General features: G+C 45.3%; 3 protein-coding genes across 12 annotated transcripts; all 3 read right to left on the reverse strand.

Annotated features, from left to right (window-relative positions):
* Window positions 1–2,077: 2,077 nt before the first annotated feature.
* On the reverse strand, window positions 2,078–35,969 carry LOC143784339 (lanosterol synthase-like). Of its 3 annotated transcripts, none has more exons than XM_077272521.1 (23): window positions 35,818–35,969; window positions 35,342–35,501; window positions 34,894–35,032; window positions 34,154–34,262; window positions 30,649–30,770; window positions 30,430–30,526; window positions 29,705–29,840; window positions 29,383–29,491; window positions 28,946–29,064; window positions 23,627–23,734; window positions 23,460–23,557; window positions 21,683–21,710; window positions 10,411–10,467; window positions 10,134–10,205; window positions 9,449–9,499; window positions 9,110–9,259; window positions 8,937–9,033; window positions 8,754–8,859; window positions 8,112–8,177; window positions 7,388–7,468; window positions 6,541–6,705; window positions 6,080–6,158; window positions 2,078–2,313 (listed from the first exon to the last, which is right to left on the reverse strand). In XM_077272521.1, the coding sequence occupies exons 1-23, from the start codon at window positions 35,871–35,873 to the stop codon at window positions 2,167–2,169; spliced, it is 2,352 nt and encodes a 783-aa protein (XP_077128636.1). In that variant the 5' UTR covers window positions 35,874–35,969; the 3' UTR covers window positions 2,078–2,166. The 3 variants fall into 3 exon arrangements, with proteins under 3 accessions (XP_077128636.1, XP_077128635.1, XP_077128637.1); XM_077272520.1 differs by having other exon boundaries at window positions 23,627–23,737; XM_077272522.1 differs by lacking the exon at window positions 23,627–23,734.
* LOC143784335 (uncharacterized) lies at window positions 23,735–28,760 on the reverse strand. Of its 4 annotated transcripts, XM_077272514.1 has the most exons (4): window positions 27,114–28,760; window positions 26,316–27,019; window positions 26,082–26,192; window positions 23,735–25,634 (listed from the first exon to the last, which is right to left on the reverse strand). In XM_077272514.1, exons 1-4 carry the CDS (start codon window positions 27,943–27,945, stop codon window positions 24,996–24,998), a joined length of 2,286 nt encoding a protein of 761 aa, XP_077128629.1. In that variant the 5' UTR covers window positions 27,946–28,760; the 3' UTR covers window positions 23,735–24,995. The 4 variants fall into 4 exon arrangements, with proteins under 4 accessions (XP_077128629.1, XP_077128627.1, XP_077128628.1 ...); XM_077272512.1 differs by having other exon boundaries at window positions 23,735–26,192; XM_077272513.1 differs by having other exon boundaries at window positions 26,082–27,019.
* A 3,669-nt stretch (window positions 35,970–39,638) lies between the features above and the next one.
* On the reverse strand, window positions 39,639–109,143 carry LOC143784346 (endoribonuclease YbeY-like). Of its 5 annotated transcripts, XM_077272539.1 has the most exons (6): window positions 109,023–109,037; window positions 107,223–107,255; window positions 49,821–50,034; window positions 49,232–49,363; window positions 45,127–45,195; window positions 39,664–41,571 (listed from the first exon to the last, which is right to left on the reverse strand). In XM_077272539.1, the coding sequence occupies exons 3-6, from the start codon at window positions 50,028–50,030 to the stop codon at window positions 41,476–41,478; spliced, it is 507 nt and encodes a 168-aa protein (XP_077128654.1). In that variant the 5' UTR covers window positions 50,031–50,034; window positions 107,223–107,255; window positions 109,023–109,037; the 3' UTR covers window positions 39,664–41,475. The 5 variants fall into 5 exon arrangements, with proteins under 5 accessions (XP_077128655.1, XP_077128651.1, XP_077128654.1 ...); XM_077272536.1 differs by lacking the exons at window positions 107,223–107,255; window positions 109,023–109,037 and adding an exon at window positions 50,399–50,635 and having other exon boundaries at window positions 39,661–41,571; XM_077272537.1 differs by lacking the exon at window positions 107,223–107,255 and having other exon boundaries at window positions 109,023–109,143.
* Between the last annotated feature and the right edge of the window lie 25,087 nt (window positions 109,144–134,230).

Raw genomic sequence — 134,230 nt, forward strand, 5'->3', positions numbered from 1 at the left:
TGGCCCCAGGCAGAGCACACACCAAATCGGAGGCCGAGGGTCCCCGCCCACCAAATCGGAGGCCGAGGGTCCCTGCCCACCAAATCGGAGGCCGAGGGTCCCCGCCCACCAAATCGGAGGCCGAGGGTCCACACCAACCAAATCGGAGGCCGAGGGGCCCCGCCCACCACATCGGAGGCCGAGGGGCCCCGCCCACCAAATCGGAGGCCGAGGGTCCCCACCCACCAAATCGGAGGCCGAGGGTCCCCGCCCACTAAATCGGAGGCCGAGGGTCCCCGCCCACCAAATCGGAGGCCGAGGGTCCCCGCCCACCAAATCAGAGGCCGAGGGGCCCCACCAACCAAATCGGAGGCCGAGGGGCCCCGCCCACCAAATCGGAGGCCGAGGGTCCCTGCCCACCAAATCGGAGGCCGAGGGGCCCCGCCAACCAAATCGGAGGCCGAGGGGCCCCGCCCACCAAATCGGAGGCCGAGGGGCCCCGCCCACCAAATCGGAGGCCGAGGGTCCCGCCCACCAAATCGGAGGATAAGGGGTCCCGCCCACCAAATCGGAGGCCGAGGGGCCCCTACAACCAAATCGGAGGCCGAGGAGCCCCGCCCACCAAATCGAAGGCAGAGCGGCCCCGCCCACCAAAGCGGAGGCAGAGGGACCCCGCCCACCAAATCGGAGGCCGTGGGGCCCCGCCAACCAAATCGGAGGCCGAGGGTCCCCGCCCACCAAATTATTCTTACATTTGAATAAATAAAGTATATATGGATTCTAGACTCCCGATTCTTTAGAATCGGGTTGCCATCTAGTCTACTATATAATTGCCTAAGGGTACTTCCGTCTTTCTGTAACGGTTATTCGTTCGCTGACTGGTCTCGGCAGCTGCCTGTCATGGCTGCCGCGACCAATCAGCGACGCGCACAGTCCAGAAAAAAATGGCCGCTTACTCCCCGCACTCACTGCCCGGCGCCCGCATACACCGCTCACACAGGGTTAATGCCGGCGGTAACGGACCGCGTTATGCCGCGGGTAACGCACTCCGTTACCGCTGCTATTAACCCTGTGTGTCCCCAACTTTGTACTATTGACGCTGCCTATGCGGCATCAATAGTACAAAATGTAATGTTAAAAATAATAAATTAAAAAAAAAAACCTGTATACTCACAATCCGCCGCCTTTCTCGCTCCTCGCCACGCTCCCCGGACCGCTCCATTACAAGCGTCAGCTTGCGGTGAGGTCCCGTCCCAGGGCTGGTGTGCGGCAATGACCTGCCGTGACGTCACGGTCACGTGACCGCGACGTCTTCATAGGTCCTGCTCCCACCAGCCATGGCACTTGCAATGGAACTCGGCTTCAGGAAAATGGCCGCCGCGATCTCGATCTTCGCACGCGCGGCATCCCGCGGCCATTTTCCTGAAGCCGAGCACTACCATCTGCACAGAAAGAGGATCCCAGGAAGAGGAGACACAGGACGCATAGGAGCAGCGACAAGAATGGTGAGTATGATACACTACAAGGGGCCCTCGGATCGTTAGGTGAGTATGTTTATTTTTTATTTTTTGGACCTGTGACATACGTGCCTCGGTAATATACTACGTCACTGGGCAATATCCTACGTGGCTCTGCTGTATACTACAAGGCTGGGCAATATACTACAAAGCTGTGCAATATACTATGTGGCTCTGTGCAATATACTACGTAGCTGCGCAATATCCTACGTCGCTGTGCTGTATACTATGTAGCTGGCCAATATACTACGTCACTGGGCAATATACTACGTGGCTGGGCAATATACTAACTGGACATGCATATTCTAGAATACCCGATGCGTTAGAATCGGGCCACCATCTAGTTTATTCATAGATATATTCACTTGTATCATTACTTTTCTTGTTTCAAGTAATTACATTATATCATCCTCGGTGCTCAGTTCTCAAGTTCTGGTTTTACATGAAAAACATATCTCAGAGCCTTCATTTAATTTAAATTACTGAAATGCCTAAAACTGAAATAACACCCATATTACCCTAAATTATCTACTGCGCACACCAAGGAACTCAGAACCGGGAAATGATCATTCTACAAAAAATAAAATTGGAAAATTAATCTGTTAATTCTTAGAAGAATATCAGCAGGGCAGCAGCCAGGACATTTCTTCATACTGTTATTTGCCTTCCTTCAGCCATGCCGGCTCTTATGAACTCCGGCCACGGGATTCTCTGGGTGAAGATGGGAAAAACGACCAAGTGTCCATATGGGGAATACATTTCGGTATGAAGTGTAGCTGATCGCACAGCTCTTGTTAAAGACACCTGATATATTTTCCTGCAAAGAAAATATAAGATGTATTATTACAGGTTTCTGTGGGTAAAGGGGAGTTCATAAGTGACGGATTGAATCCGAGCATGTTTAACCCCTTAATGACCAGGCCTTAAAGGGAATCTGTCACCAGGTTTTTGCTATCCCAACTGACAGCAGCATGATGTAGGGGCAGAGACCCTGATTCCACCACTTACTTTACTGGGTGCAGGAGTTCTGATAAAATCAGTTTTCTCTGCTGTAGATCTCTGAATCCTGAGCTCTGTATAACCTCGGCCACACCACTAATTGTCAGCTTTCTATGTACACTGTGCATAGGCAGAAAGATACCAGTCAGTGGTGGGGGCATGGGCGGACATACCGCCGGTTCAACCGGTGCAGCTGCACCGGGGCCCGGAGGCTCTGGGGGGCCCCTGCAGGGCGGCTAATATAGAGGGCAATCTGGCCAGTCTATCCGTCCCCGAGGCTCCGGGGGCCCCCTGGCCAGATTGCCCTCATGTGCGGCAGGCAGGGAGCAATCCCTGCAGCTCCGCTGCCTGCAAGAGAAAATGGCAGCGGATCTCTGCAGGGAATGAATCCATCCTGCTTCCTTTCTCACACAGACAGCAGCGGCTGAATGACATCATCATTCCGCGCTGCGGCTGTCTGTGCGAGACAGGAAGCTGCCGGCGTGCGGCTTCAGGATAGGATCCGTGCGCAGAGGTGAGACATCTCCTGTCTTCTTCACAGCTGCTCCTCCTGTCTGGTGCTTGTTGTTAGATCATCCCCTTCTCCCTGCACACACTTCCAGCCTGTGCAGAACGGCGTCTGCACACTCATGCCTGGAAGGAAGCTGCAGCTGTGTGCAGGACCTCAATCACCCCCTGAACAGGAGGTAAAGAACGGTCTGAATGTGACGGATTGTTTGCAGAGTAAAGAGGGGAGGCAGGGGCTGCAGTCAGAGACTAGAAGCAGTGATTTACTGACTGTGACCCCGGAGCTTTGTGTTCTCTGGTCAGTGCAGGATTTTCATCCACACAGAGCAGGGACCAGAGAGCTCAGAACTCGGGAACACAGTCACTAAATCACTGGGTCTATTCTCTGACGGGACTCCAGTCATCACTGCAGTATCAGATCCAGGCTGGGACTGACCCCTGAGCCCATCCCCCAGTGAAGACTTTTTCACATATACTGTATCTGTTGCATTAAACACACAGGTACAATACATAGACACATATAAGGGTATGTTTCCACTGTCGGTAAACTCTGCGGATTGGACGCTGTGTACATCCGCAGCATCCAATCCGCAGCAGCCGGATGTTACAGCATAGTGCATGAGATTTCAAGGAATCCAATGTCTACTATGTAAGCAGCGGCACCCGCAGCTTCCCTGCGGAGACGAACATGCGGCGCATCTTTCTAGACCGTAGCATGTCTATTTATCTTGCGGAGACGCTCAGTCTCCGCAAGATAAATATCACAGTCCACTGTATAGGATGCGGTGATTCCGCATGTGTTCAATGAACACATGCGGAATCATCACTCGTACAAAAGCCGGCAGCGCTTTGGACTGAGCGGACATGTGCTGCATCCAAAGCTTTGCCGATTCCTGACCGTGGAACCATACCCTTATACATTAATGTATAGTATGTCACATATGCAGTAGACACAGGTGTTTATTATACATGGGCATATTCTACAGTATATGTATGCATTTTATTATATAGGTATGTACTATGAGTGCACTTCATATATATAGTTATACACTGATGCATTGATATACTGTAGGCAGCTACATCATTTTGCCTACTACTAGTTTTGAAAAGTCTCCCCAGACTGTATAAGCCCTTAACGAAATATGACATACTGCATACATCATATGTTGTCTTCCTGCCTTCATGCAGGAAGGGTTGATGGAGAAGGCAATGATGGGGCAGAAGGCAATGATTGGGTTGACGGAGAGGGCAATGATAGGGGTGGTGGGGGAGAAAGCAATTATGGGGGTGGTAGAAAGGGCAATAATGGGATGGTGGGGAGAAGGAAATGATGGAGGTCCTGGAATGTTTAATGATGGGGTGGTGGGGAGGAGGAAATGATGGTGGCAGTGGAAAAGACAATGATGGGGTGGTGGGGAGGAGGCAATGATGGAGGTGATGGAATGGGCAATAATGGGGTGGTGGGGAGAAAGCAATAATGGAGGTGGTGAAGAGGGCAATTAAGGAGGTGGGGAAGAGGGCAATAATGGGATGCGTGGGGAGGAGGACAATGAGGGATGTGGGGGACTGGGGTGAGAGGAAGGGGGATTTGGATGGGAGGAAGGGGGATTTATAATGGATTTAGGATCAGGGGGAGGTGGAGGAAGACGGTATTATCGATTATTATGTCTAACACAGTCCCTTAGTATAAAGTGTACTCACTTATTATGTATAGCACAGTCCCTTAGTATATAGTGTACTCATTATGTATAAAACCATCCTTAGTTACATAGTTTCCTCTTCTGTTATGTATAACACCGTCCCTTATTACGTACCATCCTCTCTAGCTATGTATGATGCCCTCCTTTATTATATAGCTTCCTCTGCTGTTATGTACAGTGCAGTCTCTTACATAGTGTATTCTTGATATTTTTGTTATTCACAGCGCCTTCTTTTACTACATGGTCCCCTCTCTTGTTAGATATAAAATGGCTACTGATGGAGGAGCCGGTGACCAGACTACCAGTCCATCAGCTCCTCCTTTAGAAAAGAAGCTTTCTTATGCTCCATCAGCCATCATTGCATTTTACAGCTAACAAGACAGGACGGTATGTAATAAAAACACAGGGCTCTATAAAATCCAATATGTAAGGGACAGTGCAGTACATAATAGGAGAGGGCACTGTATAATAAGGGACGGCAATATACATAATAAAGGAGACTATTTAATATATATACATGTATGTGTGTGGAGCTATATATATACTGTATATATATATATATATATATATATATATATATATATATATATATATATATATATATAATGTAGCTTTGTCGCCTTTATAAGAGGGGGGGCCCAGACACATTTCCTGCACAGGGGCCCCAAGCTGTCTGTGTCCGCCCCTGGGTGGGGGCGTGGTTGGACTACCTAATTTCATCAGCTGGCATGAGCCCCTAATAGCCGCGGGTGGAATCGCAATCCACCCACGGCTGTTAACATGTTAAATGCTGTTACCAGCGTAAGACATGTAATGACTGACAGTGCACTCTACTGGTCAGCAGTGCCAATGCTTCGGCACGCTACACAGCGGTCATTGAGAGCTATGTAGCCAGTGAAAAAGAAGACAAATGCAGTAATAAACCACTTCTGTCTTCTCCACAGGGTTTGCATTTGATACCTGGAGACAGAACACGCTCATCCTATGAGCAGAAGCTTTAACCCTGCACCATCATATTTTTTTTTAATTAATTTTATAGAGGATTTTCCAACATAACAAGGTTACATCATAGAACAAAGAGCATTTCTCATTAACACTGTCTGGCAATGGTAACTCTGCGCTTAACATACTGTGGGTCTAATATCTTACCCAAAACCATAAGACCCCCCCCATGTCAGGCACCAAATATCCCATACTGTATCTCAAGAAAATACTCCTCATTATTTGGGGGCTATTTTGAGTCACAGAGGAATCAAACCAAGGCTTCTATAAATTACTGATTTTTGTTATATATATATTTTTTTTTTTTTAACAATGAAAGCATTTTTAGGTTCTTTGATATAAATCTATTTTATGTGTTTCTATATTTTGCTGTACCTGAGGCCAGTCTCCGTTGCTGAGCTGCTTCTCCAGTAGCAGTTTTACTCCTCTCTCCAAAACACCAACATTGGGAAACCTGCAAAAGATCAGCAAGCTCAACAGAAAGCTTCTATCACACAGCCCGACCCTGTAATCAGTACAGCACATAAAAAGCATGTCGCATTCACACATCCGTACGTCACGGTCTGAGCACGGGCCGTAATCCATGGACTGTCCACGGGTCTCCTGATCCGAACTTGACAGCGTCATAAGCATATTTGAGGCGGCCAAGTTTGGGCCAGGAGACCCGTGAACAGTCCATGGATCCATGCTCGGACCTTGACATGTGGATGTGTGAATGCAGATTGTGCTCTACAGCGAGAACCGGCCCCATATTTCCGGGAACATGCACAGTCAGCTTTTGTAAACCTCAGTGCAAAGAGAACATCCAGCACCAGTCGCCATAAAAGTGGTCGTACCTGACGGCCATCAGAGCCAGCAGTGCCCAGCAGGTGTTGTGTAGCTGAGAGCTGGCACTCTGAACATATCTTCTCTCTTCACATGATTCAAAGTCCTCCCCCCAGCCTCCATCTTCCATTTGGTGAGAGAGAAGAAAATCGCAGGCACGGGTGACCTCCGGGCAACTGAATGGTGTAGGACACAACAAGGCGGATTAGTAGAAATCAATTCATTTCACAAATGCCAGCAATAACTTCCTCTGCTAAGTTTTTCTTTGTTTCTAGGTAACATAAATGCCTGTTAGAGCTAAAGTGGCATTCCCATATCCAAGATCCTATCCCAATATGTAGCAGGTGCAATAATAATAATATTAGCAAATACCTCCAATTAGAAATTCAGTAGAGTTCTTCTGATTAGTCATGTCCCTTACCTCATGTGCAGGGTATAGCTTAGGTATCCATGGTTACGACCAGTAGCAACTATCACTACGCCAGTGGTTGTAACCATGGATATCTAAGCTACTGCAATGCCCTGCACATGAGGTAAGAGACATAGCGAATCAGAAGAACTATTCTACATTTCTAGTTGGAGGTATTTGATAATATTAGTACTACACCTACTAGATATTGGGAAAGGATCTTAGAGATGGGAATACCCATTTAGGACAACTGAAGAAAATAAAAGTCAGGGTCAACCTCTTCACCCTCAAGTTGTAATTTTTTTGGAGTGATAGTAGATAAAAAAGTAATCATTTTAACTAATAATATCCCCTTGCACAACCTTAATCCCAACGACTGCACACAACTCAACAACTAACATATCAGACATTGTTTTGCATCTACGTGTCGGCTCCTTGATGACACTCACCCATCTGAGTACTTATATCCCATGCAAGCAAAGGCCTCCAGTCCAAACCATATGCCATATGTAAAGCACACACCCCAGGACCTGGACAACGGGGAGAAATAGAAGAATATATTAAACTAAGAAAAAACAACAACATTTCTTGTCCTTAGCATTGGGGACCCAGCATCATTGGTTCAGGATCTGTCATTAGGAGGCTGATATTAGGTAGAATAAAAAGTAAACTGGTGGGGGTGATGTGGAAAGCGCCACACAAGAGAACATGTGGAGGGCAGCGTGCTCACACGGCAGCTTTTTAATGCAAATTTTCTGCTACAAAAACCATTATCCTCCCAACAGGTCCATTGCTATTACGGAGAAAATTAAACCTTTACACTTCTTGTAAAACCCCTTTGCTGTTGACTACACTAGGGCACACCAGTCCCACCCTATACATATTTTACTGCTCTCCAGAGTTGATTTCCGACCCCTTTGCACATGGCTCTCTTCCCCGGGTTCAGATCATGTTGGTTCTACTTTTACACATTTTTTTTTTTTGCTCTCTTGCTGCTTTTGGCACAAACCTCAGCTGGCCAGTTAGCCCACCAGACAGAGCCAAGGCTTCTTTTCTGCCTACTACTGGAAGGTTCTACGCCCAAGGTTCTGCGCTCCTTAAGGTATTCATCGAGAGAAGGATTTTACCAAAAGTTCAAAAGTCTAAATGATAACACAGTTCTAGAATACTTACCCTTCCCAGGATCCATCTTTACGCTGAACCCTGCGACAGTAATCCAGGCCTTGTTTGAGAGTTTCCCTAAGTAAACAAAAAAAAAAGGAGAAAAGTCCCGATAAGAAAATCAGTGCAGTTGCCTATCATAGTTTTGAAAAAGAACTCCTTTCTATATGAGGGCCATTTGCTTTCCCTGCTGGAAAGGGAATTCTGGACAAGAAGAACAGTACTGTGGATGCAATGTCACAGACCTAAAAGTGCCAGTGCAGCGGTAATACCAGAATTCGATCATTTACAAACGGTCATGCATTTATAATATATTATTGGAAGGTGCTTTAAGATGAAAAAACCTGAAAGAGGTTTTCTAATCTTAAGATACTGATGACTTTTCCTTTGGCTAGGTCATCAATATCAGATCGGTGGTGGGCAGATACCCAGGACCCAAACTGATCAGCTTCATTCTCCGTATAGCAGCCACTGCCAGGTACTGCAGAACAGCTCCTAGTCAAGAGGATAGGGCATCAATATCTTCTGACCACACAACCCCTTTAAATGAGTTTGCCATACAAATCCGAAAGGCAAATTTATATAAAGTAAATAATTTTCTGAACATCAGGAATATGTAACATTGCCTTTGAAGAAGAAGGTCTGAGAAATTACCCGATTTCATGTGCTCTGTAGTCCGGGTCCCAGGCTTGGTAATGTTTCAAGGCTTGCATTGCAGCAGATGTGCACTCGACATAGGTGTAGTCAATCATAATATCGCCTGCAGTGAGTGAAAGCATTGAATGTGATCTCCATGCTCCTCATCAGGATGTATTTATTACATTACTATGTACGTACCAAACACTTCAGAGGGATTGAGCCTTTCCAACAAGCGGCCACCTCGTTTGGTTTCATAGGTAGCAAATCCGCCATCAGAATTCTTCATACTAAGTAGCTACAGCACATCGAAATTATCAAGTTACATCACAGAAGACCACCAATTCCCACATACACGGCTGAACGTTTCTTACCACATCGACGGCATCCCGTAATCTGCTCCTCGGAATATGTTCAGATAAGAAAGAGCAGTTTTCTTGGAGCAGCATTGCAGACTTCAGCCCCTCCGCAGTACAATCTGCTACAACCCAACCACAGTCCCGAGTGCTGAATGGGAATCCGCCCTGGATTACAACAAAAAGTCATAGTACTGAAAATACTCAAAGGAAAACAAGATATCGGATACTGCGTTTCTAAAAGAGTCACTTGTTAGGAAGAATGATGTACGGTCATATAATTTGTATGGTAAATACACCTGCCCCCTCAGGAAACCTACAGATGACCATGAACACTCCTTTATAATATATACCCACCTTGTTCATCTGTCTGTAGAATTTCTTGTACTCTGGTGGGTTATCAGGTATCTGCAACATAAAGAAATTAATCATATATTATGTGTATGTGACTGACAAACACAACTGATCACAGAAAAAAAACAAGCCCTCATCTGACTTTGTCACCCAAAAACCACAACGTATGACTCCTGGGATGCCACAATAAATAAAAAGAACAGGCTTGCAGTTGTCGGTTATTAAAAATGTACTACTGTGTAACTTGTAGAGCTTGCATGTAATACAGAACAGTGCACGCTGCTCGATAGCATACTTTTCTCATTGCATCATGTAAGCTCTGTGACCTGTGCCGAAGCTAATCTAAGCTCAGATTCTTCATTTATGTTAATTTTATTTGTGTGTACGTATATATATATATATATATATATATATATATATATATATATATATATATATATATATATATATATATATATATATATACACACATATATATATATAAAAGCTAAGATTAGCTTCAAGATTCATCATCTCATCTGAACTAATGAAGACAAAAAAGAGCAGCATAACCTGCAAGCTCTACAAATCGAAAGGCAAAACATTTTAATGAAATAATCAACTGCAAAAATAAAAAAAAAAATGTTCAAAAGATGTATATAGTGTTCACATCTCTTCAAGCTCCTTTTAACATTTTCCAAAACGTCACCTGTGTAATACGAAGAAATTCATGCGCCTTCTCCAATGTTTTCTCAAATAGTTTTTTCCGGTGTGCTCCAGCCTGTAGACAGACGGCAAAAAAAATAAAAAAAACAAAACAATAAAAACATACTGAAACAAATTATAAAAACTGATATGAAAAAAAAAATATGGGCTTTATTGTAATTTTTTTTCATGTTTTTTTTCACTAATGTAAATAAAATAAATTAAATCTTACAAAATGTCCCCGAGATGAGGCACAACTGCTTGTAGTTCACATACTTTACCTCTAAATATGCCTGTATTGCAAATGCCGTGTCCCAGAGCTGCGATCCATTTGTTCCCTGCGAAAAATGAACAGACAACTGTTACATTTTGGCTACACACGTGGACACAGCACATGGTACCTACGAATGAAAAGCTACCAAGTTGTTAAAAATATCACTAAAATCTCACACGCACTCAGGCCTCATTCAGACGTCTGATTGTCGCGTACGAGTACAACTTGTGGTTTTCACGGATAGCACTCATACCCGTGATACACTATGGGGCCATTCACATATCCGTGATTTTCGAGGACCAAAAGAAGTTCTACACATGTCCGTTTTTGATCTAATTTTATGGAACCAAGGGAAAAAAAAATCATTATATATATATATATATATATGTATATATATATATTTTTTTTTTATTTCTTCTTTTTTAAATCCACCATATGGTCCCAGATCTCTGGTCTTTTTATCTAATGCCAATGTTTATGTTCTTTACCAAGGAGACGTTGCTCCCAGGGTTATCTAAGGGCGCATATGTAACCTGTTTTGCATAATTATCTTATGAGCCCTGTCGCCTTGTAAAGACTATGAAAATTATCACTAAATAAAAAAGGCCTATATTTCTGAAACTGTATGTCAGATTTATGACAAAAAATAAAATAAAAATATAGAAAAAATATCCCAAAACAAAAGAATGGTCAGGGGAGCAGCGAGAATAAAAATCAGAGCAAAACCTGACCACTTTAGACCTGGAACTTGGTAAACACTAGGGTAGCTCAATCAACATTTGTTAGGCAATTCAAACACCTCCTAGCAGAAACACAATTGCATCATCGTCACGGGGAGAAAAACAAAAACATGCTGGGAATCCCTTTGTTGTAAAAATTTTAGAGATTCTAAATTCATAAATCCCAACTAATCTCCTGACACGTCACGTTATAAAGTGTTCTACCATGTAGGCAACCTGACTGCTTGTAGGGCGAACAGGACCTCTGTTGTGAATTCTGTTTGTGGGCTCCCCCGGTGGTGTTTTATGGTAGTGCCACTTATGTGCCTTCTTCTATCCCTGATTACCTGTTGCCACCCATTAGGGGAGTTTCCTATTTAAGGCTGCTTGGCTGTTAGTCCCATGCCGGCCAACAATGTATCAGTAGCATACTGTTGCATTCTCCTGCCTCAAGTTCCTGTTCAGCTAAGTTGAATTTTGTTTCTAGTTTATGCTATTTCTTGTCCAGCTTGCTGCAATGTGACTCTCAGTAGCTGGAAGCTCTCGTGGACTGAAATTGCCACTCCAGTGGCATGAGTTGTCACTGGAGTTTTAAAGTAATTTCAGGATGGTGTTTTTGAGTAGTGTTTTGAAGTTGACCGTGAAGTAACTCTTTCCTATCCTTCTGCTATCTAGAAAGCGGACCTCTCTGTGCTAAATCTGCTGTTCATCCTACGTATGTCTTTTCCTCTTAACTCACCGTCAATATCTGTGGGGGGCCGCTATCTCCTTTTGGGGTTCATCTCTGGAGGTAAGGCAGGCCTGTATATTCCTCTGATAGGGGTAGTTAGATCTCCGGCTGGCGCGTGGTGTCTAGGGCATCGTAGGAACACCCCTCGGCTACTTCCAGTGTTGTGTCAGGTTCAGGTCACGGTCAACTTAAGTTTCCATTACCCGAGAGCTAGTCCGTTTTGTTATTTTTATTCCCCTGCCATTGGGGTAATCATGACAGACCTCCAAAGGGCGATATACGGCAGGAAATATCTGGGTGCAGTGGTGTAAGCAACAAAGATACCAATAAAATAAAAAAGACATAGATTTCAGCCTTTAGTTTGAGGGTATATGGACACGTCAGGATTTCTTGCAGAAATTTTCCTGACAAAATCCGGACATTTCTGCCAGAAATCCGCATGCGATTTTTTTTTGCACGTTTTTTACGCGTTTTTTTTTTTTTTTGCGGAATTTTTGCGTTTTTTCCCAGACACTCCAATTTCATGGGAAATCCGCAAAAAATCCGCAAAAATAATGAACATATTGCTTCTTTTTCCGGATTGCGTTTTTTTGCGGAAAAAAAGCAACATTTGCACAAAAAACGCGGAATGCATTCTAAATGATACGATGCATAATGTATGCGTTTTTTTATGTGGTATTATAGCGTTTTTATCAGGGAAATCCTCAAAAAAAACGCAAAAAAATCCTGAAGAAATCCTGACGTGTGCACATACCCTAAGGGTTTGTCCAGTAGCGATCTAAAGGAGATAGGAAATAGAATTTAAAAAAAATGATACTCATCTCCCAAAACCGGCCCCTCTCCTCCATAGTCAGTGTTGTGGGGCCAGTCTAGGAAGTATACTGAATAACAGGATTTTTGGTTGCTTACCGTAAAATCTGTTTCTTGGAGCCTCCATTGGGGGACACAGGAACCATGGGTGTATGCTGCTGCCACTAGGAGGCTGCCACTATGCAAATAAAAAAGTTAGCTCCTCCTCTGCAGTATACACCCCACCGACTGGCATTATACTCTTCAGTTAATGAGAAAGCAGTAGGAGATAAATAACAAGGTTGAAAACCATAACCACAAACTATCTAACTTCAAAATAAATGAGACTAAATCAGAAATGTTAAATCTAGGCATACCAAACAATATAATGAGGAAACTCAAATCTACATTCCCCTTCCCGTGGCAACCCAAAAGTTTAACTTACCTAGGAATTCAAATAAGTGCGTCTCACAAAGATTTATTTGAGCTCAATCTTAACAAACTATACCAAACTACAGCCACCAATCTCAGATCTTGGAAGGACCCCTTTCTTTCCTGGATTGGAAGAAAAAATATACTAAAAAGCCTCATTCTCCCCAAATTTATATACGTCTTCAATATGCTCCCAATCCATATACCCATATCCTTTCTAACTAAAGTCCACTCATTATTTTTTAAATATATATATGGCAAAAATGTAAACCCCGCATTAATTTCCAAACCCTCACCCTACCGAAAGACAAAGGTGGCATGGGTGCCCCAGACATTGTCAAATACTATCAAGCCTCTCACCTAGCTAGAACGATCCACTGGATCAGAAATGATAAAGGAAAACAACAATGGCTTCAAGTAGAGGAAGCAATGTCTCCCATGCCACTGCGCTCTATCTTATTAAACCGCAATAAAATACTAAATCTTAAGGACCATAAAAACAATTTTACGCTAGCTACCTTAAAAATCTGGAAGAAGTGGGGTGAAACCCTGGCTCCATCCTTCTCCCCATTGACCAGAGTCTCCGATTTGATAGACACTCTCCCCATATCCGCTGCCCGTATATCAATCGAGCAATTGCTTGAAGATGGGTCACTTCTCCCATTACATGACCTACGTAAAATTCCAGGCCTATCGGGCCTCACCTTTCTTCAACATGGGAAATTGGCCCATCTTTTCTCTCCACCAAACCGGCCAATTGATTTGAACAGAATACTAACTCCCTTTGAGGTCCTCTGTGCCAGATTTGAACCCCCTCGAAAAATTCTTTCAACGATTTACCAAACCTTATTAACCATAGATACACCCCTGAAACGAGCATACTTAGCCCATTGGGAAAAGGACATAGGGATCCCTCTAACTGAGCAACACATCAAGTATATCTATAAAAACTCTCATGGGCCCTCAAATTGCGTCCGCATACAAGAGAACTCTTATAAAATTATTACAAGATGGTATGTCACCCCCAAACAGATACATAAATGGCACAGAGCCTCATCTAATAATTGCTGGAGATGTGGGACCAATGAAGGAAGCTATTTTCATATCTGGTGGACATGCCCACAGATCTGTCCTTTCTGGAAAGAAGTATCCCAAGTCATATTTACACTTTTGGGTAAACGTGTAACACTGAAGCCAGAGAACCTTTTTTTGAATCTTCCGATTTGGCCTCAAGACAGCAAAGCTTCAAAACTAGCTCAATATGTTCTAGCAGCCGGGAAAACGCTAATCCCATCTAAATGGAACTCAACTATTACGCCCACCACCCAACAACTTTACCTTAAAATAGATCAGTTATACTACGTGGAGAAATTAGCGGCAAGAGTCAATAATACTCACAGCAGATTTCTTAACGTCTGGTCTCCATGGACTCAATTCAGATCTCAATTAACCTTCTTAAGTTCAGTATCAGCTAAATGAACTCACCCTTGGTGCCCACCCTCCTGTCCCCCTCCCTCCACCCCTCCCTACTCTACACCCACCTAAGTCCCCTTATTCTTACCTTTTTTTTCTTTTCTCGTCCTCTTAGCCTACATCATCTTCCTATCACTTACAGATACAGTTCTTTTTTTATTGTCTGACATTCTTAAGTTGTACGTGAATGGATGTAATAATATACTTAATATGTCAATATTTATTTTTGTTCGCTCAAAAGTTCATTTGTAATATTGCATATTATTTAATAAAAAGATCATTGAAATGAAATGAAAACCATAACCACAAGCTTGAGAACTGTAAACGTGAGAACAGTCATAGAACATAAAACAACAGAAACTGAGAAACATTGGGAGGGTGCTGTGTCCCCCAATGGAGGCTCCAAGAAACAGATTTTACGGTAAGCTACCAAAAATCCTGTTTTCTTTATAGCCTCTCATTGGGAGACACAGGAACCATGGGACGTCCCAAAGCAGTCCCAAGGGCGGGAAGAAACAGACTTCCATCAGGCCAGAGGACTCACCACTGCCGCCTGCAAGATCCTTCTGCCTAGGCTGGCATCCGCCGAAGCGTAGGTATGGACCTTGTAAAATTTGGCGAACGTGTGGATGGAAGACCAGGTTGCCGCTTTGCAAAGCTGTAGGGCGGAAGCCCTGTGGTGCACCGCACAGGAGGCGCTGACTGCCTGGGTAGAGCGAGCCTTGATCCCAGGAGGATCAGAATTGCCATTCTGATCCAGCGAGCAATAGTCACCTTAGATGCCGGTTGGCCTCTGCGCAAGCCATCAGGAATGATGAAAAGAGAATCCGTCTTCCGGAAAGTGGACGTTCTATCCAGGTAGATCTTCACTGCCCTGACGAGGTCCAGCTTGTTCAACGATCGCTCCAGAGGATGAATCGGAGCTGGACAAAAGGAAGGTAGAACGATGTCCTCGTTGAGGTGGAAGGTGGAAACCACCTTAGGAAGAAAAGAAGGCGGAGGCCTGAGGACCACCTTGTCCTGGTGGATGACCAAGAATGGAGGACGGCAAGACAGGGCCGCCAACTCGGAAACGCGGCAGATAGAAGTGATGGCCACAAGAAAGGCCACCTTCCAAGATAGAACTGACAGCGAATTTGTAAATAAAGCCGTAGGCACAACTATTGGTTGTGGTGCTCAAGTAGGTGCCCAAACCATATAATATTAGAGATAACTTGGCACACACGTAGTGAGATGCAATAAAGATTTAATCAGTAAAGGAGAGTACATACAATAGACGTTTCGGTCAAAATTAGACCTTCATCAATGTACCTCTCTTAGAGCATTTTAAGCTTATGGGTCACCAAAGGGTTAAGCCCCACTCTTAGTAGAGAGTCAATAGAGAGTCAATTGAGAACTGGCCAAATCCGGCACAAGTGGAAGATAAGATGGACGCGGTATCCACCGCTCGTCCAGTGTGTGCTAGGCCCGAATCCAGTCCTGCCTGAAGGAAGGCCAAAATGGAAGGCAGGGAAAAGGACATAGATGAAATGCGGTTGGACTCGCACCAACGGAAGTAAGCCTTCCAGGTACGATAGTAGATCCTGGAAGAAGGCTTCCGAGCCTGGATCATGGTGTGAATCACCCGGTCCAAAAGGCCGGACGCTCTTAGAACTGCGGTCTCAACAGCCACGCCGTTAAACTGAGCGACCGAGAATTCAGGTGGCAGATCGGACCCTGAGACAGCAGATCGGGCCTGTCTGGAAGGCGCCAGGGAGCGTCCGCGAGAAGATTGACGAGCTCCGCGAACCAAGCTCTCCTGAGCCAATCCGGGGCGATCAGAATGAGCGGCACCCCTTCCGCTTTGATCTTTTTCAACAGTTTGGGAAGTAATGGAAAGGGTGGGAACAGGTAGGGCAGCACGAACTGTGACGAAGGAATGGTCAGAGCGTCGACGCCCACAGCAAGAGGATTGCGAGACCTGGAGACGAACTGCGGAACCTTCCTGTTCATTCGAAACGCCGTGAGATCCACGTCCGGAGTCCCCCATCGAAGACAAATCTGATGGAAGACCTCCGGATGCAAGGACCATTCCCCTGCCGCGAGACCCTCACGGCTGAGGAAGTCGGCAGCCCAATTGTCCACGCCGGGGATATGCACCGCGGATATCACCGGAACTGTTGCCTCTGCCCAGAGGAGGATCTTGGATACCTCGGCCAAGGCGCTCCGAGTCCCCCCTTGATGGTTGACATATGCCACCGCCGTGGCATTGTCCGTCTGGATTCGGATTGGAAGGCCCCTGAAAATCCCTTCCCAGTGACGAAGGAACATAAAAATGGCCCGGATCTCGAGGACATTGATCGGCAAGGTTGACTCCTGCGCCAACCAGCGGCCCTGTACAGTCAGGTGGCGAAACACCACACCCCAGCCGAGTAGGCTAGCATCCGTCGTCACCACTTGCCAGGGAACTGGAAGGAAGGACCTGCCCTGGGAGACGAGAGGTGACGTGAGCCACCAGTTGAGAGACTGTTTGACCAGGGGAGAGAGTCGGATCGGGCGGTCCAGGGAGAAGACAGACCTGCTCCACTGAGACAGGATGGCTTGCTGAAGAGGTCGCGAGTGAAATTGGGCGAAGGGAATTGCTTCCAATGTTGCTACCATCCTCCCTAAAACCTTCATGGTCGAACATAAGGAGGGAGACCGAGAGCCCTGGAGCACGCGTATGTCCCGACGAAGAATGGATCTCGTCTTCGGGAAGAAAGACCTTGGTCTGACGAGTGTCGAAGAGCATGCCCAGAAAGATGATGCGCTGAGAAGGAATAAGGCAGGACTTCTTCTGGTTGACCAGCCACCCGAAACGGGCTAGGGCAGGGGTGGGGAACCTCGGCTCTCCAGCTGTTATAAAACTACAACTCCCAGCATGCCCTAGCAACTTGCAGCAGTTGAGGCATGCTGGGAATTGTAGTTCTCCCACAGCGTGTCGAGAACGATGGACAGGCTTTCGTGGGCCTGAGAAAAGGACGGAGCCTTGATGAGGATGTCGTCAAGGTATGGAAACAGAACCAGGCCTCTGACCCTCAAGATGGCCATCAGCGCCACCATGATCTTCGTGAAAACTCTTGGGGCGGTTGCAAGACCGAACGGCAGGGCGACGAACTGAAAATGTTCCTGAAGCACTGCAAAGCGCAGGTATCGGTGATGTCCCGGGAATATCAGAAGATGGGACGCACCCTGCCGTCTTTTTTCGGTACCACAAAGGTTTGAATAGAAACCTGTGAACCGTTCTTTTTCTGGGACGGAAACAATTACCCCGGCTTTGAGGAGAGAAGTGATGGCTGCAAAGAAACCCAGAACTAGAGTGGGATCTCTTGGAGATCGGGATTCGAAAAAACGATCCTGGGGTCGTGAAACGAACGCTATCTTGTATCCCGAGGATACAACTTCCCTGAGCCATGCGTTTTCTACTGAGAAGATCCAGACGTCCCTGAAGAAGAGGAGACGGCGGCCCAGCCTGGGAGGTGGGCTGACGACTAGCCGAGAGTCATGCCGAGGTGGTTCCTCCAGTCCTGGACCTGGAAGATCTACCCTGGGAGTAGCGAGGATGCCAGGAAGGAGTGGGCCTAAAGGATACCGTCTTCTTCTCTTGACGTGCCTGTGGCCTCTGTTGCTGCTGGGAGAAGGAATTCGATGCCGCAAAGCGACAAAAAGGCCGAAAAGACCGAAATTGATGTCTAGGAGGAGGGCGACGAGGCTTGGCCTGGGGAAGAAGGGAACTTGTGCGCCCTGTAGCGTCCTTAATGATTTTGTGCAGCTTAGAACCAAAGAGACGAGACCCCTGAAAAGGCAGGCTGTTAAGGGACTTTTTAGAAGACAAATCCGCCTGCCAGGCCTTAAGCCAAACGGTCCGGCGGATGGCAACCGCGTTGCCGGACGCCTGAGCCACACAAGACGCAGCGTCCAGGGAGGTGGAGACCAGATATTCACCTGCGTGAGAAATCTGGTTGGCAAGTTCCACCAGCTGTCCAGATGGAACCCCGTCCAGAATGCCCTGACGGAGCTGTTTGGCCCATTTGGATATGGATTTTGAAACCCAAGTGGAAGCAAAGGCCGGGCAAAGACTAGCTGAGGCCGCTTCAAAGGCTGACTTTGCGAAAGATTCTATGACTCTATTGTTAGAATCCTTCAGAGATGCTCCGCCGGACAGTGGGAGGACTGTGTTGGTGGACAGTCTGGAAACTGGAGGGTCCACCGAAGGAGAAGCAGTCCAATTAGCAGTGAGCTCCGGAGAAAAGGGATATAAAACGCCAAGTCGCTTTCCTCTCTGAAAGCGTCTGGTTGGGTTCTCTCTTTCTCTGGTCAGAATCTCTTCGAATTCCGGGTGAGGAGCGAAAAACTTGGAAGGTGGTTTAGCCCGTCTAAACGAAACCGCCTGATCTGCGGGTTCCGTAGAGGACTCCTTGATGCCACAGGTTAGATTTATCGCTCCAATGAGATTCTGAACGATATCCCTCATGGTAGCGATTTGGTTCGAATCCAGCTCCGAAACATCCTCCGAAAGCGCATCAGAGAACGCCTCGCCTGACTCAGGAGAGGGAGGACGCCGACCGCAGAGGACCGAGTGGCGAGATGGAGCGAGAAGAGGACTCAGACCGACGTTCCTGTCTGGACCTTTTGCGGCTAATCAAGGAAGGCTTGGGCGGAGGCTCCTGCGACCCGCTGGCTACTGCGGGGGTCTGCAGAGTTAATCGGTCCAGCACGGACACCAGGGTTTGAGACACCCGTGTTAGATCGGCCACCGATTGTGACAGAGAGGAAGCCCAGCCTGGGATGGGGGTATCACTCTCGGGCGGATCGGCCGGGGGATCCTGGGCGGTGGGAACAATCGGGTTGCTGCAGGCCTGACAGAGCGGAGAGGACTGAACTGAGGGAAGTTTGCTGTTACAGCACGAACATGCAAAGTACTTGACTAAGGCAGAAGAGGAAGAAGTAGGAGGACAAGAGCAGCCCCCTTTAGAGTTAGACATATTGAAGAGGTCCCTGAAGAAAATGCGAGTGGGTTAAGGGACAGTGGGGCAGAGGGGGGTGTCAGTCTGCAGTGCAAAGCTACTCACGGCAGACGAGAAAACGGATACCAGGTTGCTGCCGGCCTGGATGTCCCCTGTTGTGAATTCTGCTTTTTGGCTCCCTCCGGTGGTTGTAGGTGGTAATGCAGTTGTTTCTGAGTGGCAGCCCTGGTCAGGTGTTTCTGCTGATTGCAGTTCTGACTGGGGTATTTAGGTTTGCAGGATTCATTAGTCCTTGCCAGTTGTCCATTGTTTTGGGAGGTTTTGTCCTTGCCTGGTTCCTCTGCCTTGCTGCCAAATCTACAAAGATAAGTGTCTGGTTTTCATGGCACACATGCCGTGTGCTTATGATTTAGTGCTATTCAGTGTTTTTTTGTCCAGCTTAGATTGTATCAGTGATTTCTCTGTCTTGCTGGATTCTCAGGAGTTGCAGATATACATTCCATGTCTTTAGTTGGATTGTGGAACTTTTTGTATTTTCTGCTGTGGATATTTTTAGTGTTTTAATACTGACCGCTTAGTATTCTGGTCTATCCTTCCCTGTTTAGCTAGAGTGGCCTCTTTTGCTGGAATCTGTTTTCTCTCTGTGTGTGTCCTTCCTCTCCTATTCACAGTCAATATTTGTGGGGGGCTGCCTATCCTTTGGGGTTCTGCTCTGAGGCATGTGAGTATTCCTATTTCTATCTATAGGGGTATTTAGTCCTCCGGCTGTGTCGAGGTGTCTAGGGTTGTTAGGCACACCCCACGGCTACTTCTAGTTGCGGTGTTAAGTTCAGGGTTTGCGGTCAGTACAGATTCCACTTCTCCTGAGAAAGTCTCATGCGGCTCCAAAGTCACCGGATCATAACACTAACCTGAGGGGAATGAGACGTCCACGGAACTGTGATGGACGTCCTCTTCCCCTCCAACCGACAGGCTCTGGTGGGCGAGTGGGTGGGGGACGGAGCCAGGACCGGACTTCTAAGCACGCTGGTGTGCTAGGCTCTTGGTCCTGGAGAGGGATCTATGAGGATACGAGGTGGCAGTACACGCCGTACTCATAGTCCGTATTATGGGACTACAGGTGTGACTGTTCACCCTGTATCCCTCCGGAAAAACCTGAAAAGAAACGACACACATTGAGGTAGATAAGGGTCTAATGAAACACCCGTGTCCACCTCCTACTGACACTAAGCTAAACTGAAGAGTATAATGCCAGTCGGTGGGGTGTACACTGCAGAGGAGGAGCTAACTTTTTTATTTGCATAGTGTCAGCCTCCTAGTGGCAGCAGCATACACCCATGGTTCCTGTGTCCCCCAATGAGAGGCTGTCAGGACTCTGAACATTTTTTACCTTTTGTGCATTACTGCCCTTTTCCAACATGGCGTCTTTGGTCTCATGTGCACTTGTCTTCCTGCTATAAAACTCCACCCCAGCCTTCAGTCTGTGCTAGATTATTCTGCTTTGCATCCAGCTCCTTATTACTCCCTGGCCTTGCACTTGCACCTGCTCCTGTGAACCTGTTTTGGAGATCCTGCCACTCTGCTCTGAGTTCCTGCTGCATACATCAGTGTTCAGTAATCCTCCTTCATCTGCTGCTCGTGTTACTTCCATCTGCATTTGCTGGACATGTAAGCTGTTTCTGCTCTGCAAAACCTGAGACTATTAACCAGGCCTCCCTGGTTGAGCTAAGATATGATTTGAACTGCCTAATAGCATATCTATCTGTGTCTGGACTAAGTCAAGGATCTATTCGTGTCAAGTTTCCTCAAGTATAACTGTGCTTCATAGACTTTCTGTTTGTTTGCATCTAACTCTGAAGTTTCCTATTGACTGCTAAGCTGCGTTTATTATTTGGACCAAGTGTTGTGGACTTGAGTTTCTCTCTGCACCTGCTTGAATCACCGTGTGATAATATAAACTTTACCACTTATAAAACTGTGTCCTGTTGTCTTGTTCCACGCAAAGAGTCTCCTGAATTATCCCCTATAATTATTACAGAGGCGATAAAGAAATTTTTTTTCTCATCACCCTGTGCCCATTACTAAAGGGTTGTCTAGTTCCTATTTTCCAAGTGTATAGGAAGAAGAAAAGATTAAAAAGAATTCATTTACCTGCATTTTCATTCCATCCAATCCGAGCCTGCAAGAAGATCATTGTTTAAAGAAAAATGGAGAAAGGAACTAAGTTTCAGTTACATGTGGCAGCATAAAATAAAATATTTTTTTTTCGAGGTGAATTCTTATGCTACATTGTACAGTAACATCTAGCTCTAATAAAAAAAGAAAACAGGTGCAATAGTTTTAGGTCCCCATGTGCAGTACCTGAGACGCCTTTCCCTTCACAGCTCAGCTGTGTGTGTCGCACTTGCAGATATCTTCTTCCTCTCAATGCACATGTTATTAAAGAGAATCTGTCAGTAGGATCCACCCTCCTAAGCCGTCTATATGGGCATGTAGGTCATAGGAAGCTGAATAACATGATACATTGATATCTGTGATCTGATGTCTTATTCCAGAGAAATCCACGTTTTTCTTATATGTAAAGGAGCTGTTCTAGGCTATGGGCCGGACACTGATCTGCATAAGAATCTGCCTCCAGAGATTAATTTTGAATGGCAGGGAGCGTTACCAGTGTAACTAACACAGAACAGTAGAACTGAACTTTGTCTTATTACACATTTGCTGCAGCTCTCACAGCTCTGCTGTATTGCAATACTGTCTGCCTGTGAGATGGAAGCTGAAGCTGAGAGGAACCTGCAGATGTGTCAGGTATAATCACACACAGCTCTGCAGTGAGATCAGGAGAGCAGAGAACGGACATTACACGTCACACTGGTAACCATTACACGTCACACTGGTAATACCCCCATCTATTTAAAACAAGCCCTGGAGGCAGATTCTCAGGGAGATCTATGTCCGGCCCATAGATCTTAACAGCTCATTTACACCTAAGAAAATTGTGGATTTCTCAGGAATAAGACATCAGATCGCAGATATCAAGGTATCATTATATTCAGCTTCCTATGACCTACATGCCCATATAATGCAGAGGCTGCTGTAATCATAGGATCTTATTAAGAACACGAGCACTAAGACCTGTATCTCGGCTGTTGTGAATTCTGCTTTTGGGCTCCCTCCGGTGGTTGTAGGTGGTAATGCAGTTGCTTCTGAGTGGCAGCCCTGGTCAGGTGTTTCTGCTGATTGCAGTTCTGACTGGGGTATTTAGGTTAGCAGGATTCATTAGTCCTTGCCAGTTGTCCATTGTTTTTGGAGGTTTTTCCTTGCCTGGTTCCTCTGCCTTGCTGCCAAATCTACAAAGATAAGTGTCTGGTGTTCGTGGCACACATGCCGTGTGTTTATGATTTAGTGCTATTCAGTGCCTTTTTTGTCCAGCTTAGATTGTGTCAGTGATTTCTCAGTCTTGCTGGATTCTCAGGAGTTGCAGATATACATTCCATGTCTTTAGTTAGATTGTGGAACTTTTTGTATTTTCTGCTGTGGATATTTTTAGTGTTTTAATACTGACCGCTTAGTATTCTGTTCTATCCTTCCCTGTTTAGCTAGAGTGGCCTCTTTTGCTGGAATCTGTTTTCTCTCTGTGTGTGTCCTTCCTCTCCTATTCACAGTCAATATTTGTGGGGGGCTGCCTATCCTTTGGGGTTCTGCTCTGAGGCAAGTGAGTATTCCTATTTCTATCTATAGGGGTATTTAGTCCTCCGGCTGTGTCGAGGTGTCTAGGGTTTGTTAGGCACACCCCACGGCTACTTCTAGTTGCGGTGTTAAGTTCAGGGTTTGTCAGCACAGATTCCACTTCTCCTGAGAAAGTCTCATGCGGCTCCAAAGTCACCGGATCATAACACTCGACCCAGGGTGGGGAATCACTACTTACCAGAGGTAATCAGGGATGCGATCTACATGTTCCTGAAATGAAGGAGATTCTGGTCCATCGACATGCCACCGGACCAGCATATTAATCACTTTAGAGATCTGTGAAACAAGAAGATTTGTTTTTAAGACCAGACATTTTTAATAAAAAAAAAAAGCCGGATTACTCACCGGTAATGCTCTTTTAGTGAGTCCACGACAGCACCCCACTGGAGAGAGGGATCCGCCCCGCAGGAACAGGAAACCTATTGAGAAATAAAAGGGGGCGGTCCGCCTCTCCTCCTCAGTTTTGATTTCAGAGTACCCGGAGGACCGCCAGTGTTAGGCAAATATCATTTATTTCATTCTTTAAACTTATTTGCTTATGATTAAAAGGATTTTACTCAAATAATATGCATTATATTAATATAGGGAGGGATGTAAGAGGGTGCTGTCGTGGACTCACTAAAAGAGCATTACCGGTGAGTAATCCGGCTTTTTACTCTTCGCCACGACAGCACCCCACTGGAGATCTTTCAGAGACCATCACCTAGGGAGGGGACCACCGTGCTGAGGACAGTCCTGCCAAAGTCTAGGTCAGAAGTTGACGATAGGTCTAGCCTATAGTGGTTATAAAATGTAGAAGGATTTGACCACGTTGCCGCCTTACATATAGTTTCAATCGGGACGTCTCCCCTCTCTGCCCAGGAGGATGCCATCGCTCTGGTAGAGTGTGCCGTTATGCCTTCCGGAGGGTTTTCTTTCCTCGCGGAGTAAGCCAGTCTGATAGCCTCTCTGATCCACCGGGATAAGGTGCTTTTTGTTACTCCATGACCCTTCTTGACACCCTGGAAGGAAATAAACAGAGCCCTACTCTGTCGCCAGCTACTGGTCTTTTCAATGTATTTTAACACTACTCTTTTGACGTCTAGAGTGTGATATTTTTGTTCTTCAGGAGTGGAGGGATTACTGAAGAAAGTGGGCAAGATTATTTCTTGTGACCTGTGGAATTTTTTCGCTACTTTGGGTAGGTAGGAAGGGTCGGGTTTAAGAATTAACTTATCCTGAAAGGTTAACAAAAAAGGTGGATCTATAGAGAGTGCTTGGATGTCACTGATTCTCCTAGCTGAAGTCAGTGCTACCAAGAGGGCCGTTTTTAGTGATAGACATTTAATTGGTATTGAGTCTATCGGCTCGAATGGAGAGTCTGTTAGGGCTTGTAAGACTAAATTTAAATCCCAGGGTGGAATTCTAGGTATGATAACTGGATTCATTCTTTCGCAGGCCGTAATAAATCTGGATACCCATCTATCCCCCGCAATGTTATGGCCATAGAGGGCTCCTAGTGCTGAAACATGAACCTTTAAGGTGTTTACAGTTAGACCTAGTTCTCTCCCTTTTTGAAGAAACTCCAGGATAGAATGTATCGGAATTTCTGATGAGTTGGTAGATGTATGGAATTGAAAAAACTTTCTCCATACTCTTGTATAGATTTTTGTGGTGGAGGGTTTTCTACTATGGAGAAGCGTATCAATTAAACCCCCCGAGAATCCTCTCGATCTTAGCATCTGCCTCTCAAGTTCCAGGCCGTCAGGTGGAGATTGTCCACCTGAGGGTGGAAAAACGGACCCTGGAAGAGAAGGTTGGGCGTTGAGGGGAGGACCCAAGGATCTGAGACCGACATGGTCTGTAGCCATGAAAACCATGGTCTCTTGGGCCAGAATGGAGCTATGAGTACAACTCTCGCCCCTTCTTCCCTGATTTTGCGTATAACTTGAGGTAGCAATATGATCGGAGGAAACGCGTACGCCAGACTGAACTGCCAAGGGGCTTGGAGAGCGTCCAGAATGTCCGGATGATCCGCTGGAGATAGAGAAGCAAATCTCCGGACTTTTCTGTTTTTCCTTGTGGCGAAAAGATCTATCTGAGGACGGCCCCAAAGAGATATTATGTCCAGAAATATTTGCTGGTTTAGACACCACTCTCCTTGCCTCAGGGTGTGTCGGCTTAAGAAGTCCGCCTGCTGATTGCTTGCTCCCCTTATGTGCAGTGCAGTAAGGGATGTTAGGTGACTTTCTGCTAGATTTAAGATTTCCGTAGCAGAAGACATCAGAGTCTCTGATCGTGTACCTCCTTGCCGATTTAGATACGCCACTGTGGTGGTGTTGTCGGACAGGACTCTGACGTCTTTCCCCCGAATCTGTGGGAGGAAATGGTATAAGGCGTATTTTACAGCATTCAGTTCTTTGAAGTTAGAGGAGCTGCAATTTTCTTCCATGCTCCATGATCCCTGGCAATAATCGTTCCCCATATGAGCGCCCCATCCATGAGGACTGGCGTCAGTGGTTATGGTGTGAGATGGCGTTATTACCCATGGAACCCCACTCAACAAATGGTTTGAGTCTAGCCACCACTCTAAGGAAGTTAAAACCTCCTGAGATAAGGTTATTTTTGTATTTAGGTGACCAAATAACCGTCTATCCTCTTGTAATATTTGATGTTGTAGTACTCGGGTATGGTGTTGAGCCCATCTCACTGCTGGTATACAAGAGATAAGAGACCCTAATAATGACATGGCTTGTCTTAGGGATATACGAGGATTATTTATTGCGGCTAGGACTTTGTGTCTGATCAGTAGGATTTTTACCTGCGGCAGGAGACACTTTTGAGATATGGAGTCTAACTGGAACCCCAAGAACGCCTGACGGGAAAGCGGAGTGAGTCTGGATTTGTCGGTATTGATTATCCAGCCCAGGTCCTGTAGGGAGGAAATTGCGTGAGCCAAACGATCAGCACATTGAGTAACTGAATTTCCTATTACCAAAAAGTCATCCAGATAGGGCACTATCAAAGTTTCCTTCTGGCGTAGGTATGCCATCACCTCTAGCATTATCTTGGTGAAGATCCTCGGCGCTGTTGAGAGGCCGAAGGGTAAGGCCGCATACTGGAAGTGACGAACCTCGTTGTTGATTTTCACCGCCACTCTGAGGAATTTTTGGTATCTGTTATGAATGGGGAGATGATAGTAAGCATCCTTTAGATCAATGCCCCCCATCATACAGTTTGGGAAGAGGAGTTTTATGGTGGACCTAATGGACTCCATTTTAAATGTATAATTTTCAATGAATGAATTGAGTTTTTTAAGATTTATGATGGTTCTGAAAGAACCGTCGGGCTTAGAGATTAGGAATAGGGGAGAGTAGAATCCCCTACCCTCCTGTCCCATCGGTACTTGGACTAGGACCCGTTTTGATATTAGGGTTTGAATTTCAAGCTCTAGAGCCTGTTGCTGTATAGGCGAGCTGAGAGTTGTTATAATATAAGACTCGTGGGGCACACGAGAGAATTTTAATTTAATTCCATCTCGGACGATATTTAAGACCCACGAGCTAGATGTTATCTTCTCCCACTGGGTGGTGAAAAATTTAAGTCTGCCCCCAACTGGTATGTCCTCAGTATTTGTTGTCTTTTGGGGGGTTGGGTCTTCTAAACATGGTACCTCTCTGCTTGTCGTCCTTAGGGGTCCATGTTGTAGACCTATCTGTTTGCCTCCTTTTGCCAAACGGCCTCCTCTTAAAGGCTCTCCTGTAAAAGGGAATAGAGGATTCAGGAAAGGCTTTCTTCCTGTCCTTTGCCTTTTTGAGTATGTCATCTAAGGTTTTACCAAAGAGGTACTCACCCTCACATGGGATTGCGCATATTTTAGATTTAGATTGCGCGTCCCCTTTCCAGCTCTTCATCCATAGAGCTCTTCTTGCGTTATTTACAAGGCCCGCAGATCTTGCTGCCAAACGGAGTGAGTCGGCGGAGGCGTCTGCCAGAAAGGCCGCTGCTCCTCGTATTAAGGGGATGGCTGCTCTTAGTTTTTCTCTCGAGCTTTTCTTTTCAATTTGCTGGTCTAACTGATCAATCCAGATGATCATTGACCGGGCCGCGCAAGTACTGGCTACTGCAGGTTTGAATATTCCTGTAGCCGCTTCCCAGGAACGTTTAAGGGATGATTCAGCCTTACGATCCAAAGGATCGACCAATAGTCCCGCATCCTCCACAGGTAAAGTGGATTGTTTGGAGGTAGAGGCTACAGCCGCGTCGACCTTAGGGACTTTGGTCCAAGTAAGAAGCTCCTCGTCACTAAACGGATATTTGCGTTTTGAGGCTGAGGGTAAAAAGCCTCTCTGATCTTGCTTCTCCCACTCTCTTTTGATTAATGTTTTCACTGCTGGAATAACCGGAAAACATCTCCTCTTTCTGTCTGCCAAACCTGCGAACATTATTTCTTGCGCGGTTTGCGCACCCTTAGACTCCTCACACCCCATGGTATTTCGAATGGATTTTACCAAGTTGTCCACACTGTCTAAGGGGAAACATGAGCGTCCCTCAATCTCTGATGAGGATGATGACGCTGGACATGATGATAGGGAGGCATCTGACAGTATCGGTTGGTCACTGTCGGAGTCTGACACAAGTGTCGGTGTTTTAGATTTAGAACTACGCGGTTTTTCCTGGGTCATGTTTTTTAGTTCTTCTCTAATAATGGCCCGTAGGTCCGTAATGGACACTGCTGCCCCCTGTGTTGTTTCTTTAACACAGTCCTCACAAAGTTTTTTGGGGTATGAGTCAGGGAGGGGCTGATTACACAAGGCACATTCCCTGTGCTTCGTTTTTTGTCGTTTTTTGCTCTAAGCGTGTAAGTAGAGAGAGAAAGGGAAAAGAGAGAGATAGGGAGACAGCGTTAGCTTAATAGGCAGAGTTCACAACTCACCCAGTGAAGCAAATAATACCGGATCAGAAGGCCGAGATCCTGTTCTGGAACCGTCGCTTTTACGAGCGGTGTCCGAGGATCCTCTGGCGTGATCTTTGGCGGGGGGTACTGGAACTCCGGTTGTAGGGTCCATGGCACCTGGGGATGACATCTCTGCATCGCCGTTTCAGTGTTAGTGAGCGCTTTAAATAGAGCGCCAAAACGTTTTTTTTTTTTTTTTTTTTTTTTTTTCGCGCATGCGCAGACAGTGCCGCTCCCCTGCCCTGGATCCGGCCTAGGCGCCCCGGAAGTCCAAGATCCACTTCCGGGGTAGCCTGTATTTGCGGCGGTCGGCGCGTGTGCGGCCCGGGATTCAACGCCGGGCCGCGATGGAAGGTCATCTTACCCGCTCCTGCTGCCGTACCGCACGCTGGGAAGGACGCCGGTCGGCCTTTCCCGGACCCGGCCGTCTGCCCGCTCCATCAGACGAGGGGGGAGCCGTCTAACGGAACTCCCCCGACGCTGCTTCTGAGCCGCAGCCCCTGCCGTTCTCGCGGATACTGTGCAGGCGGCATGCAAGCCCAGGTATGCTTTCTCATTCGGAAGTCCTGTCGTTCCCGCAGGAACAGGAAACCTAAACTGAGGAGGAGAGGCGGACCGCCCCCTTTTATTTCTCAATAGGTTTCCTGTTCCTGCGGGGCGGATCCCTCTCTCCAGTGGGGTGCTGTCGTGGCGAAGAGTAAAATAACTCATGTTTCCATGACACTTACTGGACCAATGCTGATACACTTTGTAAACCGGTCATCTGCTATTACATGGTCGTATAATTCATGCACCGCACGTCGGCGAAGGGCGGGAATGTGGTACGACTCGTATATATTCAGCAGGACTGTGAATAAAAGGGCAAAAATTACTGATCAAAATAAAATACTATATCTAGAGTATAGCTAAAAAATGTCGTTATTGTGCAGCCACATATATCTGCAGAATTACATAGGTGCAAATGCCACATTATTATTATTAATATTATTATTTATTTATATAGCAGCATTGATTCCATGGTGCTGTACATGAGAGGGAGCTACATACAAATTACAGACATCCCTTACAGTGAGCAAACTAACAATTACAGACTGATACAGAGGGGCGAGGACACTGCCATCGCGGGCTTACATTCAACATTCTGACCATAATCAGTGCCTCTTACCGTAAGCAATGTCCAGCAGTGCGCTGTGCGGTGTGTACAGGTCACAAGCAGCAACACAGTTCCTCTGCGTGGGCCAATTTATACTGCTATATTCCTGCACGTACAGCTCCTGCATGAGAAGCAGATGTGGAGATACTAGTGATGAGTGAACGTGCTCGGGTAAGGTGTTATCTGAACATGCTCGAGTGCTAATAGAGTGTCTTCGGAGTGCTCGAAAAATAGGTTTGACTCCTTGCGGACGCATGTCTCACGGCTGTTCGACAGCTGTAACACATGCAGGGATTGCCTGTTTGCTAGATACAAGTTCTTGTTATGCCTTTACCTGTCTCAAGCTGCGGATCAAGTCGTCCTCACAGGCCCTCAGACGTGTAGCATAGCAGTAACTCATGGGCAAGTAAACCTGACGGCAGTGACACCAGATGGTGCTGGGGTGGGCCGGAAACCACTGGGGAAGAAGCCTACAAGACAATGGTGGACGTTAGAGAAAATCAGTAAAGGAGAATTCACATCACTGTCCCTGCAAGATAGTTAGTAAGAGACAGGCGGTGACTAAATGTGACGCAGAGCAGTGCTGCTTAATAGGAGTTGTCCACTACTCAGAATCCCTATGTTTCCCTCTTGTAAAATAGTACCACCTATACTCACCTCCGGTGCTGGAGCCGTTCAACCGGTGTCGGCACCCATGTCTAATTGTTACGTCACGTGAGCCCCGGGAGAGCGACACCGCCGGAGGGGAGTATAGGTGTTATTATTTTACAAGGGGGGAACATAGGGATTCAGAAGAGGGATGTCGGAATAGTGGACAACCCTTTTGAAGGGAGCCTGAAAATGACTGATCACACCCAGTACCGGTGTGCGGTGCACCCTTGGCGTTGCCGAACACTTAAGTGCAAGAAATCCAATTTGCTTGAAACTTGATGCAGGGGTCCAGGCCCATAGTCGTATGACTTTTAGTATATCCCACTAATAAAGGTATGGATAATTTTCTGGTGGTCACAGCCACCAATAATGTCATATCAGGTCTGAATAATTCTAAAAGAAACTCACCACATCTCCGGGAACAGCGTGTTCATTCCCTCCCAACTGTACACATTGAGCACAGCTAGCCAAAATTTCCCCCAAGAAGGAATCCCAATGGCACCACCTGCAACAAAAGTAAGATGCATTAGACCAAACATGGAAAAAATATATATAGATACTGACTATCTGCTGCAAATGGTCGGCAAGTGTGAGATGTGCTAAAGTTAAAAGCTCGTGTGAACCTACCCTTACTGTGAAGATTGTTGCGAGCACGGGTCATATCTGGATCATCCTGCGACACTCCGAGAAGCCGCAGAGAGGTATAACTGAGAGCCGTGCCAAATACAGTGCTCTTGTCTTCAATATGCCTACGATTAGGAGAGTTATTTACTACGGGAACATAGAACCAATATCCATCATTGTCATGTACCATTAAAAATACACAGGAACTCAATATTGAGACACTTAATCGCGACTGCCAGAGCGTGTATTCCTCTACTATGGAAAAAAAGGCGCCACCCCAACAATCTTCCAAGGGCTTGCCAAGGTGAATGATGTGACGCTTATGGAGGACCTGACCTCTACAATCAATAACAAACGTTTTTATAAATCTTGGTTTTACTGGCTGCAATTTAGATCCTGTGGTGAATATCTGGCTCTAACTGGGGATAACTGAATCCGCATTTTCTCTAGCCCCATCCTTACATACATCCACCTTTCACCTCTCCTTCCTGCCCTCCCACCTTCCCTCTCTTCTCTTTCTCTCTTCTGCTTCTCTCTCTTTTTCTTCTGAACTTACTCATATGTTGCTTTTAGATCACTTTGACCCAGATTATGTTTAGGGAATTAATATTCTGCCTTCAATCTATGTTTTATGATGAGGTCCTAGTCTGGGTGCCAGATCCTTGGAAATGATAACACTGTCTATGGTTACTACTTTCTCATCGTGATTTTTCTTCATTTTGGCACAGTTAGTGCCTTGTGATTGTATTTCTTTCCTTCTTTTCTAACTCAATAAATAAAGAAAAAAAACCCATAGAATCTATAATTACCAATTTGATTTTTGGCAAACAAAAAACAAAAAGAAGTAATTCACGACCAAATCCACGTCTAAAAAGAACTCATTAAAGGGGCTGTCCACCATTCGGACATGCCCTTCTCAGCTGCTATATTTCCCAGTATAAAATAAAAAAGCATCTACTAACCAGTGCCATTCCAGCAGCATCAGGTCTCCTAGGGCTCACTTAATGTTATGCCGCGTGAGCACTGCAGCCAATCAGCGGCTGCTTCATGTGCTGGTGAACGTGTAGAAGTCCGTTCCTTACAGGGCAGGTGCTGGCTTTGTTATATACAGTATATGTCGTTGACAGCGGCATTGAAAAAGTTTGGTTGCCAATACACGCCTATACCATCACCAATCGCGATGTGATTGGGGGTTGCCACAGCTACAGAATTGACATTTTTTGGGTCACCATGCCTTCCCCCCCAAAATGCAATGAAAAGAAATCATACATACCTCAATAAATACTATGGCTCGCTAATCAATACATAAAAAAAAGTCCTCACAGAAGAAAAATAAAGCTATTTGCATCAGAAAATAGCAATCGAAAACAATATATATATAAATTTAAATCTGCTAAAACAAACAAACAAAACAAGAACTATACTAGCTAGGTATGACTGTCATTGTACTGACCTAAGGAATCAATGTCAAGTCATTTTTTCCCACACACCTAATGCAGTAAACAGTAAAACCCAAACATTTGTGTTTTTTGCTTTTTTTTCTCACCATTTCATTCCACTTGAAATTTTATTTTACCCGTTTTTTCAGCCATTATACAGTTAACTCAATTATGCCAATCAAAACTATAACTCGTCCATCCAACAGAAAAAAAAAGTTATGGCTCTTGGAAGAAGGGGAGAAAAAAAAATAAAGGAAAATGCAAAAACAAACAAACAAATAAACAAACAAAATACCTGTTTAAAAATTAAATGGTAATGCAAAGTTTAAAAAAATAAATAAATACTCTGGAAACTTGTCAATTAACCTTTGGCTAGTGCTCTCACAGTCGGTCTAGATAAACCTAGAAGTAAACCTTAAGGGCAGTCTCACACGTCCAGATAATTCCGGTACCGGAAAAAAATCGGTACCGGAGTTATCCGTGTCCGTGTGCCCGTGAGCTCACGTAGGCCATACGTGCAGCACACGTGTGCCACCCGTGTGGCGAGTGGGTACCACACGGAGCGTGCAGACAGCGCTAAAGTTTAGCGCTGTCCCCTGCATCGTGCTGAAGCCGCCATTCATATGTTCTCTGCAGCAGCCTTTGCTGCAGAGAAGATATGAATAATAGTGTTTAAAAGACAGATCTATGTGTCCGCCGCCCCCCCACCCCCTGTGCGCCCCCCCCCCCGCTGTTCTGAAAATACTCACCCGCTCCCACGTTGGCTGTCACTCCTTCCTCTCTGCCCCGTGCCTTCTACTGTATGCGGTCACGTGGGGCCGCGATTACAGTCATGAATAGGCGGCTCCACCTCCCATAGGGGTGGAGCCGACTATTCATGATTGTAAATGAGCCGCCCCACGTGACCGCATACAGTGGAAGCCGCGGGGCAGAGAGGAAGGAGCGACAGCCAACGTGGGACGCGGGTGAGTATTTTCTGACCAGCAGGGGGGCGCACAGGGGGTGGGGGGGCGGCGGACACATAGATCTGTCTTTTAAACACTATTATTCATATCTTCTCTGCAGCAAAGGCTGCTGCAGAGAACATATGAATGGCGGCTTCAGCACCATGTGGGGGGGACAGCGCTTACTGTAGCGCTGTCTCCTGCACGCACACGGACTGCAGACGGAGAATGTCCGTGTGAGGTCCGTGTTTTACACGGACCCATTGACTTTAATGGGTCCGTGTAATACGTGCGCTCCCACGAATACTGACATGTCTCCGTGTTTGGCACACAGAGACACGGTCCGCAAAAAATCAATGACATCTGCACAGATGCATTGATTTTAATGGGTCTACGTGTGTCAGTGTCTCCGGTACGTGAGGAAACTGTCACCACACGTACTGAAGACACTGACGTGTGAAACCGGCCTAAAGGTATCCTGCACAATTAGGCTATGTTCACACGCTGTGGTTTTAGCTGCGTTTCCACAGCTGTGGGTCCGCAGCAGTTTCCCCTGAGTTTACAGTACAATGTAAACCTATGGGAAACGCAATCCGCAGTGCACATGCTGCGGAAAAAAACGTGCGGAAACGCAGCGGTTTACATTTCCGCAGCATGTCAATTCTTTGTGCGGATTCCACAGCGGTTTACACCTGCTCCACAATAGGAATCCGCACAAAATCCGAAATAAATCCACAGTAATTCTGCAGGAAATCCGCAGGTAAAACCCAGTGCCTTTTACCTGCGGTTTGGAAAAATCCGCAGACCCCAAAAAGACGTGTGCACATACCCTTATACATACAAAGGGCAAAGTCAGATGGCCGTATAGATCGGACAGAGATTGCACCTCAGTGCTCGGACAGAATGCAGTTCTCCTGACCTGAGAGTGACAGCTGCATAGAAATACATGAACCTGTCACGCTCGGGCTGGGAGAGTCACCGGCCAGTCCATGCATTGCAGTCTGATCTCAGTGCGATTTATACGGCTGTCTGACTGTGCGCATATACAGCGCACATAGATTCTGCACCCTGCTTTATGTATGCGGCATGGGTGATCACAAAATATGAAGTCAGTCAGATACTCACAGGCCCCATCCGCCATCAGGTAGCTGCACAGATCGCAGGTAGCGCACCATCTCCTTCTTGGTAGCGTCAGGGAGGGGTGTCTGTGTCACGTGACATACAATAAGGAGACCTAAAAAGTGTCACAGGTTTAGGCCACATTCACAAGTTTTTTTCACATACATGAAAAACTGACCAAGTTTCATCAGTGATTTTTGGTCAGAGTTTCATCCAAGTGTCATCAGTTTTTCTATATTCTTTTCCAACATAACACTCCGTAAAAACAGACCACACTCGGATGTCATCTAACTGCTGGCCATTTTTTTTACGGACCCTTAGGCTGCCGTCACACTAGCAGTATTCGGTCAGTATTTTACATCAGTATTTGTAAGCCAAAACCAGGAGTGGAACAAATAGATGAAAAGTATAATAGAAACATATGCACCACTTCTGTATTTATCACCCACTCCTGGTTTTGGCTTACAAATACTGATGTAAAATACTGACCAAATCCTGCTAGTGTGACGGCAGCCTTAGTCTTGCCGTGCTGTTTATGATCAGACACTCAGATCACAGTTGTTGCACTCGGTCTCCGGAAAATCACGGACATATGACTGACCGCATTCACTATTGTAGGTGCGAGCGCTATCCGTGGAAAACACTGATAGCACTCTTATGAGAAGTCTGAAGGAGGACTTACCGTGAGTATATTCTATGGCAGACAGATCTAGTCATAGTGGTCCAATGTTGCTGAAAAGCCTCACCTGGCATCAAGAACAGTGGTCCGCCATAATCCCCCGCCCAATGCCCATCCTCCGCTTGTAAGGCAGAATAAAAAGTTAGTCCATTTTCTGCTCCATCGTGGGCCGTATGCGCCTTGGGTAAGTCTTTAAAAAACTCGTTCTGCAGGAAGCAAAATCCGCGTTATTGATGATCAGCGCCATTTACAGATCCTAGAACAGATCAGACATTCAGCTCATCTGCTATGAACGCCGGGCACAGGGCTGCGCTCAAAGCAGATCGGCAATGACAAAAATGTCCCCAGAGGTGGACAACCCCTGGTGTTTGCTCTCCTGCAGTTAAAGGGAGGGTTTCACTTTCTAATAATAAAATAATATTATAGTTATTTAAAGGGACTTTAATACTGGATCATTTTTTTGCTCTAAAATCCTTAGCGTATAATACGGGCTGAATTTAAGTAGTCTTATGTACCGGGTCCAGCCCCAGAGAGTGCGCCTCCAGGGCAGTTTGTGGGCGATCTTCTCCCTCCACATAGCGCCAGGTTTGCCTGCCCTCCGTACACGAGAGGCGCCAGCGTGTGAGGTCTGTTGCTGGATCGGTCTTGTACGGACCCCCCCTTCTGCGGAGACGCCTGGAACAAAACATTGCAAAATTACTTTTTAGGTTTCTTTCATTACAATGACTACAGTACGTGGACTAAAATATCGGACAACTGCATAAATAGCAACTCCCATTTATAAGCAGGAGTGATGACATGAGTAGAATACTACAAAATCACTCAGGGGCTGTAAGCACCAAAAACTGATTCTATTCAAGGCTATATGATGCAATAGTGTTAGATCAGGCAGCACATTTGTAAAGTTTGCTTTTCTACAGTCTGTGCTCCCCCATATGCCTATGCAGCAGAGATTCCAGGGACCGTCCCCATACAGCTGCCTAATACTCACGTTCCTTCACTCATTTCTCTGCGCTTCACCTGGTTACAGTCTAACGATAGATCCATCCTTTAAAACCAAAGTGGCTACTGCATTAAACGCAAAGCATTCTAGGACTTGTAGTTCTTGAAGCTCCCCAAGCCCTAGTAAGTGTTACAGTAAAGGACTACATTTCCCAGACAACACCACGCCTCCAGATTTACGTCACACTATCCTGACATGAGCAGAGGCAGCAGGAACCAATCACGGCGCAGATAGATGTATACACGTAGGCGGGGCCATCAGCTACCAGCCAATGGGTGATGAGAAATATGGAATAGCGTGTTCCTTCCAGCGCTGTCGCTGTAGTTGTGCAGCTGGTCTCGTAGTGAGAGGTCAGAGCTGTCGGGAGACGGAGAAGCTGCGGCTTTGTGTAGTGATAGCATTGACAATTACAGCACGACCTCATATTAGTGTGCGGATGGTATGCAGAGTGAAAGGAACGTGTTAGCCCCTTCTATAACACCCTGACACTCAGTAGGTGACATACACCCTGAAAGGGTCCTTCCTAAAAATAAAAGTTCTCCTCCTTCCATAGGTCCCACAAGTGGGACCCTCAAAAATGGGTGTTATGGGCTCACCTGGAGAGGTGGAGCCACTAAGTCGTTGTGCCAGGTGATGATTCAGTGGACTGGCCTCACCGGACAGCATGTGAATAGCGAGGACTAGCAGAGCTGGATGTGCAAGGCAGCAAGAGGAGCAGCACAGCTGGAAGTGCTAGATGCAGCAGAGTTAAGAATGCAGTCGGCACCTTGAACAGCAGACAAATAGGCTGTTGGATACCTTGATGCTGCAGAGTTGAGTGTGCAGACAGCACTGTGAATCAGCTGAAATGAGAAGGCGGACAAGTACCTCCATACAAGTGTGCAGACAGCTCCTTGGATTAGCAGAGATAAGTTGGTTGTCAGCTCCTGGTTGTAGCAGAGTTGTATGTGCACACAGCACCCAGGAACAGCAGAGCTGTGTTGGGATTAAGGCACCTTACTGCAGAAGAGCTGAACACAATCGGAAATGTGGATAGAATCCTATACAGTGAGTGGTAGCAGCGTGCACCTGCTACCTCAATACTCCGGCCGTGCACAGGTGCCTGACCTGAAAAGATCTTATCATAGGTGCGTGCCACGTTACTATAGGAACTCGACGTATACTGGCACAGATGGTGCAAGCTGTAGGGGAAGGAGGGAGAAAATCACTGGGCTGGAGTCAAACCACATGATTAAGGCTGGGGTTACACTTGCGAGAAACTCGCACGAGACTCGCGTTTCAATACCTGGCACTGCCGCCAGCACTCGGACTGGAGCGTTCAGCTGCATAGAAATACATGCAGCCGCACACTCCGGACCCGACTGCCGGCGGCAGTGCCAGGTATTGAGACGTGAGTCTCGTGCGAGTTTCTCGCAAGTGTAACCCCGGTCTTACAAAGGGGCTCGGAATCCCTAAGAAAAGGGCTCCGCAGCCCCCTCTTGTATGGAGCAGAGGTGCGAATTCTCATCCTCTGCTCCACTCATTGCCTATAGGACTGCCAGAAGAAGCGAGCGTTGTGCTCTGCTTTCTCCAACAATCCCAGAGACAGAGCTGAGACCAAGCTGGGCTCCTTCACTCCATTCAGGACCCCCAGAGACAAAGTCATCCTCTATCCAATTCCTCATTCCTTGTAAGGACGCAGACTAATTTGGCTTTCAATTATTTTTTTTTCATGCCCACCTTCTGATAGCAACAACTTTCAATTACATTTTTTTGGGAGAACAAAACAAGTGAAGCAAACAGCACTAGGATCCAACATTAGTCTGTTTTTTTCGCAGATCTAATGACTTAAGCCGGGGTCACACTTGTGAGTGCAATCTGAGAAACTCATGCGAGTCTCTCGCCTCAATTCATTCGAGACCGGAGCGTGCGGCTGCATAGAAATACACGCAGCCGCACACTCCGGTCTCGATTGTCGGTATTGAGGCTCGAGTTTCTTGCATTGCACTGGTAAGTGTGACCCCGGTCTAAGATGGATGATTTCACTTCCCAAATCGGATTCAAATTGGACATTTCTTCAGTTTTATTTACAAACTGCAAGAAAGTTCATGTAGAAAAGGCCAAAAAATATGAGAAACATATATAAAACACATCCAACAAAAATGAATGAATAAGAAGTAAAGCACAAAAATTAAGTTGAGCTCTATACATAGCTATGTCATATCATTTATATAGCTGTAGAAGAACTAAGGTTTGAGCCGGAGAATCAGAAAGCTCTGACTTAGTTTTCAACAGTCAGGCCCAAATGTTTTGAGACCGACACAAATTTTGGTTTTCAGATTTTGCTACTTCAGTGTTTTTAGACCTTTTAGTCAGATGTATCTATAGTTCCTGAAGAACAATTACAAGAACTTCATAAAAGTGTATAATATTTTATTGACAAATGGCAAAGACTCAATATACCGGTATACAGCGTTGTCCCTTACTTTTTCAAAACTCCTGCAACTCGTCCAGGAGTCTGGATATCAGCTTCTGGGCCAAATCCTGACAACACAATCTTGTCTAATCAGTGTTTGAAGTTTTTCACAATTTTTGTTTGTCCACTCGCTATTGTGACTTTAGTTACTTCTCACGGTAAGAATGTGAGGCAGAAAAGTCAGAGATTGCGGGGTCAATACCAAGAGAGCACGTACATAACCAAGGGAAAAGACAAAGTTGTAAAGGTACCGTCACATTAAGCGACGCTGCAGCGATATCGACAACGATGCCGATCGCTGCAGCGTCGCTGGGGAGCTGTCACACAGACAGCTCTCCAGCGACCAACGATGCCAAAGTCCCCAGGTAACCAGGGTAAACATCGGGTTACTAAGCGCAGGGCCGCGCTTAGTAACCCGATGTTTACCCTGGTTACCAGTGTAAATGTAAAAAAAACCCCAAACACTACATACTTACATTGCCGTGTCTGTCGCGTCCCTCGCCTTCAGCTTCCCTGCACTGTGTAAGCGCCGGCCCTAAAGCACAGCGGTGACGTCACCGCTGTGCTTTGCCTTACGGCCGGCACTGACACATTCACTGCAGGAAGCTCTGAGCAGCAGCGCGGACGCCGGGGGACGTGACAGACATCAGAGGGTGAGTATGTAGTGGTTTTTTTTACTTTTACAATGGTAACCAGGGTAAATATCGGGTTACTAAGTGCGGTCCTGCACTTAGTAACCCGATATTTACCCTGGTTACCATTGTAAAACATTGCTGGCATCGTTGCTTTTGCTGGCAAACACGACGATACACGCCGATCTGACGACCAAATAAAGTTCTGGACTTTCAGCAACGACCAGCGATATCACAGCAGGATCCTGATCGCTGCTGCGTGTCAAACACAACAATATCGCTATCTAGGATGCTGCAACGTCACGGATCGCTATCGTTGTTAAGTCGCTCAGTGTGAAGGTACCTTAAGTCAGGTCACAGTCCAGGGTCAATAACAAGAAATAGCGGATCAACGCAAAAGGAGGAGACAAAGGGATTTTCTGAACACAGTTCAAATGGTTAGGCCGGGGTCACATTTGTGAATGCAGCGCGAGTCTCTTGCATCAATACCCGGCACTCGGGACCAGAGTGTGCGGCTGCATGTATATCTATACAGCTGAACTCTCCGCTCCTGAGTGCCGGCCACAGTACCGGGTATTGATGCAAGTTTCTCTCATTGCACTTTCAAGTGTGACACTGGCCTTAGGCAACAAAATCAGGCTAACACTCACCAGGAAGCACAAACTACAGGGATCAGGGGCAGACAGATCAGGTAAATAGGCTGGGACAATCTCCAGAACACTGAACACCTGGAGAAAGTCCCGCACCTCCTAATCACAGATTGGACAGCTGACCTGTCAATCAATACACTGACACTCCAGCAATAATAATAATCTTTATTTTTATATAGCGCTAACATATTCCGCAGCGCTTTACAGTTTTGACACAGTATCCATCGGACAGCATAGAAATCACTCACTGAGTGGAGGAATTGTGACAGATTTTTGAGGATTGATCACAGATTTTCAATCTTTGCAGTTTCCTGGCCATTGGCGCAAAATTTCAATGTTTTGTTCCCCGAGTCTCTCAGTTAACACATTTCTCTTTGTGAAATGCTAGGAAAAGCATTGTTCATCACCTAAATTCCACCTGGATCATTGGGAGAACTTGCTCTAGGAGGATGTCTACCATTCATTATTCATAGCAGTGTTCTAAGGTGAAACTCCTGTTCGCTCGCCTTTTCTTCCCCAATCATTCTTCTAGATGTCCCAAACAGTCTGAAGGGGGCTTCATCAGATTAAATAACTTTACCCCAGTCTTCTGCAGTCCAACCCCTGTACTTCCTGCAAAGTTACTTTCTCTGATGAAGGCCTTTTTGGATTATTTAAGACAACTACAAGAATGATTGTCCTGTAAAAGTAAAAAAGTGCAACATTTTGAATGAAGCCGAATTGAAAAAGTGATTTTTAACCCCAAATAAAAAAAAACAACAACATTGACCCCAGCGGTAAACAACCCCATGAAATTATTTTTTATCAAGTTATCAAGGTGATGAGTTGTTTGTCAAGTTAGACTTGGATAAATCTGTAGTCTGATGCTGATTGAAGAATAATTTTAGCAGGTAGAGAGACTTTTCTGCACAGTGAGTCAAAGACCTCCATACCCAAAAGATAGGATCAGTAATGTCATTGTTGTCACAAATTTGGGGCTATTCAGGTGATAGAGTGTCCGTGTGAAAAACAAATTAAAGAATTAGCTATTTTCTTCCAAGACTCCATTTGTCTCCTATTTAAGTCTATGGGTGTGTAAAAAAATTGGATCCTATACAGAACATCCGTATTTCACCTGACTTTTTTAACCTAGGAAACGGTATTTGATCATATACATTTTTGAATGTAAATGTCCGAAAAAAGATCGCACACGGATGTAAAAATGGGACACAAGGAAAATCATCTGAGGTTTCTGGATGAAAACCGAACGATTATACATACACTTGTGTCACCCCTGCCTAAGTCTTATTGCTCCCAGGACAATATTTTGTATTTTTACTATTCTTTCTCTTCATTTCTGATTTTCATAAACTCTTGTCCAAGTTTACTTAGATCCTGTATCTCATTTTGCCTGTGGCGTACCTCTGGACAACAAGCTACCACAGTGCGCAGAATTGTTTTTCATTGTAAGGTAAGGCCACCATATGATTTGCAAAGATGATAACTTACAGTCAGGACATTATCAAAATCCCCCTTTGTTGTTCGTAATGTTAATAAACGAACTCATCTCAAGGGAAATGCTTCCAATATTGCATTCAACTAGTAATGTTGGATTAGGCAGTCATCTGGGACACAAATTGTGGAAGTATACAAGTACAGGATTATCGAGTTAGCTCATACCTTCATGTCCTATAATTGATGCATAATTTGTTTTAGTTTACTTACACAGCCGATTAATTATCACAGCACTTTACAGACATCATCACTGTCCCCATTGGGGCTCACAATCTATATTCCCTATCAGGATGTCTTTGGAGTGTGGGAGGAAACCGGAGGAAACTCGGGGAAAACATATAAACAAATATAATTGCAAATATTCCATTTTTGCTTTCTCTGCCATCTGTGCACCCCATGACATGGAAGTGATAGATTATTCTCGGTCATAATGCTCTGAAGTCAGTGGCGTAAGTGCAGATCCAGTAACTCGGTTTATCTCCATTAGAACTTCACTTTCCTTCTCAAACATCTGTTAAAGTGAACAAATGATATGAAAACAATTAGCATTTATTAACATAGATTAATCCTAAATATCTGAATCCTTGGGTCAACTTTTATATTAGTGTTCCTTTATAAAAACAAACAAACCATAATATACAGGTCACAGAGACTACAGGTATCCCCAATGGCCAGAAGACCTTGCTACTACAGTTCAACAATAAAAGCAGCATTGTAACGGCCACATATTTGTGGATCAGCAGCAAACATTTTCTTTAGTGGACAGGATGGAATGGAAAATATTTAGCATAATAGGCCACCTCCTGATATGAAAACCTGCTGCATGACCTCAAATCCTGAGTAGAAATATCAAATACTACTAGCACATCTTCTGTCTGCCAGGGCGCACCGCTTCCCTGCCTTCAGCCTTCCTGCTTGCCTCGTGTAATGGTGTGCTCATGAAGACTGACAGTTCACACCACTGGCATGTTTGCATCACTGGCCTGAACGTTGCTCTCTCCCGTGCTGTTAGTACAGACAGGTTTGTCTTTGCAGCATGGTATGGCAGGGACACCAAAGCTGCCCAGATCCAGCAATCCTGCCAACTTCAGAGTGGTGCTAGCAAGTTGTATAACTAAATATTCACCCGTTCTTGATATCGGAGAATAAGACGTACATTGCAAAGTTTCTTGTTTTTACAAGCACTTTGCCGTTTTGACCATTATCAAACATGAGACGTCTTTAAAGGTCCATTCTCTTTATTAATGGGTAAAGTTGTAAAAATGAGCAAAATTGCAAAGAGGATTTTTCATTTTTTTGTTTACTGCTTGTTGCCTTGTTTACTGACCATCAATGCAATCTAGCAACGGTGGCCGAGCATGTGCAGTGGTTACAACCTCTTTCTAATAGCTCCGGGTCCCAGAAGTTTCAGTGTAACTACGGTCTTCAAATGGTACGGAGGCAAAGCTGCTTCTGCTTGCAGCATTGGAGCACACAGTTTGGGCCAATTACAGGACTATACCACTAGTCTGTACTGTCAATCATGCAGGAGCACACTGCCCCTATCAAGCACGAAGCCAGGGGCCAAGGGAGCGTGCGCTCCCCCAAAATGCACATGCAGGGCCGGACTGGCCATCAGGCAGTTCTGGCAAATGCCAGAAGGGCCGGTGGCAGTAGTGGGCCGCTCGAGTGTGCCGCTGTCGGCACACTCTCCCCGCTGTCGGCGCACTCCCGGCCCCGCATTCAACTATACCTACGTCATAGACGCCGGTACAGTTGAATGCAATGATGGAGGAGAGAGCGTCTGCTGACGCCCCCTCTCCCATCATTCCCCGCTCTGCCTGCCGCTGACACTGCGGGTGCGCGATGACGTCATATCATCGCGCACCTGCTGTGTGTCCGGGCGGGCAGACTGCGACTGCTGAGACCAGAGCCAGAGCAGCGCGGGGCAGGAGGAAAGGTGAGTAGAGTGTTTTTTTTTTTTTTTTTTTAATCAATGAGTGATGACTGGATTGTGGAGCTATTGGGGGGGGGGGGGGCTGTGCTGCATTACATTCTATGGGGGCTGTGCTGCATTATATTCTATGGGGCTGGCTGCATTCCATTCTATGGGCCTCTGCTGCATTATATTCTATGGGGCTGGCTGCATTCCATTCTATGGGCCTCTGCTGCATTATATTCTATGGGGCTGGCTGCATTCTATTCTATGGGCCTCTGCTGCATTATATTCTATGGGGCTGGCTGCATTCCATTCTATGGGCCTCTGCTGCATTATATTCTATGGGGCTGGCTGCATTCCATTCTATGGGCCTCTGCTGCATTATATTCTATGGGGCTGGCTGCATTCCATTCTATGGGCCTCTGCTGCATTATATTCTATGGGCCTGTGCTGCATTATATTCTATGGGCCTGTGCTGCATTATATTCTATGGGCCTGTGCTGCATTCCATTCTATGGGCCTGTGCTGCATTCCATTCTATGGGGCTGTGCTGCATTCCATTCTATGGGCCTCTGCTGCATTATATTCTATGGGCCTGTGCTGCATTATATTCTATGGGCATGTGCTGCATTATATTCTATGGGCCTGTGCTGCATTCCATTCTATGGGCCTGTGCTGCATTCCATTCTATGGGGCTGTGCTGCATTCCATTCTATGGGCCTGTGCTGCATTATATTCTATGGGCCTGTGCTGCATTGTATTCTATGGGCCTGTGCTGCATTCCATTCTATGGGCCTGTGCTGCATTCCATTCTATGGGCCTGTGCTGCATTATATTCTATGGGGCTGTGCTGCATTATATTCTATGGGGCTGTGCTGCATTATATTCTATGGGCCTGTGCTGCATTCCATTCTATGGGCCTGTGCTGCATTATATTCTATGGGCCTGTGCTGCATTATATTCTATGGGGCTGTGCTGCATTCCATTCTATGGGCCTGTGCTGCATTATATTCTATGGGCCTGTGCTGCATTATATTCTATGGGCCTGTGCTGCATTATATTCTATGGGCCTGTGCTGCATTATTTTCTATGGGCCTGTGCTGCATTATATTCTATGGGCCTGTGCTGCATTGTATTCTATGGACCTGTGCTGCATTCCATTCTATGGGGGCTGTGCTGCATTACATTCTATGGGGGCTGGCTGTATTACATTCTATGGGGGCTGGCTGCATTACATTCTATGGGGGCTGTGCTGCATTACATTCTATGGGGGCTGTGCTGCATTACATTCTATGGGGGCTGTGCTGCATTACATTCTATGGGGGCTGTGCTGCATTACATTTTATGGGGGCTGTGCTGCATTACATTCTATGGGGGCTGTGCAGCATTACATTCTATGGGGCTCTGCTGTATTACATTCTATGGGGGCTGAGCTGTAATGCTGGATACAGCTGTAATTATATGTTATATAGTCGTGTTACACTCCCCTCACTTCTTGTAGCCTACAAGTGTACAAAGATATTATACAGTCACCATGTGACAAGTGGGCCTGTGTGACTTCAAATGCCAGGGCTGAATTTTAGTCCCAGTCCGGCCCTGTGCACATGAAACAACACCTTATGTCTGGAGCTACTGGAGATCTGTAAAGAGATCAAACCAGTGGTTTTCCGTTAAAGAAGAACTGTCACTAGATTCATACTGCTTGAACTACAAGCAGTATGAATCAGATGCTGGCTGCACATGTAACTTTAACTGTGAAATGCTGGGACATTTTAGTGAAAACACAGATTTAAAAGCTGGCCGGGGAGGATAGAGAGAAAGCTAGCTCATCAGGTGCTGTTCCTGTTCTGCTCTTGTTGATTTTCAGGTCTCTCCATGTATGTGCATTATGAACAGACCTGGCAGTAGATGACTCACGTCTCTAAAGCCTTTTAAACTATGTTTTCTCTGAAACGGAGGAGCATCTCAAACTAAAAACAAACCTGGCTGTAATTGCACAGAAGAGTCTAATTTATGCTGATTGTAGCAGATTTCCTATAATAAAATAATACTGCAAATATAAGCCATTACTATATACTCATGTAAAGCTAAAAGCCTTGTAATATCAGCACAATCTTAATTTAAAAAGAAAAATCCCACAAAACTAACCTTTCTCCAGTCTTCTGGGCTATGATGAGTATAACCTAGTAGGTGACATAAGCCATGCACTGCCGTCACCTGGGAGAAACGTAATTTATATTTGAGTTTCCGTCAGTAGAAACACATTATAAATATTCACTGGAAGGAACAAGACCATAAAATGTGACCAGCCAGACTTAGGGCAGATTCACTTACTACACGCAGGGCCGGCGTTGGGGGCAGGCAGACCAGGCAGCTGCCTGGGGCCCCCGCTCCCCCAGGGGCCCCCAGCTAGCGGCAAGTCACGCAGCCGCTATGGGGCCCCTGTGAGGCAGGGGGGCCCGCCTGCCGCCAGCGCCGACTCCCCCGCCGCATTGAACTATACCAGCGTCTGCCGATACAGTTCAAAGCAATGATGGAGGAGAGCGCGCCACCTGACGCTCCCTCTCCCACACCTCTGACACAGCGGGTGCGCATCATCACGCACTCGCTGTGTGTCAGGCAGTGCGGCGGCCGCCGCCGACACAGGAGCAGGGAGGGAGCAGCGCGGGCTCGGGGAGAGGTGAGGAGCTTGTTTTTTGTTTATTTTTTTTAACTAGACTATGCGGCCATTCTCGGGAGGAGAGAGGCGGGGAGGGAAGGAGGGATGTGGACAGTGCTGTATACTCCTGTGGGCTGTGCTGTATACTCCTGTGGGCTGTGCTGTATACTACTGCGGGCTCTGCTGTATACTCCTGCGGGCTCTGCTGTATACTCCTGCGGGCTCTGCTGTATACTCCTGCGGGCTCTGCTGTATACTCCTGCGGGCAGTGCTGTATACTCCTGCGGGCAGTGCTGTATACTCCTGCGGGCAGTGCTGTATACTCCTGCGGGCAGTGCTGTATACTCCTGCGGGCAGTGCTGTAAACTACTGCGGGCTGTGCTGTATACTACTGCGGGCTGTGCTGTATACTACTGCGGGCTGTGCTGTATACTACTGCGGGCTGTGCTGTATACTACTGCGGGCTGTGCTGTATACTACTGTGGGCTGTGCTGTATACTACTGTGGGCTGTGCTGTATACTACTGTGGGCTGTGCTGTATACTCCTGTGGGCTGTGCTGTATACTCCTGTGGGCTGTGCTGTATACTACTGTGGGCAGTGCTGTATACTACTGTGTGGGCAGTGCTTTATACTACTGTGTGGGCTGTTATATACTACTATGTGGGCTGTGCTATATACTATGAGGGTATATTATATTCTATGGGGGAGGCTGTATTATATTTATATTCTTTGAGGGGTGATGGCATCATACTCTATGAGGGGGCTACATTATACTATATGGGGGGGCTGCATTATATTCTATGGGGAGGTTACATTATACTCTGTGGGGGGTTACATTATACTCTGTGAGGGCTGCATTACCGTATTTTTCAGACTATAAGACGCACCGGACGATAAGGCGCACCCCAAATTTGGGGTGAAAATTGCAGAAAAAATATTTTTTATAAGATGGGGGTCCATCTTATTGTCCGAATTTACAGAATCTTACCTGAGGGCTGGTGGTGGCAGAGCAGGATCACAGGAGGCATGGTGTCGGCAGAGGTGGGGTGATGCGGTACGGCGTGCACCTGAGCAGGGTACCTTCCTGCTTAGGTGGGCGACGCCACGGCATGGTGTCCATGGGAGGGTGGCAGCAGTGGTTACCGACAGGTGCTGGGATGAGGAGGCACAGTGAGAGGTATGGCGTGAGAGGGGTCCCTTTCCCCGGTGAGGTGATGCAGCAGCCCGGTAATGCAGCAGAGCCGGATGAATCCTGTTGTTATCGGTGGGCGCAGCCATCTTCCTGAGGCCGCGCGTGCGCAGATGGAGGGCTCTGCTGCCTGGGGCTTCAGGAAAATGGCCGTGGAATGCCGCGCGTGCGCAGATGGGGATCGCGGCGGCCATTTTCCTGAAGCCGAGTTCGCATCTCGGCTTCAGGAAAATGGCCGCCACGATCCCCATCTGCGCACGCGCGGCATCCCGCGGCCATTTTCCTGAAGCCCCGGGCAGCAGAGACCTCCATCTGCGCACGCGCGGCCTCAGGAGGATGGCCGCGCGCACCGATAACAACAGGATTCACCCGGCTCTGCTGCATTACCGGGCTGCTGCATCACCTCATCGGGGAAACGGACCCCGCTCACTGCGCCTCCTCATCTCCACACCTCTGCCGCCACACCTCTGCCGCCGCACCTCTGCCACCGCACCTCTGCCGCCACGGTAAGCCTGCATTGCGACTATTAAACGCACCCCCCATTTTCCCCCCTTTTTTTTGGGGGGGAAAAGTGCATTTTATAGTCCGAAAAATACGGTATACTCTGTGGGGTGGCTGCATTATACTATATGTGGGTTGAATTATACTGTATCGAAGACTATGGGGAATACATTATACTATATGAAGAACTATGGGGTGCATTATACTATGGGAAGTGAATTGTACTACATGGATGACTATGGCGGTGCATTATACTATATGGAGCACTGCGAGGAGTGTATTATGCTATATGGAGGACTGAGGAGTATATTTTAATATATGGAGGACTATGAGGAGTGTATTATACTATATGGAGGACTATGGGAAGTGTATAATACTATATGGAGGACTATGAGGAGTGTATTATACTATGTGGAGGACTATGGGGCACATTATATTATATGGAGGACTATGGGGTGTGCATTTTACAATATGGAGGACTATGGTACACATTAAAATATATGGAGGACTATGGGGTGTATTATACTAAACAAGCAAAATGCTGCATATTTATTGGGTGATTGGATTGTTTATGCCGGAATAAAAATCATTGTTCTCATCAGCACATCGCCGGTGTTAACTGTAGATGTGCTGCTGATAACATAATACTGTATGGTGATCTGTTAGTGATCTACTAGTGATGGTTCTGTCCCCTTCATTCTTTCTCAGATGGTGGAAAGAGGCGGGGAAACAAGCGTCCAACGACTTCAGTATTGTCGATCACACTCGTTTAGCGGCCTGAGATCAGCGCATGTAAATACAACCGAAATGCTTCTGTATGATGCGCAATACTCGTATGTTAGCATTTGGGGCCCCATTTTAAACTTTGCCTAGGGCCCCACTTTGCATAAAACCGGCCCTGACTACACGTACTCGCTTGTGGAGCAGATACTAGCGAGGGTAGTTATGTTTCACCAGTAGATCTACCCCTGAATGTTAGGTGCTACTCTCAGTGAGGACACAACTCTTTACACATTCCTGAAGCATCAGTACAAGTAATAAATCCTTTGCTTCTCTACTTTTTTTTTATTTTTACCAAATCTTCTACAAGTCCTTATCCAACTCAGCTCAGATCCATTTTACTATGTCGTACCTCGCAACAACCAACCTTTGAGCTACAAATAATTTGCCATGGGTTTACCATGACAGATAAGAGCCAGAAGATCGCAGTGTCTGATTTCTCCTACTCCTGCACTGTTTAGAAGCACTTCACCTTCATATTAAGCGGTACAAGTTTCTTTTAGCAGTGTAGAATCTGCTCAGTTGAGAGTTCTTAGAAGCTTTCCTGCATTAAGACTCTCAGCGGTTCACTGGTAGCCACACCCCTCTCCAATATATTCTGGGCCCCGTCAAGCACTCATTGCCAGAGCTAGCTTATGCTGCATGGTTAGGAGATGGTGGTTTCTTGTGGTTTAGTGGATTTATCGGACACTGTTGCTAGGTTTTGGTTGTGTGATAATTCCCTTCCTTCCCTTACTTTGTTTTTTTCCCCATTCTCAACTCCCCGGTGTTTACCTCTGTTGTTTGTGTGAGTATATTTGTATGACTGGGAATGTTCCTTTATCCCTGTTTTTATTACCTACCTTGTTAGTTTGGTTGGTGTATTACGGAACACTACTACTCTCCTCTTCCCTGGGTGGGGAAAGGGTACAGACTGAGCTAGGATTCAGGAGCTAAAGCAAAGTATGTGGTGCCGGCTTCTTCACCATAAGAAGTAATTCGGTGCATAAGGCAAGATAAGGCGCCCCTGGCGTTAGGGACAGGAAAGGAGCCCCTGGTCCCGGGACACCCGACAACAGAGTCGTGACAAAATTGTTGTTGATAGCATGATAACACCATTTGATTTCCATTCTCCAAAACTTACAGTCAAGACATTGTTAAAATCCTCCTGCTTTTCTTCACACTGGTGATATATAAACTCTACTCCAAGGTAAATGTCTCCTAAATTGTATTCATCTGGGAATGCTGGATCAGGCAATAATCCGGGACACAAATTCTGGAAGTATACATGGATTACACACTGTCAGATGCAGCTAACACATATTGTATATAAGTGCAATTACTTAAAGAGTTGCTATCACCTGAGCAAAAGTTGCTTGTATGCAGTTTTTTTTTTAAATCTGCCATATGATTCTAAATATATGGGCCTTTTTATCTAATATTAATTTTGATGGTGTTTACAAGGGTGCGTGGCTCACAAGAGAGGATCCTCAGGGGCGTGTCTTTAGGCTCCTCTGAATTATTACTCTGAGCCACACCCCCTTATAAAGACTATAAAAATTAGCACTGAATAAAGAAGCCTATATCTCTGGAACGGTATAGCAACTAAAAAAAAGCAAAAAAACTGAGTGCTCAGGGGAGTGATAGGAATAAAACCAGAGCCAAAAGTGGTTACTTTTTATACCTGGTGACAGGTTCCCTTTAAAGACAACCTGCTCTGCTATTTGGTGTACCTCATGAAATGGAAATGATAACACGTCTGTAGCTTTGTCTTGTCGTCTATAACGTTTGTTCAGTTGTCGGATCTTGGTATCATTTATACATATTACCCCAACATCAAACCTCTTCACACCGAGACAGCTTCTGGTAATTTCTAGATTCTTGCGTAAATGGGCTCTGCGAAGAGGGATCACATGCTGCAGGTTCCGTATAAGAAGAGACATTACCCTGTTGGGACAAATAATACATAGAGACTTGGGGTACAGGTGTTGTCTGCTTTGGACGATGTCTGCATGTTAGAAGGGCTCTTGGACAATAAGATGACGACAAAGTTTTCCATCTCCAGGACCGTCCACTGTATTCAGAGGGATAACCAGACAGCAAATGATTTATTTCCCTACAGCTCTACCACAAGCAAAATTACAGGGGTTCTGAGACAAAACAACCGATGACCTGCTGTATCTGTAGGATAGGGCATCATCATGAGATCGGGGGTGGTCCAACACTTGGCACCTGAGACAATCAGCTGAAATCAGCCCCAACGGTTACCAGATACCAGCAATGTGCAAGGTGAAGCACAGCAGCCCCGTACCATGCTAGTGAGTATGACACGCCGCTGGCATTTTCATGAAGGATCTTCGGCTTCATAAAGTATGCGGATATGGTGGCCTTTATAATTTGCTGTGTGCTCACGATAAGTTTTGGGTGACTTTTTGGATGTTGGATATTGTCCTGTGTCCCAAGACTCCAGAGTCACTCAGACAGAGAGGCGGTGTCGAGGGCGGGCAAAGTAACAAGAAACAGGTCAGTGATGACCCGTGCTGCAGACTCACACAGTGCAGTGTGTGCGTGCGTCCCTGTCTTCTCCTCTCTGACTCACACACACAGTCAGTCAGCTCAGCTGTTTCCTTGGACTGTGCTGGCAGAAGTCAGTGAGGTGAGGTCGGCACTCGCACCACGCTGCGCACGGGCTGCAGCCTGCTCTTATCAAGAGCACAGACTTGGCGCCGTCGGCAGCAGTGCGAAAGATGATCATTTCATCAAGTGAAGGAGCGAGCAGCTGCCGTGCAGCACTTCAATCACATCACATTCTTCCTCTTTGGTACATTAGTAGTAACAAAGAAAAAAGTCAAGCGCACAATCAGCACCGTTCACCTGTGTTCCCACCTCCACATACTGGCTGAAATCCTAATACCACAACTTATGGGGTGCTCGTGAAAAAAATAGAACAGTCTTTTAAATAGAAAATATGTAAGGAGCGAGCACTCACCATAAGTGTATGAAATGTCTTTATTGTGGCTTCATTCGTAAAAACAGCAAGGCAGTACAAAAAAGAACCTTAGGTTCCTGGCCGACGACGATCGTTTCGCTCCTCTGAGCTTCAACGGGTCTACAGGTGACGCCTAGAGGTAAGGTATATAAAGTGTTTCCGTATCCACGGTCCACCTGTCCCTATTGACGTCACCTGATTAAGGAAACCTATTTGTTAAAACATACTTTAAAATGAGTGGAACAAACCAAGTAGCACAAAATGGAAACGATAGAAACAAAACAAAGCAAAATTAGAAACGCACTATAAGTATGCCTATGTAACAAGTACAATCATAATTACAAAAACACTGATAGATCCAAGCGATCATTCAATCCAAGCGGACCCGTTGCGTTTAATCTCAAAATCCACCTTTCCTCTTTTCTAAGTAACAGCTTATGTAAATTCCCCCCCCGTTCTGGCAATTTAACCTGTTCCAGACCTGCGAACCGCAAGCAAGTGGCATCACCTTCGTGCTCAGTACGTATATGATTTATCAGTTTTGGGACTCCCTTTCCTGTATCAATAGATTTAAAATGTTCTCTGAACCTCACGTATAGTGGACGTATAGTTTTACCTATGTAAAAGAAGCCGCAAGGGCATAACAAAACATATACAACGAACTTAGTTCTGCACGATATTAGGTCTTTCACTATATGTTGCACTGGACCTATTTGAATTGATTTGCCTGTTAAATGAAAGGAGCAGAAATTGCAATGGCCACATTTAACATTGCCTTGTGGCATGCCAGCTGTTAACCAGTTGGTTGGTTTTGACGACCTTACACTATTGTGAACTAGAATATCTTTCAAGTTTTTACTGCGGCGGCATGCAAATAATGGTCCCCGGCTTATGGGTCCGGCTAAGCTGGAATCTTTTTCCAAGATGTGCCAGTTACGCCTTATAGCTGTTCTAATATCATGGTCCATTGGGCCATACAGGAAGCTAAAGACAAATCTTTTGTCCATTGTTGCTTTTTTTACAGGTTTTTTACTGTTGTTCATGGTACTGGCTTTGGTTAATGCCGTATCTAACAATTTAGGGGGGTACCCTCTGTTCCTGAACCTGGTATACAATTCCTGTGATTGTTTGAAAAAAACTTTTTCCTCGCTATTTAATCTCAGAACTCTGAGAAACTGACTATACGGCAATGATTTTTTTATATATTCTGGATGGGCGCTTTGATAATGTAAAATGGAGTTTGTCGCTGTCGGTTTTCGAAACACCTCAGTTTTTATGAGACCTCCTTCTATCCAAATTCTAACGTCCAGAAACTCAAGCTGGGACCCCCCAAAAATCGAAGTGAATTTCATGTTCATGTCGTTCATGGTGTCTAGGTAATGGACAAAGGACTGAAAATCTGATGCTGTGCCATCCCACACTATGAATACGTCATCGACGTATCTCATATACAGTTTTAAATGTTTTAAATAGGGGTTCTTGATGTTATAAACAAATCTTTCCTCGAAGACAGCTAGGTACAGATTGGCGAGGGTACAAGCCACGGGCGTACCCATCGCCGTACCCTCTGTCTGTACAAACCAGCTGTCATCAAACCGGAAAGCATTCTGGGAAAGGACGAACTGTAAGCCTTCGCTTATAAATGTGATGGCCCTTTTGTCAGTAGGTGTATGTGACAATATTTCACTGATAGCCTCTACTGCTAGATCTTGGGGGATGCGGGTGTATAAACTTTCTACATCTATGGATGCTAGAAAGAAATTGTCCTGCCAATTAAATCCCCTGATTATTTCTAGAAATTGTTTTGTGTCACGCACGTAAGAGGGTATATCTGATAGAAGGGGATGCAGGAGCCAGTCCAAATAGCGTGACAATGGTTCCGTTATCGCTCCCACCCCCGACACTATTGGGCGACCTGGTGGAGCACATAGCGATTTATGTATTTTTGGTACGTGGTACCACAAAGGTTTTAAAGGAAATTCCGTGAACAGTTTTTCTGCTTGACGCCTAGACATTATGCCCTTTTTTACATGGTCAGAGAACATTTTAAATCTATTGATACAGGAAAGGGAGTCCCAAAACTGATAAATCATATACGTACTGAGCACGAAGGTGATGCCACTTGCTTGCGGTTCGCAGGTCTGGAACAGGTTAAATTGCCAGAACGGGGGGGGAATTTACATAAGCTGTTACTTAGAAAAGAGGAAAGGTGGATTTTGAGATTAAACGCAACGGGTCCGCTTGGATTGAATGATCGCTTGGATCTATCAGTGTTTTTGTAATTATGATTGTACTTGTTACATAGGCATACTTATAGTGCGTTTCTAATTTTGCTTTGTTTTGTTTCTATCGTTTCCATTTTGTGCTACTTGGTTTGTTCCACTCATTTTAAAGTATGTTTTAACAAATAGGTTTCCTTAATCAGGTGACGTCAATAGGGACAGGTGGACCGTGGATACGGAAACACTTTATATACCTTACCTCTAGGCGTCACCTGTAGACCCGTTGAAGCTCAGAGGAGCGAAACGATCGTCGTCGGCCAGGAACCTAAGGTTCTTTTTTGTACTGCCTTGCTGTTTTTACGAATGAAGCCACAATAAAGACATTTCATACACTTATGGTGAGTGCTCGCTCCTTACATATTTTCTTCCTCTTTGGTACAGCCTGCTGTGCGCCGGGCCCCGGCTATAGAATAAATAAACTATGCTAAATAAACGTGCACCGCATGCAGGGCAGGGACAAATCACAAATGAAGGAGGATGGGGGCGGGGCCCACCGGAGGATTCTCCGGTGTCCCGGTGCCCCAGTCCGAACCTGATCACACACACTAGAATTAGGCGTGGATCGTGCCTGACTCTGCCTAGACGACTCTTCACAGCCTGAGAGGTAACTACCCCTAAAGAGAAATATAGCCTCACCTTGCCTCAGAGAAATTCCCCAAAGGAAAAGGGCAGCCCCCCACATATATTGACTGTGAGTTAAGAGCAAGGCACAAACACAGGAATGAGACAGGTTTCAGCAAAGGAGGCCAGACTTACTAAATAGACAGAAGATAGATAAAGGGATCTTTGCGGTCAGCACAAAAACTACAAAAAGCCACGCAGAGTGAGGAAAAAAAACCCCGCACCGACTCACGGTGCGGTAGGTGCCACTCTGCAACCCAGAGCTTCCAGCTAGCGAGACAATATCATGATAGCCAGCTGGACAGAAACTTAGCAGGTACTCAGAAATATATTCAGCACACAAATGAACAACAAATGAGCTTAGCAGGGACTTAGCTTCTGTTGAAGTAGACAGGTCATCAGGAGATCCAAGTGAGATCTGAACCAGTACTGATACATTGACAGCTGGCATCAAGTAACGATCTGAGCAGAGTTAAATAGAGGAACCAGCCCAGTCCTAAACGATGCAGCTGAGGAAGCCACTTCAAGACCAGCAGCTCCACTTTCAGCCACCAGAGGGAACCCACAGACAGAACTCACAGAAATACCATTCCTGACCAAAGGAGGGAGTTCAAGAACAGAGTTCACAACAGTACCCCTTTTTGAGGAGGGGTCACCGAACCCTCACCAGAACCCCCCGGCCGATCAGGACGAGCCAAATGAAAGGCACGAACCAAATCGGCAGCATGGACATCGGAGGCAAGAACCCAGGAATTATCCTCCTGACCATAGCCCTTCCATTTGACCAGATACTGAAGTTTCCGTCTCGAGATACGAGAATCTAAAATCTTCTCCACCACATACTCCAATTCTCCCTCGACCAACACCGGAGCAGGAGGGTCAACGGAAGGGACCATAGGCGCCATATATTTCTGCAACAACGACCTATGGAACACATTATGGATGGCAAAAGAAGCTGGAAGGTCCAAACGAAATGACACAGGATTGAGGATTTCAGAAATCTTATAAGGCCCAATAAAACGAGGCTTAAACTTAGGAGAAGAAACCTTCATAGGAACATAACGAGATGACAACAAACCAGATCCCCAACACGAAGTCGAGGACCAACACGGCGACGGCGGTTAGCGAAACGTTGAGCCTTCTCCTGTGACAATGTCAAATTGTCCACTACATGAGTCCAAATTTGCTGCAACCTGTCCACCACAGAATCCACACCAGGACAGTCCGAAGGCTCAACCTGCCCTGAAGAGAAACGAGGATGGAAACCAGAATTACAATAAAAAGGTGAAACCAAAGTAGCCGAACTGGCCCGATTATTAAGGGCGAACTCAGCCAATGGCAAGAAGGTCACCCAATCATCCTGATCAGCAGAAACAAAGCATCTCAGATAGGTCTCCAAAGTCTGATTGGTTCGTTCAGTTTGGCCATTTGTCTGAGGATGGAAAGCCGAAGAAAAATACAAATCAATGCCCATCTTAGCACAAAAGGACCGCCAAAACCTTGAAACAAACTGGGAACCTCTGTCCAACACAATGTTCTCCGGAATGCCATGCAAACGAACCACATGCTGGAAGAACAACGGAACCAAATCAGAGGATGAAGGCAACTTAGGCAAGGGTACCAAATGGACCATCTTAGAGAAGTGTTGTGAAATTGGATTCTGGGCTCCCCCGGTGGCCACTGGTGGAATTGTACTTGTGTGCATCATCCCCTCTGTTCACCTGCTCCCATCAGGATGTGGGAGTCGCTATATAACCTTGCTCCTCTGTCAGTTTCATGCCGGTCAACAATGTAATCAGAAGCCTTTCTGTGCATGTTCCTGCTACCAGACAACTCTCAGCTAAGTTGGACTCTTGTCCTTGTTTGTTTTTGCTTTTGTTCCAGTTCACAGCTGCTGTTTCGTTACTGTGTCTGGAAAGCTCTTGTGATCGGAAATTGCCACTCTGGTGTTATGAGTTAATGCTAGAGTCTTAAAGTAATTTCTGGATGGTGTTTTGATAGGGTTTTCTGCTGACCATGAAAGTGCCCTTTCTGTCTTCCTGCTATCTAGTAAGCGGACCTCGATTTTGCTAAACCTATTTTCATACTACGTTTGTTGTTTCATCTTAATTCACCGCCAATATATGTGGGGGCCTCTGTCTGCCTTTCGGGGAAATTTCTCTAGAGGTGAGCCAGGACTGTGTTTTCCTCTGCCAGGATTAGTTAGTTCTCCGGCTGGCGCTGGGCATCTAGGGATAAAAAACGTAGGCATGCTACCCGGCCACTTCTAGTTGTGCGGCAGGTTTAGTTCATGGTCAGTATAGTTTCCATCTTCCAAGAGCTAGTTCTCATATATGCTGGGCTATGTTCTCTCGCCATTGAGAATCATGACAGTTTGACCGGACCAAAAAGGGTTAAATTACTGCTGAGAATGGAGAAAAAAAAGAAGTCTGCTACAATTTTTTTTTTTTTCCCCTCTAGTTCTGAGTGTGCTCATAATTGAATCACTTGCTAGTCTGCCTATACTGCAGCCTTCCTCTCTTTCTCTCCTTCTAATCCTTGAATGGCTCTGTGTTCACCTGTTTGAAATGGATCTTCAGAGTGTGGCTGCAGGTTTGAATAATCTCGCCACAAAGGTACAAAATTTGCAAGATTTTGTTGTTCATGCACCTATGTCTGAGCCTAGAATTCCTTTGCCTGAATTCTTCTCGGGGAATAGATCTCACTTTCAAAATTTTAAAAATAATTGCAAATTGTTTTTGTCCCTGAAGTCTCGCTCTGCCGGAGACCCTGCACAGCAGGTCAGTATTGTTATTTCCTTGCTCCGGGGCGACCCTCAAGACTGGGCTTTTGCATTGGCACCAGGGGATCCTGCGTTGCTCAATGTGGATGCGTTTTTTCTGGCCTTGGGGCTGCTTTATGAGGAACCTCATTTAGAGCTTCAGGCGGAAAAGGCCTTGATGTCCCTATCTCAGGGGCAAGATGAAGCTGAAATATACTGCCAAAAATTCCGCAAATGGTCTGTGCTTACTCAGTGGAATGAGTGCGCCCTGGCGGCGATTTTCAGAGAAGGTCTCTCTGATGCCATTAAGGATGTTATGGTGGGGTTCCCTGTGCCTGCGGGTCTGAATGAGTCCATGACGATGGCTATTCAGATCGATAGGCGTCTGCGGGAGCGCAAACCTGTGCACCATTTGGCGGTGTCTACTGAGAAAACGCCAGAAAATATGCAATGTGATAGAATTCTGTCCAGAAGCGAGCGGCAGAATTTTAGACGAAAAAATGGGTTGTGCTTCTATTGTGGTGATTCATCTCATGTTATATCAGCATGCTCTAAGCGTACTAAGAAGCCTGACAAGTCTGTTTCAATTAGCACTTTACAGTCTAAGTTTATTCTATCTGTGACCCTGATTTGTTCTTTATCATCTATTACCGCGGACGCCTATGTCGACTCTGGCGCCGCTCTGAGTCTTATGGATTGGTCCTTTGCCAAACGCTGTGGGTATGATTTGGAGCCATTGGAGGCTCCGATACCTCTGAAAGGGATTGACTCCACCCCATTGGCTAGTAATAAACCACAATACTGGACACAAGTGACTATGCGAGTTAATCCGGATCACCAGGAGATTATTCGCTTTCTGGTGCTGTATAATCTACATGATGTTTTGGTGCTAGGATTGCCATGGCTGCAATCTCATAACCCAGTCCTCGACTGGAAAGCTATGTCTGTGTTAAGCTGGGGATGTAAAGGGACTCATGGGGACGTACCTTTGGTTGCCATTTCATCATCTATTCCCTCTGAGATTCCTGAATTCTTGTCTGACTTTCGTGACGTTTTTGAAGAACCCAAGCTTGGTTCACTACCTCCGCACCGGGAGTGCGATTGTGCCATAGACTTGATTCCGGGTAGTAAATACCCTAAGGGTCGTTTATTTAATCTGTCTGTGCCTGAACACGCTGCTATGCGAGAATATATAAAGGAGTCCTTGGAAAAGGGACATATTCGTCCTTCGTCATCTCCCTTAGGAGCCGGTTTTTTCTTTGTGTCTAAAAAAGATGGCTCTTTGAGGCCGTGTATTGATTATCGACTTTTGAATAAAATCACGGTTAAATATCAATATCCGTTACCATTGCTTACTGATTTGTTTGCTCGTATAAAGGGGGCCAAGTGGTTCTCTAAGATTGATCTCCGTGGGGCGTATAATTTGGTGCGAATCAAGCAGGGGGATGAGTGGAAAACCGCATTTAATACGCCCGAGGGCCATTTTGAGTATTTGGTGATGCCTTTTGGTCTTTCAAATGCCCCTTCAGTCTTCCAGTCCTTTATGCATGACATTTTCCGCGATTATTTGGATAAATTTATGATTGTGTATCTGGATGATATTCTGATTTTTTCGGATGACTGGGACTCTCATGTCCAGCAGGTCAGGAGGGTTTTTCAGGTTTTGCGGTCTAATTCCTTGTGTGTGAAGGGTTCTAAGTGCGTTTTTGGGGTTCAAAAGATTTCCTTCTTGGGATACATTTTTTCCCCCTCTTCCATCGAGATGGATCCTGTCAAGGTTCAGGCTATTTGTGATTGGACGCAACCCTCTTCTCTTAAGAGTCTTCAGAAATTTTTGGGCTTTGCTAACTTTTATCGTCGATTTATTGCTGGTTTTTCTGATGTTGTTAAGCCATTGACTGATTTGACTAAGAAGGGTGCTGATGTTGCTGATTGGTCCCCTGATGCTGTGGCGGCCTTTGGGGAGCTTAAGCGCCGCTTTTCTTCCGCCCCAGTGTTGCGTCAGCCTGATGTTGCTCTTCCTTTTCAGGTTGAGGTCGACGCTTCTGAAATCGGAGCTGGGGCGGTGTTGTCGCAGAGAAGTTCCGACTGCTCCGTGATGAGACCTTGTGCTTTTTTTTCCCGTAAATTTTCGCCCGCCGAGCGGAATTATGATATTGGGAATCGGGAGCTTTTGGCCATGAAATGGGCTTTTGAGGAGTGGCGTCACTGGCTTGAGGGGGCCAGACATCAGGTGGTGGTATTGACTGACCACAAAAATTTAATTTACCTTGAGTCTGCCAGGCGCCTGAATCCGAGACAGGCGCGCTGGTCGTTGTTTTTCTCTCGGTTTAATTTTGTGGTGTCATACCTACCGGGTTCTAAGAATGTTAAGGCGGATGCCCTTTCTAGGAGTTTTGAGCCTGACTCCCCTGGTAATTCTGAGCCCACAGGTATCCTTAAGGATGGAGTGATATTGTCTGCCGTTTCTCCAGACCTGCGGCGGGCCTTGCAGGAGTTTCAGGCGGATAGACCTGATCGTTGCCCACCTGGTAGACTGTTTGTTCCTGATGATTGGACCAGTAGAGTCATCTCTGAGGTTCATTCTTCTGCGTTGGCAGGTCATCCTGGAATCTTTGGTACCAGGGATTTGGTGGCAAGGTCCTTCTGGTGGCCTTCCCTGTCACGAGATGTGCGAGGCTTTGTGCAGTCTTGTGACATTTGTGCTCGGGCCAAGCCTTGTTGTTCTCGGGCTAGTGGATTGTTGTTGCCCTTGCCTATCCCGAAGAGACATTGGACGCACATCTCGATGGATTTTATTTCGGATCTGCCTGTTTCTCAGAAGATGTCTGTCATCTGGGTGGTGTGTGACCGTTTTTCTAAGATGGTCCATCTGGTTCCCTTGCCTAAGTTGCCTTCTTCTTCCGAGTTGGTTCCTCTGTTTTTTCAAAATGTTGTTCGTTTGCATGGTATTCCGGAGAATATCGTTTCTGACAGAGGGACCCAGTTCGTGTCTAGATTTTGGCGGGCATTCTGTGCTAGGATGGGCATAGATTTGTCTTTTTCATCTGCTTTCCATCCTCAGACTAATGGCCAGACCGAGCGGACTAATCAGACCTTGGAGACATATTTGAGGTGTTTTGTGTCTGCGGATCAGGATGATTGGGTTGCTTTTTTGCCTTTGGCGGAGTTCGCCCTCAATAATCGGGCCAGCTCTGCCACCTTGGTGTCCCCGTTTTTCTGTAATTCGGGGTTTCATCCTCGATTTTCCTCCGGTCAAGTGGAATCTTCGGATTGTCCTGGAGTGGATGCTGTGGTGGAGAGGTTGCATCAGATTTGGGGGCAGGTGGTGGACAATTTGAAGTTGTCCCAGGAGAAGACTCAGCTTTTTGCCAACCGCCGTCGTCGTGTTGGTCCTCGGCTTTGTGTTGGGGACTTGGTGTGGTTGTCTTCTCGTTTTGTCCCTATGAGGGTTTCTTCTCCTAAGTTTAAGCCTCGGTTCATCGGCCCGTACAAGATATTGGAGATTCTTAACCCTGTGTCCTTCCGTTTGGACCTCCCTGCATCCTTTTCTATTCATAATGTTTTTCATCGGTCATTATTGCGCAGGTATGAGGTACCGGTTGTGCCTTCCGTTGAGCCTCCTGCTCCAGTGTTGGTTGAGGGTGAGTTGGAGTACGTTGTGGAAAAGATTTTAGACTCTCGTGTTTCCAGACAGAAACTCCAGTATCTGGTCAAATGGAAGGGATACGGTCAGGAGGATAATTCTTGGGTCACTGCCTCTGATGTTCATGCCTCCGATCTTGTCCGTGCCTTTCATAGGGCTCATCCTGATCGCTCTGGTGGTTCTGGTGAGGGTTCGGTGCCCCCTCCTTGAGGGGGGGGTACTGTTGTGAAATTGGATTCTGGGCTCCCCCGGTGGCCACTGGTGGAATTGTACTTGTGTGCATCATCCCCTCTGTTCACCTGCTCCCATCAGGATGTGGGAGTCGCTATATAACCTTGCTCCTCTGTCAGTTTCATGCCGGTCAACAATGTAATCAGAAGCCTTTCTGTGCATGTTCCTGCTACCAGACAACTCTCAGCTAAGTTGGACTCTTGTCCTTGTTTGTTTTTGCTTTTGTTCCAGTTCACAGCTGCTGTTTCGTTACTGTGTCTGGAAAGCTCTTGTGATCGGAAATTGCCACTCTGGTGTTATGAGTTAATGCTAGAGTCTTAAAGTAATTTCTGGATGGTGTTTTGATAGGGTTTTCTGCTGACCATGAAAGTGCCCTTTCTGTCTTCCTGCTATCTAGTAAGCGGACCTCGATTTTGCTAAACCTATTTTCATACTACGTTTGTTGTTTCATCTTAATTCACCGCCAATATATGTGGGGGCCTCTGTCTGCCTTTCGGGGAAATTTCTCTAGAGGTGAGCCAGGACTGTGTTTTCCTCTGCCAGGATTAGTTAGTTCTCCGGCTGGCGCTGGGCATCTAGGGATAAAAAACGTAGGCATGCTACCCGGCCACTTCTAGTTGTGCGGCAGGTTTAGTTCATGGTCAGTATAGTTTCCATCTTCCAAGAGCTAGTTCTCATATATGCTGGGCTATGTTCTCTCGCCATTGAGAATCATGACAGAGAAGCGATCACAAACTACCCAGATGACCGACATCCTTTGAGAGACAGGGAGATCTGAAATAAAATCCATAGAAACATGCGTCCAGGGCCTCTTCGGGACCGGCAAGGGCAAAAGTAACCCACTGGCACGAGAACAGCAGGGCTTCGCCCAAGCACAAGTCCCACAGGACTGCACAAAAGAACGCACATCCCGCGACAAGGAAGGCCACCAAAAGGACCTAGCCACCAAATCTCTGGTACCAAAAATTCCAGGATGACCAGCCAACACCGAACAATGAACCTCCGAGATAACCCTAATAGTCCATCTATCAGGGACAAACAGTCTCTCCGCAGGACAGCGGTCAGGTCTATCTGCCTGAAACTCCTGTAGAACCCGCCGCAAATCAGGGGAGATGGCAGACAAAATTACCCCCTCTTTGAGAATACCAGCCGGCTCAGAAACTCCCGGAGAATCAGGCACAAAACTCCTTGAAAGGGCATCAGCCTTCACATTCTTAGAACCCGGAAGGTATGAAACCACGAAATCGAAACGGGAGAAAAACAGCGACCATCGAGCCTGTCTAGGGTTCAACCGCTTGGCAGACTCGAGATAAGTCAGATTCTTGTGATCCGTCAAGACCACCACGCGATGCTTGGCGCCCTCAAGCCAATGTCGCCACTCCTCGAATGCCCACTTCATGGCCAACAACTCCCGATTGCCCACATCATAATTACGCTCAGCAGGTGAAAACTCTCTAGCAAAGAAAGCACATGGCTTCATCACAGAACCATCAGAACTCCTCTGAGACAAAACAGCCCCTGCTCCAATCTCAGAAGCATCAACCTCGACCTGAAAAGGGAGTGAAACATCTGGCTGACACAACACAGGGGCCGAAGAAAAACGATGTTTCAGCTCCTGAAACGCCTCAACGGCCGCAGAGGACCAATTTACCACATCCGCACCTTTCTTGGTCAAATCAGTCAGTGGTTTGACAACACTAGAAAAATTAGCGATAAAGCGACGGTAAAAATTCGCAAAGCCCAGGAATTTCTGAAGGCTCTTTACAGATATAGGCTGAGTCCAATCATAAATGGCCTGGACTTTAACTGGATCCATCTCGATAGTAGAAGGGGAAAAAATGAAGCCCAAAAAGGAAACCTTCTGAACTCCGAAGAGACACTTAGACCCCTTCACAAACAAGGAATTAGCACGAAGGACTTGGAACACCATTCTGACCTGCTTCACATGAGACTCCCAATCATCCGAAAAGACCAAAATATCATCCAAATATACTATCATGAATCTATCCAGATACTTTCGGAAGATGTCATGCATAAAGGACTGGAATACAGATGGCGCATTAGAAAGCCCGAATGGCATCACCAGATACTCAAAATGGCCCTCGGGCGTATTAAACGCGGTTTTCCATTCATCGCCCTGCTTAATACGCACAAGATTATACGCTCCTCGAAGATCTATCTTGGTAAACCAACTAGCCCCCTTGATCTGAGCAAACAAATCAGACAATAGAGGCAAAGGGTACTGAAATTTGACCGTGATTTTATTAAGAAGGCGGTAATCTATACAAGGTCTCAGAGAACCATCCATCTTGTGTTATGATCCTAGTGGCAAGGATCGCAGGTCGGACTAGCTAAGTAACTGAACAGACTACTAGCTCTGGGGAAGTGGTAACTAGATTGACCGCAACCTGATCCTATCCGCAAACAACTATAGGCAGCCGTGGAACGTTACCTAAAAATCCTAGACGTCTCGTCACGGCCTGAGAAACTGACTATTCCTGGAGGGAAAGTAAGTCCTCACTTGCCTCAGTGGAAGACCCCAAAGAAATAGAATAGCCCCCCACAAATATTAACGGTGAGTTAAGGGGAAAGCACAAACGCAGAGATGAAATCAGATTTAGCAAATGAGGCCCGCTAATACTAGATAGCAGAAAATAGGAAGGAAACTGTGCGGTCAATAAAAAACCCTATTCAAAATATCCACGCAGAGATTGCTCGAGCCCCCGCACCAACTAACGGTGCGGGGAAAGCAACTCCGTACCCCAGAGCTTACCAGCAAAAAGAAATCACATGTTAGCAAGCTGGACTAGACTCATCATACACAGAAATCATATTGCAGGCAGATGAGCAAAAAATATTCACACAGAACTTAGCTTATCCTGAAGAGGCAGAAAACGAGATAATCAGGAGTAATCAGAATAGCACTGAATACATTGACAGCCGGCAACAAGTGGAAGTGAAGCAGAGCTAAATAGGAGCCTCCCTGGTGAATAACGAGGCAGCTGATCCAGCAGACCCGCAGGATAATAAACCAAACCACCAGGGGGAGCCAAAAAACCAAAGTCACACAATACCATCTGTGACCACAAGAGGGAGCCTGAAAACGGAGTTCACAACAGTACCCCCCCCTTGAGAAGGGGTCACCGAACCCTCATCAAAACCCCCAGGGCGATCAGGGTGAGCCACATGGAAGGCACGAACCAAATCGGCCGCATGAACATCAGAGGCGACAACCCAGGAATTATCCTCCTGACCATAGCCTTTCCACTTAACCAAATACTGAAGCCTCCATCTAGAAATTCGAGAATCCAAGATCTTCTCCACCACGCATTCCAATTCTCCCTCAACCAGCACAGGGGCAGGAGGCTCAACCGAAGGAACCACAGGCACCACATACCTCTGCAACAACGACCGATGGAACACATTATGAATAGCAAACGATGCCGGGAGGTCCAAACGAAATGACACAGGGTTAAGGACTTCCAAAATCTTATAAGGACCGATAAACCGAGGCTTAAACTTAGGAGAGGAGACCTTCATAGGAACAAAGCGAGAAGACAACCACACCAAATCCCCAACGCGAAGTCGGGGACCCACACAGCGACGGCGGTTGGCAAAGCGCTGAGCCTTCTCTTGTGACAGCTTCAAATTGTCCACCACATGATTCCAAATCTGATGCAACCTATCCACCACAACATCCACTCCAGGACAGTCAGAAGACTCCACCTGACCCGAGGAAAAACGAGGATGAAACCCTGAATTACAAAAAAAAGGCTAAACCAAAGTAGCAGAACTAGCCCGATTATTAAGGGCAAACTCGGCCAATGGCAAAAAAGTCACCCAGTCGTCCTGATCAGCAGAAACAAAACATCTTAAATAGGTTTCCAAAGTCTGATTAGTTTGGTTTGGCCATTCGTCTGAGGATGGAAGGCCGACGAAAAAGACAAATCAATGCCCATCTTAGCACAAAAGGTCCGCCAAAATCTAGACACAAACTGGGATCCTCTGTCGGAAACAATATTTTCAGGGATCCCGTGCAAACGAACCACATTTTGAAAAAACAGAGGAACCAACTCGGAGGAGGAAGGCAACTTAGGCAAGGGCACCAAATGGACCATTTTAGAAAAACGATCACACACCACCCAAATGACCGACATTCTCTGAGAGACAGGGAGATCTGAAATAAAATCCATGGAAATGTGCGTCCAAGGCCTCTTCGGGACAGGCAAAGGCAACAACAAGCCACTGGCACGAGAACAGCAAGGCTTAGCCCGAGCACAAATTCCACAAGACTGCACAAAGGAACGCACGTCCCGCGACAAGGAAGGCCACCAGAAGGACCTAGCCACCAAATCTCTGGTACCAAAAATCCCAGGATGGCCTGCCAACAACGAAGAATGAACCTCGGAAATAACTCTGCTGGTCCATTTATCCGGGACAAACAGTCTCTCCGGTGGACAACGGTCAGGTCTATCTGCCTGAAACTCCTGCAGCACTCGTCGCAAATCTGGGGAGATGGCAGACAAAATCACCCCTTCTCTGAGGATACCAGCTGGCTCTGAATCACCAGGAGAGTCAGGCACAAAACTCCTAGAAAGAGCATCAGCCTTCACATTCTTCTAACCAGGCAGGTACGAGACCACGAAATCAAAACGAGAGAAAAACAACGACCAACGAGCCTGTCTAGGATTCAGCTGCTTGGCCGACTCGAGATAAATCAAATTCTTGTGATCAGTCAAGACCACCACACGATGCTTAGCTCCCTCGAGCCAATGTCGCCACTCCTCAAATGCCCACTTCATAGCCAACAACTCCCGATTACCAACATCATAATTCCGCTCGGCAGGCGAAAACTTTCTTGAAAAGAAAGCACATGGCTTCATCACAGAGCCATCAGAGCTTCTCTGCGACAAAACAGCCCCTGCTCCAATCTCAGAAGCATCAACCTCGACCTGGAAAGGAAGGGAGACGTCTGGCTGACATAAGACCGGAGCCGAAGAAAACCGGCGCTTCAGCTCCCGAAAGGCCTCCACAGCCGCAGGAGACCAATTAGTAACATCAGAACCCTTCTTGGTCAAATCCGTCAATGGCTTAACAACACCAGAAAAATTAGCGATGAAGCGACGGTAAAAATTAGCAAAACCCAAGAACTTCTGAAGACTCTTGACAGATGTAGGCTGAGTCCAGTCATGAATAGCCTGAACCTTGACTGGATCCATCTCAATAGCAGAAGGAGAAAAAATGAAACCCAAAAAAGAGACCTTCTGGACTCCAAAAAGACATTTTGAGCCCTTCACAAATAAAGCATTGGCACGCAGGACCTGAAACACCATCCTGACCTGCTTAACATGGGACTCCCAATCATCTGAAAAAAACAGAATATCATCCAGATACACAATCATAAATTTATCCAGATATTCGCGGAAGATGTCGTGCATAAAGGACTGAAAGACAGAAGGAGCGTTAGAAAGTCCAAAAGGCATCACCAAGTACTCAAAATGGCCTTCGTGCGTATTAAATGCAGTTTTCCATTCATCACCCTGCTTAATACGCACAAGGTTATACGCACCACGAAGATCTATCTTGGTGAACCAACTAGACCCCCTAATGCGAGCAAACAGATCAGATAACAATGGCAAAGGATACTGAAATTTGACCGTGATTTTGTTTAGAAGGCGATAATCAATACAAGGTCTCAAGGAACCATCCTTCTTAGCCACAAAAAAGAACCCCGCACCAAGAGGGGAGGAGGAGGGGTGAATAAGTCCTTTCTCCAAAGACTCCTTTATATAACTCCGCATAGCAGCATGCTCCGGCACTGACAAATTGAAAAGTCATCCCTTAGGAAACTTACTACCAGGAATCAAATTTATAGCACAATCACAATCCCTATGAGGAGGTAGAGAACTGAGTTTAGGCTCATCAAATACATCCTGGTAATCTGACAAAAACGCAGGGACCTCAGAAGGAGTGGATGAAGCAATTGACACCACAGGAGCGTCGCCATGAATTCCCTGACAACCCCAACTTGACACAGACATTGCTTTCCAATCCAGGACTGGATTATGAGTCTGCAACCATGGCAGGCCCAACACGACAACATCATGCAAATTATGCAATACAAGAAAGCGAATCACCTCCTGATGAACAGGAGTCATGCACATGGTCACTTGTGTCCAGTACTGAGGTTTATTCGTAGCCAATGGTGTAGCATCAATTCCCCTTAGTGGAATAGGGAATTTTAAAGGCTCCAAAACAAAACCACAGCGCCTGGCAAATGACAAATCCATCAGACTCAGGGCAGCACCTGAATCCACAAAAGCCATAACCGGGTAAGATGACAGGGAACAAATCAGGGTAACAGACAAAATGAACTTAGGCTGTAAAGTACCGATGGTGACAGATTTATCAATCTTTTTTGTGCGCTTAGAGCATGCTGAGATAACATGAGCTGAGTCACCACAGTAAAAGCACAACCCATTTTGCCGTCTATAATTTTGCCGTTCACTTCTGGTCAGAATTCTATCACATTGCATAGACTCAGGTGTCTGTTCAGAAGACACCGCCAAATGGTGCGCAGGTTTGCGCTCCCGCAAACGCCGATCAATCTGAATGGCCAGTCATTGACTCATTCAGACCTGCAGGCGTAGGGAACCCCACCATGACATTCTTAATGGCTTCAGAAAGACCTTTTCTGAAATTTGCAGCCAGGGCACACTCATTCCATTGAGTAAGCACCGACCATTTCCGAAATTTCTGGCAGTACACCTCTGCATCATCTTGCCCCTGAGAGAGGGCCAACAACGCTTTTTCAGCCTGGTTCTCAAGATTAGGTTCCTCATAGAGCAATCCAAGGGCCAGAAAAAACGCATCCACACTGAGCAATGCAGGATCCCCTGGAGCCAATGCGAAAGCCCAATCTTGAGGATCGCCACGCAAGAAAGAAATAATAATCTTAACTTGCTGAACAGAATCCCCAGAGGAACGAGGTTTTAAAGAAAGAAACAACTTGCAATTGTTCTTAAAATTCAGGAACCTAGATCTATCTCCAGAAAACAACTCCGGAATAGGTATTCTAGGCTCTGACATAGGACTGTGCACAACAAAATCCTGAATACTTTGTACCCTTGCAGCAAGATGATCTACACTGGAGGCCAAACTCTGGATATCCATGTTAGCAGCTGAACTCCAGAGCCACACCAAGATTAAGAGGAGGAGAGAAGCCAGACACACAGCAGCTAGACACACGGCAGCAAAAAAAAAAAAAAAAATATCTCCAAGCTTCTTTTCTCCTGCTTCTGCCATGCAGTTAACACTTTATGGGCCGGCTGTACTGTTATGATCCTAGTGGCAAGGATTGCAGGTCGGACTAGCTAAGTAACTGAACAGACTACTAGCTCTGGGGAAGTGGTAACTAGATTGACCGCAACCTGATCCTATCCGCAAACAACTATAGGCAGCCGTGGAACGTTACCTAAAAATCCTAGACGTCTCGTCACGGCCTGAGAAACTGACTATTCCTGGAGGGAAAGTAAGTCCTCACTTGCCTCAGTGGAAGACCCCAAAGATATAGAATAGCCCCCCACAAATATTAACGGTGAGTTAAGGGGAAAGCACAAACGCAGAGATGAAATCAGATTTAGCAAATGAGGCCCGCTAATACTAGATAGCAGAAAATAGGAAGGAAACTGTGCGGTCAATAAAAAACCCTATTCAAAATATCCACGCAGAGATTGCTCGAGCCCCCGCACCAACTAACGGTGCGGGGAAAGCAACTCCGTACCCCAGAGCTTACCAGCAAAAAGAAATCACATGTTAGCAAGCTGGACTAGACTGATCATACACAGAAATCATATTGCAGGCAGATGAGCAAAAAATATTCACACAGAACTTAGCTTATCCTGAAGAGGCAGAAAACGAGATAATCAGGAGTAATCAGAATAGCACTGAATACATTGACAGCCGGCAACACGTGGAAGTGAAGCAGAGCTAAATAGGAGCCTCCCTGGTGAATAACGAGGCAGCTGATCCAGCATACCCGCAGGATAATAAACCAAACCACCAGGGGGAGCCAAAAAACCAAAGTCACACAATACCATCTGTGACCACAAGAGGGAGCCTGAAAACGGAGTTCACAACACTCTTGGCCACAAAAAAGAACCCTGCTCCTAACGGTGATGACGACGGGCGAATATGCCCTTTCTCCAAGGACTCCTTTATATAGCTCCGCATAGCGGCGTGTTCTGGCACAGATAAATTGAAAAGTCGGCCTTTAGGGAACTGTTGTGAACTATAGTTCTTTGCTCCCTCTTGTGGTCATTAGCGGTATGGCACTTGGAGTGTCTTTCCCCAGGTTGGCACTCACCTGCTTCGTTTGGCTTGGGTGTGCCTATATAAACTTCCTGGATTCTCTGTATTGTGCCTGGATTCGTTGTTATCAGACCTTGTCTGTTTTCTCCTGTCTCCTGGTCTCCTGATTTTGCAAGATAAGCCTTGCTTTCTTATTTTTGTGCATTTGAATTTCCCTTATTTTGTTCCAGCTTTGTTTAAAATGTGATTCCTGATTTTTCTGGAAGCTCAAGGGGGGCTGTTATCCTCCCCCCACACCGTTAGTCGGTGCGGGGGTTCTTGGATATTCAGCGTGGATATTTTGTAGGGTTTTTTGCTGACCGTATAAGTCATCTTTCTATTTTCTGCTATTAGTCAGTGGGCCTCTCTTTGCTAAATCTAGTTCATTCTTACGTTTGTCATTTCTTCTTACCTCACCGTTATTATTTGTTGGGGGCTTGTATTATAACTTTGGGGTCCTTTCTCTTGAGGCAAGAGAGGTCTTATTTTCTCTGAAAGGGTTAGTTAGTTCTCCGGCTGGCGCGAGACGTCTAGAACCAACGTAGGTACGTTCCCCGGCTGCTGCTAGTTGTTTGTGCTAGGATCAGGTATACGGTCAGTCAAGTTACCACTTCCCTATGAGCTGTTTTTTTGTGTTTGCAGACTTAGCTGGTACTCCTGAGATCCTCTGCCATTAGGATCATAACAGGGAAATTACTACCAGGAATCAAATTAATAGCACAATCACAATCCCTATGAGGAGGCAGGGCACTGGACTTGGGCTCATCAAATACATCCTGGTAATCTGACAAAAACTCAGGTACTTCAGAAGGAGTGGAAGAAGAAATTGACAATGCTGGAACATCACCATGGGCCCCTTGACAACACCAACTGGACACAGACATTGATTTCCAGTCCAATACTGGATTATGGACCTGTAGCCATGGCAAACCCAACACGACCACATCATGCAAATTATGCAACACCAAAAAGCGAATATCTTCCCGATGTGCAGGAGCCATGCACATGGTCAACTGGGTCCAGTACTGAGGCTTATTCTTGGCCAAAGGCGTAGCATCAATTCCCCTTAATGGAATAGGATGCTGCAAGGGCTCCAAGAAAAAACCACAGCGCCTGGCATACTCTAAGTCCATCAAATTCAGGGCTGCGCCTGAATCCACAAACGCCATAACAGAGTAGGATGACAAAGAGCAAATCAAAGTAACGGACAAAAGAAATTTAGGCTGTATAGTACCAATGGTGACAGACCTAGCGGACCGCTTAGTGCGCTTAGGACAATCAGAAATAGCATGAGTGGAGTCACCACAGTAAAAACACAGCCCATTCTGACATCTGTGTTCTTGCCGTTCAGCTCTGGTCAAAGTCCTATCACATTGCATAGGCTCAGGCATCTGCTCAGAGGACACCGCCATATGGTGCACAACTTTCCGCTCCCGCAAACGCCGATCGATCTGAATAGCCAAGGACATTGATTCAGTCAGACCAGCAGGCGTGGGGAACCCCACCATAACATCCTTAAGGCCCGCAGAAAGACCCTTTCTGAAAATTGCTGCCAGGGCACACTCATTCCATTGAGTAAGCACAGACCACTTTCTAAAGTTCTGACAATACATTTCAGCATCATCCTGACCCTGACATAGAGCCAGCAAGATTTTCTCTGCTTGATCCACAGAATTTTGTTCGTCATAGAGCAATCCAAGCGCCAGAAAAAACGCATCTACATTAAGCAATGCAGGATCTCCTGGCGCAAGGGAAAATGCCCAGTCTTGAGGGTCATCACGCAACAAGGAAATAATGATTTTTACTTGCTGACTAGGGTCACCAGAGGAGCGAGGTTTCAGAGCAAGAAACAGTTTACAATTATTCTTGAAATTCAGAAACTTAGATCTAACCCCAGAAAACAAATCAGGAATTGGGATTTTAGGCTCTAACATAGGATTCTGAACTACATAATCCTGAATGCTTTGTACCCTTGCAGTGAGATGATCCACACAAGAGGACAGACCTTGAATGTCCATATCTACACCTGAGTCCTGAACCACCCAGAGGTTTAGGGGAAAAGAAAGGCAAAACACACTGCAGAAAAAAAAAATGGTCTCAGAACTTCTCTTATCCCTCTATTGAGATGCATTAACAGTATGTGGCCAGCTGTACTGTTATGGACCTGGTGGTTAGGAGCACCTGGAATGACCTGATAGTCAAACTGCCAGAATAGAGCGAGCTCTGGGAAGTGGGAGCTCTGCTGACCGCAACCCTAATCCTATTATCACACACACTAGAATTAGCCGTGGATCGTGCCTGACTCTGCCTAGACGACTCTTCACAGCCTGAGAGGTAACTACCCCTAAAGAAAAATATAGCCTCACCTTGCCTCAGAGAAATTCCCCAAAGGAAAAGGGCAGCCCCCCACATATATTGACTGTGAGTTAAGAGGAAGGCACAAACACAGGAATGAGACAGGTTTCAGCAAAGGAGGCCAGACTTACTAAATAGACAGAAGATAGATAAAGGGATCTTTGCGGTCAGCACAAAAACTACAAAAAGCCACGCAGAGTGAGCAAAAAAACCCCCGCACCGACTCACGGTGTGGTAGGTGCCACTCTGCAACCCAGAGCTTCCAGCTAGCGAGACAATATCATGATAGCCAGCTGGACAGAAACTTAGCAGGTACTCAGAAATATATTCAGCACACAAATGAACAACAAATGAGCTTAGCAGGGACTTAGCTTCTGTTGAAGTAGACAGGTCATCAGGAGATCCAAGTGAGATCTGAACCAGTACTGATACATTGACAGCTGGCATCAAGTAATGATCTGAGCAGAGTTAAATAGAGGAACCAGCCCAGTCCTAAACGATGCAGCTGAGGAAGTCACTTCAAGACCAGCAGCTCCACTTTCAGCCACCAGAGGGAACCCTGTCATGGTTCTCAATGGCAAAAGAACGTAGCCAAGCATAAATAATGACTAGCTCTTGGAAGATGGAATCTCGAGCTGACCATGAGCTAAACCTGCCGCACAACTAACAGTGGCCGGGTAGCGTGCCTACGTTTTTATCCCTAGACGCCCAGCGCCAGCCGAAGGTCTAATTAACCCTAGCAGAGGAAAATACAGACCTGGCTTACCTCTAGAGAAATTTCCCCGAAAGGCAGACAGAAGCCCCCCACAAATATTGACGGTGATTTCAGAGGAAATTGACATACGTAGTATGAAGATAGGTTTAGCAAAATGGAGGTCCGCTTACTAGATAGCAGGAAGACAGAAAGGGAACTTCACGGCCAGCTGAAAACCCTTTCAAAATACCATCCTGAAATTACTTTAAGACTCTAATATCAACTCATGACACCAGAGTGGCAATTTCAGCTCACAAGAGCTTCCAGGCACAGAAATAACCAATTACTGTGAACTGGAACAAAAATGCAAAAACAAACTAAGGACTAAGGTCCAACTTAGCTGGTAGTAGTCTAGGAGCAGGAACATGCAACAGAAAGGCTTCTGGTTACATTGATGGCCGGCATAGAAATGACTGAGGAGCAAGGCTAAATAGAAAACTCCCACATCCTGATGGAAACAGGTGAACAGAGGAGATGATGCACACAAGTTCAGTTCCACCAGTGACCACCGGGGGAGCCCAGAATCCAATTTCACAACAGAACCCACAGAAATACCATTCCTGACCACAGGAGGGAGTTCGAGAACAGAGTTCACAACAGGTCACCAGAGGAGCGGGGTTTCAAAGCAAGAAACAATCTACAATTATTTTTGAAATTCAGAAACTTAGATCTATCCCCAGAAAACAAATCAGGAATTGGAATTCTAGGCTCTAGCATCGGATTCCGAACCACATAATCTTGAATGCTCTGCACCCTTGCAGCGAGTTGATCCACACAAGAGGACAGACCCTGAATGTCCATATCTACACCTGAGTCCTGAACCACCCAGAGGTTAAGGGGAAAAGAAAGACAAAACACGCTGCAGAGAAAAAAAAAATGGTCTCAGAACTTCTCTTATCCCTCTATTGAGATGCATTAACACTTTGTTGGCCAGCTGTACTGTTATGGACCTGGTGATTAGGAGCACCCGGAATGGCCTGATGGTTAAACAACAAGACAGGACAAGCTCTGGGAAGTGGGAGCTCTGCTGACCGCAAACCCTAATCCTATCACACACAATAGAAATAGCCGTGGAGCGTACCTAACTCTTTCTAGATGCCTCTTCACAGCCTAAGAGCTAACTACCCCTAAAGATAGGAAATAAAGCCTTACTGTTATGGACCTGGTGGTTAGGAGCACCTGGAATGATCTGATAGTCAAACTGCAAAAATATAGCGAGCTCTGGGAAGTGGGAGCTCTGCAGACCGCAACCCTAATCCTATTATCACACACACTAGAATTAGCCGTGGATCGTACCTGACTCTGCCTAGACGACTCTTCACAGCCTGAGAGATAACTACCCCTAAAGAGAAATATAGCCTCACCTTTCCTCAGAGAAATTCCCCAAAGGAAAAGGGCAGCCCCCCACATATATTGACTGTGAGTTAAGAGGAAGGCACAAACACAGGAATGAGACAGGTTTCAGCAAAGGAGGCCAGACTTACTAAATAGACAGAAGATAGATAAAGGGATCATTGCAGTCAGCACAAAAAACTACAAAAAGCTATGCAGAGTGAGCAAAAAAACCCCGCACCAACTCACGGTGCGGTGGTGCCACTCTGCAACCCAGAGCTTCCCGCTAGTGAGACAATATCATGATAACCAGCTGGACAGAAACTTAGCAGGTACTCAGAAAATATATTCAGCACACAAATGAACAACAAATGAGCTTAGCAGGGACTTAGCTTCTGCTGAAGTAGACAGGTCATCAGGAGATCCAAGTGAGATCTGAACCAGTACTGATACATTGACAGCTGGCATCAAGTAACGATCTGAGCAGAGTTAAATAGAGGAACCAGCCCAGTCCTAAACGATGCAGCTGAGGAAGCCACTTCAAGATCAGCATCTCCACTTTCAGCCACCAGAGGGAACCCACGGACAGAACTCACAGAAATACCATTCCTGACCACAGGAGGGAGTTCGAGAACAGAGTTCACAACAGTACCCCCCCCCCTTGAGGAGGGGTCACCGAACCCTCACCAGAACCCCCCGGCCGATCAGGACGAGTCAAATGAAAGGCACGAACCAAATCGGCAGCATGGACATCGGAGGCAAGAACCCAGGAATTATCCTCCTGACCATAGCCCTTCCATTTGACCGGATACTGAAGTTTCCGTCTCGAGATACGAGAATCTAAAATCATCTCCACCACATACTCCAATTCTCCCTCGACCAACACCGGAGCAGGAGGGTCAACGGAAGGAACCATAGGCGCCATATATTTCTGCAACAACGACCTATGGAACACATTATGGATGGCAAAAGAAGCTGGAAGGTCCAAACGAAATGACACAGGATTGAGGATTTCAGAAATCTTATAAGGCCCAATAAAACGAGGCTTAAACTTAGGAGAAGAAACCTTCATAGGAACATAACGAGATGACAACCAAACCAGATCCCCAACACGAAGTCGAGGACCAACACGGCGACGGCGGTTAGCGAAACGTTGAGCCTTCTCCTGTGACAATGTCAAATTGTCCACTACATGAGTCCAAATTTGCTGCAACCTGTCCACCACAGAATCCACACCAGGACAGTCCGAAGGCTCAACCTGCCCTGAAGAGAAACGAGGATGGAAACCAGAATTACAATAAAAAGGTGAAACCAAAGTAGCCGAACTGGCCCGATTATTAAGGGCGAACTCAGCCAATGGCAAGAAGGTCACCCAATCATCCTGATCAGCAGAAACAAAGGATCTCAGATAGGTCTCCAAAGTCTGATTGGTTCGTTCAGTTTGGCCATTTGTCTGAGGATGGAAAGCAGAAGAAAAAGACAAATCAATGCCCATCTTAGCACAAAAGGACCGCCAAAACCTCGAAACAAACTGGGAACCTCTGTCCGACACAATGTTCTCTGGAATGCCATGCAAATGAACCACATGCTGGAAAAACAACGGAACCAAATCGGAGGATGAAGGCAACTTAGGCAAGGGTACCAAATGGACCATCTTAGAGAAGCGATCACAAACCACCCATATGACCGACATCCTTTGAGAGACAGGGAGATCTGAAATAAAATCCATGGAAACATGCATCCAGGGCCTCTTCGGGACCGGCAAGGGCAAAAGTAACCCACTGGCACGAGAACAGCAGGGCTTCGCCCGAGCACAAGTCCCACAGGACTGCACAAAAGCACGCACATCCCGTGACAAGGAAGGCCACCAAAAGGACCTAGCCACCAAATCTCTGGTACCAAAAATTCCAGGATGACCAGCCAACACCGAACAATGAACCTCCGAGATAACCCTACTAGTCCATCTATCAGGGACAAACAGTCTCTCTGCAGGACAGCGGTCAGGTCTATCTGCCTGAAACTCCTGTAGAACCCGCCGCAAATCAGGGGAGATGGCAGACAAAATTACCCCCTCTTTGAGAATACCAGCCGGCTCAGAAACTCCCGGAGAATCAGGCACAAAACTCCTTGAAAGGGCATCAGCCTTCACATTCTTAGAACCCGGAAGGTATAAAACCACAAAATCGAAATGAAAGAAAAACAGTGACCATCGAGCCTGTCTAGGGTTCAACCGCTTGGCAGACTCGAGATAAGTCAGATTCTTGTGATCCATCAAGACCACCACGCGATGCTTGGCGCCCTCAAGCCAATGTCGCCACTCCTCGAATGCCCACCTCATGGCCAACAACTCCCGATTGCCAACATCATAATTACGCTCAGCAGGCAAAAACTTTCTAGAAAAGAAAGCACATGGCTTCATCACAGAGCCATCAGAACTTCTCTGAGACAAAACAGCCCCTGCTCCAATCTCAGAAGCATCAACCTCGACCTGAAAAGGGAGCGAAACATCTGGCTGACACAACACAGGGGCCGAAGAAAAACGACGCTTCAGCTCCTGAAATGCCTCAACAGCCGCAGAGGACCAGTTCACCACATCCGCACCTTTCTTGGTCAAATCAGTCAGTGGTTTGACAACACTAGAAAAATTAGCGATAAAGCGATGGTAAAAATTCGCAAAGCCCAGGAATTTCTGAAGGCTCTTTACAGATGTAGGCTGGGTCCAATCATAAATGGCCTGGACTTTAACTGGATCCATCTCGATAGTAGAAGGGGAAAAAATGAAGCCCAAAAAAGAAACCTTCTGAACTCCGAAGAGACACTTAGACCCCTTCACAAACAAGGAATTAGCACGAAGGACTTGGAACACCATTCTGACCTGCTTCACATGAGACTCCCAATCATCCGAAAAGACCAAAATATCATCCAAATATACTATCATGAATCTATCCAGATACTTTTGGAAGATGTCATGCATAAAGGACTGGAATACAGATGGCGCATTAGAAAGCCCGAATGGCATCACCAGATACTCAAAATGGCCCTCGGGCGTATTAAACACGGTTTTCCATTCATTGCCCCGCTTAATACGCACAAGATTATACGCTCCTCGAAGATCTATCTTAGCAAACCAACTAGCCCCCTTAATCCGAGCAAACAAATCAGACAAAAGAGGCAAAGGGTACTGAAATTTGACCGTGATTTTATTAAGAAGGCGGTAATCTATACAAGGTCTCAGAGAACCATCCCTCTTGGCCACAAAAAAGAACACTGCTCCTAACGGTGATGACGACGGGCGAATATGCCCCTTCTCCAAGGACTCCTTTATATAGCTCCGCATAGCGGCGTGTTCTGGCACAGATAAATTGAAAAGTCGGCCTTTAGGAAACTTACTTCCAGGAATCAAATAAATAGCACAATCACAGTCCCTATGAGGAGGCAGGGTGTCATGATTCTCAATGGCAAGAGAACATAGCCCAGCATATTAAAGAACTAGCTCTTGGAAGATGGAATCTAAAACTGACCATGAACTAAACCTGCCGCACAACTAACAGTAGCCGGGTGGCGTGCCTACGTTTTATCCCTAGACGCCCAGCGCCAGCCGGAGGACTAACTAATCCTAGCAGAGGAAAATACAGTCCTGGCTCACCTCTAGAGAAATTTCCCCAAAAGGCAGACAGAGGCCCCCACATATATTGGCGGTGATTTTAGATGAAGATGACAAACGTAGTATGAAAATAGGTTTAGCAAAATCGAGGTCCGCTTACTAGATAGCAGGAAGACAGGAAGGGAACTTTCATGGTCAGCTGAAAACCCTATCAAAACACCATTCTGAAATTACTTTAAGACTCTAGTATTAACTCATAACACCAGAGTGGCAATTTCAGTTCACAAGAGCTTTCCAGACACAGAAACGCTAAATCACCACGAGAACACAGTTATATCCCATAAAAAATCACTTTTATTAATATATCTTTAAAAACACTAAATAGGCATAAATGACAAAGGCAGGGGTAATGGGACACCGAACCATAATACACTGTAAACACAGGGACCTGTGAAACCCCCCATGGCTAATACACCCAGCAGCACTAAATAGTAATAAGATAACAGCCCGTAACAATGAAAAGAATAATAGATAAATTACGACAGGCGTGATATCAAGCACCTACATAGGTGCAAACACAATTAAATATGCACTGTACCTGGTGTGTACACCAGCTGGGGGGCCCAGGACCCTCCCCGACGCGCGTTTCGGAGCAGGAACACTGCTCCTTCCTCAGGGGGCGTGGGGGACCAAATGGAAGCAGCCGTCTTAAATACATGGCCCAAAATAAATACACCCCAACACCTGCGCACACTGCCAAACCGCCGCCACTGCCGCCAACCGGAACCGGATGCACGCAATGTGCACGTGACCCGGCCCCAGGCAGCAGCAGGGCACCGCCGCAAGCAGAGGCCGCCAACCACGGCGACGATGCTGCCAGCCGGAACCGGAAACACGTGCAAAGCACGCGATCCAGCACCAGGCCGCAGCGAGGAAGCCGCCGCCAGCGCACCGCCAACCACAGCAGTCCCGCCGCCATCCGGAGCCGGAAACACGCGGGCCCACGTGATCCGGACTCCCATGGCAACGAGGACGCCACAGCCGGCGCAGCACAGACCAGTGTGGAAATGGCCACACTCGGGGGGTGAGAAAAAATGTATAAACGTAACAAAAAGGGGCACACACATATAACAATTAAGGAAAACAAAATGGCATAACATTAGGGAACAGTGAACAAGAATAGACATAGCCAAATATACATATCAAAGAAATATCTATACATATATATCATGTCACAGAAATGATGTTCCTTTTTTGGCAAAAAATAACAAAAAAATACACCAAAAACAAAATCAAGAAAACAAACGACCAAGACAATATTGCTATACAAATGAAAAAATAGATATGTAATAAAAGGACACACATAAAACACATCAGAAAACCACCCCCCAAATCAAAAAACTATAACCTAAAACAATATATATGCAACCCAGCAATAAAATACATAAAGACCACGATACAGCTGACAAATATATCCCGCCAGCAACACATCATTCAGACCGTTCTTCTATTTTCCACTGCAAGCAAGATGGTAAATATATGGCCTAAATAATGGAAAATATAAAAACAATTAATAAAAACAATGTACATAGGAACAGTGGTCACATCAAAAATGAGCAGCAGCGGGGATCACAAGAAGGGAGCAAACGAAATGTTCTCGTTTAAGCCATCTGGATGGATGGTCCGTAATGTCCACATCCATCTCGTCTCTAACTGCGCCAAACGTTTAGAGAGGTTACCCCCTCTAATGTTTATATGTAAAAGATCAATACCACGGACACGTAATTGAGAGCTATCGCACTGGTGGAACTCTCTAAAATGACGCGGAAGAGTCTTTAAGGTGGTCACGTCCGTGCAGGTGGTAGCCGCCTCTATGCCCAACACATGCTCACGTACCCGGACCTTAAGTTGACGTGTGGTTAATCCCACATAAATAAGGCCACACGGGCACGTGGCATAATATATCACATAACGAGATATACATGTGATATGTTGTCTGATGGTAAACTGTTTCATACCATCAGAGGTGGAAAAAGTAGTACATCTATCTATGTTAGGACAGGCGACACACCTCCCGCACGGAACGCACCCACCCCCTTGCCGCATTTCATCAAGAAAGGTGGGAATACTCTGCCCAACATAATGACTGCGCGTCAATTGATCCCGTAGATTTTTAGCGCGTCTAAACGTAATGGGAGGATTATCAGGGAGGAATTTTTTGAAAATTGGGTCGACCTTCAAAATGGGCCAAGCGTTCTTAATGGCCGCACGCACCTTTTCATGCTGTGGGTTGTAGGAAGTGACAAACCGCACCATATTACCGCCACCTACTTTTCTCGGGGCTGTACTATACAGCAATTTATTACGATCGGAGTATTTAGCGCGGTGATAGGCCTTCTTAACACTCCGACCGCTGTACCCCCTGGACAAAAAACGTTGTTTTAATTCCTCCGCCCGCAACTCAAAATCGGTGTCAGTGGAACATATTCGGCGGAGGCGAAGAAACTGACCCACAGGGATTGCTCGAATCATATGGTGTGGATGGCAGGACGAGGCATGCAACAAAGTGTTTGTTGCCGTTTTTTTACGGAAAATGTCAGTCTGGATAAGGCCCAATCCATCTTTACATATGGTAACATCAAGAAAATCAATCCTATCAGGATCCCACACCGGGGTAAGGCGAATGTTGAGATCATTACTGTTTAAAGAGACGATAAATTGCGCAAGGTCGACGGCGTTGCCCTGCCAGACAAAGAAGATGTCGTCGATGTACCGCGTCCAAAGCAGGACGCGATCCATCGACCCCTGTTTGTCAGACAGGAAGAGATCCCTCTCCCACAGCCCCAGGAACAGATTGCCAATCTGTTCCTGGGGCTGTGGGAGAGGGATCTCTTCCTGTCTGACAAACAGGGGTCGATGGATCGCGTCCTGCTTTGGACGCGGTACATCGACGACATCTTCTTTGTCTGGCAGGGCAACGCCGTCGACCTTGCGCAATTTATCGTCTCTTTAAACAGTAATGATCTCAACATTCGCCTTACCCCGGTGTGGGATCCTGATAGGATTGATTTTCTTGATGTTACCATATGTAAAGATGGATTGGGCCTTATCCAGACTGACATTTTCCGTAAAAAAACGGCAACAAACACTTTGTTGCATGCCTCGTCCTGCCATCCACACCATATGATTCGAGCAATCCCTGTGGGTCAGTTTCTTCGCCTCCGCCGAATATGTTCCACTGACACCGATTTTGAGTTGCGGGCGGAGGAATTAAAACAACGTTTTTTGTCCAGGGGGTACAGCGGTCGGAGTGTTAAGAAGGCCTATCACCGCGCTAAATACTCCGATCGTAATAAATTGCTGTATAGTACAGCCCCGAGAAAAGTAGGTGGCGGTAATATGGTGCGGTTTGTCACTTCCTACAACCCACAGCATGAAAAGGTGCGTGCGGCCATTAAGAACGCTTGGCCCATTTTGAAGGTCGACCCAATTTTCAAAAAATTCCTCCCTGATAATCCTCCCATTACGTTTAGACGCGCTAAAAATCTACGGGATCAATTGACGCGCAGTCATTATGTTGGGCAGAGTATTCCCACCTTTCTTGATGAAATGCGGCAAGGGGGTGGGTGCGTTCCGTGCGGGAGGTGTGTCGCCTGTCCTAACATAGATAGATGTACTACTTTTTCCACCTCTGATGGTATGAAACAGTTTACCATCAGACAACATATCACATGTATATCTCGTTATGTGATATATTATGCCACGTGCCCGTGTGGCCTTATTTATGTGGGATTAACCACACGTCAACTTAAGGTCCGGGTACGTGAGCATGTGTTGGGCATAGAGGCGGCTACCACCTGCACGGACGTGACCACCTTAAAGACTCTTCCGCGTCATTTTAGAGAGTTCCACCAGTGCGATAGCTCTCAATTACGTGTCCGTGGTATTGATCTTTTACATATAAACATTAGAGGGGGTAACCTCTCTAAACGTTTGGCGCAGTTAGAGACGAGATGGATGTGGACATTACGGACCATCCATCCAGATGGCTTAAACGAGAACATTTCGTTTGCTCCCTTCTTGTGATCCCCGCTGCTGCTCATTTTTGATGTGACCACTGTTCCTATGTACATTGTTTTTATTAATTGTTTTTATATTTTCCATTATTTAGGCCATATATTTACAATCTTGCTTGCAGTGGAAAATAGAAGAACGGTCTGAATGATGTGTTGCTGGCGGGATATATTTGTCAGCTGTATCGTGGTCTTTATGTATTTTATTGCTGGGTTGCATATATATTGTTTTAGGTTATAGTTTTTTGATTTGGGGGGTGGTTTTCTGATGTGTTTTATGTGTGTCCTTTTATTACATATCTATTTTTTCATTTGTATAGCAATATTGTCTTGGTCGTTTGTTTTCTTGATTTTGTTTTTGGTGTATTTTTTTGTTATTTTTTGCCAAAAAAGGAACATCATTTCTGTGACATGATATTTATGTATAGATATTTCTTTGATATGTATATTTGGCTATGTCTATTCTTGTTCACTGTTCCCTAATGTTATGCCATTTTGTTTTCCTTAATTGTTATATGTGTGTGCCCCTTTTTGTTACGTTTATACATTTTTTCTCACCCCCCGAGTGTGGCCATTTCCACACTGGTCTGTGCTGCGCCGGCTGTGGCGTCCTCGTTGCCATGGGAGTCCGGATCACGTGGGCCCGCGTGTTTCCGGCTCCGGATGGCGGCGGGACTGCTGTGGTTGGCGGTGCGCTGGCGGCGGCTTCCTCGCTGCGGCCTGGTGCCGGATCGCGTGCTTTGCACGTGTTTCCGGTTCCGGCTGGCAGCATCGTCGCCGTGGTTGGCGGCCTCTGCTTGCGGCGGTGCCCTGCTGCTGCCTGGGGCCGGGTCACGTGCACATTGCGTGCATCCGGTTCCGGTTGGCGGCAGTGGCGGCGGTTTGGCAGTGTGCGCAGGTGTTGGGGTGTATTTATTTTGGGTCATGTATTTAAGACGGCTGCTTCCATTTGGTCCCCCACGCCCCCTGAGGAAGGAGCAGTGTTCCTGCTCCGAAACGCGTGTCGGGGAGGGTCCTGGGCCCCCCAGCTGGTGTACACACCAGGTACAGTGCATATTTAATTGTGTTTGCACCTATGTAGGTGCTTGATATCACGCCTGTCGTAATTTATCTATTATTCTTTTCATTGTTACGGGCTGTTATCTTATTACTATTTAGTGCTGCTGGGTGTATTAGCCATGGGGGGTTTCACAGGTCCCTGTGTTTACAGTGTATTATGGTTCGGTGTCCCATTACCCCTGCCTTTGTCATTTATGCCTATTTAGTGTTTTTAAAGATATATTAATAAAAGTGATTTTTTATGGGATATAACTGTGTTCTCGTGGTGATTTAGGATTTCTGTTGTGGCAGTTGTCCCTATGAAGTCCGTCACATACATATCTAGGAGGGTATACTTTTCACATATACTATATAGTATGATTTTCCCTATATGTACTATGTATGCTACAACTTTATGCTTTAGACACAGAAACGAAACAACAGCTGTGAACTGGAACAAAATGCAAAAACAAACAAGGACTAAAGTCCAACTTAGCTGGGAGTTGTCAAGAAGCAGGAACATGCACAGAAAGGCTTCTGATTACATTGTTGACCGGCATGGAACTAACAGAGGAGCAAGGTTAAATAGCGACTCCCACATCCTGATGGGAACAGGTGAACAGAGGGGATGATGCACACAAGTTCAATTCCACCAGTGGCCACCGGGGGAGCCCAGAATCCAATTTCACAACAGTACCCCCCCCTCAAGGAGGGGGCACCGAACCCTCACCAGAACCACCAGGGCGATCAGGATGAGCCCTATGAAAGGCACGGACCAGATCGGAGGCATGAACATCAGAGGCAGTCACCCAAGAATTATCCTCCTGACCGTATCCCTTCCATTTGACCAGATACTGGAGTTTCCGTCTGGAAACACGGGAGTCCAAGATCTTTTCCACAACGTACTCCAACTCGCCCTCAACCAACACCGGAGCAGGAGGCTCAACGGAAGGCACAACGGGTACCTCATACCTGCGCAATAATGACCGATGAAAAACATTATGAATAGAAAAAGATGCAGGGAGGTCCAAACGGAAGGACACAGGGTTAAGAATCTCCAATATCTTGTACGGGCCGATGAACCGAGGCTTAAACTTGGGAGAAGAAACCCTCATAGGGACAAAACGAGAAGACAACCACACCAAGTCCCCAACACAAAGCCGAGGACCAACACGACGACGGCGGTTGGCAAAAAGCTGAGTCTTCTCCTGGGACAGCTTCAAATTGTCCACTACCTGCCCCCAGATCTGATGCAACCTCTCCACCACAGCATCCACTCCAGGACAATCCGAAGATTCCACCTGACCGGAAGAAAATCGAGGATGAAACCCCGAATTACAGAAAAACGGAGACACCAAGGTGGCAGAGCTGGCCCGATTATTGAGGGCGAACTCCGCTAATGGCAAAAAAGCAACCCAATCATCCTGATCTGCGGACACAAAACACCTCAAATATGTCTCCAAGGTCTGATTAGTCCGCTCGGTCTGGCCATTAGTCTAAGGATGGAAAGCAGACGAAAAAGACAAATCTATGCCCATCCTAGCACAGAATGCCCGCCAAAATCTAGACACGAATTGGGTTCCTCTGTCCGAAACGATATTCTCTGGAATACCATGCAAACGAACCACATTTTGAAAAAATAGAGGAACCAACTCGGAAGAGGAAGGCAACTTAGGCAAGGGAACCAAATGGACCATCTTAGAGAAACGGTCACACACCACCCAGATGACAGACATCTTCTGAGAAACAGGAAGATCCGAAATAAAATCCATCGAGATGTGCGTCCAAGGCCTCTTCGGGATAGGCAAGGGCAACAACAATCCACTAGCCCGAGAACAACAAGGCTTGGCCCGAGCACAAACGTCACAAGACTGCACAAAGCCTCGCACATCTCGTGACAGGGAAGGCCACCAGAAGGACCTTGCCACCAAATCCCTGGTACCAAAGATTCCAGGATGACCTGCCAACGCAGAAGAATGAACCTCAGAGATGACTTTACTGGTCCAATCATCAGGAACAAACAGTCTACCAGGTGGGCAACGATCAGGTCTATCCGCCTGAAACTCCTGCAAGGCCCGCCGCAGGTCTGGAGAAACGGCAGACAATATCACTCCATCCTTAAGGATACCTGTAGGTTCAGAATTACCAGGGGAGTCAGGCTCAAAACTCCTAGAAAGGGCATCCGCCTTAACATTCTTAGAACCCGGTAGGTATGACACCACAAAATCAAACCGAGAGAAAAACAACGACCAGCGCGCCTGTCTAGGATTCAGGCGCCTGGCGGACTCAAGATAAATTAAATTTTTGTGGTCGGTCAATACCACCACCTGATGTCTAGCCCCCTCAAGCCAATGACGCCACTCCTCAAAAGCCCACTTCATGGCCAAAAGCTCCCGATTCCCAATATCATAATTCCGCTCGGCGGGCGAAAATTTACGAGAAAAAAAAGCACAAGGTCTCATCACGGAGCAGTCGGCACTTCTCTGCGACAACACCGCCCCAGCTCCGATTTCAGAAGCGTCGACCTCAACCTGAAAAGGAAGAGCAACATCAGGCTGACGCAACGCAGGGGCGGAAGAAAAGCGGCGCTTAAGCTCCTGAAAGGCTTCCACAGCAGCAGGGGACCAATCAGCAACATCAGCACCCTTCTTAGTCAAATCAGTCAATGGTTTAACCACATCAGAAAAACCAGCAATAAATCGACGATAAAAGTTAGCAAAGCCCAAAAATTTTTGAAGACTCTTAAGAGAAGAAGGTTGCGTCCAATCACAAATAGCCTGAACCTTGACAGGATCCATCTCGATGGAAGAGGGGGAAAAAATGTATCCCAAGAAGGAAATCTTTTGAACCCCAAAAACGCACTTAGAACCCTTCACACACAAGGAATTAGACCGCAAAACCTGAAAAACCCTCCTGACCTGCTGGACATGAGAGTCCCAGTCATCCGAAAAAATCAGAATATCATCCAGATACACAATCATAAATTTATCCAAATAATCGCAGAAAATGTCATGCATAAAGGACTGACAGACTGAAGGGGCATTTGAAAGACCAAAAGGCATCACCAAATACTCAAAGTGGCCCTCGGGCGTATTAAATGCGGTTTTCCACTCATCCCCCTGCTTAATTCGCACCAAATTATACGCCCCACGGAGATCAATCTTAGAGAACCACTTGGCCCCCTTTATACGAGCAAACAAATCAGTCAGCAGTGGCAACGGATATTGATATTTAACCGTGATTTTATTCAAAAGCCGATAATCAATACACGGCCTCAAAGAGCCATCTTTCTTAGACACAAAGAAAAAACCGGCTCCTAAGGGAGATGACGAAGGACGAATATGTCCCTTTTCCAAGGACTCCTTTATATATTCTCGCATAGCAGCATGTTCAGGCACAGATAGATTAAATAAACGACCCTTAGGGTATTTACTACCCGGAATCAAATCTATGGCACAATCGCACTCCCGGTGCGGAGGTAGTGAACCAAGCTTGGGTTCTTCAAAAACGTCACGATAGTCAGACAAGAATTCAGGAATCTCAGAGGGAATAGATGATGAAATGGAAACCAAAGGTACGTCCCCATGAGTCCCCTTACATCCCCAGCTTAACACAGACATAGCTTTCCAGTCGAGGACTGGGTTATGAGATTGCAGCCATGGCAATCCGAGCACCAAAACATCATGTAGATTATACAGCACAAGAAAGCGAATAATCTCCTGGTGATCCGGATTAATACGCATAGTTACTTGTGTCCAGTATTGTGGCTTATTACTAGCCAATGGGGTGGAGTCTATCCCCTTCAGAGGTATAGGAGCTTCCAGAGGCTCTAAATCATACCCACAGCGTTTGGCAAAGGACCAATCCATAAGACTCAAAGCGGCGCCAGAGTCGACATAGGCGTCCGCAGTAATAGATGACAAAGAACAAATCAGGGTCACAGATAGAATAAACTTAGACTGTAAAGTGCTAATTGAAACAGACTTGTCAAGCTTCTTAGTACGCTTAGAGCATGCTGATATAACATGAGTTGAATCACCACAATAGAAGCACAACCCATTTTTTCGTCTAAAATTCTGCCGTTCGCTTCTGGACAGAATTCTATCACATTGCATATTCTCTGGCGTCTTCTCAGTAGACACCGCCAAATGGTGCACAGGTTTGCGCTCCCGCAGACGCCTATCGATCTGAATAGCCATTGTCATGGACTCATTCAGACCCGCAGGCACAGGGAACCCCACCATAACATCCTTAATGGCATCAGAGAGACCCTCTCTGAAATTCGCCGCCAGGGCGCACTCATTCCACTGAGTAAGCACAGACCATTTACGGAATTTTTGGCAGTATATTTCAGCTTCATCTTGCCCCTGAGATAGGGACATCAAGGCTTTTTCCGCCTGAAGCTCTAAATGAGGTTCCTCATAAAGCAACCCCAAAGCCAGAAAAAACGCATCCACATTGAGCAACGCAGGATCCCCTGGAGCCAATGCAAAAGCCCAATCCTGAGGGTCGCCCCGGAGCAAGGAAATTACAATCCTGACCTGCTGTGCAGGATCTCCAGCAGAGCGAGACTTCAGGGACAAAAACAATTTGCAATTATTTTTGAAATTTTGAAAGCACGATCTATTCCCCGAGAAAAATTCAGGCAAAGGAATTCTAGGTTCAGACATAGGAGCATGAACAACAAAATCTTGTAAATTTTGAACCTTCGTGATGAGGTTATTCAAGCCTGTAGCTAAACTCTGAGGATCCATTTCAAACAGGTGAACACAGAGCCATTCAAGGATTAGAAGGAGAGAGAGCGAGGAAGGCTGCAATATAGGCAGACTTGCAAGTGATTCAATTATGAGAACACTCAGAACTGGAGAAAAAAAAAAAAAATTTCAGCAGACTTCTTCTTTCTCTCCTTTCTCTGCCAATTAATTTAACCCTTTAGGGCCGGTCAAACTGTCATGATTCTCAATGGCAAGAGAACATAGCCCAGCATATTAAAGAACTAGCTCTTGGAAGATGGAATCTAAAACTGACCATGAACTAAACCTGCCGCACAACTAACAGTAGCCGGGTGGCGTGCCTACGTTTTATCCCTAGACGCCCAGCGCCAGCCGGAGGACTAACTAATCCTAGCAGAGGAAAATACAGTCCTGGCTCACCTCTAGAGAAATTTCCCCAAAAGGCAGACAGAGGCCCCCACATATATTGGCGGTGATTTTAGATGAAGATGACAAACGTAGTATGAAAATAGGTTTAGCAAAATCGAGGTCAGCTTACTAGATAGCAGGAAGACAGAAAGGGAACTTTCATGGTCAGCTGAAAACCCTATCAAAACACCATTCTGAAATTACTTTAAGACTCTAGTATTAACTCATAACACCAGAGTGGCAATTTCAGTTCACAAGAGCTTTCCAGACACAGAAACGAAACAACAGCTGTGAACTGGAACAAAATGCAAAAACAAACAAGGACTAAAGTCCAACTTAGCTGGGAGTTGTCAAGAAGCAGGAACATGCACAGAAAGGCTTCTGATTACATTGTTGACCGGCATGGAACTAACAGAGGAGCAAGGCTAAATAGCGACTCCCACATCCTGATGGGAACAGGTGAACAGAGGGGATGATGCACACAAGTTCAATTCCACCAGTGGCCACCGGGGGAGCCCAGAATCCAATTTCACAACAGCAGGGCACTGGACTTGGGCTCATCAAATACATCCTGGTAATCCGACAAAAACTCAGGTACTTCAGAAGGAGTGGAAGAAGAAATTGACAACGCTGGAACATCACCATGGGCCCCTTGACAACCCCAACTGGACACAGACATTGATTTCCAGTCCAATACTGGATTATGGACCTGTAGCCATGGCAAATCCAACACGACCACATCATGCAAATTATGCAACACCAAAAAGCGAATATCTTCCCGATGTGCAGGAGCCATGCACATGGTCAACTGGGTCCAGTACTGAGGCTTATTCTTGGCCAAAGGCGTAGCATCAATTCCCCTTAATGGAATAGGATGCTGCAAGGGCTCCAAGAAAAAAACACAGCGCCTGGCATATTCTAAGTCCATCAAATTCAGGGCTGCGCCTGAATCCACAAACGCCATAACAGAGTAGGATGACATAGAGCAAATTAAAGTAACGGACAAAAGAAATTTAGGCTGTATAGTACCAATGGTGACAGACCTAGCGGACCGCTTAGTGCGCTTAGGACAATCAGAAATAGCATGAGTGGAGTCACCACAGTAAAAACACAGCCCATTCTGACGTCTGTGCTCTTGCCGTTCAGCTCTGGTCAAAGTCCTATCACATTGCATAGGCTCAGGCATCTGCTCAGAGGACACCGCCATATGGTGCACAACTTTCCGCTCCCGCAAACGCCGATCGATCTGAATAGCCAAGGACATTGATTCATTCAGACCAGCAGGCGTGGGGAACCCCACCATAACATCCTTAAGGCCCTCAGAAAGACCCTTTCTATAAATTGCTGCCAGGGCACACTTATTCCATTGAGTAAGCACAGACCACTTTCTGAACTTCTGACAATACATTTCAGCATCATCCTGACCCTGACATAGAGCCAGCAAGATTTTCTCTGCCTGATCCACAGAATTTGGTTCGTCATAGAGCAATCCAAGCGCCAGAAAAAACGCATCTAGATTAAGCAATGCAGGATCTCCTGGCGCAAGGGAGAATGCCTAGTCTTGAGGGTCACCACGCAACAAGGAAATAATGATTTTAACTTGCTGACTAGGGTCACCAGAGGAGCAAGGTTTCAGAGCAAGAAACAGTTTACAATTATTCTTGAAATTCAGAAACTTAGATCTATCCCCAGAAAACAAGTCAGGAATTGGGATTCTAGGCTCTAACATAGGATTCTGAACTACATAATCCTGAATGCTTTGTACACTTGCAGTGAGATTATCCACACAAGAGGACAGACCTTGAATGTCCATCTCTACACCTGAGTCCTGAACCACCCAGAGGTTTAGGGGGAAAAAAAGGCAAAACACACTGCAGAGAAAAAAAAATGGTCTCAGAACTTCTCTTATCCCTCTATTGAGATGCATTAACACTTTGTGGCCAGCTGTACTGTTATGGACCTGGTGGTTAGGAGCACCTGGAATGACCTGATAGTCAAACTGCAAAAATAGAGCGAGCTCTGGGAAGTGGGAGCTCTGCTGACCGCAACCCTAATCCTATTATCACACACACTAGAATTAGCCGTGGATCGTACCTGACTGCCTAGACGACTCTTCACAGCCTGAGAGGTAACTACCCCTAAAGAGAAATATAGCCTCACCTTGCCTCAGAGAAATTCCCCAAAGGAAAAGGGCAGCCCCCCACATATATTGACTGTGAGTTAAGAGGAAGGCACAAACACAGGAATGAGACAGGTTTCAGCAAAGGAGGCCAGACTTACTAAATAGACAGAAGATAGATAAAGGGATCTTTGCGGTCAGCACAAAAAACTACAAAAAGCCACGCAGAGTGAGCAAAAAACCCCCGCACCGACTCACGGTGCGGTGGTGCCACTCTGTAACCCAGAGCTTCCCGCTAGCGAGACAATATCATGATAACCAGCTGGACAGAAACTTAGCAGGTACTCAGAAATATATTCAGCACACAAATGAACAACAAATGAGCTTAGCAGGGACTTAGCTTCTGCTGAAGTAGACAGGTCATCAGGAGATCCAAGTGAGATCTGAACCAGTACTGATACATTGACAGTTGGCATCAAATAACGATCTGAGCAGAGTTAAATAGAGGAACCAGCCCAGTCCTAAACGATGCAGCTGAGGAAGCCACTTCAAGACCAGCAGCTCCACTTTCAGCCACCAGAGTGAATCCATGGACAGAACTCACAGAAATACCATTCCTGACCTCAGGAGGGAGTTCGAGAACAGAGTTCACAACACCTTACCTTGCCTCAGAGAAATTCCCCAAAGGAAAAGGCAGCCCCCCACAAATATTGACTGTGAGTTAAGAGGAAAGTCACAAACACAGGAATGAAACAGGTTTCAGCAAAGGAGGCCAGTCTTACTAAATAGACAGAAGATAGAAAAGGGATCTTTGCGGTCAGCACAAAAAAACTACAAAAAAAACATGCAGAGTGTGCAAAAAGACCCCCGCACCGACTCACGGTGCGGAGGTGCCACTCTGCACCCCAGAGCGTCCAGCTAGCAAGGCAACATCATGATAGCAAGCTGGACTAGAACTTAGCAAGTACTAAGAAATATATTCAGTACACAATGAACAACAAATGAACTAGCAGGGACTTAGCTTCTGCTGGAGTAGACAGGTCATCAGAAAGATCCAAGAGAGATCTGAACCAGTACTGAGACATTGACAGATGGAATCAAGTAACGATCTGAGTGGAGTTAAATAGAGAAGCCAGCCTAGCCCTAAACGAGGGCAGCTGAGGAAGTAACTTTAAGAACCAGCAGCTCCACTAACAGCCACCAGAGGGAGTCCACAGACAGAACTCACCAAAGTACCATTCATGACCACAGGAGGGAGTTCGAGAACGGAATTCACAACAGTAATTGCCGCCATCAGCCTGCAGGATCTAAAAGAGGGAAAGTATATAATTATAGTATAAACTAAAATTCTGCTATAAGGCCCTTCCGCAGTCACAGACGGCTGACAACAGAGAGCAATAGATGACAGCCGGGCACTCCTAGCCTGATACAAGAGGAGATTGTATTTTTCTGAGCAGATATCAAGGACAAGGTTCCTTCATTCTGTTTGGCTGATAACAGAGAACAATAGAAGTACAGCAAATAGAGGTATGATAAGGCTCCGGGGCTTTGGACACCGCACAGAAGGTTCCATACACATTATACTGATGTCCCGCTGAACTCCCCAATATCGACAGTTTTTGCCGATGGTCTAATCTGTATGGGGGCGACTGATGGTTGGAGAGATGGCGAGCGGACATTGATTTATTTTTGCTCTTTTAGGCGCCTTGCACCCGCAGCACTGTGATTGCTCGCACTGTACAGAATAAAGGAGGACGTGCTGCACCAATACCGCGTGCGTCGCCCCTTCTCCCCTCCATGTATACATCGATCTGAGAGAATTTTATTTTTCACCTTTTTAACCCCCTTAACCCCTGGAGGTATTTTCGTTTTTGTGTTTTTGTTTTTCGCTCCCCTCCTTCCCAGAGCCATAACCTTTTTATTTTTCCGTCAATATGGCCATGTGAGGGCTTATTTTTTGCGGGGCGAGTTGTACTTTTGAAAGACATTGGTTTTACCATGTTGTGTATCAGAAAACGGGAAAAAAATCCAAGTGCGGTGAAATTGCAAAGAAAGTGCAATCCCACACTGTTTTTTTGTTTGGCTTTTTTGCTAGGTTCACCAAATGCTAAAACTGACCTGCCATTATGATTCTCCAGGTCATTACGAGTTCATAGGCACCAAACATGTCTAGCTTATTTTTTATAAAACACCTATAAATATGAAACGACAACCAAAGATTTTTGACTAAAATATAAATTTTATCTACTATATAATTGTCTAAGGGTACTTCCGTCTGTCTGTCTGTCTGTCGCGGTTATTCGTTCGCTGATTGGTCTCGCCAGCTGCCTGTCATGGCTGCCGCGACCAATCAGCGACGCGCACAGTCCGGAAAAAAATGGCCGCTCCTTACTTCCCGCACTCACTGCCTGGCGCCCGCATACACCCCTCCGGTCACCGCTCACACAGGGTTAATGCTGGCGGTAACGGACCGCGTTATGCCGCGGGTAACGCACTCCGTTACTGCCGCTATTAACCCTGTGTGTCCCCAACTTTGTACTATTGACGCTGCCTATGCGGCATCAATAGTACAAAATGTAATGTTAAAAATAATTAAAAAAAAAACCTGCTATACTCACCCTCTGTAGTCCGCTGAGCCACTCGCGCAGCCCGCCATCTTCCATTGCAGGTTGCGGTGGCAATGATGGTATGGCAGAATGATCTGCCATGACGTCACGGTCATGTGACCGCGATGTCATCACAAGTCCTGCGCGCCTGCGTGGAAAGGACCTGCCGTGAGGTCACGGTCATGTGACCACTACACGGTCATATGACCTCGACGTCATCACAGGTCCTGCGCTCAGACCAACCCTAGGACCGGAAGCTGCCGTGGACTACAAAGGGCCCTTGGAAAGGTGAGTATATGTTTATTTTTTATTTTTTAACCTGTGACAAACGTGGCTGGGCAATATACTACATAGCTGGGCAATATACTACGTGGCTCTGTGCTGTATACTACTTCGCTGGGCAATATACTACGTGACTGGCCAATATACTACGTGGCTCTGTGCTGTATACTACGTCGCTGGGCAATATATTACGTAATTGGGCAATATACTACGGCGCTGAGCAATATACTACGTGGCTGGGCAATATACTACGTCGCTGGGCAATATACTACGTCGCTGGGCAATATACTACGTAACTGGGCAATATACTACGTCGCTGGGCAATATACTACGTGACTTGGCAATATACTACGTGGCTCTGTGCTGTATATTACGTCACTGGGCAATATACTAAGTGACTGGGCAATATACTACGTAAGTGGGCAATATACTACGTCGCTGGGCAATATACTACGTAACTGGGCAATATACTACGTCGCTGGGCAATATACTACGTGACTTGGCAATATACTACGTGGCTCTGTGCTGTATATTACGTCACTCGGCAATATACTACGTGACTGGGCAATATACTACGTAAGTGGGCAATATACTACGTCGCTGGGCAATATACTACGTGGCTGGGCAATATACTACGTGACTGGCCAATATACTACGTGGCTCTGTGCTGTATACTACGTAGCTGGGCAATATATTACGTAATTGGGCAATATACTACGTCGCTGAGCAATATACTACGTCGCTGGGCAATATACTACGTGACTTGGCAATATACTACGTGGCTCTGTGCTGTATACTACGTCACTGGGCAATATACTACGTGACTGGGCAATATACTACGTAACTGGGCAATATACTACGTGACTGGGCAATTTACTATGGCTGGGCAATATACTACGTCACTGGGCAATATACTACGTGGCTCTGTGCTGTATACTACGTCACTGGGCAATATACTACGTAACTGGGCAATATACTACATCGCTGGGCAATATACTACGTGGCTGGGCAATATACTACGTCGCTGGGCAATATTCTACGTGACTTGGCAATATACTACGTGGCTCTGTGCTGTATACTACGTGACTGGGCAATATACTACGTGACTGGGCAATATACTACGTGGCTGGGCAATATACTACGTCACTGGGCAATATAGTACGTGACTGGGCAATATACTATGTGGCTGGGCAATATACTACGTCACTGGGCAATATACTACCTGGCTGGGCAATATACTACGTGGCTGGGCAATATACTAAATACTACATGGCTGGGCAATATACTACGTAGCTGGGCAATATACTACATGGCTGGGCAATATACTACATGGCTGGGCAATATACTACATCGCTGGGCAATATACTACATGGCTGGGCAATATACTACATCGCTGGGCAATATACTACATGACTGGGCAATATACTACATGACTGGGCAATATACTACATGACTGGGCAATATACTACATGACTGGGCAATATACTACATGACTGGGCGATATACTACGTCGCTGGGCAATATACTACGTCGCTGGACAATATACTACGTGGCTGGGCAATATACTACATCGCTGGGCAATATACTACATGGCTGGGCAATATACTACATCGCTGGGCAATATACTACATGACTGGGCAATATACTACATGACTGGGCAATATACTACGTCGCTGGGCAATATACTACGTCGCTGGGCAATATACTACATCGCTGGGCAATATACTACATGACTGGGCAATATACTACATGACTGGGCAATATACTACGTCGCTGGGCAATATACTACATGGCTGGGCAATATACTACGTCACTGGGCAATATACTACGTGGCTGGGCAATATACTACATCGCTGGGCAATATACTACATGGCTGGGCAATATACTACGTCGCTGGGCAATATACTATGTGACTGGGCAATATACTACGTCGCTGGGCAATATACTACGTGGACATGCATATTCTAGAATATCCAATGCGTTAGAATCGGGCCACCATCTAGTTATAGACATAATGATAACAATATTACAATAAAAGAAAGGACCACCAGGTGGCAATAGAGTGCAGATTATCATTAAAGGGTATAGTAAATCATATAAAACAATAAATTTCTAGGGTAAACAAAAATCATACCATGGACATATAAATCTCAACGTAAAAAAGTACATTAATTAAAGTTGAGGTATATTTCATTTCATTGCACTGTTCTCATTTCATATTATATTACATATAACAAGATAGAGAATAAAAAATAAAATGAACGTTGTGCATGCATCCAAATTAATACTACAGGTGTACCAAATGAATTATATTGCACTACGTGTTCATGATTCAATATAAAGTGCATATATGGGGTAAGTACCCAATTTAAAGTGAACACTGTGCATTTATTAAAAATATATAAATAAATAATAGGCCCTCAAATAAATACCATAACATCCCATTCACAATGAACATAAATGAGGGGAATAAATAAACAAATGAGACCTAATAATTATAAGGTGCACCAAACATAATCATATGAAATGTTACCATGGTCAAACATACCCTAATGATAAGCCCGCACGGCCCAACGCGCGTTTCGCTTCAGCTTTGACGAGGGAGACCAGAGCGAGGAAACTTGATGATCATGCGCTTTATCTACATGCTATAGAAGCGATCAGCCTGCAAAAAATGATTGTCCCATAGTGGGACAATATAAAAAAGTTGGAAAAAAAATGTAATTGTAAAAATATATATATATAAAAAAAAATCAAAACTAGTAATAAAAAAATCAATATATATTTTATCACTAAATAAATATTTGAATGAAAAAATCTAAACAATAAAAAATACACATATTTGATATCGCCGCATCCGCAATGACCCAACCTATAAAACTGTCCAAATACTTAACCCCTTTAGTGAACACCATAAAAAAAAAATGCTTTATCATCATACCGCCGAACTAAAAGTGGATAAGCTCGCACTGTACAGAATAAAGGAGGACGTGCTGCACCGATACCGCGTGCGTCGCCCCTTCTCCCCTCCATGTATACATCGATCTGAGAGAATTTTATTTTTCACCTTTTTAACCCCCTTAACCCCTGGAGGTATTTTCGTTTTTGTGTTTTTGTTTTTCGCTCCCGTCCTTCCCAGAGCCATAACCTTTTTATTTTTCCGTCAATATGGCCATGTGAGTGCTTATTTTTTGCGGGGCGAGTTGTACTTTTGAAAGACATTGGTTTTACCATGTTGTGTATCAGAAAACGGGAAAAAAATCCAAGTGCGGTGAAATTGCAAAGAAAGTGCAATCCCACACTGTTTTTTTGTTTGGCTTTTTTGCTAGGTTCACCAAATGCTAAAACTGACCTGCCATTATGATTCTCCAGGTCATTACGAGTTCATAGGCACCAAACATGTCTAGCTTATTTTTTATAAAACACCTATAAATATGAAACGACAACCAAAGATTTTTGACTAAAATATAAATTTTATCTACTATATAATTGTCTAAGGGTACTTCCGTCTGTCTGTCTGTCTGTCGCGGTTATTCGTTCGCTGATTGGTCTCGCCAGCTGCCTGTCATGGCTGCCGCGACCAATCAGCGACGCGCACAGTCCGGAAAAAAATGGCCGCTCCTTACTTCCCGCACTCACTGCCCGGCGCCCGCATACACCCCTCCGGTCACCGCTCACACAGGGTTAATGCCGGCGGTAACGGACCGCGTTATGCCGCGGGTAACGCACTCCGTTACCGCCGCTATTAACCCTGTGTGTCCCCAACTTTGTACTATTGACGCTGCCTATGCGGCATCAATAGTACAAAATGTAATGTTAAAATTAATAAATAAAAAAAAAAAACCTGCTATACTCACCCTCTGTAGTCCGCTGAGCCACTCGCGCAGCCCGCCATCTTCCATTGCAGGTTGCGGTGGCAAAGATGGTGTGGCAGAATGATCTGCCATGACGTCACGGTCATGTGACCGCGATGTCATCACAAGTCCTGCGCGCCTGCGTGGAAAGGACCTGCCGTGACGTCACGGTCATGTGACCGCTACACGGTCATATGACCTCGACGTCATCACAGGTCCTGCGCTCAGACCAACCCTAGGACCGGAAGCTGCCGTGGACTACAAAGGGCCCTTGGAAAGGTGAGTATATGTTTATTTTTTATTTTTTAACCTGTGACAAACGTGGCTGGGCAATATACTACATAGCTGGGCAATATACTACGTGGCTCTGTGCTGTATACTACTTCGCTGGGCAATATACTACGTGACTGGCCAATATACTACGTGGCTCTGTGCTGTATACTACGTCGCTGGGCAATATATTACGTAATTGGGCAATATACTACGGCGCTGAGCAATATACTACGTGGCTGGGCAATATACTACGTCGCTGGGCAATATACTACGTGGCTCTGTGCTGTATACTACGTCGCTGGGCAATATATTACGTAATTGGGCAATATACTACGGCGCTGAGCAATATACTACGTGGCTGGGCAATATACTACGTCGCTGGGCAATATACTATGTAACTGGGCAATATACTACGTGGCTCTGTGCTGTATACTACGTCGCTGGGCAATATATTACGTAATTGGGCAATATACTACGCGCTGAGCAATATACTACGTGGCTGGGCAATATACTACGTCGCTGGGCAATATACTATGTAACTGGGCAATATACTACGTGACTCTGTGCTGTATACTACGTCGCTGGGCAATATATTACGTAATTGGGCAATATACTACGGCGCTGAGCAATATACTACGTGGCTGGGCAATATACTACGTCGCTGGGCAATATACTACGTCGCTGGGCAATATACTACGTAACTGGGCAATATACTACGTCGCTGGGCAATATACTATGTGACTTGGCAATATACTACGTGGCTCTGTGCTGTATATTACGTCACTCGGCAATATACTACGTGACTGGGCAATATACTACGTAAGTGGGCAATATACTACGTCGCTGGGCAATATACTACGTGGCTGGGCAATATACTACGTGACTGGCCAATATACTACGTCGCTGGGCAATATACTACGTGGCTCTGTGCTGTATACTACGTAGCTGGGCAATATATTACGTAATTGGGCAATATACTACGTCGCTGAGCAATATACTACGTCGCTGGGCAATATACTACGTGGCTGGGCAATATACTACGTCGCTGGGCAATATACTACGTGACTTGGCAATATACTACGTGGCTCTGTGCTGTATACTACGTCACTGGGCAATATACTACGTGACTGGGCAATATACTACGTAACTGGGCAATATACTACGTCACTGGGCAATATACTACGTGACTGGGCAATTTACTATGGCTGGGCAATATACTACGTCACTGGGCAATATACTACATGGCTGGGCAATATACTACATCGCTGGGCAATATACTACCTGACTTGGCAATATACTACGTGGCTCTGTGCTGTATACTACATCACTGGGCAATATACTACGTAACTGGGCAATATACTACATCGCTGGGCAATATACTACGTGGCTGGGCAATATACTACGTCGCTGGGCAATATACTACGTGACTTGGCAATATACTACGTGGCTCTGTGCTGTATATACTATGTGACTGGGCAATATACTACGTGACTGGGCAATATACTACGTGGCTGGGCAATATACTACGTCGCTGGGCAATATAGTACGTGACTGGGCAATATACTACGTCGCTGGGCAATATACTACGTGGACATGCATATTCTAGAATATCCAATGCGTTAGAATCGGGCCACCATCTAGTTATAGACATAATGATAACAATATTACAATAAAAGAAAGGACCACCAGGTGGCAATAGAGTGCAGATTATCATTAAAGGGTATAGTAAATCATATAAAACAATAAATTTCTAGGGTAAACAAAAATCATACCATGGACATATAAATCTCAACGTAAAAAAGTACATTACATTACAGTTGAGGTATATTTCATTTCATTGCACTGTTCTCATTTCATATTATATTACATATAACAAGATAGAGAATAAAAAATAAAATGAACGTTGTGCATGCATCCAAATTAATACTACAGGTGTACCAAATGAATTATATTGCACTACGTGTTCATGATTCAATATAAAGTGCATATATGGGGTAAGTACCCAATTTAAAGTGAACACTGTGCATTTATTAAAAATATATAAATAAATAATAGGCCCTCAAATAAATACCATAACATCCCATTCACAATGAACATAAATAAGGGGAATAAATAAACAAATGAGACCTAATAATTATAAGGTGCACCAAACATAATCATATGAAATGTTACCATGGTCAAACATACCCTAATGATAAGCCCGCACGGCCCAACGCGCGTTTCGCTTCAGCTTTGACGAGGGAGACCAGAGCGAGGAAACTTGATGATCATGCGCTTTATCTACATGCTATAGAAGCGATCAGCCTGCAAAAAATGATTGTCCCATAGTGGGACAAAGTAAAAAAGTTGGAAAAAAAATGTAATTGTAAAAATATAAAAAAAAAAAAAAAAAAATCAAAACTAATAAAAAAAATCAATATATATTTTATCACTAAATAAATATTTGAATGAAAAAATCTAAACAATAAAAAATACACATATTTGATATCGCCGCATCCGCAATGACCCAACCTATAAAACTGTCCAAATACTTAACCCCTTTAGTGAACACCATAAAAAAAAATGCTTTATCATCATACAGCCGAACTAAAAGTGGAATAACACGCGATCAAAAAGATGGATATAAATTCCCATGGGACCACTGAAAATGTCATCTTGTCCCGCAAAAAAGAAGCCCCCATATAGCTCCATCAGCGAAAAAATAAAGTTATAGTCCTCAGAATAAAGCGACGCAAATTTTTTTTCTATAAAATAGTTTTGATTATATAAAAGCGCCAAAACATAAAAAAATTATATAAATGAGTTATCGCTGTAATCATACTGACCCAAAGAATAAAACTGTTTTATAAATGTTACCAAACGTGGAACGGTATCAACACCTCCCAAAAAAGGAAATTCATGAATAGCTGTTTTTTGCTCATTCTACCTTCAAAAATCGGAATAGAAAGCGATCAAAAAATGTCACATGCCCGAAAATGTCACCAATAAAAAGTCAGTTCGCCCCGCAAAAAACAAGACCTCACATGACTCTGTGGACCAAAATATGGAAAAATTATAGCTCTCAAAATGTGGAGAAACAAAAAACATTTATTTTATTTTTAATATAAATTTTAATATTTTAGCATGTGACAGCTGCCAAATATAAAAATCCGCTATAAAACCCCACTATAACGTCTCTTTCACACGTCCTGATATTTCCGGTACCGGAGATGTCAGTGTCCACGTGTGTAATACTTGCGGCACACGTGTGGCATGCGTGTGCTGCATCAATACCACAAGGACTGGCGCCAGGGAAGAAGTATTACAGTAAGCGCTGTTCCCCGGTGCCGGGTGCTGAACACGGTTCTCATCCTTCTGCCCTGCTCTGCCGGCGATCAGCGCGAGCAGAGGAGAAAGATGAGAGTTATATTTAAGTAATAAAAGAGACAGCAGGTGGCAGCTGAATCTAGGACTATTACTCCCATGATCCCACCCCTGCTGCAGCTAATATCAGTGACAGCAGGAGCAGCGTTTGGCGTATTCATCTGCCGCTCCTGCGCTGTAAATAATTACGGTAATTTAAAAAAAATAACACTGTGTGGGTTCCCCCCTATTTTTGATAACCAGCCAGACAAAACTCACAGCTGTGTGCTGCAACCCTCAGCTTTCAGCTTCAGCAAGGCTGGTTATCAAGAATAGAGGGGTCCCCACACTGTTTTTTTTTTTTTTTTTTTTTACTTATTTGGTCCCCCCCATTTTTGACAACCAGTGACCGAAGGTAACCTCTATGACGTCACCCTTGAATACTGACGCTGCGTCGACTTCGGTGAGATCCCCGCTAGCACCATGTGCGCTCACTGTGCTAGCGGGGATCTGATCGCAGCGCAGCCAGACTGGGAACGGAGCTCAGTGACTGAAGGTGACCTCTATGACGTCACCTCTGGTTACTGACGCTGCGTTCCCAGCAGCTGATTCACCAGTGGTTTTCGGCCGAGACGGTGGCATCTTAGCACCGTCCAGGTTGAAAACTGTATATCCTCCCAGACATAGATTACTGCGTGGGACACAAAGCTGGACAGGTATGGGTATATTGTTGCTTTTTTATTTCATTTTTATTACAGGAGATCGAGGGCTTCAGTGGAATTAGGCAATGCAGTAAGTATGGTTTAACTGAGATTAATAAAGGAGTCTGTGACATTTTTTCAAATAAAGGACTGTATTCCGGCTGTGTCTTATTTACCATATAACTATAGGCTTAGTAATGGATAGGTGTCCATTACTAAGCTGAGAGCTTGATATCACCTGAAAGGTGACATCAACCCCCCACAAATATTACCCGACTTGCCACCGCTACAGGGCAAGTGGGAAGAGCAGGGCACAGCGCCAGAATTGGCACATGTAATAGATGTGCCTTTTCTGGGCAGCTGTGGGCTGCTGTTTTTAGGTTGGAGGGGCCAATATCCATGGCCCCTTACCAGCCTCAGAATACCAGTTCCCAGCTGTGAGCTTTATCAAGGCTGGTTGTCAAAAACAGGGGGACCTCATGCTATTTTAAAAATTATTTATATAAATAATTTAAAAAAAAAACAGCGTGGGGACCCCTCTATTCTTGATAACCAACCTTGCTGAAGCTGAGAGCTGTGGGTTGCAGCCCCCAGCTGTGAGTTGTGTCTGACTGGTTATCAAAAATAGGGGGGAACCCACGCCATTTTTTTTAAATTACTGTTGCCTCTTTTATTACTTAAATGTAACTCTCATCAATCTCCCCTGCTCCTGCAGATCTCCGGCAGAGCAGGGTAGAATGAAAAGAGCCGTGTTCAGCACCCAGCGCCGGGGAACAGCGTTTACTGTAACGCTTCTTTCCTAGTGCCGATGCGTGTCACATTGATGACATCCATGTATGTTATGTGAATGCACGTGTGCGGGACGTTTTATGGCCCGTTCTGACATTAAAAAATGGACATGTCAGCGTGTTTTGCCCACGGACACACGGTCTGTGGAAACACACTGACATGTGCACAGACCCATTCACTTGAACAGGCATCTCTGCATGGCTAAGCAGTAGTGTACAGCCACACATGGGGTACTGCAACGTTCACTAGAAATTGTGGGACAAATTTTGTTGCCATTTTACCCATTTATAAAATATTTGGCTGAAACAAAATTTTGGTGCTAAAAATGCAGTTATTTTGTCCTCACTGCCCAATGGTATAAAATTCTGTGGCACACCCATGGTGTCAATATGATCACTGCACCGCTAGATAAATTCATTGAGAGGTGTAGTTGGTAAAATGGGGTCACTTATGGGGGGTTCTGATGTTTTAGCTCCTCATGGGCTCTCCCAGTGGGTCATGGCACCTGCAAAACATAACAGTAAAATCTGGCGCTCCTTCCTTTTTGTGTTCCGCCAAGAGCCCAAACAGTGGTTTATCCCCACACATAGGGGGTATCAGCGTACTCAGGAGAAATTGCCCAATAACTCCTGGGATCCAATTTCTCCTGTTAGGGTATGTTCACACGATCCTGATTTCAATCCTTTTTTTTCAGGTCAAAAACCGCAGCTCTTGGCAGAAAACGCAGGTGCTTTTTTGGTGCGTTTTTGGTGCGTTTTTGATGCGTTTTTGATGCGGTTTTTAGTGCATTTTTTTATGCAGTTTTCTCTGCAGTTTTCTCTGCAGATTGTCTGTGTTTGACACAAATAAAGCTTTAACTGCAGTGGGGGAAAAAAAAAAAAGAAATGATGTCATTTCCTTGTCCAACCCTTTTCTTCTTCCATCCTCCATTTTGGGACTAAACACCAAAATGAGTGGACGTGTTTTGAATGACAGCGCTCCGCGTTTTGCGCCGCATGCATCACTGCAGCGCACGCATCCGGGTGCAGAGGACGCAGCAAGTTGCATTTTTGCTGCGTCCAAAATAAATCAAAAAAAGGACGCATGCGGCGCAAAACGCAGCGTTGTGCATGTGTTTTGCTGCGTTTTAGTTTGCGTTGTGTGTTGCGGCGCCGACGCTGCGGCGCACAACGCAAATGTGAACATAGCCTAAGTGCCACGTATTTCAGTGCCACGTGCCACGTATTTAAGTGCCACGTGCCACGTATTTAAGTGCCACGTGCCACGTATTTAAGTGCCACATAGTTAAGTGCCACGTGCCACGTATTTAAGTGCCACGTGCCACGTAGTTAAGTGCCACGTGCCACGTATTTAAGTGCCACGTGCCACGTAGTTAAGTGCCACGTGCCACGTATTTAAGTGCCACGTAGTTAAGTGCCACGTGCCACGTATTTCAGTGCCACGTGCCACGTATTTCAGTGCCACGTGCCACGTATTTCAGTGCCACGTATCACGTATTTCAGTGCCACGTATCACGTATTTAAGTGACACGTATCACGTATAAGTGACACGTGTCACGTATTTAAGTGACACGTATCACGTATAAGTGACACGTGTCACGTATTTAATTGCCACGTATTTAAGTGCCACGCATCCCACAAAGATTTTCCATGGAGAACAGACACATCCAGAGATATGTCTGCTCTCCACGGCTGCAGCAACACACTGACAGGAGCCATAGTTCCTGTCGGTGTGTCACTGCGCATGCGCGAGCAAGTTAACCGGCGGTCATTGACCCCAGCACTCTCGCTTAACGGCAGTGCTGCGTGGGAAAGTTCAACGCAGCTGTACTGCTGTTAACCGAGACGCCGGAGCCATTGAACTCCGGGACAGTACGCGATACACTGCTAGGATCTTCGCTCCTGGCAGTGTATCGCCGGAGAGCAGCCAATCGGCGTGGGACACTCGTTTTATGGATTCTGCGGACAGGGAGTATGGATTTGTTTTTTTATTTTGGGATTTTATCTAGGGGATCGAGGGCTTCGCCTACAAGTGTGCTGTTGGTGAGTATATACTCTGTGTTATGTGTTGTATGTACTGTACTGTGTGTCATGTATGTGTATTGTGTGTAGGTGTTTTGTGTAACTTTACAACTGTGCTAAGTCGCCGGACACAGGAACAACTCTCCCATCCTAATACCGGATGGGAGTAGTAGTCCCATACGGCGACTTAGCACAATGGAGGCACTAGCGTCGCATGGGGACACACACGCACACACACACACACACACACACACACACACACACACACACATACCAAATCAATCAAACGGCCGACACGATCCCCATGCGACGGTATGCCTCCATGTCTCTCCGCCCAAGCACTTCCGCCCACGCACTTCCGCCGGCTTCCCCGCACTTCCGGCTGCAGCGGTTCTGCACCACAAACCGCAATAAAACCCGCAGATATATTTTTGATCTGCGGGTTTTACTGCGGGTTTGACCTCACAATGGAGGTCTATGGGTGCAGAACCGCTGCTGTTTCGGGCAAAGAAGTGACATGCTCCTTCTTTTTTCCCGCAGCTATTCAGCGCGGTTTTTTTTTTAAAATTCAGGATCATGTGCACAGCGGTTCCTGTTTTCCATAGGGTACAATGTACTGTACCCTGCATGGAAAAAAACTGCGGAACCGCAGCGGCAGAACCGCTGCGGTTCCGCTGTAAAAAACGCACTGTGTGAACATGGCCTTAACCTTGAGAAAATAAAAAATTGGAGGTGAAAAGATCATTTTTGTGGAAACAATATGATATTTTGTTTTTATGGCTCTACGTTATAAACTTGTATGAAGCACTTGGGGGTTCAAAGTGCTGACCATACATCTAGATAAGTTCCTTAGGGGGTCTACTTTCCAAAATGGGGTCACTTGTGGGGGGTTTCCACTGTTTAGGCACACCAGGGGCTCTCCAAATGCGGCATGGCGTCCTATCTCAATTCCAGCCAATTCTACATTGAAAAAGTAAAATGGCGCTCCTTCCCTTCCGAGCTCTGCCGTGCGCCCAAACAGTGGTTTACCCCCACATATGGGGTATCAACGTACTCAGGACAAATTGCACAGCAACTTTTGAGGTCCAATTCCTCCTGTTACCCTTGGTAAAATAAAACAATTTTTTTGTGAAAAAAAGTTAAATGTTCATTTTTTTAAAACATTCAAAATATTCCTGTGAAACACCTGAAGGGTTAATAATCTTCTTGAATGTGGTTTTGCGCTCCTTGAGGGGTGCAGTTTTTAGAATGGTGTCACTTTTTTACTTTTGGGTATTTTCTATCATATAGACCCCTCAAAGTGACTTTAAATGTGACGTGGTCCCTAAAAAAAAATGGTGGTGTAAATATGAGAAATTGCTGGTCAACTTTTATCTCTTATAACTTCCTAACAAAAAAACATTTTGGTTCCTAAATTGTGCTGATGTAAAGTACCGTATTTTTCGGACTACAAGACGCACTTTCCCCCCCCCCCAAAAAAAAGGGGGAAAAATGGGGGGGGCATCTAATAGTCGCAATGCAGGCTTACCGTGGCGGCAGAGGTGCGGTGGCAGAGGTGCGGTGGCAGAGGTGTGGTGGCAGAGGTGTGGCGGCAGAGGTGCTGGGATGAGGAGGCGCAGTGAGCGGGGTCCCTTTCACCGGTGAGATGATGCAGCAGCCCGGTAAGCAGCAGAGCCGGGTGAATCCTGTAGTTATCAGTGGTGGCGGCCATCTGCCTGAGGCCGCGCGTGCGCAGATGGAGTGCTCTGTTTTCCGGGGCTTCAGGAAAATGGCCGCGGGAGGCCGCGCGTGCGCAGATGGAGATCGTGGTGGCCATTTTCCTGAAGCCCCGGGAAGCAGAGCGCTCCATCTGCTCACGCGCGGCCTCAGGAAGATGGCCGCCACCACCGATTACTACAGGATTCACCCGGCTCTGCTGCTTACCGGGCTGCTGCATCACCTCACCGGGGAAAGGGACCCCTCTCACGCAGTGGCGTGGGGGGGGGGAGCACAATGCGGGGGTGGGTCACTGGGCCGCAGCAGTGAAAAAAGCAGTGGAAAAAGTGAGTACGATGTGAGCTGTTATGTGCCTGTGCGGTGAGCGGTTGTGCTGGACGCGTATGGTATGGGGCTTCTGCACCCTCATGTGGAGAGCAATGGCCGAGCCTTGATGCAATACACAGTTACTGTTGCTCTGAGCTTTTATTTCACTGCTGCCTGGTTATACGCCGCACACCGCAGCCGCGCATACACACAGGCGGCGCGGCCAACATGGAGGCTGCGTGTGAGGTGCTCGGCAGCAGGCCGCAATGCTAGTTTCGGTCGAGATGGTAAACAGCGGCCCAGTCAGTAATGGAGCGCTGTCACTGCCAGCCTGTAGTCATGCGTGTCACTGCCCAGCCAGTACTGGAGCGCTGACACTGCCAGCCTGTGCTCATGTGTGTCACTGCCCAGCCAGTACTGGAGCGCTGTCACTGCCAGCCTGTGGTCATGTGTGTCACTGCCCAGCCAGTACTGGAGCGCTGTCACTGCCAGCCTGTGGTCATGTGTGTCACTGCCCAGCCAGTACTGGAGCGCTGTCACTGCCAGCCTGTGGTCATGTGTGTCACTGCCCAGTCAGTAATGGAGCGCTGTCACTGCCAGCTTGTGGTCATGCGTGTCACTGCCCAGTCAGTAATGGAGCGCTGCCACCGCCAGCCCTCAGGTAAGATACTGTAAATTCGGACAATAAGACGGACCCCCATCTTATAAAAAATCTTTTTTTCTGCAATTTTCACCCCAAATTTGGGGTGCGCCTTATGGTCCGGTGCGTCTTATAGTCCGAAAAATACGGTAGACATGTGGTAAATGTTATTTATTAAGTATTTTGTGTGACACCACTCTCTGATTAAGGCTATGTGCACACGTTGCAGATTTGCCTGCGGATTTTTCCGCACAGAATCTGCATCTCTTGCCAGAAAACACAGCTAAAACTCAGAGCATTTTTGGTGCGTTTTTTTTGTGTGGATTTGTATGCGTTTTTGAAAGCTAAATAAAGGTCTATTATTGAACAAAAAAAAAGAATTGTGATGTCATTTCTTGTCCAACCTCTTCATTTACATACTGCATTGAAGAATAATGTTTACACACACAGAAAGATAGATGTTTAGTGATAAACATAGCAAAATGGTACATAAAGAGTTAAATAAAGACACACACACAAATTCTGCATTAGCCGGGGTCACACTTGCGAGAAACTCGCCCGAGTCTCACCTCAATGCTCGGCACTGCCGCCGCAAATCGGGAACGGAGTGTTCAGATGCATAGAAATATATGCAGCCGCACACTCCGGTCCCGAGTGCCGGCTGCAATGCCGGGTATTGAGGTGCGAGTTTATCACAAGTGTGACCCCGGCCTTAAACGCAATATCGGTTTAATCTGAAAAAAATTGCATGGGCTCCAGCGCAATTTTCAAGTCCAGTGTGGGAAAGCCAGCAACTGGGGGCCAATGTTTGTAGCCGAGGAAGGGGTTAACACGTATGGAGCTTCCCAGGCTATGAATATCAGCCCGCAGCTGTATATTTAGCCTTTACTGGCTGGTAAAATAGGGGGACCCCCCAAAAAAAATGATGTGGGGTCCCCCTATAATTAATAGCCAGAAAAGGGTATACAGATAGCTGCGGGCTGATATTCATAATCTAGGAAGGGACCATGCATATTGCCCCCCCTGCTACAAATACCAGCTCCCAGCCGCCCCAGAAATGGCGCATCTGTAAGATTCGTCAATTCCGGCACTTAGCCCCTCTCTTCCCACTGCCCTGTAGCGGTGGCATATGGGGTAATAAGGGGTTAATGTCACCTTCCTTTGTATTGTAATGTGACATTAAGCCGGATAAGTAATGGAGAGGCGCCAATAAGACACCTATCCATTATTAATCCTACAGTAGTGAAAGAGTTAAAAAAAGACACTGCCAGAATAAAGTATTTTAGTATTCTTAATTTCACCATACTTACAACCACGCCTAATTCCCCGAAGTCATCAATCACCTGAAAAAAATTAAAAGTAATAAACCAACTGTGTACTTCCTGTTCGACGCAGTCCAATTAATAATGAGTGTCCCATGACGATCTCCCCTATAGAACAGTGACATCAGGAGATGTCACCGCTCTATAGGCCTCTAGTGACACACTGACAGGAGACAATGGCTCTTGCAGTGCTATAACTGAGGGTTCAATGAGTTCATTGCTCTCACTTTACGGCACTGCTGCGTGAGAATTTTCCCACACAGCTGGGCCGCAAGTGACAGTATGAACTATACTGTACCCATAGCGGCGGAGGGATACAGTGCGGAAGGATACCTTCCACCATTGTATCCTGGAGCCCCTGAGAGCAGTCGCATCTTCCGATGTGACAGCTCGCCACGGGAGATCGTTGTGGGACACTCGTTATTACATGGATTACTGCAGATCATTGACTTTAATGGGTCCGTGTAATACGTGCGCTCCCACGAACACTGACATGTCTCCGTGTTTGACACACGGAGACACGGTCCGCAAAAAATCAATGACATCTGCACAGATGCATTGATTTCAATGTGTCTACATGTGTCAGTGGCTCCGGTACGTGAGGAAACTGTCACCACACGTACCGGAGCCACTGACGTGTGAAACCGGCCTAATCCTGCGGTTTTGACTAAATCAATGGAAGTCAATGGGAGCAGAAATGCTGCCGATCTGCAAAAAGAATTGACATGGTCCTTTTTTTGATCTGTTGCGTTTTCGGTGCTGGCCGTACAAACTCCGCCCACAACGTACATCCTGACTCTGGCACTGGTGTCAGGACCTAATCTTTCATTGCATGCCCTTCAGGGTTCAGTAGTGATCACTGTGTGTGCGCTAACAGAGCAAGGAGAAATGAATGAGCTGGTGGCAATCAAAATACAGCTCCCTGCCCAAGAATGTGGTCCAGGAGAATCTGCCCGGGGGCCTGATAAAAGGTCATTGAGGGCTGTAAATGGCCCTGGGGCCGGAGGTTCCCCACCCGTCATAAATGGACAGTGGTCAGAATTGTAAAAATTGGCCCGGTCATTAACATGCAAACCACCCTTGGGGGTAAAGGGGTTAAAAAATGAAACAAGAAAACGACGCAACCAGAAAAAAATGGAAAAAATATGAAGAAAATTTACTGATATTAAAAGATGACCCAAAAAATAGAAAAAGTAGAAAATAAAAAACCTTTTCCCCATTGTAAAACACTTTATTACTTTATTATCTCCCACAGCCTCATAAGTCTAATGATCATGTAACCGCTGCACGGCAAACTCGGCTCTGCTGCACGGAAAACTCGGCTCTGCTGCACGGCAAACTCGGCTTTGCTACACGGAAAACTCGGCTCTGCTACACGGCAAACTCGGCTCTGCTACACGGAAAACTCGGCTCTGCTACATGGCAAGCTCGGCTCTGCTGCAAGGCAAACTCGGCTCTGCTGCACGGCAAACTCGGCTCTGCTACACGGAAAACCCGGCTCTGCTGCACGGCAAACTCGGCTCTGCTGCACGGCAAACTCGGCTCTGCTGCACGGCAAACTTGGCTCTGCTACACGGCAAACTCGGCTCTGCTGCTACACGGCAAACTCAGCCTGGCTATAACCACTCAGTCACTTGTACATGTGCCAAACAGCAAACTCCGCTCTGCTGCATCCACACACACTGAAGTCTCACACAACTTTATTTATACAATGTTTCTGCACACAAGACTTCACAGCTGGAGGAGGAGGAGCCCTGACACCAGGAGGACCGCGCAGTATATACTCACATGGTCGTGACGTCACGGAAGGTCCTATAGCACCAACAGCAGCCACATACGAGCCTGGTCACATGGGCATGACGTCACGGAAGGTCCTGTAGCACACTGTGTAATATTATCTAGCAATCCGTCCTCCCACCACCAGGTGTCGCTGGATATCTCTGCGATGACGCTCTGTCCACTGTGGTATAAAAGGAGCGATGCCACGGCGACGGCGCCATTTTATTACACGTGCGATGTGGAGAGGAGGTTGTGTGAGCTGTGAGGGCAGGAAACTTGTCTGTGACACCATTACACAGCGAAGCTATGGTAGTTAGATAGCAGACAGCACTCCTTGCTGTAAATGCCGTTAGTGGGAATATGTTCTAGGGATTTAGTGATTCCATGAGGTAAAATTACCTCACATGATGGTTCCTGTGAAGAAAGCCAGAGCGGTGTCTGAGAACTATTATATCGACGCTGAAATGTCAGGAAATCTGTAGTGTTAGTTCAGAACTTAATCTAGCAGAAAATCTCACTAATACATGTGCTGTTGTAAATGAGGAAACTGCCGAGATGAGGGGGAAACATGCCGCAGAGCGGACAAAAAGTGATCGTAAATGATCAATAGCGACAGCAAATGACGGCACAAAAGTGACCAAACACTAAAGGCTGTGTGCACACGTTGTGGATTCTCTGTGGATCCGCAGCGTTTTTTTACCGTGCAGAAACGCTGCAGATCCGTCAGTGAGTTACAGTACAATGTGAATCAATGAGAAAAAAAAAATGCTGTGCTCATGGTGCGGAAAATTCCGTGCGGAAATGCTGCCGATTAAAAGAAGCAGCATGTCACTTTTGTGTGGATCTGCAGCGTTTTTGTACCCATTCCATTATAGAAATCCGCAGGGGTAAAACACGCTGAAAACCGCCAAAAAAAAAATGCAGCAAAACCGCAAAAAAAAGTGACAAATTCGCAGCGTTTTCTGCCAAGACATGCAGAATCTGCACCAGAAATTCCTAAGGCAAATCCTTAACGTGTGCACATAGCCTTACTAAATAATACAGAGATCCTCCAAGAGCGAAGGAAGCGATGAGAGAAAATAATTGAGCGCAAAAGATGGAAAAATTAGCACATTATGTGTAAATTTCATTAAAAAAATGCAACAAAGCAGAAAAATGATAAAACTACAATAAGTTTATAGTTGGGAGGAGAGAAAACGCCACGGAGAGCTCCATAAAGGATCTGAAAATCACAGTATTAAAAAGATCTAATTAAAAACAGACGAGGCAGAAACATGATCTTACAGCGCCGTAATGCAAAATAAAAACGGCGTATTAGTGACCACAGGAAAAAGAGGGAAAAACGTGCATTTTAAGGCGCAAAAAGAAAAACAACTACATTTATTCTGCCTTTGCTGAGGCAGCGCACTTATGTCATGAGGCTAATCCTCCAGAAACCTGCAGTAAATCGTGTGTCCACGGCAGCAGTCCATGTGTACACGCCCTGTGTATATACCTTACATGTATATGAGCAGGCAGTTGGGTATTACTGCTTACACCTAAGGACTTGTTCACACGTCAGGTTTTCTTTTACGACTTCATGTTTTTGGCAAATGTCACTCGTACCTATAGGACTGTGTGCAAACGTTGCGGATTTGTGACAAACCCTGAAGCAAAACAGGGTTTTAGCAAAGTGAATGAGAAACCTGACGTCATGCACACATTGAGTCTGTGTTGCAGATTTGGTGCTGAAAATAATCTTCATGTCAGTTTTCTGTGCGTTTTTACCCAGCGTCTTTCACGATTGACTTCACTCTTTTCAGTCAAATGCAGGGCAAACACGTTTTTACAGCTGTGTTGTTTCGGCCACGAGATGCAGAAATGGTTCAGAAATGTTACTCAAGCTTGTGCATATACCCTAATAGTTAACGGGGCTATTCACACGTCTGCCCGAGGGGTCCGCGCAAAATCGTGGAGACCTGTCCGATAGTGATCTAAGTGTTGGAAGTAAATTGAGGCAAGCCTATAGCTCCAGGAAGAAATCATCAGTCAGCACTCAGATGTCATCTGTGCAGAGTCCGTTCTTCATTGACTGATGAACTTTTTCTGCTTTCTTACCTGAGAACAACTAATAAGACTCTGACAAACTTTGATGATAAAAATTGACACGCGACCAAACTGATATAAAATATCAATGATGAAACTCGGACCGATTTTTTTCGTTCAAGTATATGTCTATATAATTCTCTTCCATGATCTACTGAGTTTTATCATCAGATATTACTGATCACACAACTCTGAATCTCTATTTTGGAATTAACATTTTTGAAGTTTTTAGGATATTCTAAGATGTGTTTTTCCTTTATTTTCTCACAGTTACGTCATTTTCCGTATCCCTATTTATCCTTTTGTGGATAAGTTGTATTTTTCTCTTGCGTCATGTTGAAGTACAGATAAGATTAATTTACACTTAATCATCTTTATTAATACTGTAAATGCAAGAAAACAGCTGATGCCTGATATGCAGTGTGGAATTAATAGTGATATAAAAACGAGTAAAAAAAAAAGCGATTCCATCATTTTGTGTTTTCGATTTACATGTGTGTGGGGTGAGTGTAGTGCCCATATTAGTGAGGGTGTTGGTGATAGTTTCCTTCAAACAATTGTACCTGCTGATTCCAGGTCTTTCTGTAGCTTGAATTGAAATTGAAAAAAACCCCCCTAATAATTGTAAGAAGTGTGGTAGGTCTCAAAACGGGGAGATGCAAAGGCCTGGTTGGGATGGGCATGTGGGGCAATAGTACTGGGAATTCCTCCGTCTGCCATGCTTCCTACAAAAAATAGTACTGGGAAGCACTCTGTCTGCCATGCTTCCTACAAACCCGGCATCTTATTTGAGGATACCTTTGGGTGGGAGTGCTAGGGACAGGGCGAGGCTAATGGCGCTCTGCAAGTCTCCGGGCATCTTAAGAGTCGAAGGCTTCCCCCTGTGACATCGACTCAATCATGAGGCCCTCTACAATTTTTTTCCTGAAATTGGGAGGAATGTAAGCGGTCCTTGGGACGTTTTATACAAAGCTGTTGTTTGTGGCAGCTTGGATATGATAGATTGCCACCTTTTTGTACCAGGCCGTCGTCTTCTCCACCGGGTATGGTTGCAGAACCTGGTCTGACAATTCAATGTCTCCCATGTATTTATTATAGTCTGTGACGCAGACCTTTTTTTCCTTGTCCCTGATGGCGCCCTTGTTTCTGACCGTCACAGTGGTGTCCGCATGCAGTGTAGACGTCCTTCCTGTCATTCCACTTCACTGCAAGAAGTTGGTCACTTGCGAGTGAGAATGACGCCCCCCTCTCCAAACGTCTGGACGCAAACTCTGACGGAAACCCCACTCTGTTTTTCCTGACTGTCCCACAGGCCCCTGTATTTGAAATATAATAATGTATTTGTAATAATTGCCTGTGTAGACGTGGTACCCTTGATGAAGAAAGGGCGTAATTAGCTCCAAGGCAATTTTGCCAGGGATGCCAGATGTCTGGGGGCAGTTTAGGGGGTTGACTTGGCGGTAGGTTCCTACCTTCATAAATTTGGAAGGTGGAAGTGTACCCTGATGAGCTCTCACAAGTTTTTTACATTTTTATGCCATATTTGCCTCGCTTGGAAGGGATCAATTGGCGGAATGACAGATGGCCCTTGTAGCACATCAAAGACTCGTCGACCGCCACATTTTTCTCTGGGGTATAGGAATGTGCAAATTAATTTTGTATTAGAGAAATTAGGGGTCTCTACTTAGCCGATCATAGCTAGAGTCATTATTATTATTTTTTTTTTTGGGGGGGGGGGGCTTGGGAATTGTCACTGAAGTGGAGGATTCTCATCAGGGCTTCATAATGGACTTGGGACATGAACGCTGCAAATACGGGTGTGCTGTGGACAGCTTTAGTTGCCCAGTAGGAGCGGAATGTGTTTTTTTTACTAAACCCATAATCAGGATAAGGCCTAATTTTTTTTTATTTGTGGGACATTTGTTGGGATCTGGGAACGGAAATGAAAGGCAGTGGGTTTTCGGGAGATGTATTGTTAGGCATACAAGTTTGTTTGGTGGTCAATTAATTCTAGGACTTCTGGGCTAATGAAAATTTGGAAAAAAATAATGGAAATAAAGTTGGTGACATCTAGTCTTATTCCAGGGGCTGCAGAAAAAGGAGGAATTTGAAGGGAAAATGAAGAATCATTATACCAGAGCGTTGGGGGGACTGCAGTACTTGGTCCTGCCTCTGATGCTTTAGCAGTAATGAACGACTCCGCTACCATCAGGCTGTGGGATCCTGTGGAGGAAGAGTCATTGTCACTGCCTGAAAACTGCTCTGCTTCAGAGGCAGATTCAGTTTCACTGCTGGAGCAAAGTTGGCTGTATGTTTGCTCTGCGCTGAATGTTCTGCGGGCCATTTTTATATTTGTCTGGCTAATGAAAAACTAACCCTAATCTGACTAATTCAACAATAGGGTCCAAAACACATAATTTAAGGTGCTAGACACTCCAAATTACAATTCACACTAATCCTAAATAACGACCATTTACCGCCTTCGGATATAGATATAGAGAGATTCCGGCAATAATTTCTTTTAAAAAATTGCAATTTATTGACACATGATTAAAAATATACATCAAAAGAAAAAAGTAGGGAGAAAGGCTAAAAAACAGGGTGGGAATAAACCTCCAACAAGGGGATGTGTTTCATAACCAGTAAAGCTGTGCCCCCCATGCATTTTAAGATAAATCACGGACAGCAGTCCAATGCTCACATTAATGTTCCCATAATGGCAATTTCATGGTCAGAATAAATGTAAATAAACCTTGTTTTGTCTACAGAAACAAATCCATTTTTCAGAAGTGGTTTAATGTACACCACGCTTAGTGCAAGGAATACTTAGTATCAAAAGGGCATTTGATGTAGACAATATTCCAAAATACATTAGAAATAACATCTATATTGAGTATTAAATTACAACAACAAAGGCATGTTAAATCAGTGGTGCTAAGTAAAAAATGAGTAGGGCGTTTACCTGGCATTTCAAGTGCATGCCATGGGTGATTGCTTTTCGCTTGTGCACGGAGTCCCTTGCATTAAGTGTGCACGGAGTCCCTTGCATTAAGCGCGCATGCGCAAGATTTTTTCTTCAGGTACCATCACTTGTTGTGCGCACACGCGCTCTCCCTTCCTCAGAACTTCCGGTGACGCCACATCAGGTGACCCGCATGCGTTCCACATGCGGTTTACTGAGCGCCACTACGGAAGTTCAATTTACCAAATGAGGCAGGAAGCGAGCGCGTGATGCGCCGGGAAAACACTGTGATGAGTCACCGGTCGCTGCCCTATGACACTACCCTTTCACGGCATACACCAATGATTAGATCGGTACCATTATCTTCTGTTTGCTTATTGGGTAATGCAGAGGTCCCCAACCTTTTTTGCACCAGGGACCGGCTTTAAGCAAGACCAGTTTTCCATGGCCCGGTGGGGGTGGGGCAGGGGCGGGGCTTTGGTCATATGGGGGTGGGGTTATGGAGGGATGGAGCTTAGTGCATACTTATCATATAATTATGACATTTATAATGAGAATGTGATTCAACTTACCATAGGTTCAGAATGAGTGGGAGCACCATGCTTGTTTCCCTGGTGCTCTGCACCATTATTGCCCCATAGCTGTGCCATATAGTGCTCTGCACCATTATTGCCCCATAGCTGTGCCATACAGTGCTCTGCACCGTTTATTATTGCCCCATAGCTGTGCCATACAGTGCTCTGCACCGTTCATAATTGCCCCATAGCTGTGCCATATAGTGCTCTGCACCATTATTGCCCCATAGCTGTGCCATATAGTGCTCTGCACCGTTTATTATTGCCCCATAGCTGTGCCATATAGTGCTCTGCACCGTTCATAATTGCCCCATAGCTGTGCCATATAGTTCTCTGCACCGTTCATAATTGCCCCATAGCTGTGCCATACAGTGCTCTGCACCATTATTGCCCCATAGCTGTGCCATATAGTGCTCTGCACCGTTTATTATTGCCCCATAGCTGTGCCATACAGTGCTCTGCACCGTTCATAATTGCCCCATAGCTGTGCCATATAGTGCTCTGCACCGTTCATAATTGCCCCATAGCTGTGCCATATAGTGCTCTGCACCGTTCATAATTGCCCCATAGCTGTGCCATATAGTGCTCTGCACCGTTCATAATTGCCCCATAGCTGTGCCATACAGTGCTCTGCACCATTATTGCCCCATAGCTGTGCCATATAGTGCTCTGCACCGTTTATTATTGCCCCATAGCTGTGCCATATAGTGCTCTGGACCGTCCATTATTGTCCCATAGCTGTGCCATATAGTGCTCTGCACCATTATTGCCCCATAGCTGTGCCATATAGTGCTCTGGACCGTCCATTATTGTCCCATAGCTGTGCCATATAGTGCTCTGCACCATTGCCCCATAGCTGTGCCATATAGTGCTCTGCAACATTGCCCCATAGCTGTGCCATATAGTGCTCTGCAACGTTGCCCCATAGCTGTGCCATATAGGGCTCTGCACCGTTGCCCCATAGCTGTGCCATATAGTGCTCTGCAACATTGCCCCATAGCTGTGCCATATAGTGCTCTGCACCATTGCCCCATAGCTGTGCCATATAGTGCTCTGCACCGTCCATTATTGCCCCATAGCTGTGCTGCTGCAATAAAAATAATAAAACACATACTCACCTCTCTTGCAGCTCCTCGGCGCCATCTTCCCGGCGTCTCTCCGCACTGACTGATCAGGCAGAGGGCGGCGCGCACACTATATGCGTCATCGCGCCCTCTGCCTGCAGTCAGTGAGGAGAGACGCCGGGAAGATGGCGCGACGCCCGGCGTTTGGAACCAGGACAGGTGAATATGAGATACTTACCTGCTCCCGGCGTCCCGCTCCTTCCCCCGGACAGCTGGTCTTCGGTGCCGCAGCCTCTTCCTCTGTCAGCGGTCACCGGCACCGCTGATTAGAGAAATGAATTATGCGGCTCCGCCCCTATGGGAGGTGGAGCAGCCTATTCATTTCTCTAATGAGCGGTCCCACGTGACCGCTGAACAGGGGCGCCGCGGACCGGCTGAAAAACCCCAACGGGGCCCGGTCCTGGTCCGCGGACCGGCGGTTGGGGACCTCTGGGGTAATGTACTATATAAAATGCACCATTCCCCAACATTACTGCAATTCAATACTCAATATAGATATTATTTCTAATGTATTTTAGAATATTTTGTCTACATTAAATGCCCTTTTGATACTAAGTATTCCTTGCACTAAGTGGGGTGTACATTAAACCACTTCTGAAAAAGGGATTTGTTTCTGTAGACAAAGTTAGGTTTATTTACATTTATTCTGAGCATGAGATTGTCATTATGGGAACATTAATATGAGTGTGAGCATTGGACTGCTGTCCGTGATCTGAACTTTACATTAAAGTGCATGGGGGGCACAGCTTTACTGGTTATGAAACACATCCCCTTGTTGGAGGTTTATTCCCACCCTTTTTTAGTCTTCATATTTTTTCTTTTGATGTATATTTTTAATCGTGTCAATAAATTGTAATTTTTTTTTTTTAAAGAAACTATTGCTGGAATCTCTATATCCGAAGGTGCTAATCTAACACTAGTATTTTTTTCTTGCTAACTCTAAGCCTAGTAGTGTAATGCTAACCCTGATATGTGTAACCCTAACCGCAAAAAAATTATATATATATAAAAAAAAATAATAGAAAATATTTTTTTAAATACATCCCCTGACAATGGGGTTGTGGGGATTACGGAGAACGTGGGTGGGTAATTGGATGTTTTTTGATGCAGAAATTATTTTTTCAATTCTGACAGGGCAGCGCTTGAACTTTAGTCTAGCTCTCTTCTCTCCCAGAACAACTACAAGGAGAGAAGAGAGAGGGACAGCCCAAGTGCTGCCAGATTTACTAAATATTGGGGGTTTTGATCACTGTGATAGGGTCTATCACAGTGATCAAAACCCAGCAGCAAATGAGATAATTCTCATCGGTTGCCGGGTGCAGGCAGGCAGATCTTGGCGGGCGCACTGTGTATGCGCCCGCCATTTTCTTTCTGTTGGAGGAAGGAGGGTGGGACCGGGGGACAATGATCTGGTACATAAGGTACATTGGGGGACCCTATTTCTTCTCGTATGTGTGATCACTTCAGAAGAGAGAAATTAAATGGAAAATCACACTTTTTTTTCCGGTCGCCAATATACCGTTTATAACTGTGATCGCCGGAAAACATAACTGAATCATGTTCTCTAAGGGTAGCCGAGACCCCAGAGAAATTGCGACGCTGAGGGGGCCCTATAAACTGTTTAAGTACATTTAACTGCCGCCGTTAAAAGGCGTATTGGCGGTTGTTAAAGGGTTAAATATGCTGAAGTTTTTAATACAAAGGGTGCATGACACGTCAAAATTCAACCATAGTCCGTTAATGAAATATCTAAACAAAATGTATTACATATTGTGTGCAATCATTAAATACCAATGTAAAATACATAAGATTACGCATTACTTTTTATTTGAGACTTGGGAAAAAAAACTATCCTTTTTGGTTATATCTGATAAGTGTCAGGTGATTTCAACTGACTTGGTGTTGTCATACAAAAGACATGAGTGAGATATATAATCATCAGTGATTTGTGTGTGTAGCTTATGTGCATGTACTTTACTTTTAAAATAATTATTTCCTTTAAACAATGGCCTGGGATCCACAAAAAATGCATTAACCAGCAGAGTAAAAGAAGACAGCTGTGGGCCGATGTTCATAGTCTAGAAAGTGGGTAATACCCATGGAGTTTCCCGGGTTATTAATATCAGCTCACAGCTGAATGCTTAGCCTTTACTGGTTATTAAAATGGGGGCCCCCACCCAAAAAAATTAAGAAGGTTTCCTCTGTAATTAATAACCAGCACAGGCTTGGCAGACAGTAGCAAGCTGATATTAATAAACCTGAAAACCTATAAAGATGTCCTCAGGGCCAAAAGAGGACATACCCCTAAGCCATAAACATGTAAACCAACAAGAAAGAAAAGGGATGGATCAATAAATGATATCTGAATAATAATGATTTTCATTGGCTCACAATACTGCCATATACAAAATTCATACCAAATAGGGGTTTATTTAATAAATACAAAATATTTTATTTGAAAAAATATATAAATTCACACAGACAGGGTGAAAGGTGAGACAAGAATGATGGCGTAGCTTCAGGACATATGTGTTTCTCACCAGTGCGGTTTTTCGTCATCTATCCACACTGTGTTTTAACCGTTGTTCTTGTCTCACCTTTCACCCTGTCTGTGTGAATTTATATATATTTTTTAAAATAAAATATTTTTTACTTATTAAATAAACCCCTATTTGGTATGTATTTTGTATATGGCAGTATTGTGAGCCAATGAATATCATTATTATTCAGATATTATTTATCAAACCATCCTTTTTCTTTCTTGTTGGTTTACAAGCTGATAATAATAGGCTAGGAAAAAAGGCTGTGACTATTGGCCCTCTTTCATACTAAGCACATCAGCTCTCAGTGCGCATCCATCCAAAAGGCACATCCATAAAATGCGCTAATTCTGGCGCTTTGCCTCACTCTTCCCACTTGCCCTGGTGCTTTGACAAATGGGTTAATAGGGTGGAGATTGATATTAGCTTTGAATTGGCAGCTGACATCAAGCCCAATGGTTAGTAATGGAGAGGCGTCTACTGCACAGTAACATAATGAATAAAAATTGGTTCAATATTACACTGGAGGAGCCGGTGTTTGTGCATAAACTATTGGATTTGGATATCTCGTCATTTCTATTTGTTCCCTAATTTTATCCAAATGTTTCTCAGCATCTTAAAAATCAGATGAAAGTGGATATAACCCCAGGTGTGTTGTTACTCGGTTCTGCAGTGTTATGTACAGTATTTCCTCATACAACTTAACCCCTTAGTGACAGAGCCAATTTGGTACTAAATGACCGAGTCAATTTTTACAATTCTGACCACTGCCACTTTATGATGCTATAACTCGGGAACGCTTCAACAGATCCTGCTGATTCTTGGATTGTTTTTTCGTGACATATTGTACTTCATGTTAGTTGTAACATTTCTTCGATATTACTCGTGACATATTGTACTTCGTTAGTTGTAACATTTCTTCGATATTACTTGCATTTATTTATTAAAAAAACGGTAATATGGCGAAAATTTTGAAAATTTAGCAATTTTCAAAATTTGAATTTTTATGCCCTTACATCAGAGAGATATGTCACACAAAATGGTCAATAAATAACATTTCCCATATGTCTACTTTACATCAGCACAATTTTGGAAAAAAAAAATATACTAGGGAGTTTAAGGGTTAAAATTTGACAAGCAATTTCTTATTTTTACAGCAAAATTTACAAAACCATTTTTTTTAGGGACCACCTCACATTTGAAGTCAGTTTGAGGGGTCTATATGGCAGAAAATGCCCAAAAGTGACACCATTCTAAAAACTGCACCCGTCAAGGTGCGCAAAACCACATTCAAGAACTTTATTAACCCTTCAGTGGCTGCACAGGGACTGAAGCAATGTGGAAGGAAAAAATGAACATTTTACTTTTTTTCACAAACATCAGAACCAATTTTTTTTTATTTTTACAAATGTAAAAAGAGAAAATGAACCACATAATTTGTTGTGCAATTTGTCCGGAGAATGCCGATACCCCGTATGTGGGGGTAAACCTCTCTTTGGGTGCACAGCAGAGCTCAGAAGGGAAGGAGCGCCATTTGACTTTTTCAACATAGAATTCCCTGGAATTGAGATCGGACACCATGTCGCGTTTGGAGAGCCGCTGATGTGCCTAAATAGTGGAAACCCCCCACAAGTGACCCCATTTTGGAAACGAGACCCCCTACGGAACTTATCTAGGCGTGTGGTCAACACTTTGAACCCCCAAGTGCTTCACACAAGTTTATAACGTAGAGCCGAAAAAATTAAAAATCTATTTTTTTTTCACAAAAATGATCTTTTCACCCCCAATTTTTTATTTTCACAAGGGTAGCAAGACAAATTGGACCCCAAAAGTTGTTGTGCAATTTGTCCTGAGTATGTTGATACCCCGTATGTGGGGGTAAACCTCTGTTTGGGCGCACTGCGGAGCTTGGAAGGGAAGGAGCACCGTTTTACTTTTTAATCTCTTAATTGTGAGAGCGGATGCCATTTTGGGTTTGTAGATGTGCCTAACAGCAGAAACCCCCCACAACTGACCCTGTTTTGGAAACCACACCCCTCCAAGATTTTAATCAGGGGTATATTGAGCAATTTGAAACCCACATGTACGACACAGAGTTTGATAACATTAGGTCGTCATATTGAAAAAATTCATTTTTTTCCACGAAAATCTTGTTTTAGACCTGAATGTCTCACTTTTTCAGAAATAACATCAAAAAGTGGACCCCACAATTCGTTACCCACTTTATTATGAGTGCAGCGATATCCCGTATGTAGTCAAAGTTCTGTTTGGACAAATGGCAGGGCTTGGACAGAAAGGGGCACAATGTGACAAATTTGGCTTTATTTGAAATTGAAGATCCAGGACCCATTCAAAGCTTCTAGAGACATTGAGCAGGAAAGAAAATCCTTCCAGGAATTATTACTCACAGAGGGAGGCATGCTCCTAAAACACAACGGCTGACTATAAAATTGGTCTTGCTAACAAAAGAGTTGTCCCGCATTTGCATATATTGTAGCAGGAAGAATAAACTGTACTGGAATGAAGGGCAAAATGTGGAGGAAAATGCAGCCAACTATGTGGCAAAGCGGAGTTTGTTCCAAAGATGAAAGAACACCATCAGGGCTAGAATGGCAGACACTTTCAGAGACTGGTCGTACAACGTCCTTTTAGCTCCATCAATCCCTATATGAGAGACGAATGTGCCAATAGACGTGGTACACCATAGCAAGCTCCCACCCGCCAAGGTCAGAACCTCTATATGCACAAAACAACCAGTTCTCTATAGAAAGTATTGTCTGGTACCAGAGGTTCGGCAAGAACAATAAAGTAAAGACCACAGTGTATAAGTACGGAACTTCCTAATTTTTTTAGAAATCCTACAATAAAATGATCATGCCCGTATCATCAACATAAATATAAGTAATATAAATGGAAGCCAAAGTTTTGTGTAGCAAGACAGTCGTAAAAACAGTCAAAGTTAGATAAATGGTCAAAAATGTTTGTGAGTAATCAAGGTCTAGAATTCATTTTCAGATGATCTCACTTTTCAAGATCATTTCTGGGGTCCACATTCTAACGCTTATTGACATGGGTACGTGGACGAGAATTTGTTGGAATAGTAGTTTGGTATGGGATAGATCGAGTCCTAGAATTTTCAGATGACCTGACTTTGCAAGAACATTTGTGGGGTCCACACTCTAGAGCGTACAGACGTGGGTACGTGGATGAGAATTTGTTGGGATAGTAGTTTGGTATGTGATTGATCAAGTTTTGGAATTAATTGTGAAATGGGGTAAAATGGGATCTACTAATTATAATATTATTTATCAATTGTTCCAAATTGTTCTACTTGGGCCACTAAGCAGAAAATAAAAATTCTTGAAAAAAACAAACAAACTAATAATTGTGGGTGGTGTGGTAGGTCTCAAAACGGGGAGATACAAAGGCCTGGTTGGGATGGGCATGTGGGGCAATAGAATCGGGAATCACTCCGTCTGCCATGCTTTCTGCAAACTCAGCATCTTTTTGAGGATACCTTTGGGTGGGAGTGACAGGGACAGGGTGAGGGTGAGGAAAATGGCGTTCTGAAAGTCTCCGGGAGTCCTCGGAGTCGAAGGCTTCCCCCGGTGCCAATGACTCAAATATGAGGCTCTCTACAACTTTTTCCTGAAAGTGCAGGAATGTAAGTGGTCCTTGGGATTTTTTATATATAACAAAGCTGTTATATGTGGCAGTTTGAATGAGGTAGATTGCCACCTTTTTATACCAGGGTATGGTTGCAGAACCTGGTCTGACAGGTCTACGCCACCCATATGTTAGTTATAGTCTGTGACGCAGACTGGTTTCTCCTTGTCCCTGGTGGCACCCCTCTCTCTGACCGTTACAGTGGTGTCCGTATGCAGTGTGGAAAGCATGTAGACGTCCTTCCTATCTTTCCACTTCACTGCAAGAAGTTGGTAGCTTGCAAGTGAGAATGACACCCCCTCTCCAAACGTCTGGACACCAACTGTGACGGAAGCCCCACTCTGTTTTTCCTCACTGTCCCACAGGCTCCTGTATTTTCAGCATGGAGGGATTTATATAGGGGGATGCTCGTGTAGTAGTTGTCAGTATACACGTGGTACCCTTGATTGAGAAAGGGCGTCATTAGCTCCCAGACAATTTTGCCTGGGATACCAATTGTCTGGGGGCAGTTTGGGGTGTTTATTTGGCGGTCCCTACCTTCATAAATTAAGAAGGTTGACGTGTACCCTGATGAGCTTTCGCAAGCTTTGTATAATTTTACGCCTTATTTGGCTCTCTTGGAGGGAATAAATTGGCGGAATAACAGACGGCCCTTGTAGCTCATCAAGGACTCGTTGACTGCCACATTTTGCTCTGGGGTATAGGAATTTAGAAACAAAGTTTTTAGGAGGGAAATTAGGGGTCTTAACCCCTTCACCCCCAAGGGTGGTTTGCACGTTAATGACCGGGCCAATTTTGACAATTCTGACCACTGTCCCTTTATGAGGCTATAACTCTGGAACGCTTTGACGGATCTTGGCGATTCTGACATTGTTTTCTCGTGACATATTGTACTTCATGTTAGTGGTAAAATTTATTCGATATAACTTGCGTTTATTTGTGAAAAAAATGGAAATTTAGCGAAAATTATGAAAATTTTGCAATTTTCCAACTTTGAATTTTTATGCCCTTAAATCACAGACATATGTCACGCAAAATACTTAATAAGTAACATTTCCCACATGTCTACTTTACATCAGTACAATTTTGGAACCAAAATTTTTTTTTGTGACGGAGTTATAAGGGTTAAAAGTTGACCAGCAATTTCTCATTTTTACAACACCATTGTTTTTTAGGGACCACATCTCATTTGAAGTCATTTTGAGGGGTCTATATGATAGAAAATACCCAAGTGTGACACCATTCTAAAAACTGCACCCCTCAAGGTGCTCAAAACCACATTCAAGAAGTTTATTAACCCTTCAGGTGTTTCACAGGAATTTTTGGAATGTTTAAATAAAAATGAACATTTAACTTTTTTTCACACAAAATTTATTTCAGCTCCAATTTGTTTTATTTTACCAAGGGTAACAGGAGAAAATGGACCCCCAAAGTTGTTGTACAATTTGTCCTGAGTACGCTGATACCCCATATGTGGGGGTAAACCACTGTTTGGGCGTATGGCAGAGCTCGGAAGGAAAGGAGCGCCATTTGACTTTTCAATGCAAAATTGACTGGAATTGAGATGGGACGCCATGTTGCGTTTGGAGAGCCCCTGATGTGCCTAAACACTGAAACCCCCTACAAGTGACACCATTTTGGAAAGTAGACCCCCTAAGGAACTTATCTTGATGTGTGGTGAGCACTTTGACCCACCAAGTGCTTCACAGAAGTTTATAATGCAGAGCCGTAAAAATAAAAAATCATATTTTTTCACAAAAATGATCTTTTCGCCCCCAATTTTTTATTTTCCCAAGGGTAAGAGAAGAAATTGGACCCCAAAAAATGTTGTGCAATTTGTCCTGAGTACGCTGATACCCCATATGTGGGTGTAAACCATTGTTTGGGCGCATGGCAGAGCTTGGAAGGGAAGGAGCGCCATTTGACTTTTCAATGCAAAATTGACTGGAATTGAGATGGGACGCCATGTTGCGTTTGGAGAGCCCCTGATGTGCCTAAACACTGAAACCCCCTACAAGTGACACCATTTTGGAAAGTAGACCCCCTAAGGAACTTATCTTGATGTGTGGTGAGCACTTTGACCCACCAAGTGCTTCACAGAAGTTTATAATGCAGAGCCGTAAAAATAAAAAATCATATTTTTTCACAAAAATGATCTTTTCGCCCCCAATTTTTTATTTTCCCAAGGGTAAGAGAAGAAATTGGACCCCAAAAAATGTTGTGCAATTTGTCCTGAGTACGCTGATACCCCATATGTGGGTGTAAACCATTGTTTGGGCGCATGGCAGAGCTTGGAAGGGAAGGAGCGCCATTTGACTTTTCAATGCAAAATTGACTGGAATTGAGATGGGACGCCATGTTGCGTTTGGAGAGCCCCTGATGTGCCTAAACACTGAAACCCCCTACAAGTGACACCATTTTGGAAAGTAGACCCCCTAAGGAACTTATCTTGATGTGTGGTGAGCACTTTGACCCACCAAGTGCTTCACAGAAGTTTATAATGCAGAGCCGTAAAAATAAAAAATCATATTTTTTCACAAAAATGATCTTTTCGCCCCCAATTTTTTATTTTCCCAAGGGTAAGAGAAGAAATTGGACCCCAAAAAATGTTGTGCAATTTGTCCTGAGTACGCTGATACCCCATATGTGGGTGTAAACCATTGTTTGGGCGCATGGCAGAGCTTGGAAGGGAAGGAGCGCCATTTGACTTTTCAATGCAAAATTGACTGGAATTGAGATGGGACGCCATGTTGCGTTTGGAGAGCCCCTGATGTGCCTAAACACTGAAACCCCCTACAAGTGACACCATTTTGGAAAGTAGACCCCCTAAGGAACTTATCTTGATGTGTGGTGAGCACTTTGACCCACCAAGTGCTTCACAGAAGTTTATAATGCAGAGCCGTAAAAATAAAAAATCATATTTTTTCACAAAAATGATCTTTTCGCCCCCAATTTTTTATTTTCCCAAGGGTAAGAGAAGAAATTGGACCCCAAAAAATGTTGTACAATTTGTCCTGAGTACGCTGATACCCCATATGTGGGTGTAAACCATTGTTTGGGCGCATGGCAGAGCTTGGAAGGGAAGGAGCGCCATTTGACTTTTCAATGCAAAATTGACTGGAATTGAGATGGGACGCCATGTTGCGTTTGGAGAGCCCCTGATGTGCCTAAACATTGAAACTCCCTACAAGTGACACCATTTTGGAAAGTAGACCCCCTAAGGAACTTATCTTGATGTGTGGTGAGCACTTTGACCCACCAAGTGCTTCACAGAAGTTTATAATGCAGAGCCGTAAAAATAAAAAATCATATTTTTTCACAAAAATGATCTTTTCGCCCCCAATTTTTTATTTTCCCAAGGGTAAGAGAAGAAATTGGACTGCAAAAAATGTTGTGCAATTTGTCCTGAGTACGCTGATACCCCATATGTGGGTGTAAACCATTGTTTGGGCGCATGGCAGAGCTTGGAAGGGAAGGAGCGCCATTTGACTTTTCAATGCAAAATTGACTGGAATTGAGATGGGACGCCATGTTGCGTTTGGAGAGCCCCTGATGTGCCTAAACATTGAAACTCCCTACAAGTGACACCATTTTGGAAAGTAGACCCCCTAAGGAACTTATCTAGATGTGTTTTGAGAGCTTTGAACCCCCAAGTGTTTCACTACAGATTATAACGCAGAGCCGTGAAAATAATTTTTTTTTTTTTCTCAAAAATGATTTTTTAGCCCCCAGCTTTGTATTTTTACAAGGGTAACAGAATAAATTGGACCCCAAAATTTGTTTTCCAATTTGTCCTGAGTACGCTGATACCCCATATGTGGGGGGGAACCACTGTTTGGGCGCATGACAGAGCTCGGAAGGGAAGGAGCGCCATTTGGAATGCAGACTTAAATGGATTGGTCAGCAGCCGTCACGTTGCATTTGCAGAGCCCCTGATGTACCCAAACAGTACAAACCCCCCACAAGTGACCCCACATTGGAAACTAGACCTCCCAAGGAACTTATCTAGATGTGTTTTGAGAACTTTGAACCCCCAAGTGTTTCACTAAAGTTTATAGCGCAAATCCGTGAAAATAAAAATTCTTTTTTTTTTTTCACAAAAATGATTTTTTAGCCCCCAGCTTTGTATTTTCACAAGGGTAACAGGATAAATTGGACCCCAAAAGTTGTTGTCCAATTTGTCCTGAGTACGCCGATACCCCATATGTGGGGGGGAACCACTGTTTGGGTGCATGACAGAGCTCGGAAGGGAAGGAGCGCCATTTGGAATGCAGCCTTAAATGGATTGGTCTGCAGGCGTCACGTTGCATTTGCAGAGCCCCTGATGTACCCAAACAGTACAAACCCCCCACAAGTGACCCCATATTGGAAACTAGACCTCCCAAGGAACTTATCTAGATGTGTTGTGAGAACTTTGAACCCCCAAGTGTTTCACTACAGTTTATAACGCAGAGCCGTGAAAATAAAACATCTTTTTTTTCCCACAAAAATGATTTTTAGCCCCCCAAATTTTTATTTTCCTAAGGATAACAAGAGAGCTTGGACCCCAGAAGTTGTTGGTCAATTTGTCCCGAGTACGCTGATAACACATATGTTGGGGTAAACCCCTTTTTGGGCGCACGGGAGAGCTCGGAAGGGAAGGAGCACTGTTTTACTTTTTCAACGCAGAATTGGCTGGAATTGAGATTGGACGCCATGTCGCGCTTGGAGAGCCCCTGATGTGCCTGGACAGTGGAAACTCCCCAATTCTACCTGAAACCCTAACCCAAACACACCCCTAACCCTAATCCCAACGGTAACCCTAACCACACCCCTAGCCCTGACACACCCATAATTCTAATCCCAACCCTAATCCAAACGTAAATGTAATCCAAACCCTAACCCTAACTTTAGCCCCAACCCTAACTTTAGCCCCAACCCTAACTTTAGCCCCAACCCTAACTTTAGCCCCAACCCTAACTTTAGCCCCAACCCTAACTTTACCTCCAACCCTAGCCCTAACCCTACCCCTAACCCTAAACGTGACTGAAATACGTGGCACTTAAATACGTGGCACTTAAATACGTGGCACTGAAATACGTGGCACTGAAATACGTGGCACTTAAATACGTGGCACTGAAATATGTGATACGTGGCACTGAAATACGTGGCACTGAAACATGTGGCACTGAAATACGTGATACGTGGCACTGAAATACGTGGCACTGAAATACGTGGCACTGAAATACGTGGCACTTAAATACGTGGCACTGAAATATGTGATACGTGGCACTTAAATACGTGGCACTGAAATACATGGCACTGAAATACGTGGCACTGAAATACGTGGCACTGAAATACGTGGCACTTAAATACGTGGCACTGAAATACGTGGCACTTAAATACGTGGCACTGAAATACGTGGCACTGAAATACGTGGCACTGAAACACGTGCAACTGAAATACGTGGTACTAAAATATGTGGCACTGAAATACGTGATACGTGGCACTGAAATACGTGATACGTGGCACTGAAATACGTGATACGTGGCACTGAAATACGTGATACGTGGCACTGAAATACGTGGCACTGAAACACGTGGCACTGAAATACGTGATACGTTGCCCTGAAATACATGGCACTGAAATACGTGGCACTGAAATACGTGGCACTGAAATACGTGGCACTGAAATACGTGGCACTGAAATACGTGGCACTATGACTGTCAGAAAATGTTCATTAAACGGTTAGGGGTGAGGTTAGGGGTAGAGTTAGGGTTAGGGTTTGGATCCCTTTATCACCTTGATGGTGGTGGGTGGCTTTTCAGTGTGTTTTCTGTTTTTTTTTCGATAAAAATGCATGCGTTTTTAACGCAAACAAACGCATGTGCTTAAAAACGCAAGAAAATACTGCAGGTTGTATTTCTGAAAATGAACGCATGCAGAAAAAACCGCATGCGTTTGAAAACGCAACCTAACGTGTACAAAAAAAACGCATGCGTTTTCAATGTTAAATATAGGGAAAAAACGCATGCGTTTTTTTGTGCAAAAAACGCTGCAGACAAAAACGCAAGTGTGAAACCAGCGACGCTTTTTACAGCAAAAAAGTTTTTGCGTCTCCACATTTTGAGAGCTATAATTTTTCCACATTTTGCTCCACAGAGTCATGTGAGGTCTTGTTTTTTGCGGGACGAGTTGACGTTTTTATTGGTAACATTTTCGGACACGTGACCGTTTTTGATCGCTTTTTATTCCGATTTTTGTGAGGCAGAATGACCAAAAACCAGCAATTCCTGAATTTCTTTTGGGAGAGGCGTTTATACCGTTCCGCGTTTGGTAAAATTGATAAAGCAGTTTTATTCTTCGGGTCAGTACGATTACAGCGATATCTCATTTATATCATTTTTTTATGTTTTGGCGCTTTTATACGATAAAAACTATTTTATAGAAAAAATAATTATTTTGGTATCGCTTTATTCTCAGGACTATAACTTTTTTATTTTTTTGCTGATGATGCTGTATGGCGGCTTGTTTTTTGCGGGACAAGATGACGTTTTCAGCGGTACCATGGATATTTATATCAGTCTTTTTGATCGCGTGTTATTCCACTTTTTGTTCGGCGGTATGGTAATAAAGCGTTGTTTTTTGCCTCGTTTTTTTTTTTTTTTCTTACGGTGTTTACTGAAGGGGTTAACTAGTGGGGCAGTTTTATAGGTGGGGTCGTTACGGACGCGGCGATACTAAACATGTGTACTTTTATTGTTTTTTTTTTTTTATTTAGATAAAGAAATGTATTTATGGGAATAATATATTTTTTTTTTTCATTATTTTGGAATATTTTTTTTTATTTTTTTTTACACATTTGGAAATTTTTTTTTTTACTTTTTTACTTTGCCCCAGGGGGGGACAATACAGATCGGTGATCTGTCAGTTTGCATAGCACTCTGACAGATCACCGATCTGGGAGAAGTGCAGGCTGCTTCACAGTGCCTGCTCTGAGCAGGCGTCTGTGAAGCCACCTCCCTCCCTGCAGGACCCGGATCCGCGGCCATCTTGGATCCGGGTCTGGAGCAGGCAGGGAGGGAGGTAAGACCCTCGCAGCAACGCGATCACATCGCGTTGCTGCGGGGGGCTCAGGGAAGCCCGCAGGGAGCCCCCTCCCTGCGCGATGCTTCCCTGCACCGCCGGCACATCGCGATCATGTTTGATCGCGGTGTGCCGGGGGTTAATGTGCCGGGAGCGGTCCGTGACCGCTCCTGGCACATAGTGCCGGATGTCAGCTGCGATATGCAGCCGACACCCGGCCGCGATCGGCCGCGCTCCCCCCGTGAGCGCGGCCGATCGGCTATGACGTACTATCCCGTCGGCGGTCATGGGGGCCCACCCCACCTCGACGGGATAGTACGTCGGATGTCAGGAAGGGGTTAATTTATTTAGCCGATCGTAGTTGGGGTCAGTTCTTGGGAGAGCTTGGGAATTGTCACTGAGGTGGAAGAATCTCATCAGGGCTTCGTAACGGACTCAGGACATGATGGCTGCAAATACAGGAGTGCAGTGGACAGCTTTTGTTGCCCAGTAAGAGCGGAGAGTGGTTTTTTTTTACTATACCCATATTCAGGGTGGGCCTAAGAATTTTTTTATTTTTGGGACATTTGTGGGGATCCAGGAACGGGAATGAAAGGCAGTGGGTTTTTGGGAAATATATTGCCGGGCATATAGGTTTGTTTGGTGGACGATTAATTGCAGGACTTCGGGGCTAATGAAAATTTGAAAAAAATCAATGGGGGTAAAATTGGCGACATCTACTTTTATTCCAGGGACTGCAGAAAAAGGGGGAATTTGAGGGGAAAATGAGGTGTCATTATACCACAGCGGTGGGGGGACTGCGGTACTTGGTCCTGCCTCTGAAGCTTCAGCAGTGACGACCGACTCCGCTACCACCGGGCTGGGGGATCCCGTGGAGGAAGAGTCGTCGTCATCACTGTCTGAAAACTGCTCTTCTTCAGAGGCAGATTCTGTTGAGCTGCCGGAGCAAAGCAGGCTGTAAGCTTGCTCCGCGCTGAAAGTTCTGCGGGCCATTTTATTTATTTCCTCCCCTAACCCTAACCCTAAAATTTTTTTAAAAATTATTAGAAAAAAATATTATAATTTTTTTTTTTTCATAATCCTCTGCTGATGATGCAGGGATTACGTAGAACGGTAGTGGGTAAATGGGATGCTGGCGGATGTAGAAGTATGTTTTTTTATCACTGACAGGGCAGCACTTGAAATGTAGTTTCTCTCTCTTCTCTCCCAGAACAACTACAAGGAGAGAAGAGAGGTACAGCCCAAGTGCTGCCGCGTTTATCAAACATTTGGGGTTTTGATCACTGTGATAGGACATATCACAGTAATCAAAACCCAGCGGCCAATGAGTAAATTCTCACTGGTTGCTGGGTGTCTGCTGGCAGATCATGGCAGGCGCACTGCGCCTGCGCCCGCCATTTTCTTCCAGCAGAGAAGAAGGGGGGCCGGGAGCTGTGGGCTGGGGACGTGGGACCAGGGACCGGGAGACATTACCTGCGGGGGACTTCTAGGTATGGTGTGGGGCTCGGGGGACTCTATTTCACTCCCCACTGATGTGCGATCACATCAGTGGAAAGAGAAATGCAAAGCAAACTTTTTTTTTTTTTACATACTATATGAATCGATCGCAACCCCGGGGGTCTGTAAAGACCCCCGGGATTCCGATCGCTCCTGGGGTCGGTAAAAACTGACCCTAATACACTGCGGGGGAAGCTATGTTTTGGCGGGCGCATCTGCACATGCGCCCACCATTTTGGAGCCCAGAGAAGACGGAGGAGGGACGGGGGGGGGGGGGGGTACCTTTTTCGGTACATAACGTACCGTGGGGGGCTCGGGGGACCCTATTTCTCTCCCCTCTAATGTGCGATCACATTAGAGGGGAGAGAAAGAAAAGGCAAGTAAACGGTTAATTACCGGCGATCGCAAAAGCCGACCCGAATCATGTTCTCTGGGGTCTTGGCTACCCCCGGCAGCCGAGACCCTGGAGAAATTCGGACTCTGGGGGGCGCTATTTACTTTTTCCACAGCGCCCCGTTAATTAACGGCGCTGTGGTTTAAGTACCCTTAGCGGCCGCCGTTAAAAGGCGTATCGGCGGTCGTTAAGGGGTTAAGAACATGAGTGATATTAATGTCGTTTTGAGTGCTGATGGTGTCGGTTGCTGAGGATTTTTGTGGGGCCTGTGGATTAGTGACTACTTACGGATTTGTGGTCTCAGAATGGGTAGTTGTTTATTTTAGTAGTATCCCTTCTAATATTTTTCTTATTGTTGCTGTTAAAAGAAATTCCTATTGTTTCCAGAGTATGAAGGGGTTTTGGAAGAAAATATTTTTTTTTACATATGTTAATATGAGGTTTGACTGTTATGATACCATTGACGATAGTCTAAAAAATAAAACCTTTTAAAAGAGTTATTTAATTTTAATGTGTAATGTTAAGGATTTTATATTGGTTTGTAGTATGTTTCTCAATAAATTTTATTAACATTTTATAATCAGGATGGGGGGAGGGAAGGAGAAGGAAAAACGGAAAGGAATAAGGAAAAGAATGGATTTACATGCAACAATTCAATACATATAGATAAATTACAGAAACAAAAGATTTACACAAATCAATTCTAATGTGTAGCTAAAGTACAGAGCACAAGTGTAAACCTAAAACAGCAACACCTACTCTTAAGGAAATAATACCAGCCAACAGTGCCATTCGCTAGCAAATTTGTTGAAGCAATTGTTTGGCAAAGCTAATTTGTTTTCTTACTATTTGTGTAAATACATTTTATTTATTAAATCCTGTATAGAGGGAATAATAGGGGATTACCAAAAAAGAGCTATATTAATTTTTGTTACTAGAAAAAAATGGAGAATAAGTTGCCTCAAAGACGGTTCTATTTGGTCAGCATTTAAAAAGAGTAGGGCAAACTGAGTAGATAGGGTAAAATTTTTATTATTTAAAATCTGACCAATCGGATGAAATTTCTGCCCATAAGGGTTTAATTTTTGGACATGACCAGTAAATATGCAGAAGGGTTCCAATCTGCCCGCACTCTCTCCAGCAAAATGGGGAGTTGTCTGCAGGAGTATAATACCATTGAGATAATGATTTGTAAAGCGACTCTTAAAGTGCCATCGAAATAGTAGAGGAATGCATTGAGGAAATATCTCGTTCCCAATCGTCTACATCAACCGAGCTGTGAAGATCTGCTTCCCATTTGAGCACATATGGTGATTTAAAAAATTCATTATCATTGGTGAACCATTTATAGGGATACTGAATGCTCCAAAATATACCATGTCCTATGTTACTTAGCATATGAACTGAAGGTTCTGAAAGAGGTGGTTTATTTTGAAGGAAAATCCCTACTCGGTTTTTCAAAATAAAATATTTTCAAAAGGCAGAAGAGGGTACCCTAAATATGGACTTAATCTGAGCAAACGGGTAAAAAAAACTTCCCATCATATGCATCCTGAATTTTCGTGATCCCCACATCAGCCCAGATAGGGTCCATACTGAATTCAGTATTTAATCCCAATGAAAGAGAGAGGAAGATTTTGATGAACTCCGATTTAGTGGTATGTCTCTTGAGCCTCAGAAGCTTTTTCCATGCCTCAACTAAAGCCAGAAAAATAGGGTGTTATAGACAGTCCTATTTTTAATAAGTAGATATGGAACGATTCTATTTGGTGGAATTCCTTTATTAAAGGATAACTCCAAATCTAGCCAGGAGAGCTTTTATTTATTAGGCCACCAACGTAGACTTTGTCTTATTAAATTGGCGTAATAATACGCAGTTACATTGGGAAGCCCCATTTCACCATGCAGTTTATTTTTTTATTTTTTATTTTTTTTAATTAAAATAAATGATTGATACATTTCTGGGTCTTTTGTAATTAAAATATACTGTCAAGTTTTTGCATCCCTACCACTAAACGATCGTGTCTTCAATTAGGTATTGAGTGTTGAACATGGGCTGAAGTTCCAGCAGATGAGTCGATCGAGACAAGTGGTGCGACTGTCTGGTCTTTGTTAAGGGCTTCTTCCTCAGATTCCTGAGTGAAGTCTCTAAGTTCTCTCATTAGATTATTGTAGATTGCTATTTTATCTCTTGTTGGATCCGTGATTTGTTTAGAAGCAAGAACTTCCTTTGGAATATTTCGAATTGTTCTATTTAGATCTTCTCGGGTCACACTTATTTCCGCCAGAGTAGCATCATTGGCAATAAGAGATTTTGCCACATCGAGTGATTTCTCTATCCCGAACCATTTTGCTTCGATAATATCACAATTATAGTTCAGACCATTTAGATTCGAACTAGTTTGAGTGCCGTGCCCCAATGCAAAGCTATACAGGCTAATGAATCTAGAAGGAGTGAACATTTCTGCATGTTTGTTACCTGTAAAATGGTAATATGCAGAGTCAGGCAGGTTCTCGTCATAATGCTCTGCACATGAAGCTAACACGAGAAGATCCCGGTATAGTGCCGGAGAGGCTAATAAAGGAGATCCAGAAAAGGCACCATATTGGGATGTGATCATGAAGGCTGTTAGCCCTTGATTCATTATATAAGGGTCCATCATTTGGATGACTTTCCTGAATTTTGTTTCGCTGGATCCCCCAGACTTCAGATAGATCAGAACTTTAACAATAAGTCGTCTAACTGGAATCTGGTTTCTCACATACTCACAGAATTTCTGTACCTTATCCGCTGTAAGCATATTCTTTTTACTTACGGCAAGATCTTGAATGGGTCTCTCTAACCTTGTTGCATAGGCTCCTATAGCTTGTTCTGGATTGGTGGCCACTTTAGCGATCGTCATCCAATAATGACAAATCCTGACGATCTCCTCATCTTTTCTCTCTCCCATATTCTCTATCTTCAATATCAGAATCTTTAAGAGGCGAACTGCCAAGATAAGACTCCAGGTATTCTTGAATATAGGTACTGGTGGCTCCCCTTCTGTGACAAGAAAGGATCCAACTTTGATCTAAAATGGGATTTTTGAGAAAGAGAACCTCAGTCAGACTTACAGACAGCCCACTATCTCGAGAGAATTCATGTAAATCTGTCTTTTGGTCAAATAAGCCCTGGAAAAGGTATGATATCAATCCACTCAACCTGCCTTCTTCATTGTTCCGTTGGTCGTCCCACATAGAGAAGAAAGCTCTAAGTGCAAGTGCTTTTGCTAATGGTGGCAATCCATGGATTGTAAAATATTCAACCTG

This window comes from Ranitomeya variabilis, chromosome 7 (genome assembly GCF_051348905.1).
Source record: "Ranitomeya variabilis isolate aRanVar5 chromosome 7, aRanVar5.hap1, whole genome shotgun sequence".
Taxonomy (NCBI): domain Eukaryota; kingdom Metazoa; phylum Chordata; class Amphibia; order Anura; family Dendrobatidae; genus Ranitomeya; species Ranitomeya variabilis.

Coding starts and splice junctions, on each gene's coding strand:
- LOC143784335 (XM_077272511.1), bottom strand. CDS start 27,945: ATGACCCAGGAAAAACCGCGTAGTTCTAAATCTAAAACACCGACACTT. Junction 27,020..27,113: donor ATGCGCAATCCCATGTGAGG/GTGAGTACCTCT, acceptor TCCCTTTTACAG/GAGAGCCTTTAAGAGGAGGC.
- LOC143784339 (XM_077272520.1), bottom strand. CDS start 35,873: ATGGATCTATCGTTAGACTGTAACCAGGTGAAGCGCAGAGAAATGAGT. Junction 34,263..34,893: donor ACCACTGTTCTTGATGCCAG/GTGAGGCTTTTC, acceptor GACACTTTTTAG/GTCTCCTTATTGTATGTCAC. Junction 9,260..9,448: donor TCTACAGACAGATGAACAAG/GTGGGTATATAT, acceptor GTTGTAATCCAG/GGCGGATTCCCATTCAGCAC.
- LOC143784346 (XM_077272536.1), bottom strand. CDS start 50,454: ATGAAGCCGAAGATCCTTCATGAAAATGCCAGCGGCGTGTCATACTCA. Junction 50,035..50,398: donor GTGTCATACTCACTAGCATG/GTACGGGGCTGC, acceptor TTGTCCCAACAG/GGTAATGTCTCTTCTTATAC. Junction 45,196..49,231: donor ATTTTAACAATGTCTTGACT/GTAAGTTTTGGA, acceptor CGTTTCTCCCAG/GTGACGGCAGTGCATGGCTT.